Here is a 112,943-nt window from a genome sequence, read left to right as displayed (position 1 = left end):
AGAGTTCATTTGCATCCAGTACTCTGTTACTTTATTCAGCTTTGTTATTGCTGTGCTATGATGATTCTTCATAATGTTGTCATTCCAAATGAACAGACTTGAACTTGAATCAGTCTTCTTTGCAACTTTCGTTTCCTTTATTATTCTTTCCTGCATAAGAATGCTGGGTATAGTGAATATGATTACTGCTGATGTACATATACGGAATGGGTTAGTATTCATTGAATGTATAACTCACAAAGTTTGTGGTGCTCTCATGAATGCCTTTGCTAAAGGATACAAGTGCTGGTTGCAATTGTGGTGGAAGTCACACTGCTGCAGACAATGAAGTGGAAGAACGAGCACAGATCAAACAAGATTTTGAATCGGTTGCATCAAGGATCAAGCTTCCCAGTGATCACTCTTTCCCGAATGGTAGCAGAGCGAAACAGAGATCGACTGAGGTAGAAGTTTCTGTATCCCATCTGCTATGATCCTCTTGATAACTACACTGAAATCTCAGCTTTCTTAGCAGGCCGAGAAGGAAGAAAGGAGATTGCCCAGGGTGTTAGCTAATAGAGAGTCAGCTCGGCAGACCATCCTTCGGCGGCAGGTGAGATTTCGTGATGTGTTTTCTCTTGTATAATTCTTGTGATTTATGCTTTGTGTGACCTGTTTTTAGGCCCTCAGGAAGGAGCTGAAGAGAAGAGTTGCTGATTTGTCATTGCAGAATGAGAACATGAAGATGGTAAGCAGAGTATGAGATTTGACCTCCCCAACTGTTTTGTTGATGCAGTGATCAACTTTGAGTGATTCCGATTGATACTATGGAGTTGATTGTAGGAGAAGGACTTGGCTGCGAAAGAGTACCTTTCACTTAAGGGCGCAAACGAACACCTAAAAGAGCAGGTTTGACATCTGCAACTAAATCTATCTCAACTGCACCAAGCTGAATTAGTGGGATGGAAATGAGAACTTTCTCCTGCTTGTTTAGATTGCTGAGACAGAGAGGTTTCAGATGGCTGCATCCGCAGTGATGGAGTCACCATCGTCCTCAACAATCAAGCACCACCCTTTCGTATACGGGAAATCGCCTATGGTACCATTCATGTATCCTTCTCGGCCTTCCCTCACTTTTGGGCAAGTGAATCCAAATGGTGGATCAATGCCGCCTCATTTCATGCGGCCTTGCGCTTGGTCTTATCCATTTCATCACCAAGTCTCAAGATCAGCACCATGTTTTCATGCATTCGGAAACGACGATGTCGGAGACATTGCCAGTAAGCGTCATGTACTGATGCAGTCTTGTAGGAGACCGTACCACAGAGAAAGAGTTCCTCTCCATGGCAGCGATGTGAAGGAGAACACTTCGTTAGCGACTACCGGAGAACCGGTCCTTAGAGGCTCTTCACATGGAGGCAAAGGTCTGCCGGAGAAACTCCATGGTGCTTTCACTTGCCTCCCTCGTAACTTATCGAGCATGGTGTCGGTGATGGCGGCAACGGAGGCAAGGAAGACGAGGAAGCAGCTGATGAAGTCGAAGCAATCTCAAGGAAGACGGCAGAAACGCACAGGTAAACCTTAAACCCGGAGATAGTGTTCATGGATCTCGATCAGCTGTGGAGGAGTTTTGAGGTTACCATCTGACAAGGCATTACATTGAGGGAGGGATGATAAGAACAAGGCTCATCACCTTCCTTCAATATTCCAGCATTTGAGCTTCTGCAAGGTTACCACATCAAATTATAGCTGGCCGTCTTGTACTAGTGCAGATCGATACACAAGGGGAGAAGTTGATGTTATGTATCAGTCAGTCATCTTTATGTGATTGCATCTGCATAAAATATCAGAGTTCCACAATGTTGAAGATGCAAATCAACAGTTTATTGGCATTGGACTGTTGTGGTGCTTTGCACTGCATGATGGAAGATTTTAGGTGGACTCTTTAGACATGATGGTTCATCATTTTTCTCAAAACCTTCTCCAAACTCTATAAGCTTAGTTTGCACAGTTTGTAATAGAATGAAAAATATTTTGATAACCAATCCTACTCATATAATCACCTTAGAGACATTGACATGGAAAGAAACGATTGAATCTAGACAACGACATACGAGTGATTAGAGCATGTCGACCCTCGTGGATAATAGTTTATGATAGATTATTTGAACAGATTCGATCGATCCTTATGGATTATTATTGACAGAAGCTTTTTCAAACTTGTCTATTTCTTTGTCGCTCATGTCTTAAGTTCAGAATATTAAAGGATGATAGACTTTAAGTAATTGAAAGGGAAAACTGACAGGCCATAACAGTGTGGTAATTCTCTGAACCGAAGCTTATATCAAGGAAGAACAATGGAGAAGAATATGTTCACATTAATATTTCTTCATATACTATTGTTGTGTTGTTCTTGACGGATGTCTTATTAAATGATAAAATTCTTGTAGACAACATCAATAACAAGTGACAGTTTGGTCGAGTGGTCTAAGGCGCCAGATTTAGGCTCTGGTCCGAAAGGGCGTGGGTTCAAATCCCACAGCTGTCAGCGTAATTAATATTTAATATATTTTATGTTTTTTCCTAAACAAAACTCGATATTGAGTTATAATATATTTTTCCATAGCTGTCAATTTTCTTTTATAATTTTTGTTTATTTTGCTGAGACAAAGCTAAATACTTAGAGAGAGAATATATATTAATTCCTTGATCTTAAAAAAAAATATCTAAAGTATTTAAGATTGATATGGAACGAAGATATGGCTATACTTCAGTAAACATATGATTGATACCTCAATATCAGGTGATCAACATCCTAACACTATATGCTCGACACTTATCGGATATTTCAGTACCATGTGGTAGATATGTGATCCGATATCCCAATAACACGCAATCAACACGCGTCTAACATTTTAACGTCACGTGGATGACATATTGATATCATATAACCAAATTAATGAGACTATTATCGTATTATGGATTCACATGTGACATAGTCACGATCGAGCCTAATATAGACACGTAATTACTTCTCATAATTGATACTAGTCATGAGTTTAAATAGCTTTATGAGCCGGTTGTAAAAAAAAGGCTCTCACATGCATTTCCATATCATAATTAAATACTATTCTTATAATTTAAGCATAAGAAGGGCATTTGTCATGAACGCTCATGATATAATTTTATATAGTTTAACGATCTCAAAGTCAGATCAAAAAATTATTAGTCAAGATTAAACTAAGATAAACGTAGAAAGCCTCAATTAACTCTGAATCAACATTCATCTTAGATTAAAAAATTGATTTGAATATTATAGTTCTAAATCCTACATCTCTAGTAAAAGTTTAAATTATTTTATACAAAATTTTAAAATGAAGCTTAATATTTGGAGGGAAAAAAAATATTTTAATTCATTGACCTTAAAAAGAGTATTAAAAGTAGTTAGAGTGAATTCCTAAAAAATTATAGCATAGTACCCTTAATCATATAAAAAGATTATTTTACTCCTACTTCGTTACTCTATGCCTCTGCACTGCATCGCCCCTAATTGTCTTGCCCTCACGTGTGAAAGGAGAGGGGGTGTTATAGCGACAATCGTCACACGAGCAAGAGCACAAGGAACAATGATGGCCCTCGCATGAGCAGGGCAGGTGGTACAAGGTGGCGACGACCCTCGCGTGAGTAGGGCAGGTGGTGCAAAAAGTGGTACCAGGTGGCGACATAGTAGACGTGGAGGCAGATCCAGACCGAGGTAAAAATAAATCATTAATAAAAAATATTCTATGATAATTTTTAAAACTGGGACACTGGAAATTTATCAAATATACAAGGCTTTTTTTCAAAAAATCATCCAAGTAGTTAAATATTTTGTAATTCTATATATTTTTAGCTCAAACCAACTTATATTAACTATATATATTTTAGACCAAAATATTGTCTGGAGTGTTATACACGGAATATGTAAACATCTTCATGTGCATTTTTTCTTAATGAAATTAACAGACGAATATAAATTACGCGTCGTTTAAATGAAATCATGAGATCAATTAAACTGCTAAAGCCCATCCAAAATTAAGTCCAACGGCCCATCGATGGGGGTATTATAGTAATTCGGGGCACCACGAGCCGCTGGGAGCGCTATAAAATGCGGTGGCGAGTTAGGGTTTTCGTCTCTCGTTCTCCGTACTTCTCGCCGTCGCCCTCACCCTCGCCTACCGTGCTTCAACCATGGTAAGCGATCCGAGTTGTGGCCTTGCTCCAGTTCTTCCAGAGATCGCAACTTGTTTTATCTTGCTCTTTTCTCTTTGAATGAAGTGCAGGTTCTAGTTCTTGTTTCTCCAGCTTTGTTTTTGACCTGTTTTGATGGTTGCATCGTGTCATTGGATCTTGTATATGTTACAATGTTTCATCTTTAGACTATGGATTATTGTTTTTGATGGATAATTGTGCATTTGTGCTGACATTTAGACGTGTTTATGCATATAAGAACTTGTATGCTCTGTTCTGCTCTGATCTAATTTTAGATTCAGCTGGTTAATTGAGTTTATGGATCTGCAGTCCGGAAGAAAGAAGACTAGGGAGCCCAAAGAAGACAATGTGACGCTTGGGCCAGCCGTACGGGAAGGGGAGCAAGTGTTTGGTGTTGCTCACATCTTTGCGTCGTTCAATGATACTTTCATTGTAAGATACAATTGGTTTCTTTTTCTATAGAATGCATATGATTTCTTGTGCGTCAATAACTTGTTATTTTTTGTTTGACCTGCAGCATGTTACAGATTTGTCTGGGAGGGAAACACTCGTTCGTATTACAGGTTTCTTCTAAATTCCTGTAATTCTGTGCATGGGATTAGATCATATGAAGCTTTCTCCCGCATCATTATATTAGCAATTTGGCTTGATTTTTTTGGTAGCATGACTATCTCGTGCTGTGTAATCTAAATGGATTGTTGTTTTAGGTTTAGCTGTGGCATGTGGTACACCTAAAAACCATCGTGATAAAATTAAGAGTTGTTTTGGATACATTATGTAAGATGGGCAGTCGTAAATATGAAGTGATAATTGAATAGTCATGGATACTTGTTTTGCGATTAAATTTTGTTGGAAAACTAATATCAGACTTCTTTCATATGCTTGGCATGCACCAGTCCATTTGAATACTTGAATTTTATCTCTGCATTTGTTCATGCAATTTGATGTATGTGCTTGATATCCTACGCGTGGCCCTTAAGATCGCCTTCCTTTTACTTTATGGAAGCGTTTCGAGTCATAGCCACGCCATATCAATGTTGTGGTTGCAAGGAGTTTTTCCTTGGGACCTGTTCTTACTCCATTCAAATTTCGGGCCCACTTTTAATTGGCATTTGATATTTCTCAATCACTCTGTAGTTGAGCAGCATTACTTTTGCTGCTCATCTATTGTGATTCAGTGAAGATCTCTTGCTAATGATCTTATGAAGTGCCTGTATCTTGGGAGAGGAATACATTCTGATTGAAATTGAATCTTTCTGATGTAGCATAACCAAGAAATGTGTCTCTTGTCAAAGTTCATTTATGATTCTTTTAATAATTCAGCAGTTCACTGAAGGAACTCCTATTTAGATGATTTTATGGGTAATTTAGCAGTTCACGGGAGGACCTCCTATTTAGAAAAGGATCTTCAATTGTTTTCTTTTGGGAGGCTTATACAGTAACAATGTGTAGAGTGCAACGGATACTTTGAACAATTCGTGACCATGATAACATTAAACATTGTGCATAAAATATTTTCTGAATCTGTAACCGTGTGTAGAATGTAATGGGTACAGTGAACAATGCTTGACCATGATATAGCAAATATGGCTTAATTAATACTGTCTCTGGTGATCGCCAATCTTGGATATCCTATTGTAGAACATTTTCTTCTACTGACATGCATGGACACATCTGATAGGTCTCTAATATTCTTCCTGCTTCCCCCTTTCTCTCTTCTTATTTCTGATTGTGTAATATTTTATTTTTATTGGATAAAAGGTTCTATAAGACTGATGTTTTGGTGCTTGCAGGTGGTATGAAGGTCAAAGCTGACAGGGATGAATCATCTCCATATGCAGCCATGCTTGCAGCACAAGATGTTGCACAGAGATGCAAGGTCTTCCATTTAGCCACTTTAATTTCTGATTTTTTGATATCTCAATAGCTGTGTGTTGATATATCTTTTGTTATCCGTAACTTCCATAGGAATTGGGGATTACTGCTTTGCACATTAAGTTGCGGGCTACTGGTGGGAATAAGACAAAAACGCCTGGTCCTGGTGCTCAGTCTGCTCTCAGGGCACTTGCTCGCTCTGGAATGAAAATTGGGCGTATTGGTAAGTCTTATTTTACTGTTTAAAACTGTCTCTGTTTCCTGTTGTGTGCCACAATTGTTATATCAACTGGTTTGGCATTTCTTGTTATGTAAGATGTTTGCTGTTTCTAAAGACATATTTATAGCCTCAGTATTAGTTGTGCCAATATTGATTTGGCAGTTTGTTGTTTACAATCTATGTGATGCTTGCAGTTGTGTAGGAAAATTCTATGTAACTGTGCAAATGAGTAAATGAATTTAATGCTTGAGATGCCATTGTCATCATTTTTGGGGGGTTCCTCTGATTTGGGCTTTTGTAAATTATGTAGTGGCTATGAGTGTCGAGTAGTTTTGATTTTTGTGATCCGTGACTGTTGAAGGGTCTTCATAATCCTTTTCATACATGGGCAAAACTGTTGCTGTCGACCTTGCCTCAGTAATTTGTATAACTATGTATTATGACTTTAGATTTCATCCGGAAACTTGGGACTGATTATGATTCTATTCAAGACATGTTATTGTTTGAATTGATTTTTTGGACTGTTACGTGTCACTAGATGAGTAGATGGAACTGCAGTGAACAATTTACAATTAACATATTGGATTAGCATAAAGTCATAGACTCTTATCAGCTAATATTTTTGCTTTCACATGTACTTGTGTTTGTTCTGAAACCTTAATTGGTTCTTGATGTATGCCTTCTAATATTATGCAAGAAATTCTTTTGCACCTTAAAAAATTAAATTTGCAACTTATCAGAAGTAATTTTAGTGGGTTTCACTTTTCATTGTGTATTCCTGAATTGGGAGATACTTTTCTATATGTTGGTAGTTAAGTGTGAATTATTATTGGTACAAAAACATGATTTTAAAAAGGGTATGTACGACAAATATTGCTGATGTGGTATACACTCAGAAATCTTATTATTGTGGTATCATTTTTTTCAAACTACTTGTTGGTGTTACGTAAATATAGTCTATGTTAGCCATGTATGTGGTACAAATGCATATATTGCCAGATCTCTTTCACTATTTGCATCCTCTGTGTGGCACTGCCATAATGGGAAATCTATTAGCTCATGTGTTTCACATATCATGAAAATGCAAGCACCTCCAATGTATGTTTTTTCTTATTTCTCTTTCTACTATTTCTAATCTTTAGTGGTTTGGTAGATGTGATATTCATTACTTGAACATGTTCCATTTCTTTTATATTATCACTAAAATCATTTATTAAATTTGAGAGCCATTGCATAAATATTTAATTTGGATGTAGAATATAATTTCAACGGACAAGTCACGCTGATTTGGATGTTCAAATTTGTCAGATTGATTTACCTGAAGTTATTTAATTGTCAGAAAATGCTTCTGCATACTTGGTGGGTAAACCCTTATTGGTATGCCATAAACATCACTACACACTGTTACTATGTTGTATATGTTGGAAATCTTCCTTCAAGGTCTTCCATATAAACTACACCATGCTGATTCTGCTGGTGCCTAATTAACTAAAGTGAAAGTGTTGGTCCGGCATACCAAAGTATGCCGGAGTAACATGGATTAACTCTTGATAAAGAAATGCTTTGTGTATGAAATCAGCGAAGTTCCATCTTTGCACACTGCATATATACACCTCTCCGGGGTAGCATATCATTTGTCAGAGGGCCATAACAAGCTCTTTTCTTGATGATTGTTGCTACTTGCAAGTCTTTACTATTCTAAAGTGAGTTTGTTCTCTCGGTTGCAGAGGATGTAACTCCGATTCCAACAGACAGCACCCGCAGAAAGGGTGGAAGAAGAGGAAGGAGACTGTAGTTCATCAACTTCATCTGCATCAAGTTCATTCCCAGTGGTTTTGGGACGTAGTTTGGTCGTTATAAACAGTTATGTAGCTTTGAATGGTGAATTGCTTTATCTGTCATTTTGCTGAAAAATAACTTATGAATGTGCTTTGCTACTTTTGAGGTGAACATTCAGCTTTTATATGATGAAAGCTACAGGAATTGCTTTGATGCTGTGATTTCCATCAATTTTATGGTATTTCATTTCACAGTTAACTTTAGTTGGTATTAAGCAAATCCTCATCTTCGAATCATTGATCATATGATCCATTATCCTGTATTTCCAACCTCCAATCACGTTAGTTGAGTTTACCTTTTACATTTTTGTCTCTTCCCATCTTTGATTTGGTTTTATATGAAATCTAAGATTCGACAATAATTGATTTCAATATGCAGCGAGTGATACTTGCTCAATGTAGTTGGAAGTAGTTGCATTATGGTCTCCTACCTGTGCTCATATTCCTCTCCTTTGATGCCTACACCAAATTGTGTTCCTATCGCTGCTGGAGACGTCTTATCGAGTCATTGCGTTCATCTGCCTGCGTTTGTCATCTTCTCCATTTAGTCTTTTTAGTTCACGTAGCGTGGCATCTTCTCCAGAGAGAGAGAGAGAGATTTGGGTAGGGTACTTTGTAACACATGTCTCGATCACCAGAGAAAAGGGTATGCAAAAATCAATAAAAATTTACAGAATAATTTTTTAATATTGCCAGGTTATACTTGATTAAGATACCAAGAATTGTGTCATGCTTAATTCTACAATGGAGTATAACACAATTCATTTACGAACTTAACACTGTAAAGTTTGTGCAGCTCAACTCGGACTTCCAACTATTAAAGAAAAATATGATATCAATAATTTCTTCATTATTCATTTCAAATTTTCCTTATTTTAGAGGTTTTAGTGGTCCAATTTGGAATATGTTTGTCCGACTCACATCACACTTTGACAATCGAAGAAAAATATAATATAAATAATTACACCATTGAAATTTTTCTATTTTTTAGTTTAATTTAATGAAAAATGAATTACGTTTTAGTATTGTTAGTGTTTGTCTTGCAGAATGGTTTCGGTATTTCAAATATTTTATATAGATGATAAGCTAAAACCACAAGAATGCAATCTACCGGCAGGCCACAACTTGTTTGAGCCTTGAAATCTCATCTCATCTCATCCTGGAATAGTTTTGAGATAACTCACGATTTTGTCTTCTTTCTTAATTGATTGACGTTGATTCCAAGTAAAAAGAAACTCCCAACAAATGTAAGATTGAGACAAGTATCATTATATTACATGAAGCAAGCAGCAAAACAGGGGAAGCCACGCGTCTGTCCGCGTATTTACAATCCCCCCCCACACTAAATACCGCCGAAATAGGGGACAACAACAACAAACCAAAAGCACACAACAAAAACAGAAAACAAAAACAGCAGTACGTATCAACCATTGCGTGCGGGGCGTAGAGAGAAACAGAAACAGAAACAGAAACAGAAACAGAAACAGCATCAGAATCCTGCGAGGGAGAGGCCGGTATTACCGCTACCGCTCCGCGTCTTCCCGCGACCCCAACGACCGCCGCCCGCCCAGCTCCGTCGCCTCCCCATCCAACGGCCCCAGGTCGACCGACACGTCCCCGTCCCCGCCCCACGACGCCGGCCGCCGCCCCGACGTGAACCGCATCATCGATCCTAGCCCCGGCACCTCCAACCGCGGCTCCGCCGCCGTCCTCCTATCCACCGCCGCCTTGGCCGGCGAATCCACCGGCACGGTCTCCGACGCGGCGCTCCTACGCCGCTGCTTTGTCCCACCGCAGAAGAACATCGCCCAACAGCCGGAAGGTGCCGCCGCCTCCTCCTCTTGCTCCGGCGATCCGCGGCACTGCCTCCGGTACCGGTCCCGTTCCCTCTCTGACAGGACCTTTCCGATGCAGGACACCTTGGGCGAACCCGGCTCTTCGTCGGGCAGCGCGGACTTGCGGCCCTCTCCGCCGCGGTCGGGGCGAGGAGGTTTCTTGGGGAAGATGGGGGCGTTGGCGGGGCGGCGGCCGCTGCGGCCGAGGTACCCGGAGTGGTGCTGGATCTTCCCGGGGATGCCGATGATGGGGGGCTTCGCCTGGAGGCCGCCGGAGAAACGCTGCGAGTTGGATCGGGGCCTGGAGGCGGGGTTGGCGTGCTGCTGCTGCGCCTGCGCCTTCGGGTTCGTGTTCCCCTTGGTCGAGTCGTCGCGTTCGTAGACGGCGGCGCCGCCCACCTCTGCCCAGAACAGCTCGCGTCCGCTGCCGATCCGCACCAAGATAGACTCCGGCGGGAGGTCCGGGTCATCGGCCCCGATCTGGGTCTCGCAAGCCACCTTGGTTTCCCCGCCGCCACACACGAGGGCTTCAAGATCTTTTACTTGCGGCATGGCCGATCAAGACGATTCCAATACAACCACAGCAACAGGAGAAGAAGACGACGAAACGTTGGCGGCGAGAGGTGGAGCGAAGACGGTGTCTTAAAGACGCCAAGGGTATTTTCGTAAATGTCTCCCCATAACCCCCCCTCCTTTTGACTCAATAATTCACGCAAATCCGATTTGATCTTCACGTACGGATATATATATATATATATATAATATATATATATATATACCCTCATTTACGTAATACCTGCGGATGGCTTTTTTATTTTTTAGATAAAACATAATAAGTATATATAATATATTACTCGACTAATCCCCATCCATTCTAGAAACGGGTGCAGGCAGGCATGAGACGTAGCGTGGTCCGGTTTCTTCTTCTACGTGAGTCACCACGGGAGTGCAAAACCTACTGCTCTGTTCTCGGCGGAGCACACAGGTTTTCCGACGATCTGTGACTCTAATCCGTCGCTTTTGTGCGTCATCTTCGTCCTGATTCCCGACTCGTCCAGTTTTGACCATTGCATCTCTGATTCATCAGCACGAGGTCCAATGTTGACCAGAGTACGTAGAGGTTGTCACGATTTATGCACTGCATGAATGTTCGAGAGCTTAGCGGATTATTCCAATCACTTGTAGAGGAGTGAGTCAACCTACTTTCGACCTCATGCGCGGTGTTGAAGTAACTAATGGAGAAGATGTGAATAGAATGCATGAGCGAAGTCGAATTGACGATCAAAGTTGACTTTGTTGTACGATCACCACCATTTCACAAGTAAAATATCTGTACGAAAAAGAATATTCAATAAATACTAAAAAATAAACTAATTTTATTTTATATTTTAAAAGATAACTAATAAAGAAAAATTTTAAACCCAAAAATTTATATTAAAAATCATCAAATTTTTTGTATCAACTAAAATAATAGACACCTTCGTTACTTCACTAGATAGATCATCAAACAGGACCCAAAGGCTTCCTTTCTAAGTCAACAAGTCAGCGCCCCCCATTACTGAGCCGCCTCTCTTTTCCCACCCCTTTAAGCTTTTTCTTCACTCCTCCCTTTTTTTATACCTCTTTGTCAATGTGAAACCATCTTTTTCTTGGATTACACTTTCTTCAAATGGGCCCCAAATCATATATATATATATATATATATATATATATATATATATATATATATATATATATATATATATATCTCTCTCTCTCTCTCTCTCTCTCTCTTTTCTGATAGATAATTCTCATATTAATTATTCACATGCATGTTTTTATCAAAATAAAATTATATTATTGCTTTAGTGTCCTATGAAATGTGATATTGTCCAAAATTGAAGCTAAATACAAAGGAATAAGCTCATTCAAAAGAAAAAAAAAAAGAATCATGGTGTCACATCCAACTTAACAATACAATTAGCTGTTTACTTCATACCTCTATAATACACTATAGTATTTGAGAGATGTTATATTTAATTGGTAAGGAACTTTTGTTTTTGTTAGGGAAAGATGTTATTGATGTCAAATTAGCTTAATGTGATTTAGACTTATATACATAGGATTATCTAAGATACATTTAAGGTGAAAATATCGAACTTTCGAGAAGATCATTGAAGATAAAAACATTGTGCTCTCGAAGAGCTTGAGAGAGATTTTTCGAATTGGTTCATTCGATGCTCAAGTTAGTAATCCGAAATAATTAAGTATAGTTATCAATAAAAAAAACAACCTTTTAACTATATTAAAAAGTAAACTTTTATACATAGTAATATAGGAACGATATATTATGTATAATATTATTTGAAGACATCTTTTAACTATGACTATCTTGATTTGATTTCTTTTTCATATATATTATATAGATGAAGATAGCCTATAAATTATTTGTCTTCAGAGATGAGGAGAACGATGATTGATCGATAATATTCTTTATATAAAGTATATTCTATAATGTAATAATTATTTGTTTAGTTCATCTACTTATCTAGTTGTGTTTGTTTTTCTTTTACTATGCTGGTTGTTGATGAAAAATCCACAAAAAGATTTATTTTTGTTGTTTTATACCAATTTAATACTTAATTTCATTTTTTGTATTGTAGTGTTGATGTCATTCCATTTCTAAAGAAAGCCACAGCATTAATAGCCAACAAGCCTTTGTCAACCCTTCTCCTTGATTTCAGGGAAATGACAAACACAAGTTAGGAAGAGAAGATGCATATAATGTAGCAATTAGGTGATGAAATGACAATAAAATTTAAGATATTAATGTGTTTGGTTAAAATATCAATTAGCTAATTAGATCATTACAAGTATAAAACATATTATTTGTGGTCCTATATGCAATTGGATGGGTTGGTGGACTTTTTCTTGTTACTTGTTAGTAGGTGTAACAACTCATTGATTTGGATCACATCCTCTACTCGTGATTATTATTATTATTATTATTATTATTATTATTATTATTATTATTATTATTATTACATCAATTAAGAGATAAAAAAATTCTTTTGATAGGATTATTCATTTTGTGATAGTTTATCGAAAAAATGAGTTTTTTACTTGAATATTTGAATCTGATTTGAATAAAGTATATATATATATATATATATATATATATATATATATATATTCCTCGAGTAAAATATTAATTTTTTATATAAGCTGTAATATCTCAATTTAATTGCACATCAAATCTAAAACTTAAAATGATATATAAGATGATACACGATGTATTACTATTAATTTAGATTTAAATATTTTAAATCAATGATTTAGATTTAACAAAGTTAATAAGTTAGTCGTATAATCTAATCAAATCGTCAGAGTTGATCTAATACATTTAAATGAGAAAAATTGTGATGCTATGATTTACTCATACTATTAAAACCTGAGAGATAACCTAATACGAAGCGAGAAAGACTATAACACTATGAATTATTCTTTCATGGCTAAGACTTTAATTAACTCATAAGAGATTGTTCTTTTATGCTTAAGCATTTTGAATCAATTGTCATTAGCATATTAATCGACACCTGTAATCATTTGATTTTATCCATAATATTTATTTTTTTTAGAAAATTATGTTTAGTTTCGATTGAATCTTATGTATTATTATTGGTAATTATTGTTATTAATATTATTTAGTGTGGCTTATAGTTTAAAACGGGTGACTGTTGGGCCTTAAAAGAGAGCGCCCAAATGAGATCTCTCCAAAGCCCATTTCTTGGGATTCGAAAGAGACCGTTGGAAGACATTATTGCAGCGGAAGCAATAACTTTCCCACCCCCTTCGAATTTACCCGATTCGCCGCATCGCTAGTCTATTCGAGTTAAATGCTGGGGTCCATATGAGTTCCGCAATGCTTTCCGAGTAAACATTTCGGGTATCGGACAAGCAGGGTGGATAACTTCTCTACCTCCACAAGCTTCACCCGATCTCAGGCTTCGCTGGCACACTGGAGATAAGCAGTGGGTCCAGTTGGTTTCCTCAAAGCTCCTTCGGGGTACAGGCAGCGGGTATGGAATGGAAGAGTGTCTTAGAGCAACGAGAGACGGCGAGCGCCACTCCCGAACCGTTCACATTTCAAACCCACAACACTCCAACCGTACGCTTTTCTTCTCGCTTCAAGAGAAGGCGAAGCGGAAGAGGAGGCAGAGCAGGCGAATCAAATGGGCTGCATCTCCTCCAAACTCCTTGCCGCCGCTGACCTCGGCGAGGAGCTCCTATTCTCCGGCGACGCCAACCCCACGGCCGGCGACTGCCCCAACCACTTCGTCTCCCTCACCTCCACCACCTACGGCGCCCTCAGCCTCGACCGCGGCGACGATGGAGCCAGCATCCCGGATGCGCCTGCAGGGACGGAAGTCGAACCAGAAGCAGCCACGAAGGTGGAGCAGGGGCGGCCGTCTCCCTCTCCCCATCTCGATGAAAAGAGGACCGTGGCGGAGGAGGAGCGCCCCTCGGAGGTCATCGACGCGCGGGAGCTAATGGGGGACCTCGCCGACGAGACCCCCAGCCGGTCCCCGTCGCAGAGGAAGAGGCCGCTGAAACCATCCCCGCCCGCTCACCGGTCGCCAGCGGTGAGGTCTGTGTTTTCGCCTGTCATGCCAAGGAGGTGGTTCGCCGGCAAGGAGAACACCCCGCTGCGGTCGGAGCCCAAAAGGTCCGATCTTGACGCCCACCGTATCTCGAAAGCCTTCCGTTCCTTAGACAACACACCGTGGGCCGGCCTTGCCTCGGCTATCTCGAAGAAATGCACTCCCAACAGCACAGGGAGCAAGAAATCGGAGAGGGATTCCGGTAATTCGAGGTCTAGGCGGAGTCTGGTTCCCTTGTTCGATCCGGAACTTGTCGCTTTCTTCGAGAAAGAACACCACCAGGAAGGTGAGCAGACCAAGAAGGTGGTGCACGGTAAGGTCTGCGATTCCGTTCTTTTGCTTCAGTCCTACGAGGAGAAGTGCCCCAGAGGAGGGGAGAACATCGTGGTCCTGTACACCACCACGCTCAGGGGAATCAGGAAGACCTTCGAGGACTGCAACACGGTCAGGTCCTTGTTCGAGTCCTACAGCGTCCGTATCGTGGAGAGGGACATCTCCATGGACTCAGGGTACAGGGAGGAGCTGCGGGTGCTGATGGGGAAGAAGGAGGTGAAGGTCCCAGTTGTTTTCATCAAGGGCAGATGCGTCGGTGGCACAGAGGAGGTCCTGAGACTGGAAGAAGAAACGAAGTTGGGGCTGATATTGGAGGGTCTCCCAAGAGCGACGAAGTGGTGTGAGGGCTGCGGCGGGTTGCGGTTCGTGATGTGCATGGGCTGCAATGGCAGCTGCAAGGTGTTGGATTCCGAGAAGAAGAAAGTGAAGTGCGGTGAGTGCAATGAGAATGGCTTGATTCATTGCCCCATGTGCTGCTGATAAGAATATGGAGAGAGATTGGACATTTCTTCTTTTTGACGCTTACACGAGGTTTGTAGTCATCCATCTTATACATCGTTTCCAGAATTAAATTGTTTGTGCTTCAAACCAACTGGTTGAACACGGTGATGTCATCTACAAGTCAAATAGGCAGTAGCACTGGGTTGATTGCCGTATCTACCCCAGAATGTAGCAGAAACTTCTATTGGATGTGTTTAATCAACCATTTATGTTTGCGGTAAAGATCGACATTATATTTATCTTTAATTTGCTTAAAGATTCATCTCAAATTTTATTTGGACCTAACCTAACGTCAAATTTTCTTTTTTTATCTAACTTGTTTTAAGATTTCTAAGTTCCAGGTTACACATGAAAAAGGTTTTTGATTGAGAGTTTTGTGGAGAGGGAATGTCACAATCTTTGTCATACTCTCCAACACCTTCTTTTTATGTCATTGAATCTGTATGTTCTTCTGATATAATATAAACAGCATGTCTATGCACATGATTTGAGTCTACATTAAATCAGATGGACCTGCTGTTGAAAAGAATGCCTGTGATAGTCTTTGGATGTTATTGGATGTTATGAGCAAACAAGAAAACTTGTGATAGTCTTTGTTTGAGCTACTTATGAATTATTTAGCACTATTTTTGGTCCCCTGTCTGATATGGGTTCTATCATAATCTTACAATGCATCTGTACTGTTTCTTCTTTCTGGTGCAGAAGCAATGCAAAGAGAACAAAGGGGAGTCATTAATTCTGTTACCTTAAATTTTGATCTTATGTTATCACTAACTGGGCTTGTTTTTACTGGTCACGATTGCGTTTTTACTATTGGCGCTGCAGAGTTGGCTAACATGGAATTTTAGGAAGAATATTGCAGAGTTGTTCATTCTTGGGGAGCTTTTTCTCTGATTCAAAAATTTTCTTGTATGCTCAGTGAAAAGCAACATGTTTCTAGAACATATTCTACTGCTATACCCGGTGATGACTTTAGGTCACCAGAATATTGGTGAATCCATGATGACGATTGAAGTCTCTTTTCTTGCTGTAACATGTATATCTCTTCTTTAAATTACAGCTTTTACTGAACCTGATACTTCTTGAAATGGTAGAATTGAGATTTGAAATTTTGTTTTTTTAATATGCTGCAAACTTTCGGATGGCAACTAATTGTGTGACATGGCTCATGTTGACTTTCAGTGCCACTGAATCTGGTTACTGATTATGATTCATGTTGACTGATTCTTTGTTACAATTCATATCACGGTTGGCTTTCACATACTTCCTGGAACCTGGGTGATGATTGCTGTTTATTTATTGATTATCAATTTATGGAAATTATACTTTTCTTACCAAAGAAGTCTTTGGTTGGGAATTTATGAACTGTTTTGTTGTTGTTTACGAGTTTAGTTAATCCTAATATTCTGACTTGGGTTGGTGGTTTTTTCTTCTTGTAAATGACTAGAAATATCTTCATACAAGTTTCTCTTTATGTTCAAAGTATGGTGCATTTAATCTGGTGAATGTATTTCATCTTTTCCCAGTGCTAACATCATCCGGTCATTCTTCTATGACTTAGCTGAGGGTGAGACATATAAACTAGCTAGTATTCTAGAAATTGCTGATCGTTTAATTTGTATGGTCAAATCTACAAATTAAGCATCTCCTGGTAAATCTCTCCAGGATAATCTAAGGATTAAGCATTTCATAGGATCATTGGCTTCTATATTAATGACAATATACTAGTTACCCTTCAAAATCTCAAGTGCAATTGCATGAGTGAGAATCAAAGGGCATTATAATTTCTTATCAGACGCCTATATCATTTAGGGATTGGACATTCTCTAAATAACACAAAAGATACACTGATATCATGTTCTTTATAGAGGTCAATTGTGCTATAAATCCTAAGAAAAGAATATCCATGTGCTTATCTGTTGAAAGTTACCTGTTGGTTACTGCAGTGGATGAACTTTTCTTGTTATATATTTGATGTTTTCCCAGTTGAGCATCAGCTTTCTTTCTGAATTTGCCAGAGCTTTTTGTCTCATTTGATAGCTAATGCCTTGCTGCAGTTGTGTGTGTTAGCTAAATAGCCTGTGTTTTTATGACAAAGAAATCATTGACTAGAAAATGAGATTCTGTTGGGAGAAAATTTATGGTGGGTTCATTTTTAGTAATTTTAGCTCAAGTGTTTTAAGGAACATGGTGAAAATTTATTTTGTTGAATTCATCCACCAGCCAATGAGCCTACCAAATCCGAGCACAACAAATACTATCATGATATGCTCAAATGGTTGTGGTTGTCAAAACTTATGAATACATTCTTTACTTTCAAGTTTTTGAGATTACATATCATTAACATTTACATTTATCGTGGTATCTATCCACTTATAAGCTGTATCCTTTTACCTCTTGTATATACTTCCTCATATTTGAGATCTTTATATGCATCAAACGATGTTTCTCAACCTTATGTAGTTAGTTACCTTTAACGTTTTGGTTCTTACACTTCAAAAATTATATTAGGATTCATATAGTTTCAAAAGTAAAATATCTAAGTCTATTTATACTAATGATGTCGGTTTTATCAATGAAAACATGAAAACAAATTATAAAAATGATAATTTTAATGTTTGGTGGCGGATGACATCAGTGGTGGCGAATGGTGACACCGAAGCAGTTTTCTGGCTATCTCCAATGATGATAAGGTCCGCTCTCATTACAATGCCACATGCTTCCACGAGGAGTGTGTCGATGCAGATGGTGGTGGTCGCTCCCCATCCCATCGCTCTTCTACCATCCCATTCTCCTAGGAGTATTGTCTTAGAATTCCCAAATCCCTCTCCCATCCTATCGTAACTGAGGACGCCTCTACCCACCCCCTCCTCCCCATCCCTCCCCTAGTTCACTCCCATTTGGAACTCTCCACTACATGCAATAAGCGCTCTGTCGCCTCCCCTGATCCGTTCGGATCGCACTCGTCCTTTGCTCCAATGGCCTCTTGCATGATGGCAATGATGTGAATGATCTTTGGTTAGTGCCCAACGTTGTACCATAAAGGGGTCGACCTAGTTGCTCCAATGGCCTCTTGCACGATGGACGTCACCCTTTGTAGCACGTCGTCTATTGCTAACCCAATTGCTCCAATAGCCTCTCGCACTATGGAACGTCGCCCTTTGTGGTGCAGTGTCCATCGTTGACCTAGTTGCTCCAATGGTCTCCCACATGATGGACGCTGCCTTATGTGGTGCAGTGTCGAGCACTAACCAAAACTCGTCCACATTGTCGTCATCGTGCAGGAGGCCATTGGAGCAGAGGGCGAGCACGATCACGAACAGGTTAGGGGAGGCAACAGAGTACTTCTTGCACGTGGTGGAGAGTTCCGAGTGGGAGTGGACTCGGGGAGGGAGGAGGGGGTGGGCAGAAGAATCCTCAGTTACGATGGAGTGGAAGAGGGATTTGGAGATTCCGGGATGCTACTCCCAAAAGAATGGGATGGTGGAGAGAGCAAGGGGATGGGAAGCGACCATCACCATCTGCGTCGACACGCTCCTTGAGGAGGCGAGTGGCGTTATAATGAGAGCGGACTTTATCATCATCGGAGACGAGCAGACAACTGTTTCGACGTCGACGCTAATGGTGTCGCTGTCTATCACCACTCGTCCATTATTGAACGTTAAAAGTATATTATAATATTTATTTTATATTTTTATTAATAAAACTAATATAATTAGTATAAATAAATTTAAATATTTTACTTTCGTAACTATATAGTTGTTAATATAATTAAGACACTCACAATAACGGGGACATAAGCTCTTGAAAACTTAAAAAGTGTTTCTTAGTTTTTGATTAAATCTTTTCTAGCGGCCTTCAACTCTCTTTATCGATAGGATCATGTTGCTGCCGGTGCAATGATGTTTCAAGGCCTTCCAATGTTCTTTCAGAGTTGGTGCAAATGTCTATAACATTGAATGCGTTCCTTATAACAAAGCTTACCTTATAACCATCAATATAACGTTCGGGCGTGGAAAGAAGCACCACTACCCTCGACACGGTTGCCGCCGTTCCGGTGTCGCCTGCATCGCCCACAGATAACACCGTCATATGGACGGGTCTCCTTCATCAAGATTCGATCTTTTCTTCCTCTGCAGATTTCTGTTTCAGCTCGCTGCTGTCTATTCGAAATTTATTTGGCTTTTAACGATTTCTTGGATCGGTAATATGCATTTCGTTTTTTTTTTTCTGTGCCGTCAAAATTTTGCCATTCAAGAATTTGTTGTTTTCTTCAATGGGTTTTTTGTGATGGTGGGTTAGTTTTCTAGTCACTTTTGACTATCGATTCAAGGAGAATATGGCGAAGCTCTTTGTTTTTAGGAGCCAAATCGCATGGTTTCTTGTTTGCGTCATAATCCTGTTCTTTTCATGCTAAAGATTTCGACTTTGATATGTCCCTTGGTATGATTTCCCATTTCTTCGTACTTCTTTTCTCTTTGTTTGATGATTCGTTCGTCTTCTCAGGCGAACCCTCGTTGGGAAAATACAAGCCTCTTCTTGTTTTTTCCTTTTTAGCTTAATAGGGCAGTGTGTGGGCGAACTTAGACTCGAGATTGAGACTGACATCAATCGAAGGTTGTTCCTTTTGCTTTCCTCCTCAGGCTTTGTCTTCATTTCGTGAAGATATAACGGTGCAAGTTATATTACGATCTTGAGCTATATTCATGTTAATTCTGTAATTTTCTTCTTTGCATATGCATGTTATTCACATAATGTTCTTCTAAGTCTTTATCAATTGTGCCTACTAGCTTTTTTTTGTGCATTTTTCCCACGGCCTTTTCTATTTTTGCTTAAGCCATGTGTGACCCTTGCAGGGTCATCCTCCCTATGACCACTTTGTTAGCTCCCTATGACACATAAAAGAACAAACAAAAGTGATCGGCTTCATACGAATAAAAATGCTAACTTGTCAGTTGGGGCTGAGATTTGTTAGTGACACAGGAAGTGCAACATTCTATCTAGAAGAAATAAGTCAGAAAATCATTCACTAATGGTTTATATATCGATTTAAATCTTGCAACATGGATGTGAAATTTCTGATTTCCATGTCATTTATGCATGCCTTGTGTGAGATGTCTGCTTCGCCTTGATCAAATAGTTAAAAAAGAAATTAAGTTAGGAAGATATGCCTCTTGTGTCTAGGAATAGTGATTCAGAGGAATCATTATGGTCTTTCCTCACTGTTGTAAGAAGAATAGCAAATTTGCTAAAATTCATTGAGGGCGGTTAATGTGAAACATAGGAACAAATGCAGTATGATAGAAAGTAAGATGGAGCAGATACTGGACCAGGGATGATTTAGTTGCACATTTTAGGTCTGTGTAACTGTCATGGTCTCTTAACATCGATCCTAGATTGTCTATCTTGTAGCTATAGGCACACAGTATGTTAGATGTATCTTTTATATGTAAAATTGAACTTTTTTTGTGGTAACAAATTGAGTCTAGCTGATTTTAAAATAAAATTAAGATATCTGAAAAACAGTATAAGTGACTTTGAGTTGGTACTGTGTCACTGGGTTGTGTCAACAAAATTTTTTGTTACTACTTAATCTGGAAGATTTATTTTGTCTAATAAATAGGTTATATTTTAATGATTGATAGATATATTTCGACAAATGCTCCATGACAAGGGAGAAAAATATGATGTATCAAGGACCATGAGGGGGAAAAAAAAAAGCTTGGCTACAACTAAAGTGTAAAATATAAATTATTTATGATAAATTTAGTAGAAAATGGCCTGTTTTAGGTCTTTGTCCATTGAAGATGCTCGATCAGTTGTCTTTAAGCTATTCTTTTAGACATTATATATGGATCAGCTACAACTGCAAGCCTGTTATTGCATAAACTGAATGACTGTTTGTTGTGCTGCATTTAATTTTCACTTCTGTTAAACATCGTGCTTGAATTAGCCAGTAAATCGAGTGGGTTCATGTGTCAAACTGCCTGTTTGACCTCACTTATTATGTTTCTATGAAGCAGAAATTCTTCATGTTAATTTTTGAATTTAAGATACAGTGCAGCATGAGACAAATTAATATACACACCGAAAGACAGGATTATCTATAAGTCATTCTTTTTTATTTGTCCTTGGTGTTTTGCTTCATACGGTGTAAATGTTGGTGCACCCTTGTGTTATGGCTCTGACACGCACAAGCTTTTGTTTTTTTTCTTCTGTTTTTGCAGGTAATAGTTTATTTGCAATCTGGTGTATTTTGAGAGTTTGGTGGAATACTTATCCACAGCTGCGGTCCTTGTGGAATGGAGAACCATCCAGCTGGGAAGTTGAGACTGCTTAGAACGAAGAGTGGGAAAGTTTCAGCTGCAAGAGATTCCCATATATCTTACTTACTAGTTACAAATAATTGTCACAGTTCTCATTTATATAACATTCAAATTCCTGTGCCACCGTCTGAGGTCTCTGGACTCGACAGAGATTTGGCATCATTACTGTTCAATGGAAGAAAAAGAGAACATACCTGAACTCCATGCTTCTGCACGGTTGACTTTAGCACCTCAGATTAGGTGCACAAACATATACGAAATATGACATAGTCAACAAATCCATGTTGCAAAATACCAGAAATCAAAATATTGGTTTCTTTGCAGGGCATGCAATGATTTGAGTTAATTATATATCTTCCTGTTGTAATCTAATTCATGTTTTCCCTTTGTGCTTGTAAGTATATCTGACGATAAAAGGGTGGTTCTGACTCTGACTGTTGTTTGTACCATTCTCTATGAGAGAATGTGTGTTGTGTTCCTGAGAGGGTTCTTGGAGTCAGGCTACTTATTGTTCTTAAAGCAATGGCCTTGTGCTTCTATAGTGTGAAACTGCTACATGTAATATTAAAAGTATGGAATGCATACATCATGTTAATTTCGGAGCAAGCATTCATCGTCAGCAGCATACAGCCTTATCTTGGAAAATATCAACCAAGACTAGCGGCATATGCGATACCATGATCAGACTTACTTCGTGTCTACTCGATCATCTTCTATTCACCATCCTTGCTGCTGTTTCTGAGACAATCTGGACTTCGTCAGGAAATGCCCTATTTGTTTGCTTCTCTGAGAGCTGCCACATGATATCATTCATATCTGAAGATAATGCCTTTGCAGTTGTTTGAGTGCTCGAGGAGAATTCTTTATGTACATTGTACATATTTGTCCTCTTCGATGCTTGACATGTCATCGGGAAGTGAATCTTTCATGTCTGGCCAGAGTTGAGGGCTCCTACACTGAATCTGACAGCAGTTGTGTTAGTAAACTATTCAGTTCATGATGCGAGGGTGGACGCGGAAACATTCAAGCCATCAACATGATAAATTAATGGGTCCACACTTTCTTGAATGGTAAGAAAAGAAAGGACGTGACATGCAGCAATTCCACAAAGCAGAAACGATCGCCCGGTGATGGGAGCTCACCTGCTTTGGCTTTCTCATTCGATCTTGGTTGGTTGACTTTTGACTCGGTCTAGGTAGCAGTTGGCCTGATGGATCCACAAGAAATAGATAATGGATATATTATTAGCTCTTACTTGGTCATGGACTTCTTCTTCGTCAACAGAACTTGTCATGATAAACTTAACATGCGTGCATTGCGGCAGGAGGTTGGAGACAGTGATCACAATGGAGTTGCGGGAGCAAACGATGGGTCTCAACTGATCTGCCGAAGCGAGGAGACGGACTTGTTCTGCAGATTGTTTTCGCAAGAAGTCTTCTGGCGTTGAAGCTCTGCCGTATTAGCAATGGCATCCCCATGCATCTGGAGACACTGCAGTTGGAGCAGGAGGCTAGCGCATCACAGATGTTTAGTTTTTCTCCTTGGCTTTCTCACTCAAATGTTGGTGGTGACTTCAGACACCGACAGTCAAGATGGTATGCTATTTCTGGACTTCTTTGGTAGTGATTGGTCCATATCTTTCAGTCTGAAAGCCACTGGTATTGCTCCTCTGTTTGATTCGTAGCAAGATCTAATTCATTTATCTGCACTCATCAAAGCATTGCTTGGAGTTTAACTTCATTTGAATTGCAAATTGAATGGTGATCAAGATTACTAATAATTAAGGAGTTTCATAGTCACTTTCTCTAGTTACAGCATATTTTTGGAAGCCTCTAAGGTTCTTTGCCAGTGGATCCTTTTTTAGCAGAGTTCGCCAGTCATTTCTAATGATGTTATTTTCTTATGACATCTTTAGTCAAAGAAAGCCTCAAGTCCTCCACATTATGGTAGACAGGGATCTGAAGTTATGCATGTTCGTAGTCCTAAGAAACACTTGCACATGCTTCTTGGTGGTGCAGCTATGACAGATCAAAATGGGCTTGCAGCTATAACAGAGCTAAATAAGAAATATTCAGTTTAGGCAATTTTTGGTTCTTGTTTAAGGTTTATCTCTAATGTATCTTCATTTTCCTTGTAGCTGCTGCTCTGAATGCCCTTGCCACGCTGTGGAAGAACATCCCATCCAATTGGAGAAGTTCCGATCCTTGTGGTGACAATTGGGTTGGTATAAGTTGCAACAACGAATCACGTGTAACCTCCATGTGAGTCCTCAAACAAATAGTTTATTTAAGTTTATTGGCTTAATTGTAAAGTTAACTGCATCACTTGGAACAATCTGACTGTCATGTGTATACATATGTTCTCAGATCTCTATCCAGCTTGGGACTGAAAGGAACACTTACTGGAGACATCCAGTATTTGACCGAGCTGCAAGCTTTGTGAGTTCTCTATTATCATGTCCTCTTTTGAGTGTTGTGCTCTCATATTATCTTATTTTGCTCCTTGATGACATGATGTCGATTAACTCGATGATATTATGTGTTTTCTTTCTTTCTGTGGTAATTAAGCTGTTGAAACATGATACTTGAATAATGTAGCCAGAGCCAACAGTCTCATTTTTAGTTTCTTTAGCTGATTTTTGTTGGTCCGTCTATTCATAATTCTCCTGAAATCCTTGATATTTTAATGATCTACCTGAATTTACCACTTGTAGGGATTTGTCTTACAACAAGGGTTTGACTGGTGGCCTTCCATCATCAATTGGGAGTTTGAGTAAACTTGTAAACCTGTAAACAATCTGAACCAGCCATATATTTATGTTCATATCTGCAGTCTTATATCTTGATTATGTTGCCATTCTTCTTTCCAGGATACTTGTTGGCTGCAGTTTCTCTGGTGAAATACCACCCGAGATAGGCTCTCTTTCACTCTTGACCTTTTTGTAAGATAAAGATACTCACCTTTGCATTTTTGTCTTGAACCATTCATTGGTGATGAAACCATCTGTGCTTGCATATCAACAGAAAATTATTGAAGTACTATGACAAGTATAGTAGCTGACAAAATTAAGGAGAAAGGGAGATCCTAGCGTACCTGAGACGTAGAAATTGATAATGCAAAAAGTGATTTCATCTTTCTTACACGATGCTGTTTTCTGAGGATTTATTGTTGCTCTCATCGTCTTATGGAATTACTATCATGTAGATAGAATCAGTCAACTCAAGAGATCTAAATCTGGCATAACTACTCAAACAAAGGACAAAAATAAACTCAAAATGGATTTTTTTTAATTTAAAAGGTATAAATTCGTTTTACTCGTTGCCTGAACATTGCCATTGAGAAAAGAGATATTTTAATTTTAATTTTTCATGCTTATTTTTTTTATGTTGCTCAATATTTCTTCTTGCAGATCCTTGAATTCTAATAGCTTCACCGGAGGCATACCTTCTAGTATTGGCAATCTGTCAAATCTTTATTGGCTCGATTTAGCTGACAACAAGCTTAGTGGGACAATCCCAGTCAGTCCGGGTCTGGATTCATTAACTTATACCAAACACTTGTATGTATGCTGTAATTTAATTTTATTAACTTCCTATTCTTAAATCAACTATGATGAATAACATAAAAGTGCATTTCAGCCATTTTGGAATGAATCAACTTTCTGGAACCATCCCAAGAAATATTTTCAGCTCCGATATGCAACTAATACATGTGTAAGCTTCTGTAACCTATTCCAAGTATCAATGATTGAGGAACCATTTCATTGATTTCCTATCTAAACTATTGACTTGTTCATTCCTCAGGTTGTTTGATAATAATAATCTCACAGGATCCATCCCTCCCACTTTGGGACTTGTTAAAACTCTAGAGGTCTTGTAAGTCCCTAAACTTGAAATGAAGCATTTGTAGTAAGAACCAAAGTTGACTGTTGCATATTTGACAGACGTTTGGACAAGAATTCATTGACTGGGCCTGTTCCATCTAATCTCAACAATCTTACTAAAGTTGCAGAATTGTAAGTCATTTTTCTTTGGGATAAATAAGTATGTTTCTCCATCTACATGTTCTGATAAGACACTTGAACAATCCTGACATTGTGTAGGCATCTAGCAAACAACCAATTGACGGGCCCTTTGCCAAATCTAACAGGAATGAGTGCACTCAGCTTTGTGTAAGTATGCAATTTTATGCATGGAACCTTTCAATATATTATCAGGAACACCAACTGCTCAATGGTCATGCATGATCTAACTGACAACGCCTGTTTGTCTTGGATGTTCCCTTGCAAGAAGCTTTTAGTTTGAGTTTATTTGTCAGTTGCTTTGTGCATGTCATCAAGAATGTTATTTGATAGAATGTTCAATTGGATATGAACTGACCTGACAAATACCCTTGCAGGGATATGAGCAACAACTCCTTTGATGAATCTGATGTTCCATCATGGTTCTCTACCCTACCCTCTTTAACATCATTGTAATTCTCTCTCCTTTTATATACTATTATCTATTTTGATTTACAGCAAAGTTACACTGGTAATAACTTATGGATGAATTCCATAATAAGAATTTTAGGACACCAACATTTTGTATATGTCGTTTAACCCTGATCCATAAAACATGGTTGACTTTGTAACCATCGTATAATTGTTTTCTCCAAATTGGGCCATATGACAATCACAACATACTTGATGCTCCTGTTTTCTTAAACTCTCCTGCTTCAACTCTATCAGTGATATTTTTATCAATCTCTCCTTCCTGTTGTATAATACATTCAAGATATTTAAAACTTTTACATCTGAAAACTCCTCATGAATCTACTTAAATTAATATCGATTCTCTTCTTTGTTCAAGAGTTATATATTTGATCATAGTCCCAAAAATTGTGCAGCCCTATGCACAAGGTTTCTCTTAATGTCGGTTCTAAGAAGGGTTAATATATTCAATTTTAGTCTTATTTAACTTAGAACTTTTAATCTCTAAAGTTACAACCACTAATTGATGAACCTAATAACATATTGGTAAAATGGGAAGATAGTTATCATGATTTTTTTGCTTTCATTTCAGTAAGTGTTTATCTTTCTTCTCCTCTAAGTGCTTAACCAGGAGATTGGTTGCTGGGATCAAGATTTTTCTAGGAGGACATAGCTATATAAATAGGGATTGTGATTTGATTACTGGAGTATCATTTGCAAAAGAAATCAATTTGGAGATGACAGTATTCTTTTTCTTTAGTATTTTAAAATTGATATCTATACCAGACTACATAGGAAATCTTGATGGAGGCTGTTCAACTATGATTTCTCTTTTAGAGAATTTTATTTGGAGAACTTATTTCATTAGAGGGGAAAAGTTCACTTGGGTGGTATACTGGTATCGAGATATTTCTTAATCCCAAACATTTGACATGACCTATGTTAAAGTAATTCTTGATCTGATCGGGGAGCTCATTTTCTAGTTGTAATAGCATGACCATTTAGGTTCTTATGGTAAATGGATCCATTTATCTATCTTAGAGGAGATACCATTTTTTATACCAGTTTTAATAGTTTGTTGGATCGTCAAGATACTTAGTGGTACATCAACCTATACAGCCTGGTGTCATTCTAAAAACAAAGAAAAAATTGATATACCAAACAGTAATGAGTTATATGGTCCATGCTTGGCCAAACCTATGAATATTTATCAATAAGAACAAATCTAATCAGTATTTAAACCAAGCTTTATGCTATGAATGATTAAGAGCAAATAACATGGTTTTGATGATTCTCGCAACAGCCACTCATAAATCATCTATCGCTTCCTTTTGAATAGCCTTTTCTCATAATTTCATTTTAGGTTGCCTTTTTCAAATTAGCATTGTAGGTAGACCATAGATTTTGCAGTGTGATTGATGCAATTGGCAAGTCAACAATTCCCAAAGATCTCAAACTTGGTTGAGTATGGTATCCTTTGTATTTGAATAGATAATCGGAAAGATGGAAATTTGGATTTTTTTTTTGTCAAAAGTTGTTGACAAGAGTAATTTCTTAAGGATTATTATTTTTCTATGAAAATCCTGTTGTCCCTTTGCCTTGCAAAGAAAAGTTCTCTATTTCACATATTCTTAGCAAGATAACTTTCCTATCTTTTTATCTATATCCTATCACTTTTTTCCTTCCTTTATTATTCCTTTTTGTTAAAGGGAATTTTGTGTCTCCCTTATTGTTAATTAACCGATATAACTAAAGTTTATAAATATGAGACAGTGACTCCTATGTGTATGGAGTTTTAAAGTCCTGACTGTTAGTTTTGAGTTTTAGTTGTCTAGTTTTATGCAATATGGTGTTTTCATGGCACTCTCAGAAGTGAGCATTGACTTTAATGATGCCTATTTTCTTTTTTAATGCATCCTATAATAGCCTGAAGGAACTTCCACAATCTCCAAGTTATTCTGCTCTTCCTAGCATTCCATGTTTTTTCTTCTTGTGACTCTTGTTGTCATTCCTTGCCTATCCAATGGCCGTCGACCCATACACAAACGTCAGCATAGTATGCACACTGCACCTCACTTTAGATCATATTGTATCTTCTTTTGCTCACAAAAGGTATGAAATAAAGGAAACTTATAATATGTTCAACGGCCATTACTCACTACCACCAATAATAGTTACCCTACTACAATTTTGCTCGATTTGGCTACCGATTACCAGTTATATCACCACTAATTTTTGGCACCACCTTTCAGACAATATTGTTTTCACAAAATGATCATCATCTTCATCTGACTCTATATCATTCTCCACTGCCCTTCAGTAGTTATGACTATTTGTCAATTATCACCTACTAGGAGACTTTCCATTTTGAGTGCTTAACTAGCTAGCTCCATACAAGGTCCAACAGTTTCAAGCGCCACTCTGTGTATGCTCATTGATTGACATTTCGAATGCAGGAGTTGGATCATGTAAAAATGTCTTTATTTTTCATGTGCACTTCAAATTTGAATCAAATCAGGTTAAAAATGTCCATTCTAAAATTTTCTGGAACATTCATATAGAGCTAGGTACATTACGTTTTCCTGTTGATCTATAGAAACATAATTGTTTTTAATATAATGTCTGTCTTTTATTGCAGATATCTGGAATACTCAAGAATAGGAGGGCAGATTCCACCAGCAATATTCAACTATTCACCATTACAGACTGTGTGAGTGAAACATGAACAATGTAATGTATAATTGTATATGATGATTTTTCTCTCTCCCCTCTCTGTCCATGTGGGTGCATGTGCAGGACCATGGAAATTCAAAAAGTCTAGCAGCTGAATTCTTCAAATTTTATTCTGCACATGAATACAAATACCAACTGTATTTATATTCTCTTCAAGTTACAGTTAGATCTTTATGTTAGCTGATTTATTGATCTAATCGATGCAGGAGGCTGAAAGGTAACCGTTTCAATGGCTCTTTTGACATTTCAGCAATTGAAAACAGTCAGCTAGAACTGATTGATTTGCAGGACAATAACATATCTTCCATAGTACTTGGAGGAGGATACAATAAGAAACTTATGTAAGACACTTCCTACATAACACCACTTCAAGAGCTAAAATTGTATTTTTCTTCCTTCTACAATTAACATCATGTGAACCTATATATAATGTAGGATGACCTCTTTAATGTGTTGTTGTAGGGAAATAGTTGTTTGTGACTTTGTGTATACCACCGTTTTTCTCTATGCTACATACTTTGAATTGTTCTACTCATTTACTTGCAGACTTGTGGGGAATCCAGCCTGTGACCAACACGATGATCTATCCTACTGCAAAATTCCACAACTATCTGCTCCTCCATATTCAACTCCACAGAACTGTGTGCCAGTTGCTTGTGCTTCAGATCAGAACCTCAGTCCTAATTGTAGTTGTGCATATCCATATACAGGCACTCTTTATTTCAGATCTCCTTCGTATTCAGACCTTCAGAATACCACTTATTACCATATCTTGGAACGGGAACTAAAAGCTTCATTTCTAAAAGAGGTTCCTGTAGATTCTGTGTCTCTTAATAACTCTTTTGTGAATTCCTTTAACAATCTGGAAATGAATTTGCAAGTCTTTCCAAGTGGTAAAACACGTTTTAGTGAAGTAGATGTTTCTACACTTGGCTCTATGCTAAGCAATCAAATTTTCAAGCCTCCAAGTAAGATTTTTGGGCCATTCTACTTCATAGGACAAGCATACCCTGCTGCACCTGGTAATTTTGGGTACTCAACCAGTTTTAGATTACTAATGAAAACAGTTGATGGCATTTTAAATTATCTGTTTTTGTATAAATGATGCATGCATGCAGAAATTGCAACAAGTAAGAAATCAAATCACCTGCCTGTGATTATTGGAGCAGCAGCTGGAGCAGCAGCACTTGCTCTAGTATTTATTGGTTGTGCAGCATTTGTCATTACACACAGAAGAAAAGTAAAAAGAACTGCACAGAGAAGACAGGCTTCTGGTGAGAGTTTATATAAAGTAACATTATACATTTTCAACTAATTTAGCAGTATGCTTTCTTACTTTTAGGATCCTGGGACTTCACAAAAGGCAGCAGCAGTAGCAGCATTCCACAGATAAAAGGTGCAAGACATTTTTCATTCAATGATGTAAAGAAGTGCACTAATAACTTTTCAGAAGCCAATGAGATTGGAGATGGTGGATATGGAAAGGTAATTCCTACTCATCAGATGGTCACTCTTCGGATTATACATTTATGTTATTTACATCTTAAATTAGTAGGTTGTTTCATTAATTCTTGTGTTGGGGGTGGAGGGGGGGACATTCGCTTAGATTGGATCTGATATCCCCAACAACAACAAGAAGCTGTAATGTCCCAACTATTATGGTTGTGATGTTCTGATATCTGATTGTATTTTAATCAAATCTTGTTTTAGAACCAAGGAGGAAATGATTCATATACATCTAGGTAACTTTGATAGAATAGAAGCAACCTGATTCTAGGGAATAAAAGAAAAAGATTACTTCAAAAAAGGTACAATGAATAGCTACAATGAGATGGTGACTTCTGAAATGCATTTTTTAAAACCATTAATATCAAGCCCCTTTGTGAAAAAGTTTTGCAGAAAAGAATATATAAGCACAATGATTTTTCAGGTAAAAAAAAAAAAATCAGTGCATGAGGCTCCCACTAATATGAGGCTTGGGAAGGGTTAATGTCCCATAAATGAGTCCCCTTCCACCATATTTCCCTTGTTTGCCAACAATAAAAGATAAACAATTATGAATAAGATATTCTCCTCGATATGCAAACCAAGCTATTATTCTCAATAACTACATGTTATTTGTGTCATGATTTTCCTAGCTATTTGTTCTTATTTTCTTTTATAAGAGCTGAATTGTCCGAAACAGTTCTATTAGAAGATGCAATCATCTTATAAAGTTAACATGCTCAGAAAGTTGCAAGAGTATGAATATGAAATATTATATTTGCATATGAAGGCTTAGGGGATGAATAATTTGTTGATATTATTACTATATTTGCCATAGACAATTAGTTAAAATAATATTATTTTTGATCAAACTAAAAAATAAAAAATAAAAAGACAATAGTGGATCTAATCTTACAGGTTTACAAAGGAGTACTCAGTAATGGTCAACTTGTTGCTGTCAAAAGGGCACAGGAGGGTTCCACACAGGGTGTGCTTGAATTTAACACTGAAGTAGAACTACTTTCAAGAGTTCACCATAAGAACCTTGTTAGTTTGGCTGGTTTCTGCTTTGATCAAGATGAACAGATACTGGTCTACGATTATGTTCCAAATGGTACACTGAAAGAAAGCTTATCAGGTACTTGACTAACTCTTGTGCATGTTCTGATGATTCCTATTCAACAGCAAGACTAAGGACACAGAGAAATGAACTATTGTCATCTTCTGGATCAATGTATCTCTTTTTCCGGTTCTGTAGAGCTCTTAAGGAAGCACACAAATTTTACCAAATGAGGCATTCCTTTTTAGCTGCTCCTATATGCATTTCCTCTATTTGCACAAGTAATGTGTTAGTGAAGCCACTGTATTTATTGTAACAGTATTTGAAGAAGATTGTGATAGCATTGCAGATACTAGGAACTGATTGTTGATGAGGTATTAGACTGTGGCTCATTGGTTTGCTCAATAACCTATTTGTCTTAAGAATCTGAACCGAATCATTTCGTAATAAAGCTGAAATTGTTTGTCTAACCAGTCATGACTAAGAATTCCTAGTTGCCTTATGTAGGACAATTATTTATGAGCCTTGAAAACGTCTCATGTTGAATAGTCACTTTTTCCTAATTTATTTATTTGGCAGAAAATATGACTATTTTTTTCTAATGTTGGCCAAACTGCAAATAGTCTTGAATTGTTTCTGGTTAGAGCCTTAATTCATATTTATAACCTTGCCTCCGAGTTTTCATTTCACTGTAATGAGGAAGATTGCTGTAAAATTTACTATTGTTCTCCAAAGTTTTCCTCATTATCATCAAATTAACTAAACATTGGCAAAAATAATTACTGAAGGACATGCATTTTATGCATATAGGATCCTCCTTTACATCAATAATGCATATCTACAAAATGGAATCTCTTCAGTCAACTTTAGTTCCTTTCTCCATCCCTTATCATTGGGTGTATCTCGATTGCCTCATTTTTACATGGTAGCATATCACATGCAGGGAAATCTGGAGTCCGTTTAGATTGGAAAAGGAGGCTCAGAGTTGCCCTTGGTGCAGCTAGAGGTCTTGCTTACCTGCATGAGCTTGCTAGTCCTCCCATAGTACATAGAGATATCAAATCCAGCAACATCCTTCTGGATGAAAATTTGAATGCAAAAGTTTCTGATTTTGGACTTTCTAAGCCACTTGGAGACGAGAAAAAGGGTCATGTCAGCACACAAGTGAAAGGAACCATGGTTGGTGTTCAACTATTATCCATTTTTTTAGCTTTCTAAAGAGAATTTCTATAGGCATCACGATGATATTGTTGGTTCTAACTTTCGAAATGGTTTTTGTTGTGAACATAGGGCTACTTAGATCCTGAATATTACATGACTCAACAGTTGACTGAGAAGAGTGATGTGTATAGCTTTGGGGTCTTATTACTGGAGTTGGTAACTGCAAAGAAACCTATAGAGCATGGCCGCTATGTTGTAAGAGAAGTAAGGTGTACGATGGACAAGTCAAAAGATTTGTATGGCCTTCATGAGCTCATCGATCCTGCACTTGGTTTGGGCAACAGACTTGGTGGGTTTGAGAAATTTGTCGAGTTGGCAATGAAATGTGTGGAAGAATCAGGAATTGACCGACCCACCATGGGTGAGGTGGTGAAAGAGATTGAGAACATTATGAAGTTGGCTGGCATGAACCCAAATGCTGATTCTGCATCCAATTCCATGAGTTATGCAGGTGCAAGCAGAAGCTCTGTTCGGCATCCATATAGCAATGAGCCCTTCGACTACAGTGGCACTGCACCTTCTTCCAGACCAGAACCCAAGTGAGTAACTCTGACTTTATGCCCTTTGGTTCTTTATAGATACTCCTAGGATATTTGATTTGTTTAATGAAAAGAATAACCTTCGGCTTCTTTGTTGATTTACATGTTTCTTTGCTGAATATGAATCTGGTTATAGTTCAAATATAGTTCATGGTTAGAGATAATAACTTTGGATTGTACAGAGGCACATTAAGCTTCCTCAATCTAATGGTTCAGATGTAACTATGAGCATATTTCAAATATATTTTTTGAGCCTTCAAGGAATAGGGGTCATGTATAAGGGTGCTATAGATGTAACTATGAGCATATTTGTAATTGTCCTAATGCAAATTGCTTTTTGGCTTTTGGCAGGTGAGGGAGATGATCAAGTTCATGGTGTGATATGTGAATGTCTAGTTCTGGGGGTTGATGTGCATGTCACCAGTGTAGATTATGCTTGAATGTGTTTTGCCCAGTGGACTTTGTTGTGTAAAATTAATGCTCTTTAAGCTTGTTTGATTTTGTTTTCTTTGTATGATTTCCATGATTAAGAATGTTGTATTAGACCTGTTGATCCATTTAAAAGCTTAGTTCCTGGATCATATGCTTAAATGCCTTTTGGGCAGAGATGGCTCTGTTATATCTCAGTTAAACCTGTTCAGGAAATGAGAGCTTAAATTTTATTATATATCGGAGTTAATGAGCTTAATACATTAAATTGGGTTGAAATATATTTGGTCACATAATCATTAGGACGGTACTCGAGTATCATGACGATCGAGTAATCATTCGATATTAGATATTATCGGATCCATATGTCTCTCAAGTTTAAAGTTATTCTATCATTTGAGGTCAACTATATAATTTTTTTTTTTTTTATCGTAGATCAATTACTAATAATAATTATATCAGCTCTTCTAACTAAAACATTTATTTTACTCATATTATTTAAAATATTTTTTTTATTTTTTTAAACAACACTTAATTATTCACAAATATTTTTTTTTTATAATTCAAAATCGTATTATATAAAATGCATCAGTGTCCTCACATATTATATTACACATATTATATTACAAAAGAATGAAGCAAACACACGCAATGAAAACGAAGCATTCCAAGACAAATGGAAATGGAGATCGGTAGACGCATCGACATCACTGCAGCGGTTTCATGATCAGCTGGAACGCGGACTTGGTCGCATCATCTTCCTCCTCCCATTCCAGCTGATCCCACCATGATCTCTGACACTTGATCTCTCTCAGCTTCTCCGCCACCAGCGTCAGCTTCTTCAGCTTCGGGCACTCCGCCACCTCCATGCTCTCCAGTGAGGGAAACACCAGCATCTTCCTCTCCTCGCTCACTCTCTTCAGCTCCGGAAGCCCGCGGAGTGCAATCTCCGTGAGGTTGGGAAAAGGGACGATGGCGACACCCCCCGAAGCTCTGCCATCCTCGGTTTCTTCGTCCTCCTTGTGGTAGATCAGCTGTTCCATCCCGTTGCAGCCATATATGTAGAGGCCACGAAGATTCTGGCCGTGACTCCCTCGCCACACGATCTTAGCTTTCAGCAGATGCTCAAGAACCAGATTCTCCAGTCCGCCGCCGCCGCCGCCGATCACCACATCCTCCAACTCCTTCGAATGCGATGCCCGAAGCCATTTCAGTCGCTTCATGTTCTTCCCCATAACCGACGGCAGCTCGATGCTGCTCAAGTCTCTGCAGCCTTTGATCAGCAGCGCCACGGTGGCCGGCGCCAGCCTCCGCGACTGCGCCAGCCTCTCCAGTGCCGCAGCTGTTCCCACCGTGATGTCCAGTATTCGCAGTCGATTCAGCGCTTCCAGCTCCCCCATGTCCACGCCATCGCCACTCGAGCCGGCCTTCCACGACCTGTAGCTCACGATCATCCGCAGGACTCGCAGTTGACCGAGGTCACGGATGAGCCCGTCGGGAATGCTGGCGAGATCGACCGTCCAGTTCAATCCCAAGTACTTCAGCTTGGTCAGAGCTCCCAGTTCCTTGGGCAGCGACTTGAGCTTGGTTCCACAGAGCTCGAGGAATTGCAGCCCAACCAGATTGCCGATCCCCGGCGGAAGCTCCTTGATGGAAGTGGAGTGAAGGTCCAAGACCGCGAGTGATGGCATGAACCCGAAGAAGCCGTCAGGTATCTTCTCGATACCCAAATTGTTCTTGAGCTTCAAGGAGACGAGATCAGGACACTGGGGGGCTTCAGGTAGCACGGCTATCTCGTTGTCCCCCAGCGCTAGTCTCGTCGCACCTGCCCACGTCTCCGCGTCCGGTGCATCCGTCAACCCTTCCCTTTCTCGCACAAACCATCTGTTCTCCTTCTTCCCGCACTCGCAAGCTATCCACAAGACCGTGGCACGGATCACCGGGTGCATCCTGGTGTAGCCATTTGCGTCGACTCTGTCGATCAACGAAGCCGCGCTCAGAACTCCGAGGAGGTAGCACGCTCTGTTGTTGGCCTCTTCGACGTCTTCGAAGTCGCCCAGAATTCCCTCGCCGATCCAGCATTCTTGGAGCAAGTTCTGGTGAAGGCGACAGCCTTCCCGGTACAAGGCGAAGTGCAAGGCGCAGGATCTCGATGTGTCATCGGGCAGCAGATCGTAGCTGAGCTTGAGGGGACGAAGCACATGCTCTGCGATGCCTGGAAGCTGGGCCGGGTCGCTGTTCATGATCGCCACCGCATGCTTCCACTCCTCGAGAGATCGTTTGCTCGCCAGAGCTCGCGCGACGGCGATGAGTACGAGCGGCAAGCCACCGCATTTCCTCACCAAAATCTCCGCTTGCCGCCGGATTCCCGGGTGGGAATCGATCATCTCCTCGCCTGCCGTCTCCGTGAACAGCTTCCAGGCCGCATCCCATGGTAAGGCTTCTACCTTGATCTTCTTCTTCGCGCCCATCTGGTCACAGAGATCTTCGTTTCGCGTCGCCAGTACGATCTTGCACTTCGATCTCCGCTTGGGAATGGGAACTCCCACCGTTCGAAGGTCCAGAGAACGGCAAACGCCATCCAGTATCAGTACGAACCTCATCTTGTTGAGGACCCTGAACAGGGTTGCTGCTTTCTCCTCCTGCGATCCCCTGTTCTTCCGTGACAAGCCCAAACGATCCCCAATCATCCTCTGAATGCGATCGACGCCCAGACCTCTACATGCATCGATGAAGATGACCACGTCGAGATGGGTCGCATCAGCGAGGAACTCGTTGTGGAATCTGCTCAACAGTGCCGTCTTACCGACGCCGCCCATGCCGTAGATTCCCACGATGCCTACGGCATCATCTTCTAAGACTCGACGCAGCTGCTCGAGAACCAAATCCATGCCCACAGTCGGTGAACTCGGCACCTCCTCGAATCGATCGGGAAACACTTCGTCAGCGACCTGGTCGAAGGATCCTTTGCTCTTCAAGTAGCGTACCTCGGCAATCATCTCATCGGCTCTGCTGCTGAGCCGATAGCTCGACCAAACATTTGGTGCAAGATTTCCTGGAAGCATCAACCTTCGCTCGAATTCTGTGCTGATCTTAGAGAACTTGCTCTCGAGGGATTCCACCCGGTCCAACCACCACATGACTTGGCTCCTCGGCTGCTTCCCCCCTCTCCTAGCTTTGACGACATCTCTCTCGACATCCTCTCTCTTGCTTTTGAGCTCGTAGATCTCCACCGCTAGAGAGTCGAGGAACTCTCTGCAGAGGATGATGTATCTGCATGCTCGAATGAAGCAACGGAGGAAGGAGCGGAAGATGGAGATCATGGTTGTACGTGGAGAGAAGGGATACGGAGGGATGAACCAAGGGAAGAAACGTGGTGCAGTGAGCTCGGATGGACATAGTTGTCACAGCATGGTGCTAGATAGAAGCTAGCAACCTACAAATCTCAGTGAATTCATAAAGAGGAAGAACGATCGATCGAGAAGACAGACGATGCATCGAGCGAAGAAGATGACTCCAACATGAACACAATCCGCGAGTATGGTTTGGTGAAGGGAGATCGCAAGACGAACAAGAGATTTAGACTTACATGTAGGAGAGACCTGACACGGAAGAATGGAAGAATTCCATGATGTGAGATGTGGCAGGAAATAGTTTTAGTGGTGTGCATGAACACCACAACCTGCACAACCCATTGCATGACTGCATTGCCTGTATCAATCGATCGGGGCCACTCCTTGACAGTGTCAAATCTATATCAAAAGGATCACTTTGACAAGCTGGTTTCGATCAAAAGTAAGCCAATGCAAAGAGCTGGCAGAGTGGGTTTGCTTTTGAGCTTATATTGCTTAAAGGATCACTTTGACTTGTGTTTACTTTTCATCAAGACAGACAGGGATGGATTAATTACTAAACTTAAGAAGGTTGACGAGGAAGATTGTAGGTTTCTTCTCCACTCAATTGAAACTTAACTAACAGATAGAATGCTGTTTTGGTTGGTGAAGGATGAAGCACTCTTGAAGATCACATTATAATTGTGAGGATCTACAAAAGCTAAAGCATGGAGCATTGCTGAAACAGGTCTTTGCGCAGACAATTTGGTATGTTTGGACCTGCCAACTCTAATCTCTGCTTTCTGTTCCTGGAACTTTTAGTTGTGCATAATCTTCAAAATGAATCTCTTGTATCATAGTGAAAGATGTTGATTCTTAACACACAAAAAATAAAGGATGGCTAAGACTTCTAAATCTCTTGAATCACTCTCTTCCAAAGAAAACTAGGTCAGCCATAGCCATGGAATCATGCTAGAGAGGAACCTCATGAAGATAGAACAAAAACCTACTGCAACCTAGAAGACTTGAAACTGATGTTATGGTAATAGAACTTTCCTTTTCCATGCTGTGGACTGTGGAGTATGGACATCATCAAGACAATGCTGCATCTTTTAGGAGCTGTGAGTGAAGTCCTCGATATGGTGAGGACCAGAAGCTGAGAAGAAGATTACAGAACATTAATAGCTAGTAAAAGTATTGAAAGGAGCAAGATGCATGCCAACTGCTAGTTCTCAAGTCGGGAAAGTGTAAATGGTGCTACCACCAAGAAATTTCTGCATCAATGCAGCCTTCTTGACCTTGGGTTCCATATCTACATTAGACTAATAATCTGTCACAGATTAATAGTCTAATCACTGCAAGGTTGTAGCATAATCTATGATCTGCCACAGATCTGTTAAGCGGGCTATGGTTTTCCTGATCTATAACTATAAAGCTGGAGCGAAATGGAGAACTTGCCCTTCACCACTTCCCCTTTGCAAAAGAAAAGAACAAATGCAATTGCAGTTGGTTAAGCATGTCGATAATCATCCAGGCTGTGGTATGTGACGACTCTCTCAGCTAAACAAAGAGGTAGGATTTGTTGTGTGGATCTCAGAAATGGTCGACCACTTAAATCTTCTTGACTTGGTTTTTATATGACAAGTGGCTTTCCACCTTTTCTGAGATGCAAGTCAACAAGAAATGACACGGTCAATGCCGAACTATTTATTTCAGAAAGAGTACAGAAGAATATACACGCAACGAAAGGACAACTCTTTTTTCGGTTCAAACATCAGAAAAAGCCTTTTAATCCACAAAACTACAGGAAGCAAATATAATGTGCATATATATTCACATCCATTTCGATCAACAGAAGGTCATTGCAGAATTTCTACACGTTCACAGGCCAAGTCACTGTAACGCTCTGCGGGGAGTAGGAAATTTTTGGAGACCACTCGAACGGGACTGCCGATGCTACTACTTGTCATGCAAATCATCACTCAAGTTGAATTACTATTGAAGTTATCCACCGGTGCAAGAGTTTGTACTAATTAAAGTAGTAGCTGCAAATAAAGCGAAAAGCTTGGATCGTTTCAGCAGCTGCCAACAAAGCGAGAAGGAAAGAAAAGCTGGATTCCTAGCGCCCATGGCCGGACGAGATAAAACATCATTAAAAACAATTGAAATGAGTTACACACAAGACTGTGTTGCTGCTACGGATCATTACATCCCCCGACTTCCGAAGACGTCCGGCCGCCAACCCATCACATTCTGCGCAGCTCCTCCTACGTTGGGCAAGCTGTACACCCGGCCATCGGCGTTGACCTGCGCGTTGTAGTGAGAAGTCTGCCATGCATTGGCTGCAGGCAGTGTTATATCAGCTGGTCCACCCGAGAGCGGCAGCAGCGGGGACTGCTGCCACCCGGGCGGCATGTTTAAGGAGGTCGGCATCACTAAAATCTGAGGAGGCAGAGGTGGCTGCAGGCCCACAGGCTGGTGAAGCGGAGCATGAGGATTGGGTAACGGTGACAGTGGTAGGATTTGATGGTTTACATGGAGAGACTGAAAAGTTGGATGCTGGTAAGTATGAAACTGTGTCGGTGGTGGCGGTGGTTGTGAAGACGTAAGTGTTTCTGGCTGCAGCCGATGATCATATTGAGGCTTCCATTCAGGGATATCATCGTCGTCTTCATGGGCGTCATTCCAAGGGCGTACATCAAAGGGAGGTTTCTTGACACTTTCGGTGTGCCCATATTTATGTATCAGTTCTCTAATTTGATCTACCGGCCGAGCCGGTGCCAACACATGGGGGCGGGTCACGGAGGCAGCAGGTTTAGATGTCTGCGAGCTGCCATGAACAAAATCAAACTCGGGAAGGTCATCGTATTCTCCGGGGCCGAAGCCGGGTGGTACGTCATCGTCCGCATAGTCTTCAGGCGGCAGCGGCTGGGATTGCTGTTTTCTTGAGCTGTGCTGCTTCTTAGAACTGCCATGCTTGTGATGGGAGTAGAGCCGAGGTGATATCGTGGAATGGGGCCTTCTCCATACGACCAAGCTGATGAGATCCGTGGTGGCAATGGTCGGAAGTGCTTCGGCGTGCTCCTTTGGGAGGAGCTTCTCGAGCATGTCCGTCGTCCTTGAATGCGGCGGGCAGAAGTACAGCTCCACTCCTGGGGCGGCCTCTGCAAATCCTACCCTCTCATCCGCGATGTACGAGTCAATTATCTGCAACGAATGGGGTTAGGAAAAGCGTCAGAAGATCGAGCATCTAAAAGCCTGATTCAGATGTTTCCAAATGTACTACCTCAAGCAGGTTCAATCGTCCGCTCTCAGGAGATCCCTCTTTCCAACGAAACTGTGCAATCTGCGCATCACATGATGACATTAATAAAAGACAACTACGAGCTTCAGCAGCACTCTAACCAATCAAACAATCTCGTGTATGTTAGCGTTGTGAATTGAATTCACAACAAAGACATGACTGGAAATGAAAATGTTGCGAAGAGATGCCACTGTCATGTCCAACTTAGATAGTCAAACAAATGACAGTGGGAAATTGCTAGTACAGAAAAATTCACGGACAGAATTACATTGTGGTTTTAGACCAATATGTTTCTTTCAAATCTAAATAGTAAATAAATATATATATATATATATCTGATCATGCAAATGTCTGGTCAAAACAAATATCCCTATCGTATGTTCCTCTAATTCCTAAGCAAGTTACATTAGCAAAACATAAGCTCAAATGTAAGCAAGAATTAATAGTTGCGCCATAAGCAGCTATTTCTCACCACACTTTTGTCTAATATTTATGTTGAACTTCCTTAACTGCTCGTCTATATTTATTTGAAGTTTCCAGAAAACTGTACAGAAAGAAAATTCAAAAAGTGTATTTAAATAATGTCTTATCAATAACACAAACTAGTGGGATTCTTCAAATTAGATGAGAAAACAACGAAAGAAAAATAAATTAAATTAAAATGCAACACCATAAAAAGTAGAGGTATCAAATAGTTAAAAAAAAAACCAGAATATAAAAATATTTGATTAATGAAAATTTTTATAATATAATAGCGTAGCTGCCAGTGTGGTGCAAAATTATGAATTCAACTTGATACTTGGTTCCATTAGCTGAGATGGTAAAGCGGCACAAGCTGATCTGAAGTCCTCCAGCAGATGCAACATAGCTCAATTGATAGAGAAGGAACAATTTAGAGAAGTAAAGGAACTGAAATACTTTATGTATATATATATTCCTTCCTGACTTTCATTCATTCATCAAGTTGTTAAGTCATAAATGCATCAAATCCAAATTCTTCAAGAAAACAACAGTTGAGCTGAAAAGATACCATGATTGCACGGCTTCGAGACAAAGGAAGCTCTTTAAGGAACTTTTCAAAAGCATCTAGTCTCACTCTCCCCTTTATCTCAAGAAAGCTAGGCCATTCCTGTGTTGATGTTTTCTCACCACTGAAAAAGCAGATTAGGAACAAAGCATTAACAACCTCAAAGGACATGCAGACCAATATCAATATCAAGACATCTCAAAGAGATGGATTATCTTTATCAATGTAAAAGAGAAGACCTTAGAAGCACATTTGACCAAGTGATATTTTTCTTCAAAATACATGGCAAACAAGAACAAATATGAAACAAGGCAGCAATGATCTAAAGATCAGTCAATTGTTAAGATACAAGAATGCCAAAAATTGCTAAACTTTCGAAACAGGTCAAACGAATGACCTTCTAGTAATCAAGCGCATCTATGGCAGTCCCACTGGGTTCAGTTTTGCATTGTCCAGGATTTGACTCGACTACTATTTTGCATTGAGCAACTTCAGATTTTCAAAGTTTTATTAAGTTGCTTGAAGTAATTTGGAGCCTTGAAAGACACCATCACAATGATACATTGACATGGATCATTCTTTTCTTCTCTATATGGCTGCCCCTTCGTCTTTCTCCTTATTGAGTTCCTAATGGAGTTGTGTACATCATGACATACAATACATTGTTTGGTCCATAACATTTCTCAGAGTTTCAAAAGGTTATTTAATTGTCATTATTATTTCAGTATGTTTGGTATGCAGAATAACAGTCTGGGAAAATATCAACACATTGCAATATTTAATTCCTTATTATGCCTACATTAAGATTTATATTATCTTACCTAGATTACAAGTACTCCATGTTGATTTAGTAGCTTAATTTTAAGTAATGGACTTGGAATTATTATAGCATATCATAGATTTTTATTATGACTCGTTGTTCAATAAAACATAAGGTAATTTATATTCAAACAAAGAAATGGAAGGTTAGTTGAACGCTTATATTAAATCTTATCCAATGTACCAGTTACATTAGCTAATAGAAGAACAATCAAATTTTCATAATTGCCAATGTTGTTAACTGTTTTCCTGAGTGTTACTAGTATAGAGAAAAACAATCTCTAAATGTATTATGTAGAAAGTTTATAAAGATTTGTTTAGTTCAATCTATATTTTCCCTAGCAATGAATTTACAGAAAATAACCATGGTCTAATGAGTTTTTAGTTCAATCACAGGAGTTGCATCCCATCAAACTGTGACATAGGTCATCTATATTACTAAATTCCTTAACAACATTTCAATTGCCATTTATATGATATCAAAATAATTTCAATCTCGGTCTACAGTAAAACACTATTCTAAATATTTGACATACCAAAAACTTACTTGAATCTAAATAACTAAGTCAACCTACCTTTGCGGTTCTAGATCAAAGATAAACATGTATAACCAAACCACAACCATAATATTTGTGGAGCTTGTCATAAGTAGAGTTTTGATTTCAGTTGACATCTTTTCTATTAACAGTCAGATACACTAGGAATTGTCATGAAAGTTTAAGCTTAAAGGAACTTCTAGAGGCAATGTGGCTGGCAAACACAATTAGTAAAATCAGAAATATGTCACAGATGGGAATATAGACATAAAATAGAAGGACATGGAAGCTACTGAAAAGGAACAAATAGTATTTAATAATGACAAAGTCAAACTGATGATAGACCTTCTAAAGAAGCCAATCACTGTAGCAAATGCAGAAACATTCAACTGAATTGAACCTTCCCATATTTTATCACTCATTGATGCAACTTCAGGAAGACAGGTATCTAACTGAATATCAACAGAACCAGATTTCACGTTATCATCAATTTTCAAACACTCCACATCCACCTTTTCAGGGTTGGTTGTAGTAGGATCTTTAGATGTGGCATCTGCAGAGTCCAACTTTAGTTGCTTGCCTTCTTGTGACAAAAGCTGCTTGGAAGGAGAGCCACCTCGTGAAGAATCTGACTTTGATCCCAAGCTTCCGGATGCAGCATTTTGTTTATGTTCCACGCTGTCTGATTCAGAAGCTTCCTCAGGCTCCAAGGAAACTTCCTGTAAAGAATCCACTGACAGGTTTCCAAATGGAGGTTCGGAATCAAGGTCTTGCATGAACTCATCTAGAGAAACTACTGGAGGTAGCAACTCTGGATCTTTCAATTCATCCACCATGAGTTCTTGCATAAGATCAGCCTTCTCGCTAAGGATTTCAATATCGCCAGGGAGATTTTGATCAGCAGAATCAATTTTCCTGGCTGATGGCCTTCTTTTGAATGCCTTAGGTTCATCAGACTTATGATTGGATTTTGATTGTGTTTTAACTTCTTTGCTTGGTTTCGAAGGAACTAGAGACGAGTGTGTTTTAACTTCTTTGTTAGGTTTCAAAGGAACTTGTGAGAGGACACTCGTCCCAAGTTCAACCTCCACCGGGAAGCTCTCTGCTTGTTCAACTTCAACTTGAAACTCACCTTTATGAGTTTTCCTCACCAAGCGCCTTAAATCAACATCCGAATCTGGCAGTACAACCATCTGCACAAGCTCTTCTGCTTTAGCCAATCGCCATTGTGAAAGTTCCTCTGAAGCAAGTTCCTCGATGGACATGGTGCAAAGACGTTCTGGTGCAATTGCACCAGATAATACACGTTCCCTTAACTCTGGGTTATTACGATCTTTTAAGTTGAACAACAAGGACCTACCCTTCTCTTTGTATTTCTTATTAACTCCTCCAAACAATCTAAACAGTTCTGCTTCTATCCTAAATGCCAGCTGTCCTGCATTTCTTACTGTTGTCTCCTTATCAGCTGTTTCCTGTTCATTTGTCATTTTGAGTCTTTTTCTATCATGATCATGATTTGCTGAATTGTCTACAGTCCCAACACCATGATTAGACACCCAGCAGAGTCCATGACCCTGCAAAAGTTCATCTTTAACTAAAGAGTTATCATTTGACACTTCCTTCTGTAACAATATATCCTTAGGCTGAAGACCATCGACATCAGACCTTGCTAACAAAATGTCAGTGCTTGCATTTTCTTTAGAAGGTAAATCACCAGCTTGATTTTGAACAGTTTCCAGAGCAGATTTATCTGAAGAAGCACTTTTAGCTTCTGAATTCAACTCAACCATTGGAGTTATTACTTTTGGTATCGTGCTCGAAGCATCACTAGAAGTACACTTTTCTGCAATTTCTTGTTTATGCTGCCGGTCAGACTCCATAGCCAGTGATGCAGCCAATGACTCCCGTAGCTTTGACCTTACAGACTCAAATGACTCGGATTGGACCTTTCGAGGTGGCTCCAACTGTGCTGGGCGCTTATTTGTTGATGACAATTGTGAACCCATATTCATGGGCAGAACACTCTGAACCTTGGATGGTGCACGAATCAGGGTAGGCCTCTTGTATATAGATGAGGATGGCAGTGCAGCAAGATTAGCAGACATAGCTGGTTGGGTGTTAAGTGATGATTGTGTACCCAGAACCTGTCTATTTGACAACGATATCTGACCCAAGCCAACAGAGGTAGGCATCGGAGTAAGGTTTCTATATGATGGTTGGATCTGTATGGATTGGTTAACCATAGAATAAAACTGCTGAGACCCTAGTATCACGGGCACAGGAACTTGCATCCTAGTTTGAGCCAAGTTTCTCTCTGCTGATAACCTCTCTTGTGATCCCCAATTAAGAGCAGACGGACTAGGAAAGATGGGAGGTAAATTAACCTGTCCAGACTGATTGCTGGAGGAAAACTGTTGTGATGCCTGATTATAGGACATAGAGGCTTGCCCCTCCTCTGATGACTCCATCTGATTAAGCTGCTTATACTTTTATTAGGTACTGCCCACAGACAAGATTGGCAAATGCTGTAAATATATCAAGTGCCTTCAAGTTACCTGCAGAACTCAACAAAAACAGTGTGTGAATTAAAAACTTTGAGATGCTGAAACTAATATCAGGCATCAAGATAGAAACACGATCTATGAATGTTATTCTTTCAAACGCCAAAGAGAACTAAGAAACATGATCTTGATGGCTTTTGAATGAGTTTAGGGAACAATAAATGCCTTCAAAAATATCACAGTTCAAAAATAAACAAAGATGTGTGTTATGAACTAGTGAGGTTTAAAGGGCATAAATTCAAAGTAGCATGATATGTTTATGAGAACAAGAAACAAATATATCAAATGGTACCTATCAGTTCATGCCGTCCATAAAATGGCACAACTACTTATCCTGATTTATCTTCTCCCTTGGCATTTACAACCAAAAAGAAGGAAACGAAGTCAGATGGAAAACAATAATTTTTGTCACTATTTGCTTTTGCAATCCCCAGCAACAAGGCATCACAACTGCTACATAGCGATAGATGACTATAAAACAAAATTGGAGCACAGCTCAAGAGATGTGCCAACAACAGTCATTCCATCCGTATGGAATACTATGTACCTAGCAGTAAAACCTTTTCAGAAGCATTTCTTTTAAAGAACAGGTGCCTTGTATACATTCCTATTGCTTTTGTCCTAATACTTCCTCGGCAGAACTCTCATCCAAATACAAAGAAGCTCATGTAACTCCAATATAATAGTCCCTTGATTTTCCAGATGAACATAATCCAACCATTACAACTATAAAAACTGATATCTTTTCCTGTAATGAAATATTAAATAGGCTACATTCACCAATGAACTTCATTCCTTTACAACACCATTACAAAACTAAGCAACCACATCAAAGGTGATTATGCTAATTTTTATTGATCACAATTTGAGAAAAGGACAGCTAAGTTTTAGATGACAAAATCAAACAAACCTTCATAAATGTAACATGAAATTGCAAACAAATGGTACATGACATATATCACCAGTTCCTCTTTGATTCCCTTGGTATTTCCATCTGTGAATACTAATATCCATCCAAATCAGACATAAAAAAAATGATATATTATTTGGTCATCTGAAAACGATAAATGATAAATTATTCCATCTGCTGAATATACCTTTTTCCTCGGACCACTTATTTTTTAAGTACATGATGATTTTTAGAATCATATACAGATGATGTTAAGCAGAAGAATATGATCTGAATCTGGAGATCACCTTTCATTGTCAAGAATAAACTTCATCTCAAGCAAAAGAAAAAAAACCACCGAGTTCGTGTAATATTACAAAATGTTTGGCCACTCTAATAATATGATGTCAAACTCGATAATTTTGTCATTTGTCAATCAAAGTACATTTATAAACAGCAAATACTTTAATATGATCAAAACTTCAAAAATGAAGGATGAGAATTACTAAGAAGGGACAAAGCATATCTCTACCCACACAATAGCAACTCTAAAATTATATGTTCTAGTAATCAATACTGCACAATGCATTCAACAGACCATCAACTTGATTAAGAAAATAACAAACAAGAGCTGCAACTAGAAAGAACCATCAACGAAACATACTGACTTCTCTAAAATCAAAATGATAACACACAAGATCCATACATATGGAAATAAAAAGACCAGAAATGAGATAGAACCATGCAACTTAAAGAGCCTTTAAGAACAGCTATCGAAACAATCCAAATAGTAATTCAAATCATAATAGCATTTTTTTTTACGAGATTTGTTAAAAGAAAAGGTTTTAGGAAGCATGCAGCACATGTTCGTATCCAGCCAATAGCATAATTACATTCCAAACAATCGCACACACAGCATATCCAAAAAAATGAAGCCACTGAGTTGATTATGTAAGAATACTAGAAATCACAGAATAAATAATAGTAATTATATTCATTAAAAGGTAAGATAGTTCCTACCAAGAATAGAACGAGCAAAAATCTTTTGAATTGGTCCAAGGCAAGGTGGATTGATCAGATTATTTTTACAAAGAAAGGTCAAGAAATACCTAAAGAAACTTCTTCTGAAACAATAAAAGGGAAACTGACGGTTCTTAGTTTGACTCATGATTTTGTCTCAACAAATGAAAAAATAAAGCAGATAACTAGCTCTTGTTATGCAAGATTAGAACATGAATCTCATGTATCAAATAGCACTGATCTTCTCCAGAAATGCAAAGCATCAAAATTCCACCAGCTATCTGAAAGCTTTAATTCTCCCTCCAGATAAAAAAAAGAACAATCCTTCTATGAGCTTAGGAACAGCTCGTTAATATAATAAAAAAAGATCAACCATCATAAGATGGAGAAAACCATCAAGATTAACTTTTACATATACGGACTGATTAACTTTTACAACGACGTGGAAAAGAAATAAAAACAACATAAACAAAAAAACTATACAATAAGCCTATATGTAAACCTGAGACACGGCAATAGGCAGATCGTCTACATCCATACTGTATAAAATTGGTAACAAGATTCCTTTCTCCCAATTAGTATCTATTGAAAAACCAAGCAACTCAAGACCAAGAGAGAACAATAAAAGGAGCAAACAAGAAACATGTACATCACACAATAAGTTGGATCTTTTTCCCCTTTCTTCTCCAAAAACGCCACTCAGGGCTTTCACCATATCCGATCACCAACTTTCCACCAAAAGTGCAGCCCACCAATAAGAAAACAACTAGTCTTACAGCCACAAAACCCTAAATCTACTCAAGATAGCGGAAATGAACAAGAAGCAAAATTTACAGGAGCGCACAAAGAGTGATAAGATGAATCCACAGAAAAGATATCGGTATCAGCGGACATAGAAATGATAGAATACCTCAAGGGCATCAGCGGCAGCGACTGATCTTCGACGATCGAATCCAAAGCCCATCAATGGCTGCGTCAGCAACAGTGAAGGGGAGGAGGAAACCCTAGCAAGAACACGTTTGGGGGCGCCTCTGGCGTCGCCGCGTCGGGGCACTTGTGAGCGAAGATAAGAGAAAACTCGAGATTGGAGATCCCTCCATTAGCGCTCCGCTTATATAACTATGGAGAACGAAACTGCCATCATTTTCTCTCACCCGATTAGTTACACTCCTTTGTTATTGGATAACAAAAGGGTCCCACAAGTGAGTCCTAGAAAAATCTAATTGACTCTCCTCTATAACGGAGATCTGGGTAAACCGAATTGCGTAGGCACAAGTGATGATCCAGAAATAGATGGGCTTTAAGTAGACCCGAGCCCAGCCTTACCCAGATGAGGAACATGGGCCCACTGTTAGGGCCAGACCGGGTCCACCACATGAACAACCAATAGAAATGTGCCATGTCATCATTGATCGGTAAAACAGTATTATTTCTATATCGTGAATTACTCGATGATGCCATTTTGATTTGCCAAAACAACGTGAAATCCATTATATTCTATTCCATATATACAGAGAAATATCTTTAAATATTTTTTATTTAAAAATTTAAATAAAATATGCATATTGATATGGTGAATATTTTCATACCAATCATACCATGGTATGCAAAACCCCAGTCCATCGAATTTCGTCAAATCATCTATCATTTTAGCACCAAATCTCTGAGGGAAAAATTCACTCATCAAGTTTTATATGACAAGTATTCATTACCCTATATATATATATATATATATATATATATATATATATATATATATATATATATATATATATATATATATATATATATATATATATATATATATATATATATATATATATATAAGCTTAGTTAGTAAAGATCTTAACGGTTTTCATTATTTATTTTTTATAATATATATATATAATGAAAAATGATTGATAGGGACAAATGCTGCATAGCTTCAAACTTTGCTCTGTTGGCCTTTCATTTCATAATCTCAGTGAACAGACTGTATCGACATCTTTAGAGATTTATGTGGCATTAAATTCATCAATGAAATAGAAGTTGCAACTCTTCATCAAACCAAGCGAATTCATCTCCACCAATCCCCTTTACGACCAGTTGGAAAGATCGATTGGTCCTAAGTGGATGTTGAAGAACATGCCACATGCAAGATTGCATCTGCAAATCACGGTAACCACAATCTCAGGTCATCTTGCTGTGTGTGCCACAGCCATGCAATTTCTCTCCCCATTAATGCTGCAGGTTCTTCATGCGAGAAATGAAGCACCGAACCAGCTTCCATTTCTTGAGGTAACGGCTGCACTGCTCATCATGATTCTTACTCCCAACATCAAACAGTCAATGCAGCTCTATAAATGCCGCCTGTTCATCATATCCTTCCGAGCCTTTGACACCATATCCTTTGATCTGTCCCTTGCAATGGCACCAGCACTGAGCTTTCTTCACAGGATGATGCTGTGTGTCTTCTTCCTTGCAACAGCAATGGCAAGCTACAACATATCAGACTACGGGGCCAAGCCCGATGGCCGGACTGACTCAGCTAAGCCTTTCCTAAATGCATGGGCCGCCGCCTGCAATTCCACCGAGACTGCAGCCATCTACGTGCCCGCCGGCCACTTCTTGATCAGCCAAGCCACGTTCAAGGGTCCCTCCAAGAACAACGCGACCAGGATCTTCGTCGACGGAACTCTCGTCGCGCTCTCTGCCTCACCGCTGCCACAAACTGGTTGCCGTTTGAGTACGTTCAGGGACTGTCCATCTTCGGAGGCACCATCGACGGCCAAGGTCAGGCCTTTTGGGCTTGCAGGAAGGCTGGCCGGAGATGTCCACAGCGCGCCATGGTAATCCCATCTGCGGCCTCCTTCACAAGACTAATTGTCCTTGATTGCAGTGGGAAGATCTAATGGAGTTTTGCAGTCGTTGACAATAGCCGAATCCAAGAAGGTAGTGATCAGCGGCCTGACCTCTCTTAACAGTGAGCTCTTCCACATCGCCGTCTTTGGCAGCAGCAGCATCCAGATACAGGGCGCGACAATCACCGTCCCAACACCAACGGCATCCACGTCCAGAAATCGAGCGACGTGGCCGTGATCGACACCAGCATAGAGACCGGCGACGACTGGATCCCCATGGGCGAAGGATCCACCACGACTGGATCAGGTGCTCGTCTCCTTTCCTCCTCCTCTCTCTCTCTCTCTCCTGTGTCGAGAATGGTAAGAATGACCTGATCAAGGACAGAGACGCTAACGAGTAGTCGTGGTGGTGGTGGAGCGTAGCATCGGGAGCCTGGGCAGCACGCCGTCGGAGGCCGGAATGCAGAACATCACGGTGACGTCGGTCGCGTTCTCGGGGACAGAGAACGGGCTTCTGATCAACTAATCAAATATATTCAAATAATTGTTGATGCATCATCTCAATATTGTCACATCTGACCCACTAAAATAAATCCGACACTTCAGATTCCACAATGAGACACCGAAACATCTTTCTTATATCATAAATCAATACAACTGCTGTAATACACAGCTAAAAGTATGCTTCACTGCGGAGTCGTTCTCACATCAATGCCAAATTACTACCGTACCAGATTACAACAACATGATTACAAGACATAGTTTTGGTCTCTCGAGAACTGCATGCCAAGCTCCCCTCACCGGAACTCCGGTGCTCGCAGGACATATCAGCCGGAGACGACGACCTTAAAGTACAATGCACGTATGCTGGTTGCATGCAACTCCTGGCATGGTGCCATGGCTCAGAGGCAACTGGGTGGGTTCATGACCCCCGAGGCTGTTCCCTTCACGTTCCTGCAGTAGGACTGCGCCTGCTTGTTCCGGTAAGTGAGCTTGATGTCCTTCAACGAGACCTCACTACATGGGTTGCTCGGGCTGCAGTCCAGCTTCATCGCCACCTGCGTTGCCGAAGAGCCCCGAACGTCGTGGAAGTTCACCTGGCTGATCTTGATTCCGGAGCTCTGCAACCATAACGAAACAATATTAGATGCGTGTGTGCGTGTGATGAAGATGGCTCTGTTTTAGGTCGATCACCTGGCCGGGACAGTTGATGTTGCTGGGGCAGTAGTTCTGGTCGACGACGATAGGATTCTGGACGTTACTCATGACGGCGTGCTCGAAGGTGATCCCCTTCACGTACCCGTTGCTCGGCCTCCCCCAAGTCTTGATCCGTAGCCCGTTTTGCGTTCCCGTGAACGCGACGGACCTCACCGTTATGTTCTGCACTCCGGCCTCCTGCGCCGCGTTGCCCAGGCTCCCGATGCTGCGTCCGCGCCATGAGACCAAAGCTTAATCGAACGGCCAAAGCAGCAGAAATAGATCACGTACAAGCAGTAGCGTGTAAATGCGAAGTTGCTGACCTGATGCCATGCCCAGGGCCGCATTTTATGTTCTCGATCCAGACGTGGGCCGATCCAGGTCCCAGGGAGATGCAGTCGTCGCCGGTCCTCATCGTGGATCCTCTGATCGTGACGGAGCTGGACATCTGGACGTGGATGCCATCGGTGTTGGGGCTGTCCCCGGGGGCAGTGATCGTTGCACCCCGCACTGTGACGCCAGTGCTGGAGAAGATGGACATCTGAAAGACCTCGCTGTTGAGCAGACGTATGCCGCTCAACAGGATGTTTTTCGACTGACCGATGGTCAATGACTGCGTCGGCATGCAGCAATTCGGCTCAAATTACAACATTCCAACGAAAAGAAACCAAAATTGCTTCGTGGTCCGGAAGAGTTGGCCTACCGTAGCACCGTAGGGGCAGCTCCGGCGAGCCTTCTTGCAGGCCCATAACGCCTGCCCTCGCCCATCCAGCGTTCCGCCATAGACGGACAAACCTTCGACGTACTTCAACGTAATCCACTGCGTGATGTCGCTGTAACCAGGAGGAGCCACGAGGGTCCCCTGGATGACCATCTTCATGCCGGCGTTCTTGCAGGGGCCCTTAAAGAGAGCCTGGCTCACCAGGAACCTGCCGGCCGGAACGACCATCGTCGCCGGCTTTCTCGCCCCGCAGGTGGCCTCCCAAGCAGCCAGAAACGCCTTGGCCGAGTCGGTTTGCCCGTCCGGCTTCGCGCCGAAGTCCACCACGTTGTAGGCCGCCATCGCCATGGCGGAGCAGGCAAGCAAGAAGAGCACTGCAAGAACTGAACCACCCAAAGGTTGTGCCATCGGAGAGAGAGATATCTGTGATGTGCAGGATCGAATGGGGAGGACAAAGATGCCGAGGGTGCATTTATAGTGATTCCAAAACTCCTCATACCATTTATTGCTCTCGAGATACAAAGATCGATGTGGATCATGTTAGGTCACATTGCGGGCACCACAAATCATGGGATCAATCAATGTTACGGAAGGTCAAAGGGTTGGCGAAGAGCAGCACGGTCACAGATCAGGGATGGTGGCGGTTTTGTCGGTTTATTATTGCGTGGCGAAGTCAGAAATGTAGGTGCATGTCCGTACAAGCTTGCCATGCACGCAGCTAATTTTGACTGTCACAAACATTAATCATATGTACGGTTGAAGGAAGCCAAAACATGGAAGCAAAGCGATAAATTAAGCATTGATCTTATACTATGTTATTATAACGCTAATGAATCTATCTTAAATATTAGTTCGATAATGATATATCAAACCCATTTATTAAGGTTTATGAGTTCAAAATATCATTTGATATATTTTGAATGTACTTATTAGCACTAGTAAATACTTTTGCCACTAAGAATCTTACAACAAAACATTTCAGGAAAAAAATCTACAAATGTGATGAGAATTTTGGGTCAAATATCTAGGAAGGATCGATCAAGGTTAACATTGGTCTTTTACCTACCAAAATCTTCGCATAAGTCAAATGGGAAGTATCTTTAATTATGGTTGATGGATCGTCCGAATTAATATTATTGCTACCTATTTGAAGGGCGAGGTTATGTTGGCATCCATCACGTATGATGGTCAATGATTTCCATTTATGGAAGCCTTAAAAGGAGAACACCATAGATTTTTTGTTTGAACCTAATTCTTGTTGAGATATTATGCTTTACTACTTGTGAAGTTGTTCTCCATGCCATTAGTGTACCCTCGGGTCATAGAGCTCTCTTATCTCATAGTATTAGTTCATAATTTACAAATTTATTATAATTTATTTCAATAGTTTTTCTTAAAAATTAGGATGAATTCCTACAAAAGGTTAAGTTTAAGTTTTTTTTTTTTTTTTTTGACTCCATCCATAATAACTAGCCCCTATGATAATAATGCACTCATCAAATTAATTAAGATATTATAATTTCTTTGACTCAAGGATTTATCATCCTCGTGGAGAGGAGATCGACTCAAACACAATTTAAGTTTGATTATCCTATCGACTTTATTTAACCTAAATTACAATTTGAAATGCTTAAACTGAAATTAATAATAATACACTTATCGAATCCTTATAAGTCAATCTCAATCTTGTTCATTTATGATGTGCAACTAATCGAGGTATTACATGTATAAATGTTTTAAGTATATTAAAAAATATTATAAATAATATAATTTTATTTATTTTTATTTTAAAATTAATAAAATAAAAAACATTTTTATATGAGCTTCTTTTTATTCGATCTTGAGTTAAAGTGCATCATAAATTTTTTGAACAAAATTACTATATTTAAAAAATACTGTACCTGAGATAGAAATTGTTATAAATAAAAACTGTTAAATATAGATTCTTGAAACTGCTGTTACAAACAAAAAGTAACAAAAGAAAAAAAAAAGGAGCTCAAAAGTGAAAACATGAGTCTTGCAATATAGTTTTCACAACTAAAGTTCCAGTTGAGTAGCCTTTTAATCATGGCTTGCAATTGTAGATATCTGAGTTCCTTTTTCATGCAAGTTTGATCACTTTTCCTTCACTACCCGTAAAAGTTGACCGAATGATTTAAGGCTACATTAATGCATAATGACCAGATTCAGCTAAACAACTTTGCCCTATCAAACAGACTTGGATTAATACGTCTGGCCATTGCTTAGATCCGAAGCTTCATGAATGTTTTTGTTAGGCAAAACTGGAGTGATCATGTGATGTGACCTTCATCGTTCCACGCTTGACTTAGCACCAAAACCCATGCGCATGGGAATTGGAATTGGCATGTCAGAGAAGCCTTGTGCCATCGGCTTTGCTTGCCTTGTTGTCTCAGCAATCATGCACATCATTCCAGATCTTCCAGCACAGCTACCTCGATGACTTCCTCGACTCGGACTGAGGTTTATCCCGTAAGCCCATGTTCCTATCATCTATATTTCCACCTCCTGGTTTGGCTGCAAAGGTTCTCTCTTTTAATGTCTTCTCTGCAGCACGAATAAAGGTCTGCTGCGCGTGAGATTGTAGGTGTCTCTCACTCTTGTGGATGACTTGCGAAGCATTAGGTGACGGAAGAATCACTTTCCTGCAACCTCAACAGTTGACTCGGGAGCTTGTCAGCTCTACAATCCTAACGAGTACGGTGTGCCGTACTTCATGTTGCTTCCTCATAACTCGAGCTATTTGTTAGTAGCATGCCACATGGGAGGGAATGGATCTCTTCTTCTGCAGATTAGATTGCTTGAGGAGTCTTCTTCTTCTGCAGAAACCAAGAAGAAGAAGCTACGGATTGCTTGGATCTTTTCATTTGGTTGCTACACAAGAAACCTAAACCTTCACGTTCAAGAATGATGTAACCTTTCTAAATTCTTCCATAAATTGGTTTTTTATTTATAAGAAAACAAATGCTCCGCCAGCAGTTTGACAGAGGAAGATATAGGAACTTAGATTATTATGCTTGATGGAAGAAGAGATAGAGATTAGAGGAACGAAAGGTGACTTCGATTGGAATCGTATGACTTCGTTCGATTTAGAATCATCAAACCATCGATCGTGTTTATTAATTTCGGTTCATGATTGATTCGATTCTATTTCGAACCAAATTGGGTTAGAGGATAATTTTCTTATAGTTATCTAAATATTCGATAAACTATTTTAATATAATTATTAAATAATTTTTTTGATATTTTTATTTTTTTTGTGCTTGTCACAAAGTTTATTTTACAATTAAAAAGTATTTTCTATGAGTAATAGGAAAGTGTCCAAATAACCAAATCCAAATAATTACTTTTGCCATGAACAATTTGTGACAAAAACAAACCAATGGACATATAAGATAAACAAAAAAAAAATCAAATCTAGACATGTATGCAAGTGTGGTAAATTTTGATAAGAACATAGAAAAAGCTAAACATAATTGTGATTTTGGTCTCAGGTTAATATTTGGAGCTTCTAATGGTCCAATCAGAAGCAGAGAACTTTGAAGCCCAAATCTGTGTCCAGCCCAACCTAAGCTTTAGTTGTCAGGCGGACTGAGTCACCGATGAAAATTTTCTGGGGACACGTAGCCTGTTGAAATGAACCGGCACACACATTGCACCCGTGAGCTACGTGGCCCTCGAGGAAAATTTCCATGGGTGACTCAGTCCTCCTTTGAACGAGTTTGGCCGGGTGTGAATCGCTTCCTCCTTGTACAGTTTATACTGGCATCAGAAAAGGTCGCATAAAAGAAAGAGAAAATTAAAAATTTATTAATAAGATTCAAATCTGATTTAGGAATAATGACATGATATGAATATTAGAAAAAGTAACAAAAAGAAAAGGAGAAAAAAATATATGAAAGGAGTCTAAAAAACAATGACTTAATCAATATCACGATAGTATATGGTCCATATATTGACAATAAATCTTAAACATTTAATAATAGCATATGAATAAATGATCTAATATTATTATGTTCGACATACCACCACCATAGATAAGTTCGAGAGAAGCATACCATTATTTTTATAATTAATATTTATCGTGAAGGTAACAATATTCGAAGGCTAATAAAAAAAGACTTTTTAGGTACGTTGAGAAATGTTTTTTTCAATAAAAAAACTCAATTAAATTTGTTAAGTCATCTAATAACTTAAGTTCAAATGAGTCTTATTAATAACATCTTGATGCAGTCTTATAAATTTGGAAAACATGTGAGGATAAATTATTCACTAATTTCTCAGGATAAAAGGATCTTAGTTGACTCTAAATTAGTATCCAACTTTGATAATCAAGATTTGACTTTATAAAATTTTTTATTTTTTTATTAGGGAATCCTGTACACCATCGCCTAGATGAATATTTAAAGTAAATCTAATTTTCTTTTAATGGTTAGTTAAATGAAAGATAAAAGAATGAATCAATTTTCACCATTTTTTTCTCCATATCTTCTTTCTACTAGTCCGTGTGTTAAAGAAAGTCCAACCAAAATAGATGAATGATTGAAATGAATAACCAATTCAGAAGGGACAAATGATCTCTAATTCTTGAACAAGAAACACTTTGCCATAAGTGCTGGCCAATATTAGAGGTAGTCTCTATCTATCTACATGATGCTTCTCAACTCGATGGTGACTCTATAACTCTCTTTGCAGTTCCAGTGTCACAAACTCCACTAATGCAGACCTCTTCAGATGCAAATCTTGGTCAGTGCCGACACCATGTTCCTACCAAGACGAAGGGACGTATGCTCCACTCCAGTAATACAAGTCCAAAGGGAGTGGGAATGCGCACAGCCCTCATCCTTTACCAGGTCTCAAGTCTCCCCTTAGCTTCATCATGCTGATTTGAATTCTTCTTCTGAAGGATGTGATTGCCATCTATGCATCTCTCTCTGAAAGGTCTGGTCAAACAATGGATGTTTATGTCGCACCTACCATTTAAGTGGAAAGAAGAAAAGATACAAGAAGGTGAGGCCTTGTAGGTTATCATGAATGGCATCACATATGTTTTTTCTGAATAAGATCAATCGAAGAAGGTGGATAGTAGTTGTTGGTGAAGGAGACCACCACAATGCATTAAATTTGCTTTCATTAAAATGAATGTTTTGCTTCATTGCATGGTGTTGATACTGATAGCAAGTACTTCTTCTTAAATGGCAATACATGTCTGCATCTCTATATCTAACCCTAGTAGCTATTTATTAATTGGATCTAATAACTATAGTTACCCACTTCCTATCTCAATCTAAATCATCAAATTATTATTTTGGTATTTATTATTTTATCAAACAAATAATTGAGAATTTTCTTATGAAGGAGGTTATAATTTGCAGCCAACGAATATAGCATTTGTTCAAATATGATAAAAGTGTAAGGTAATATGCACACCGCTTGGTGTAATACTATCTGAAACGGATTTGATATCGATAGTACTTATTTAATTGATCTTTTATTCTGATGGATCATATCGCTTAGACATGTATCATTTAATAATCTAGGATTTATATTGCTTGACGTAATTTTTTTAATTATTTTTTTTAATTTTTATAATATTTAAAGCATATATTCAGTACACTAATATAGATCGATACGATGATGATCTATATCGTAATTGATACATTACTAATATATACAATCACAAATCTTGATGCACAACTTAAACGTAAAGTCATATAAAACTATCATCTTTCCTAAGCCTATATTATCTTATCCATCCCTTATATTCTTCTCTATAATAACAAAGTGATTCTCTCTTTCTCTAATTTTCGATTCGAGTGATTTAGGATCATTAACTAAAGGTTGCACCGAGGAGAATATTCAATTTTCTTTCCTTCTCTTTCGTTCTTCTTTCCTAGTCCACATCAAGATGGAAGTCAAAACTATCGACACCATGGAAGACCTCGAGGTCGGCTGCCCTTCGAGCATGATGAGGACAGTGGAAGGTGTTCTGTCCTTGTCGAGTTAGGGATAGCTTCTTGTCGATTTTTGGATCCACCTTAGATTAAGATGACGGTGACATGGTAGGCCGTGACAAGGTGAAGACAGCTCGTCGTCACCATCACTGCCCATTGTCCTTTTAACACGAGATGAATGCTTAATGGCTCTCTTTGAAGATTCAAATGCTTGCTCTAATGATTGCATGACAAGCTTTCCATAGGAAGAATAGATACCAAAACTTAAGAGTTATAAAAATTGATCGATAATTGAGACACAATCATCGACCAATTCGGTTTACAAATTAGATCGTTTGAATTTGAAGGATATTAAAATATCATCAATTTTTATTTATCATTTCATGATCATCAATGTCTTTTCATTACAAGGATGGAAGAAAAGAATCTACACAAATCTTTACGATGTATATGTTTTGTCTCAATCATTCTCTTTCACTATATTATAAATATTATTTTATTAAATTAAAAATTTTAATTTAGCATATAATATTTTTAAATAAAATATATGATTTAACCATTGACTAAATCAATGATCCGATTAATATCATATTAAATAAAATAAGAAGAATTAAAATAATGCAAACATATACCATAAATGACATTGTCTTGATGTTGCCATATCCCATGAAAATCACTCGACTTGATTTTATTGGTCATCATATTTTTCTTTCAATAATTGATATTTTATAAGACGTTTATTTTATTTTGATATTTTTCTTTTGCTAAGTCATATCTATAATATAATATACGATATATTAAAATAATCGATATTAAATTTGACGACTTCATGTTCATCTCCCAATTCCTCGCCGTACTCGATCTTAAACCCGCGTCGTTTACCATTTACTAACCGTAGGACGCAACGCCTATTTGGCGGGTCCCACGTGATGGGTGCACAGGACACGCGTCACCGAAGCATTACTGCATTGCCTGGTATTTACGCTTTTCCTCGCCACTCATCTTCTCCCCCGCGCCGTTCCCTTCCCTCCCCCACAAAATCTTGAAGTGAAGGGATCCTATCCAAGCAGTACAAACGTCTCGAGATCCTCCACCATTGGTTCCCGTCAAAGAGATGGGATCCTTGTCCTCACAAACGAGCAAAAGGAATTGCAAATGTTTTAGTGAGAGGTTCTGTTGGAAAGGATCCGCACAACCTTCCGAACCCGTCACCCTTGCCGACTATTCCCCTGGCTTTGAAGCAGAATAAAGTCGACGCCCGCAGGATAAGGGTTCGAATTCTTCTCCAGAAGTATCCATTCTTCTCTTCGTCCGTCCCAAAGATTCAAAGTCTCTTCCCTTTCCCGTTTATCGGCAAAATCGTCGTTCACCAGCTCCAATTCGAGTTCCCTGTCTCCGGTATCGACCCTAATCTCGTTAGGATCGGAAATTGTCTCCGAGTTTTATCGTTTCCGGCTTCAAGATTTGATCTTGCTCGTACGTCGGTGGACCAATATTGTGTTTTGATTCGGTTTCGAAGACTGAGTCTTGCGGGGATGGACGTGGTGGCGAAGCTGAAGCGGGGGGTCTCGCGGCAGCTCTCGCTGGGGTCGCTGTCGAAGAGCAGGTTCAGCCTCCGGCGGCAGGCCTCGCTCGACCCGAGGCTCGGTAGCGCCAGCCGGTTCACCTTCGGGCGGCAGTCGTCGCTCGATCCCAACCGGCGGAGCCCCGTGAGGGGGGAGCTCGGTTTGCCGGAGAATCTGGACGCCACCATGCGGCTTATGTTCATGGCGTGCCAGGGGGACGCCCGGGGGGTCGAGGACCTCCTCAAGGATGGGTTAGACGTGAACAACATCGATCTCGACGGGAGGACGGCGTTGCACATCGCCGCGTGTGAAGGGCATGTGGATGTCGTCAGGCTGTTGCTCAGCTGGCGGGCCAACATTGATGCTAGAGATCGGTGGGGAAGCACGGTATGGCGCTCACACACTTTCCTCTCTGTCTCTCTCAAGATTTACTTCCTTTGGAACGTGAGCTGTGTGATACTAGAATATTCCGGAAATGGAATGTTCTATGGGTTCAGAATCCATCAACCTTACACTTCCATCTCTAACAACGTGATGTCTACTGGTCTGCGATTAGCAATATATAATCGACAGTTGTCTTAACTAAATGCAGGCTTCTGCGGATGCTAAGTACTATGGGAACGATGAGGTCTACGGTCTCTTGAAGGCCAGAGGAGCCCAAACCCCGGTAGGATACATTGCAAATATAAGGGAAAATCAGAAAATTTTGCGTCTCTTTGAGGAAAAAAAAAGTATTTTTGTTGCAAAATTCTGTATATCTCTGAATTTTGTTGTGTATTCACAGAAAACTAGAAAAACTCCAATGACAGTTTATAATCCCCAAGAAGTTCCTGAGTATGAGCTGAACCCAGCAGAACTTCACTTCCGGCGAGGTGATGAACTCCAAAAGGCATGTTCTCTGCACTTTATTGAGATTTGTTTCAGATATTATTGCTCTCAAGTTGTATTAAAATACATGCCCCTCTTTCTGAAAGAGGAAGAGGTCTGTATTTTAGAAAGGTTGTCCCCTAAGCATTTGGCTCATAAAAGTAAAATCCTATGGTGGGTTCCTTGTGTCTGCAAAATGCTTAAATTGCCTTCTGTTGTCAACAGCAAACTAGATGAGTTGTTTGCGAGCAGCCTGAGTTTGATGGAACTGTGAACTATCTAAAATGCAGACAAGTTACGGATAAGCCAAGCTTGAGCCAGGACTATCTAGTGTTTGACTCATTTGTTTATTCAGGGAGATGCTTGGTGACTAATACATAAAGCCATAAACATCTCATAACAGTGTGACTATTGTTATCCCAATCAGGGCAGCATTATATTCATGAAAATTTAGAGTTTTAAAAGTAAAATGTCATTTTTTACAATCATCAAGGATCACGTGTTGACACATGCAGAGGTGATGTTGGCCGTTGTAGCACATAGCCACACCAATTTCAATCTGTTGACTGGCACAGGGAGTGTCCTGACGAGCTCAGCGCCATTCTTTTAGTGCTGTTGGGATACCAGCACTCTCCTGAAAATGTCATTCGAGGCATGTATGGTTATTCCTTTGCCATGTCACATATGTGGTGCTATGTAGTTGTACTCGAAGTATTCTGATTATATGACCTGCTTCAACTAGTATGATTCTGTTAGATTAATATGTTATTCATTTTAAGTTCTGGTTTCTTTGTCTGTTAAATTAGTATTGCTGGATGAAGTGTTCCTTTTATTTGTTTCTGATAAGTTGGGAGTTTGTTGTTGTTGTTGTTGTGATTCTTGTTGTGTGTAGTTCACTCGTGCTGCATTTGAAATATTTAGTTTCTTAATTATGTTGATCATCGTTTGACATTGGCTGAAACAACAGGGCACATGTCAAGTAGCTAAGTGGAATGGAACAAAGGTTTCTGTGAAGATGCTTGATCAGGATGCCTATTCAGATCCAGTTGCCATGTACTTGTTCATTCTTCCATAAGCCAAATGTTTGGTGCATTAGATGTATTTTGTTACAAATTTCTCTTGATGGCATGTTTACTAGGGTTAGGAGTACATCTTTGTGTCATAACATAATTTGATTTGGCATCCAACTTCAGTAGAAATATTTTATTGTTGAATCAGTTGCTTTCTCTTAGTTGAAGTTACAGCATGTGAGCTGCTAAAAATTTTTTTTTTTTTTGTTCTGGCATGATACAAAGTTCATAACACTGGTATGTTGATAAATTTCTGTATTATGGTGTTTCAATATCGTATTGATATTAAACAAGCAGTTCTTTCTCCTTACATCCAATCAGAAGATCAGTCTCAGGGCCTGATCATGTTAGTTTCAGGGTGTGGCTCCTTTCTTTAAATCTGAATGTGTTTCAGAGGCACATTGCAGTGACGTAGTTATCCTGCTTATGCTGTACTAGGTTCTGACCAATAGCCATCAACCATGTCGTGGAGTGTTTATGTGGTCCGTTATGGTTATTATATACTGACTCATTCTATTCCAGTCAATCATTCTTGAAGGATGAAGGGTTAAGTACTCGTGACTGTGAGACTCCTTTTAGAATAACCTATTTTGCATAATGATCATGCATTTTTTAGTTTTTAGAATAGCCTTAAATGCATGATCATTGTTGATCTCTTTGCCATCAGAGCTGCCTTGCCAAAGCAAACTGAGGCAAGGGTGAGCTTCTGAAGTTCTCTAAACAAAAAGAAAAACAGAATCGAGAACTACAAGGATCTATGTAGGATATAAAGCTATCTTCATATATCAAACGAGTTTGAGAATCAAGTGAACATAGTTCCACAATCACATCTCTGTCTTCAACACTATAAATAGTATTTCAGCATCTAGTTTAATAAAGTTGTTTATGAAAGTTTTTTTTATCATGTGATAGAGTTCACTTGCTGCTGCCATATCATTGATGCTCTGCTCTTACATGAAATAATTGAAATTACTGGCAAGTTATTCCACCATTTAGTTTCTGTATGCTGTTATACAGATTCTTCAACTTTAATTGATTTGTTATGGTTTTTTATTTATTCAATGTTTCTTCTATGTCTGCAGAAATTCTTTCAAGAATGAGCTCACTTTGATGCAGAAGACTCGACATCCTAATGTGGTCCAGTTTATTGGAGCCGTTACACAGAATTTACCCATGATGATCGTTTCTGAGCATCTTCCAAAAGTAAGATTTATTGGTAAAGCATGCTACAAATTTTGGCAAAAAATCAATCATTTGAATTGATCATAGCACTGTGACATTCTATACGTGTTAGTTATTATTCATTCTCTATCTGATTCTTAGTAAACTAATTTAAGCTTTCTATTTGCATTCCAACTGCTTAAGATGCTTATAAGTTATAACACACCTAGTTTTTGTAAGAATGGCTCAGCATTATGGTACATTCATGACTATGACCTCTTAGATGTTCTGCTTCTTTTGAAACTCAGGGTGACCTGGGGAGCTATCTTAAAAATAAAGGACGCCTACGGATGAATAAAGCTCTTCGATTTGCCCTGGACATCGCCAGGCATGTGTTTAAGCTGCTACTGTTCCTGCCGGCTTAACTAGTTGAAACCCTTTTTTCTAACCCAGAGAAGAATTATGTCTGTTGTTTCATCTTTTTGCAGTAATCATAAGATTGAAATGAAATTGATATTATTTAGATACTAAACATGTGCAGTTGATGGACTATTTTGGCTTCATTGGTTACTGAGAAAAATAAGAAAAAGTTCCTCTCTGTTTTCACTGCCTATTTGCTTAGCACTTGAGCTATTTCCTCGTAGCTGTTGGTAATGTGTGCTTCCATTGTTTTCCCCCTCAATTCTCAACGAAGAAGCTTCACTTTTTGGTGAAAATTTTAAGCTATGCTTTTCTGCTTGCTTGCATGGCAAAGTTTATTGCTTTATCCTTGTTCCATACCTGATGCTGGTTTTGGCTAACTGTCCAGTTTCTCATATTTATTGGTGGTACCCATTAACATTCCCTTTCATGCCTCCTGTTCACTGCTTGTATTCTTCAAATGTAAACTAATGCTTGTGGACATGTAGATTTTGAATAGCATTCATATTATAGGCAGTAACAAATTCTCATGCTGCAAACCAATATGAAAAATGAATTTCTTTTTGACAAAGTATTGATTTCTTTTTGATTCAGGGGCATAAATTATCTTCATGAGTGCAAACCAGACCCAATAATCCATTGTCACTTAAGACCAAAGTAAGATTATCCACTATCTGAACTTCAATCAGGTAGCAGTGTCATTCATAGCTACTCGTTGTCTACTATATGATTATGATTTACGGTAAGGTGCCAGAAATGTTTTGCTAGATGATGGTGGTCAGTTGAAGGTGGCAGGCTTTGGCTCGATTAAGATGTTGAAAATATCTCCTGACAGATACAAGCTAGTGAATCCCATGGCTGATACTAACAGTAAGTTGCATTATTCTGTGTAGCAAGGATGAACCTACGGCTACAATAAACCTACTCTTAGTTCCTGGAGTACAATAGGGGTGCACACAGTTATGATTTATCTAACAAAACATTCATACCGATTGAAAATTTCTGCAAAATTAGTTTGGTTTGGTCTGATTCTTTTACGTTGTGAAATTATTATATTTTGAAGATATTATGTACCTATATATATTACATCCATAAGGATAAAATTTGTTCAATTTGTATTTTTCATATACATTATGGCTGAATAATATTGTTACTCCTTTTTTTTTCATATGATGTATGATTTTATACTATTAATTTCAGTTTAAATTGGATGCTCTATTTTTTCTAAAATTCCAAACTGCACCGTGCCAGATGCTGTTGGGATTTTACTTTAACGAATTAGCACATATTAACACCAATGGACCGCTCGTTTTTTTGCTACCATTCGAGTGACACATGACTCTCATCTTAAAACATATGATCAAGGTTTATCAGGGAGTTTGAATCATGAGGATCTTGCCAAAGTTCGAATCATTTTGGAAAATCATTATGAGCTTCTATTGTCGGAAAGAGTCAATGCAAGTAACTTGCCTGAGCTAATTAGACATGAATCTTTATAGATGCAACAAGTATTTAGAGTTATATGGTACAGAAACATATTCCACAGATTCTCAACTGTAATAGGTCAAACAAATGTTTTTTTGAACATATTTGACAGGATCAGGTACTACAATTGCATTTTAATTCCATCTGTGTCGTGCTTTTTTAGTTTATTTTTTCTTTGATAAGCCTATATCAACCAGTTATAAGTGTTTCTTTGTCATTTGTTACAGGTTCATATATTGCACCAGAGTTGTACAAGAATGAAATATTTGATAAAAGTGTTGATTCATTCTCTTTCGGTCTTATCCTTTATGAGGTTTGTCAGATTCATTTCTCTTCTGTTTATCTGGTTTCCAGTATTTTATTTTCTTCCACAGTACATCAACATTGTTGATGTTGTTATGAGTTAAAATTGAGTTTATGACTAATTTGTACGGCTTAAGTTCATGTAGAGTTTATCTTAAATTAAGCTCAGTTGTGGAACTTGCATGGACTTTGCTGGGGCTGTTTTAAATTGCCTATCTAGCACTTTAATTAAAATTTCTTTTCTGGAACATTCTCAGATGATTATAAATGTTGATAGTATAAAGTTGGTGAATCTATTTCACTCGGTTGCCTATATGATGTCATGGATGCATTAAGGTCATTGTAAAAGTTATCCCTTTTTAGTTGTGTGTGTATTCAACTGTTTGATTGGTAAGGTCTTCAGGCCAAAATCATTCTTGGTTTTAATTTTGTATGTTTAAGACAATGCCCTGTTTAGGCGTTGCTTAGTTCTTTTTGGCTTAAAGGAAGATTAAGTAGGATGTTGGATCCTTGCAAGTGATTCAATCTTCCCTACTCTAATTCTTGCCACAAATCCATCTCCGATAGTCTCTGTTTGACTAATTAATTTGGTGCATTCCTGCTTCATTTTCACTGTAGGCTACTGACAATAGAAAAGTAAGAACATCTCAGCTGTGAATTTAAGCACCTGTTACTAATTTTGATAACCTAGTGGACCAGTATTGTACCAGCATACTGCACAGTATACTAACCTATACTGCTCAGTGTTACTAAATAGATACTCTACTGTATGTTCTATTACCAATACTTGTTTGAACTGTTAAATACCAGTTGATACATACCAGTCGAATCGATAATTTAAACCATACTCTCATTGTCCCTCTCAATTTCTAACTGTTTATACTTTGTGAAGTTTAGCGATGCTTTGATGTAGTTGAGTTGTACCAGATATGATGGCTGAGGAATGGGTTCAGATCAAAGATTTTATCGTGATGGTTGTTGTTGCCATGAGGCTGTTGAAACACTATGTGGCTGCATACGCCTTTCCTGTGCAAGCACAAAGCACAGTTGAAGGTGCCTCCATAACCATTGGAAAAAAACACGGTCGTTTTGAAACCAATGTATAAAAGAACATAACATAACAAAACAAAAGTGTTCTATTCTTTGTATTATTCTCATCTCCCATGGTGGCCAAGCTGAGCCACAAGCATTGAGCTATAGCTTAGACAAGTGTCAATCATTGCCTGATGTTTGGGCTGTTTTGAGAGCTCGAGGTTGAACCCTAATTCATAGGAATTTAACTCTAAGCTTTTAGATCTTATATCTGGACTGAACTTATCTTGTTTGACCCTGTACATTTCGAAGAGCTGCTGGAAGTTCTGTCTCTGCATGTGCATGCACCCATCCCGTTTTGGTACAATGTGTATTCACTACTAGTATGCATGCAGGTGTGCGGACCGCTCTATCCGTAGGCGCATGCAGTATCCAAAATAGAAAGTTTAAAAAAGAAAACAAGGAAAATTTGATGATGATTTACGACTAGAATAATTTGTTTTTGGCTTGTTCCTTGCTCATAAGTTGAATATCAAGCTTCTATGATTGTTGTGGTAGAAATTACAGAAGAAATGTCGGAGAGACTGATCCTGTTATAGCTTGCCATTTTCCCATGCTCTGGTGTACATCCTGGCTATATTAATCTTGTTTTCATGTTAGATATTATATATTATGCAGATTAGTTTAACTTCGATTTTCATTGACCAAATATCCCTGTCTTCTGCAAGTTAAGATGATCGAAGGAATTCCAGCTTTCCACACCCACACCAAGGCTCCTGAAGATGTTGCTAAAATGATTTGTTTGGAAGGAAGCAGACCAATATTAAAGACTAGATCTAAGAATTATCCTGCTGATTTAAATGAGTAAGCTTTTCTTCCTAAATTGTAGACTTCTGCTAGTACCGGTTCAGGGTTACACAAGTTTTTGATAGCTAAGTTATTATTGGTAAATATTGTGCAAAATGATGCTTGCTTGAGTAGAATTAAATCAAGAATTGATATAAACAGAATTACAGATAGTTTTTTTTTTCAAATGTATAAAATTTTTGAAGGCCAGCAATGCAGATTCTTTAGCCTATTCCCTTCCCAAAGTACATTTAGAGACTATGCAGAGCGCCTTATATGATAGTGTTACTAATCATAAGATCGTATTGCTACTCTGTTTCATATCTACACTTTGAAGTAAGCCATCTGTTAATGTGTTGTGTAATCTAAGGTTATTTGCAAGGTGTAATTAGCAAGATTCTGAACGAATTTTGCTGTTATTTTTTGTTTGATTCATAGTGCCTTTTGATCATGGATTCTATAGGAAGTATTTTAATATGCTGAAAGAGATAGTGGGATCTGTCAAATTTAGTAAATTTAGCAATGGCTTCTATACTAGGTGTGCTTGAGTTGTACAAGTATAGTTGTTTTTTTTTTGGGTAAGAAAGAAACACAAGATTGATGCTAATTTTTTTCAGCTGCAACTTGTCGTAATTACTTAAATTGAGTTTTTTTAATTACTTAAGTAGAGTTAATTGTGATAATCATTCACATGAGTGCATTTTGTCTTTCCTAAAATGTAGACAAACAAATTTCATGAAGTTTTGTGTCACAATGAGTGATTGTGTCAGACATGTTTTTCAAAGAGCATTGATCCCTTCAAAATTTTAATCAGCAGTTAGTACTCTTAAATCTCGTTTGAGTTACTGTGCTTGATTTTTGCTGTCAAAACTCTTTGTTTTGCCATGGTTTTGGCACTCGTAGTTCCATTGTAAATTATCCATGCTAGTTCTGCAGTAATTATAAATTCTTTTATTTGTTCGAAAGAAAGATAATGAACATCTATAGCTGATCAATTATTTGATTCATCTTGGGAAGTTTAGAGAAGTCTTCTAAATATTGGTTATGTAGGATTAGTCAGATTTTTTTTCTCTTAGATCAAAACACTACTCGAAGAAAATGCTGTTCTTTGCATCAGATTTAGCTCATAAAAATCAATGTTGTAATCCAAACTCGTCCTATGAATTTTGGAAAAATATAGCCTATGTAGTATGGAATTTCTGTTTTCTTAAAGAGTCACCAAATTTTATAATCTTCCATCTTAATAGGAGCTCATAATTTTCTATTTGACAAAGATGAACTCGCAACTTTTGTTGGGTTGTTCAAGGAAATCATACGCTACATTTCATTTTCTCGTAAATTTTATTTCATCAGCATCTTTGGGCTACTTTATTGTACTGCACTATTGAAGCACATTCTTTATAAGATGAAGTACAATTTAGTGATATATATTGTACAGGTTAATCGAAGAATGCTGGGATCCTCAGCCCATGGTGCGACCAACATTCTCAGAGATAATTCTACGACTGGACAAGATGTATGCAAATTGTCCAAAGAATCGATGGAAAGACAACTTTAGGCTTCCTTGGTATGTCAATTATTGCGATGTCATTCTCAAATTAACATTTAAGAATCAGACTATTTTTCATTGTTTTTATCGATATTTTGAAAACTTGTTATACAATGTCATATCACTCTGGTATTATTTGCATTCGACCTCACATACCTTAAGACATACTAAGGATTCCCAAAATGCTTGAGCAAATCATGATGCTGCAAATGTTGCTTATGTGAAATCTGTGGGATCCTTGTGGTTTTTGCACTTTCATATTTGTTTATTGCAGTTCACATGGCCTTTCAGATTTCTTACCAAGATGAAATAGCTGCATTTGGATAATTTTCCACAGTGCAGGGCCATAATTCTTGACATTTTGCAGGAGATAATCCCGTGATAAGTTGGCTCTCACTACGATGATGTCGCAGCACAAGTATGTAATTCTTGTCGACGGACACTGCTTCCTAATAAAGATCAGTTCCTCCTGGTAAAGGACAGCAATGCTTTGTCATTCATTGCAAGCCAGATTAGATTGCAAGTTGTAATATGTATACCGAATAATAATCATCTGATACAAATCAAGGCGGTTGTTTGAGATACCTTTGGAAGAGTCGATCTTGATGTTCGGAAGGTTAATAAAAAGTGTTGGATTTACTCGATATGTGGATGACTTTTCCTTGTCTTCTTGTGTCTGTTTGCAATATTGTGGAGTGAATGCCTACAAAACTTGATCAAGAGTCGTGAAGCTCAAGAATGTATCGAATGTCTTCTCAAACTTGACTCGACGAGTTCATGTTCTAGAAAGAGTGATATAGATTATCTGTGCCAAACTTGCTAAACAGGGCAGAGTAATCCTTCTTGTCCTTCTCGCCCACTCCTCTCTCGGTGCCTATCTCTAGTGTGGTTATGGATTCACGATCCATTCTCTCGGAAACATGATCGAGAGGTAAAGTCAAGCATTTAAGTTGTATCCCATTGTTTTAGAACAGTTTAATGAAATAGGAAATGAGGATCAATACCTCGACGATATAAGATGAGGAATCAAAAGGGAAGGAGGTCGAAAAGGCTGACATCTATGTGAAATTATTTGCCCAAATTTAACTTCTTCCCAAATTTGGAATGCTTCGAAGACAGCTCAGCTATCGCATATATTATTTTATATGCGAAACCCGATGTTGTCGTGTGTTAGATTCTTCGAAACACGATGGCCAAAAGAAGTCTACAATAAGCTGTATTTTGAGTAAGCAATTATATAATAGAGGAAAGCATAAAAGTTTTCATGAAGAAATGCATGATAACCTGCTGCTTAATTGGTAAGGCATACTACCACGCCTATAACGAGGTAATTCTTGTGCATAGGCTGATGCAAGTACCAAATCTCCAACAATAATTATTGAAGATATTATTTGTACAACAATATTCTTGATGGTTTAACCACATACTCACTTAAGAACACATAATGATACTTCAAAACAATGTAAATAAATAAAATATAAACAACTCAATGTCGGGATATAAAGCAAACAACAAAACGATATTTAGGTGTATTATATTTATTCTTGTCTTGATTTAGTAGACGAATCCTTGCACCATAGTCCATCTTTCCCTCCGAAAAGAAACAAGTAAAACATATGATGTTAGCCATGCTTGACCTAAAAAATAAACAAATTAAGATCTCAAAATGCATAATAAAACCAAACAAATGTCATAATAGAAGAAAAGTCTAGGGATTTAAATATCGTTCTAATATCGATTTATTGGATTTAATATGATTCTGGTGTCCCAGGTGGTATGGTATACTGAAATATCGAATCTTATTGAGAAAACAATAATAAAATATAGTCTAATACCTACCTACATAGTCTGGTATGACAAATTCCTTGGAGAAGACAGGATCCTGAAGCATATCTAATTTCAGATTTATAGTTTACTAAAATAACTGGTAGGAAGGTGGATGATGAAGAGATCCTCTACCATTTAGTTCCTAGGAAATCTCTGCCACCTCAATAGGCAGATGTTTTGTATTTGTGCACTTTGAATCTTAACAACCAACTTAACATCCTGATTTGGTTTCATCTGCAAGTCAATCTTACTTTCTATCTTAGCTGACTGGCACACAAAAACAAAACAAAGAAAGAACCCAATCCAAAATAATTTGTTGTCTGGTAGAAAAGCAAGCATATTAGAGAACCACAAAAGACCCCAAGGCATCGAAAACATCTTCAAATTTAGACATCATCGGAAGTCAGTCATAATAGTGGTTACAACATGGCATACCAATCATACACACACACTTTCTATGTTGCATCGAACTAATTACAACAACATTCAGGTGGAAAATTGCTTGGTCCAGTTTCATTAAATATAATTCATCTTAGACTGACTGACTACCAGCAAATCTTGCAATTATCTCTGACTACAGGAAAAGAAATGAAACTACGACTTACCACAGCATCAGTGGAGAATTCCAAAATAATGTTTCCTTTCCAAGTCCCAAACATCTGCAATTTGATGCTGCTACCGAAATCAGATGGTGTTTTCTGAACAGTGAAATGAAATATTGCTAATTCTATCTCAATCTGCTCTAATCGTAGTATAAAATATTCCGAGGTAGGAGAACGTACTCTGCTCCGCTGGTTAACGTCGCAGCTTTGGACAACCTTTAACTTCGACAAATCGTTTAAGCTTCTCTGGCATGAATGACAGAGCTCTGCAGCCATACATACATAAATATTTCAGACTTTCAAATCCTTGCAGCCACTCCGGCAAACAGTCCAAATTGTCACATCCGATAATTCTCAACTTGTGAAGTCTATCACACCGTTCCATGTCCTGTGGCAAACGCCTCATCTCTTGGCATCCAACTATCTCCAAGTGCTCTATACTTTGGAGGTTATGCCAACCCTTGAATTCAGATGTCCGCAGCATCTTATTGTTCAACCAAATACTCAATCTTGTGACCTCCAGATCCACCTCTAAAGCTTTGAATTTTGGACATTGGATTAATGTCAATTCACCAAGTCTCGGGAACAAGCGTTCTCGTCGCTCCACCTTTAACCATTTTTCTAGTGCAGGCATATCGGACAATATGAGTTTTTCCAAATTAGGAAATGTCCCATTTTCATTTTCACCGTAGAATGCTTCATCCATAGCATTGATTAAATCCATACCACTTATCTCGATAATCTTGAGATCGTGTAGTCCTCCAAGTGAAGGTAGCCTTTTACATTTCTTGAGATTGATTAGTTTGATCCATTTCAACTTGTGAAGACAGTCAAATCCATTTTTTATCCATTCGGGAAATTCCTCACTAGCATATAAAATAATCTCTAATTTTTTCAAGTTTGGATTAGGTCGGAAGTTTTCAAGCACCTGCAATGAAACCAATTCCGAGGTTCTCATGTCATCCGTATTGTCCCATTTCCAATTTAACCTCAAATATCTGAGTCGTGGAAGTACATCATGTAATTTTAAAGCATCTTCTGAATTTGACACTTGTTCGAGATTTTGTAGCACTAGTTCTTTTAGATTCATCAATGATTGTAACTCCGAGAAGACATTTCCAATATCACTAATTTTGATATATCCATACAACTTCATGAGGTTACTCATTTGACTTATTTCACGTGACATTTGATTCAATGGACATCTATATACGTTGAGATCTATAAGTTTTTTCAAGTTACTCAAACCCTCAGGTAATTCAACAAGCCATTGACAACTTTCCAGATCTAACTCTCGTAGATTTATAAGGCCGGTGACCGAAATAGGTAACCTCTGAAGCTTTGTACAATAAGCTAATTTTAAAATATGTAAATTCTCAAGATTATGTATTCGTTTCGGTAGCTTCCGAAGCTTTTCACAATGAGCTAGATTTAAGACTCGTAAATTTTTGAGCTTGCACAAGGACTCGGGAAGTGCTTGGATCTCGGATTGGGAAAGGTTGAGATATCTCAAAATAAGCAACTTGCCCACTGTATCAGGTAGCTGTTGGACTCTGATAGCTCGTAAATATAAAATTCGTACATGTATAAGATTGTTAAACATACCTTTTGGGATATCTAAGATTTGATATTTATGTTGGTGATCCATCTGCTCAGGTTGTAATACCAAACTTCTCAACATATTTACCCCGTCGAAGAAGGCATTTGGAAAAACTATCGTATTGGAATCGACCAAGATACGTAAATGGAGACATTGTCGTGGGATTGTTGAATTTGAATCAACCGCACTCAACGTATAGCAATATTTTGTGATAGTTATCGAAGAATAGGTCTCATTAGAGACTCTGAGCTGCGCATTTTCCCCTGTCATCCCTTCGTCGACCGAATACGGCAGAAGGCCTTCAGCAGCTAACACGTGCAATAAGTCTTTATAATCGACCATGTCACCACCATGTCTAATCAACCAGCCGTACAACATAAATCGTGTCCATTTTCGTGACAGGCAATGAGACACGATTAAAGCCATAACCTGGTTGTTCACCCTTTCCTTAACCTGATTGAAGACATAATCGTGTCCATGTTCATCGATTCGTTGTTGCCATCGATTCATTTCAGCATATCTGAATGCGGTGCCAAAAACCTTGGCGAACATGGGAGACCCAAAAACCTTGGCGAACACGGGAGACCCATCATCTGATGAAGAATAGTCACTATTACATAATTGAATTATCGCGTTTGCTTGCTCGTGTTGATCGGGCCGGATGAGTGCTTGTCTCATGCACAATTTTACCCAATCATCCTTCGATAGGCTCCCCAACTCGTACTTTCGGACAGAAGAGGACCCCCATTTATACTGAGTAAAAACCAAGTCGGTGGACCCCAATATTATACTCTCAATTAAACGCGTGGACCCCAATACACTCTCAATTAAACGCGAGTTGAAGAAAGGAACGACCACCACGGTACTCCCCGGGGCGCCGACGAGCAATAGAAAGCTCTCCAATTGGGACCACTTATCTCTGTCCTCCTCCCCGATGTTGAGATCATCCAGAACGAGCAAGTATTTGCTTCCATGGATTCCGTCGAAGAATAGCCAGATGTCCTCGCATGGCTCCCCGGTTATTGAACTCGTGAATTCTCTCATGATCATCGTAGGATCCAAATAAGCAACTTTTGAGACATCCACCCAGATTCGATGCTGGAATTGCTCCCGCACCCAGGGGTGGTGGTAAATCAACCGAGCAAGGGTCGTCCTTCCATCTTCGCCATCTATGAGCAGCCATTCGACACCATCGCCAGACTGTTGTTGCTGCTGCAAAATGTCGATGATTTTTTCTACATCCTCGTTCCGTCCCACCACCTCTTCTCTTAGGACGGTGGAGTACTCTTCTTCTTGTCGTGGATCCACAGACTCCAGTATCTCCTTCCAGAGGCCCAACACAGACCCCCTCCTCACCAGATAGTTCAGCCTGCCTACCATCTCCTTGAGCTCCAATAGAATGGCTTGGCGAGAGGCCTCTCGGATGCTGCAGATGGAGTGTGACGAGCGATTCGATGCTGCAGCCGCTCCTCCTCTTGGGTGCCAGTCAAGGATCCTACCGAGCAGATCGTCGACGTCCACAATGGCTGCACCGACGTCGGTCACCCACTCCTCCAACTCCGGTTCCTTCAACGCTCGATGCTCGGCGTCCTTGATCGTGCCATTGATAGCCCACAGGCGGTCTCGAATCATCTCCATGTGGTTTGGCATGCCTAGCAGTCGCCCCTGCGCCATCGTCGCAGGCATCGGCAGTATGTGCGATAGTACGCGCTCCAGATCTGACGCCAACGCCATGGCTTTGATGTCAGGGTGGCAGCTATGGAACTCTAGATTATCAATTGAGCCGTGGACTGGTATTACTCAACCCACTTGGAATCAATCTACAAAGTATTCGTGCCTCATTAGTTGTTCCTTTTCGTACATCACTTTGTTTTCATCCCAAGCAACCATTAATGCTTGATGAAAGCTAATCCAAGCAAGTAACGAATAGAATGACGCACTTGGAATCTACCTTCACGATCTGTGCAAGTAACGAATCAATCATCGAAGCAAGCTCCAAGTAATGCTCGATTCTTCTCTGCCGTTGGTTACCTTTGCGTGGCTCTCCTGCAGGCGAGCGAGCCAGCTGTAAAGGATCAAAAGAACATGTGATTCTCTACCCCTCGGTCATTCTTTCTCTTATTTCTTTTCTTCTTTCGTCTGTGTCAAGACACCGGGCAAACGGGTTTCTTTTTCCTCACCGTTTGCCTTTCTCCGATGCTCCGAGGGAGGCATGAATGTGCTAACCTTCCTCTTCTTTACTTAGAATCTTACAGCTTTTAATTAAAGCATTGCATCACCAGTGTTTTGATTTAACAGGCATCTTCTTTTCTTGGGGGCAAAATAAAGAATCCTTAGCATGACTGGAACTTTAATTAAGGTAGCGGCTGTGAAGGCAACTGCAACATTGCAGAGGTGAAGCATCAACAGTTGTGCAAATATATTGCTTCAAGACACCGGGCAGAGGTGAAGCATCAAAGTGAATTGATCAAATACATTGCAGAGGTGAAGCATCAACAGTCGTGCAAATATCATCGCTACAGACCAAATATCATTTGGTCTTCTGCATCAAAGTGTGCTACGAATTTTGGCATAAATCAATCAATCATTTGAATTGATCATAGCTGCTACTGTTCCTGCCAGCTTAACTACTCGAAACCCTTTTTTTTCTTAACTCAGAGAAGAATAATATATTTGGTTTTATCTTTTTACAGTATTCATAAGATTGAAATGAAATTGATATTATTTAGATACTAAACGTGTGCAGTCGATGGTCTTTTTGTCTTCGTTATTTACTGAGAAAAAAAAAGAGAAAAAGTTCCTCTCTGTTTTGACTGCCTATTTCCTCGTATAGCTGTTGGTAATGTGTGCTTACATTTGTTTTTTGCCCCCTCAATTCTCATTGAAGAAGCTTTACTTTTGTGTGAAAATTTTAAGCTATGCTTTTCTGCTTGCTTGCTTGCTCGCATGGCGAAGTTTATTGTTTTATCCTTGTCACATACCTGATGCTGGTTTTCTCATATTTTTTGGTGCCACCCATTACCATTCCCTTTCTTGCCTCCTCTTCTCTGCTTGTATTCTGCAAATGTAAAATAATGATTGTGGACATGTAGATTTTGAACAGCATTCATACTAATGGCATTAACAAATTCTCATGTTGCAAACCACACTAATATGAAAAATGGATTTCTTTTCGACAGAGTATTGGTTTCTTTTTTATTCAGGAGCATAATTTATCTTCATGAGTGCAAACCAGACCCAATAATCCATTGTCACTTAAAACCAAAATCAGATTATCCATTATCTAAACTTCAATCAAGTAATTGAGATCATTCGTTCATAGTTACTTGTTGTCTATTATATGATTATGATTTACGGTTAAGGAGTCAGAAAAGTTTTGCTAGATGATTGCGATCGGTCGAAGGTGGCAGGCTTTGGCTCGATTAAGATGTTGAAAATATCTCATGACAGATACAAGCTAGTGTGAATCCCATGACTGATACTAACAGTAAGTTGCATTATTCTGTACAGCAAAAATGAACCTACGGCGATTATAAACCTACTACTCTTGCTTCCTTCCAGGAGTACAATAAAGGTGCACACAGGTGCCATATGCTGTTAGGATTTTACTTTATCGAATTAGCATAGATTAACACCGATGGACTACTCGATTTTATTTGCTACTATTCAAGTGATACATGAGTCTTGTTCTAAAACATACGATCAAGGTTTATCAGGAAGTTTGAATCATGAGGATCTTGCCCAAGTTCGAATCATTTTGAAAAATCATAAAGAGCTTCTAACTTATTAACTTGCCAGAGTTAATTAGGCATGAATATTTATAGCTTCTAATTGAAACATTCATACTTTGTTTATGTACAGTTGACTTCGGTATGTTTAAGACAATGCACTGTTCAGAGGTTGCTTAGTTCTTTTTGGCTTAAAGGAAGATTAAGTAGGAATGGATCGTTAGCAAGTGATTCAATCTTCCCTTCTGTGATTATTAACTATTCTGGTCATTTATCATGGAACACCACTAGTTACATATCTATTTAAACAAGGTACCTTTGTTTGACTTTGAATCCTATTAGTCATCGAGGCTGTGAGACAAGATCATTTTGTTATGGCAAGATCAGATGGAGCATCCTGGGTTTCTGTGTCCCTGGTTTCTAATGTTCTGCCTCATGTTATATTCATGTCATTTCTTTTCTTTCATTGTCCAAACACGAAAGTCTTTTTCTGTTAGATTCTGGAGACATTTCTAATGAAGAGGTTGATTAGACACAATGGTGAACCAAAATGTTTGACCCAATCAATCATGATGCTGGAAATGTTGCTTATGTGAAATCTGTGGGATCCTTGTGGTTTCTGCACTTCCAAGTTCTTACTAAGATTAAATAGTTGTGTTCAAGTTGGCTCTCACTATGATGATGTTGCAGCACAAGTATGTAATGCTTGTCGACGGACACTGCTTCCCAACAAAGATCAGTTCCTCCAGGTAAAGAACAGCAACTCTTTGTCATTCATTACAAGCCAGATTAGATTGCAAGTTGTAATATGTGTACCGAATAATAATCATCTGATACGAATCAAAGCAGTTGTTTGAGATACCTTTGGAAGAGATCGTGGCTTGAATTTTCTAGCTTCCATCTTGATGTTTGGAAGGTTAATAAAAAGATATCTCTGTTGCCTCCAATATGAGGATCTAAACAAGTGGCAAAAGTTGTCGAAAGATTTCAATAAGATTACCACTGAGTTCCTTCGAAATATATTTTATGCATTTCATGCATGTTAATTTTCCTGGTGTTGGCTAAAATCAACTTTACAAAAATCTGCTTTATATTATGGTCAATCAAGGGACAAAAGCATGAAATAAAAGGGACTCACACAAGATTCAATGAAGAGAGATGGCTGGCAAGAGTCAGAATCCTGGCCCTTTGTCTTCAGGTAATCCATGGAACAGCGAGAATGCCTGTTCCTGAGGCAGCTGCAGCCTTCTCTGGGCAGCTCACATGATGTTTCAGACCTCAACCCTTCTCTTTGACATTATTCCACGGTGAACTTTCCCCCTGCAAAGCCTCAGAATACCTCATCGGCAACTGTATACTGGCATCATTCTTGCCAAGGTTCTGTTTTGACCAATACAGTGGCTATGTGACTCTCTGAACTTGGCCAGGCAAAAATGAACTGACTTTGGTACCGAACAATCATGCACTCAAATGAAGGTCTATCTGTGAATAAAGTTTAAATCAGATGACACGTGGAAGCAATATTTTTCATTGCAATGCAGAGAAATGTATGAGGAGATATATTTTCAGATAAATACAACAACAATAAAATCTTAAGTACTAATTTTTTTTGGGTCAGACACTTTGCCACCATTGAGCTCTACATGTCATTAGATCTCAGCCTTGCACCAAAAGGTAACTTATTTTGCTTCCAACTACCTCACAAGATAACATAAGTTCCACACTTCATTCACCTCCACAACAAGCTTTTACTACTAGCATTTACATAATATAAACAAGTCACAAAGATCTACAAAGATGATAATCTTAGCCACTCAAAAGCCTAAACTCTAATCCTTAGATCTACAAAGATGATAATCTTCAGAACATCGAGGCTCTGATGCAAGAACACTGGGGAACAACAGACGTGATGTTTGGTTCATGGTTACTGCCTTACTGGCAAATGCCGTGTCATGATGATGATGTCATGCTCGTTGATTTTTTCGACCTCTCTGCAAACCTGATCGAGAACTGCAAGGAAATCTCTTACCACCACGAAGATTCTAAATGGATGATCCTCCTCTTTGGCCGAGTCCCCATGGAAGAATTCAGTGGTCTCCTTCACCATGGATAGCACAAAACTCTCTCGAGCTTGGATGTCCAAGATTGCACCTTCAGCCTTTCTCAAGAACCTGATGATGGCATCATGGAAATTGTGACCATCCTCTTTTGAGAACGAATCATTTAATTGCAGTACCTCATGGATCTTCCCAATTTCTCCGCCAAGTCTCATAACACAGCTGCTAACCATATTGCAGTCCATTGCAGCTGCCTTCTTGACATTGCTAAGCTCAATTCCCAGCCGGGACACGACATGGATTCCGAGTCTGCAGCACTCAAGATCTGATGCTGCATTCGATGGGGTTTTAATGCTTGAAGGGTTGAGAGCGAAAAGGTGGGATCCTTCAGCTCGACTGATTGCCTGGACAACAAAATGGAACAGGGTGGTCTTGCCATCTGTGCCTCTGACATCAACTAGCTTGAGAAGTGCATCGAGCTTGAAGGCATCTGCCTCACCATGCCTGGTACCAACATTCATTCGGTTCCAAGTCTTCAAGACTGCCTCCAGGAGCTTGTGGAACATCCTGCTGCTCCTCAGCTCTTCGCAGGCTGCCTGAGACATTGACAAGTACTGAGCTTTGCAAAGCATGTCCAAATATAGGAGCCACTATAAATCAGAGACAAGAAACATAATTTTAATCATGTCTATATATGAAACTACTAGTCACTTATAATTGAACAGCATATTAAGTGATAAAATTAGTATTTAATTAAGAAAGAGTATCAAGTAATAATATTCCTATTCAATCAGTTTCACCTTATTTGACCTCTAATTTCGATCATTCACCTTGATCATGATTTGTCATATATATATCTATGTGCATATATATGTACATACATATATATGTACATACATATATATGTACATATATATGTACATACATATATATGTACATATATATGTACATACATATATATGTACATATATATGTACATATATATATATATATATGCATACATATGTATATATACGTACATATATATACACATACGTATGTACATATATACACACATATATATCTACATATATACACACACACACACACACATATATGGCACCAAATGAGGTCAAATGATCGAATACATAATCATTTCAAACCAATTATTTGACAAACTATAATCAATTGTATCCATTCATTGGATTTTTCTAACTTCAATCCATTAAAATAATTGATTCGATTAAGATCAATTGTTTCAAAAAAGAATTGTCTAAAGTCTCAAAGCATATATCATTATTCATGCAGCCACAATGACTTTCACTTCATGCAGCTTCACATAATTGGTGAAATTTGAGAATGATAATTCCAAAGAGACTTACCTGAAGAGTCCCAAATAAATTCCTTAGGTAATTGACCTCTGAATCGAAAATAGCAATATAAAGCATGGCATCAACTCTCTTAAATGCAAACGGTATAAGGAGAACTGCCTTCAAAAAGCTTTCAGCTGGACCAAGAATGTAAGATGAATCATCCTTGTGTTCTTTCAGATTACGTTCTTCCTCTTTGCTTGGAACCATCTTCTTGAGTGCCTCCAAAACTTCATTTCCTAAGCTATCAGCATTACCTTGTTTTTCCAACACATACCATAATGTGTTAGTGAACCAATAGTACCACAATTCTGAGGATGAATTTAGAAAAGTCGCATAGAGGTTGATAAGAGGAACATGTACCCAATTGTTGTTCTGAATCCCAAGATATGCAAACAGTCAAAGGATAAAGGAAAGCGATACCTTCTAAGAGAGCCTCACAGACTTCCTCCTCACTCACATGCAGGGCCTTCAACATAATTGCAATGTTCTGCGACTTCTTAGGATCGAGGATGCAGTTCTCTTGGTTCGATGAAGGATATAGGAGTCCTCCGGTCATCTCCTTAGGTGCCATGCTTGTGTTACCACCAAACAATGTCTCGATCATCTCCTCATTTAGCCTGCAACTCCATGAGCTCAGACAAAGAAACAACAGAGGCATAAAGAAAATGCTTTCAAGACTTTAAGCTGAAAGACCCACTGGAATGAGCCTGAGTTGTGCTGATCCCACACCATCTTGCGGTCGGAGCTTGCTCGAACTTTATCCCAGTGCAAAGGCTTCAACTTTGGGCGAGGGTTATTCTCATGCTTCTCAGCTGCATTGGAATACTTTGATGTTATCGAAGAATTCCACACAACAGAGTTTCGGGGAGGTAGCAGAACCGGCGGCTGGAAAGCCGGTATCTTCACATTTTGATCCTTCTGGAATCCAGTTGGTGGTGGCGGCGGCGGATTTAGCTCAACAGCAATCGAGCCTTTAGCAAAGTCCCCTATCTTATTTGGTGACCGCAAGTTCTCTCCGGAAGATTGCAAGGTTCCGACCTTTCTATCGTAGTCCGCCCCCGGTGGTGAAGAGGGTGGGGATTGGGAACGTGGTCTAGCTTCCGGAGGTGACGATGTCGAAAGCCGCAGCAGTGACGGAGGTAAGGAGGAAGTGGTGGGAGATGACCGCGAAGGGGAAGAAGCCACATTGGACGACACGTACGAAGGCGTGCTCAGAGTAGAGCTCCGCGACCCGCACCTCTCCTCCACACCCAAAGCCGCCTCCTTTGAGCTCGACGCCAGGCCGGCAGCGCTCCCCTTGGAGCCAGGGGAGTTCTTCGGCGAGTAGAACCCCGAGGACGACGAGCGACCGGCGTTGGCACTCCGGAACTGGCGCGGCAGCGGCGGGAGGGGGTGAAGCTCCGGGGACCCGAGCTTCCGGTACGGCGAGCCGCCACCGTCGGCCAGCTGCGCGGCGGAGTTCTCGTTCTCTCGCACGCGGGAGCTCACAAGGGTGCCCAGGTACAGGAACTCCGAGCTGGACGGCCCCGGGGTGGCGGCTGCGGCGGCGGACGATGGGGAGGCGGAGAGCTTCCGCCCGTCAGGAGCGGCGGCATCGGAAGGGAAGAAACCGAGGCTGCCGAACCTGGCATCCTTGTCGGCGCCCGCTCGGCGGCAGCGGCGACGGAGACGGAGGAAGAGCACGAACGAGAGGCCCAGGAGGGCGAGAGCGAGGAGTGGTGAAGCGACCGCAGGGACGAACCTGGGAGAAGAGTGGCCGGAGGAGTAGGAGCCGAGGGAGGATATGTTAGCGGGAAAGGTTGGGAGGGTGGTGATGGTGGCGGGGAACGGGTGAGGAGGCGGCGGCGGGAACGGGGGTAACGGGAAGAAGGGGCGGAGGCGGTGGTGGGAAGAAGAAGAAGAGGAGGAGGAAGTGGGGTACTTGGGGAAGGAAGAGGAAGGGGGTTGGGTTGGAGCGAAGGAAGAGAACGTTAAGGGGAAGAAGGGTTGATGCAGAGTCCTCCTGTTGTAGATCGTTGCAGAAGCAGTAGTACTACCGATGGAGCGACGGAAGTGGAAAGGAGTGTAGCTGAGAAGAAAAAGGAAGAAGGCAAACACCGCCATTGTTTTGGTGAGAGAGACGGAGAGTGTACCAGAGGATGTCTAATGGTGAGAGAGACGGAGAGTGTTCCAGAGGATGTCTAATTTCAGGGAGTGGTGAAGGTTTGTACTGTTGCGGAGGCCTTAACATGGGAGTTTGCAGTAGCCATGCAACGTTCGTACAGCGGCAACAGGTACGCAGCTGGTCACCCAACAAAGATTAACAAGGAGAGTATAAGGAAACCGAAGAGGGTTTGAGGAGGATGCAACCCATATAACAGGGGAAGAGGGCGGCGAGAATGAGAGAGAATGGAGAGGTTTTAAGGAGTGATGGATTACGTGGATGTTTGCCGTGGGGAGGGAATCGTTTAAACTCACCGAGGAGATGAGGTTTAAAAGATGGGGGAACGCAGATGATGTGATGGGACATTTCTTGGAAGGGGGTATAACATTGTCAGGATTCAGAAGAGAGGGAGAAAGAGATGTTACAATGTGGTTTTGTTGGGCATTGGGAGCAGAGTCTCCTGGAGAACAGTGAGCAAAGCTTGCTTCGGAGTCTGGAAAAGATTGCCGTGTGCTTCCCGGATGATGTGCACCACCTCTTTGTCTCAGTTGAACGAAGCCTGAACAGCTCCTCAACACACTACAAAAGGAAGGACAACAACAGAGAAAGCATTAATTGGGAAGACAAGTCAATCTCGTGCAGTAATACAAAAAATAACATGTGGTGCAGTCCTACTTACTCAGTTGATGTCATACTTCGAGTGAATATTAATAATGAGTAAAAAGAACCAATTCCATTTTCCACACATATGCCGCCCACAGCAACTTCGGACATCAAAATTATGATAATATAACACAAGAAATTGGAGATTCATGACATGAAAAATGAACTTAATCCAGCAGTGCTCGAGCATAGAATGAAGATGAACTCAAGGAGTCCATAGAGAAGGATGAATAATAGCAGAAGCAAATTTAATCATGCTAATCCACCTGAACAGCAAGTTTGTCATTCACCTAACAGCAAAATTTGGATGTCCTTGTTTTATGCAAAGAAACCTTGTGCTGAAAACAACTGGAAGTTTCAAGATACTGTTTTTCATAAATCCATAATAATTTGATGCAAACAAAATTTAATCTAAACTACCCCTGCTCCTTTACTCATCATCTTCATCTTCATCAGAGCCGTCAGCAGTAGCAGAGTTAAGGGCATTCAACCGATCAATGAGCTTAGCTTTTCTCTCCTCGTATGTCAGCTTCTTCAAGTTATACCTACAAAGCAAATAAACACAAGTTAGAACAGAACATCAACTTACACTACATGTGTTCCTCACAGAAACTTGAACAGTCACATGGGACACAGTGCACATGTAGATTGAGCTACTTCAAACAATTGAATAAATTAGAATGAGATATATCATCTTCACCTCTTATGCTCCTTGGGAGGCTCCTTGGTGGATTTCACTGTTGATGGGTCCGCACGAATGGCAGCATGCACTTTTTTGTATAGGTCTTCCATGTCATCAGGTCCAACATTTCGTTTAATGTAATCACTAAAATGTGTCTGGTACTTCTCTGGCTCATCTTCCATCAGTGTCTGAAAAGTTTTTAAGACAAGAAAGGGTTATTGACCATTTCAACTGCAATTCGGTGGTAAAAACATATTTCCATTGGTTGAATTGTATAACATAAAAGGCTTGTACAGGTTGGTTATTTACCACTCTAATAATACTAACATATATCAAAATAGAATGCAGAATATACAGACTCCTACATAGGCTCCGGGCTAATAGGTACAGCACATGATTGCATCCCATAACCAACATTAAGGTTATGACTCCAGAAACAAAACAGCCACATGCATATTTCAGGTCCATTATATCATAGATAGCATATGACATAACAGACGATGCTAAAAATAAAATCACAACCATTTGACCATGCTTAAGTTGAAGAAAGCTAGGAAAAATACCAGATGGGTTTCTTATTGTTTTTTTCCTCACAGAAAAGAAACTGAAATATGAAATATGTAATGATATTCTATTTGCAAGGATTGTGATTCAAAATTCATCATTTTAATTTAAATCAAAATAAGTTGGAAAAAATTTAACAAGGGGATACTCATCAGAAGCCTGACCCTCATGTAAGAAGCAACATGGCCGCCAAAAATGTAATTCCTATGAAAATCTGCATCAAGCTGCTTCTCATCCTTCTTAAAACCTGCAAACCTCTTATCACTATGTGGAACATCAAGGCCACCATCCAATGCTCCCTGCAGATGACAAGACAAAGGTTCCCAATTGTTAAAACCAGATAAAACTAGCTTCCTCCAACACAAAAAAAACAGAACAATGTTTTAAGATAAAGATTTCTATAATCAATAACTAAGGATGACAAATGAGTTTATACATGCACTAACAGGCCTTCATCATGATAGACGTGAAACGCAAATATAATTGTTAATTAAAAATTAATAAAATGACCTTAGGTGCACAGCAAAACAAAAAGAACATTATAAGCATATATGTACAGAAAAGACGTGTATTAATAAGTGCAAAGTAGTTCCAAAAAGGCATTTGATGAGCCAAAGTCAACGGCATGTTGTCTTTAAAAACATAACATGTATATTCAATGTCTAAACAGAAAGTGAAAAGGCAACAATTAAACAAGTGCTGAACAAGTTTTTGTTGACTTGATAGATTCCTTACTAGTTAAATTTAGTCAATGCAGATAATTCCTTAATAGATTCTGTAAGAATAACAAGAAAACACAGAAACTTAACATGTATATGCAATCTTCATTGAGATTAATATAAAATCAAAGATCCATTTTTGAATCTTGAGCAGATGAAAGCATCTGATTTACCAATCCATGCCAGTCAATAAATACCAATATTATAGTCTGATCAAATATTATATCAGAACATATGGCAAAGTGCTAGTACAATTCATTCATTATTATTTTCTACTATCTAATTGGTAGATACAGAGTGGTACATGTCAGTAAACCACCAGGTATTCCAGTACCATATGGTCCAATATGTTACCAAGACCAATATTGTGGCAACAGTCGATACTTCAATTACTAGCGAATACAACTCTGAATCCAAGCATGTATCATATAAAATATAAAAACAAGTTGTGTGTTCATTGAAAAGGTGATGCATTGACCATCATTTCTCAGCACGAGGTTCTAGCTTTTTCATGTCTAACAGTTCGTATTCTGCGATAATTGGGTTGGAAACATTATGTGTTTCATTCATCCATTAACTCAACTCTGAATCTAAGCATGTATCATATAAAATATAAAAACAAGTTGTGTGTTAATTGAAAAGGTGATGCATTGACATCATTTCTCAGCACAGAATTCTGGCCTTTTCATGTCTAACAGTTCATATTCTACAATAATTCGGTTGGAAACATTATTAGTTTCATTCATCCATTAATACAACTCAAGCCAATTCTTTCACTATCATCAAAATATTTATTGTGTTTCCACAGAATTATCTAAGACACAGAGGTGCTGACTGCCACAAGCATGAGTGTGAATGCTAAATGATGAGCATACCTTGAGAACACCAAAAACACGATTGCCAGTTGTTGTCCTCACAAGGCCAACATCAAGAAGAGCACGGAAAGGCCTCCTACTCTCTGCAGGTTCAACAGAGAAATCTTCCCCAGTAGCCTTTGTTGAAAATATAACAAAAACATTAATATTAAGGGTGGATGAGCAAGACCCAAAACAGAGTGTAACAAGTCTGGAACCACATAGACAAAACGTTATACCTCAACATTACCCTGATATTCCTCATCCATTTCAAGCGTCTTCAAAACACGACGGGCCAAAAGAAGTCCAGTGCAATAAGCTGTATTTTGAGTAAATAATAGTAGAAAGAAGATCAGCACAAACAATTATATAATAGGGGAAAGCATAAAAGTTTACATGAAGAAATGCATGATAACCTGCTGCATAATTGGTAAGGCCTACTTCAAGCCCATAACGAGGTAATTCATGGGCAAAGGCTGAAGCAAGGACCAAATCTCCAGCAATACTTGAAGATATTATTTGTGCAACAATATCCTTGTTGGTCTAACCACATACTCAGTTAAGAACACATAATGATACTTAGAAGAAATGTAAATTAAAAAAATGAACAACTTGATGTCAGGATACAAAGCGAACAACAAAACGATATTTAGGTGTATTATATTTGTTCTTGTCTTGATTTATCAGCCGAATCCTTGCCCGATAGTCCGTCTTTCCCTCTGGAAAAAAAGTAAAACAGATGATGTTGGCTATGCTTGACTTGAAAATTAAATAGGAATAAGATTTCAGAATAACTATACCTCTCCTTCTCTTGTACTTGACTTGAAAACGCTTAAAGTAAGCCTTAGACTTGTGAGCTTTAACAAAAACCTAGAACAAAAATAATACTTGGTCATAAAATAGATCTAGAAAATGCATAACAAAACCAAACAAATGGCATAATGGAATGAAAGGTCTAGGAATTTAAATGTTGATCTAATACCAGTTCTGTAACTGATTGGACTAATGTGATTCTGGTATACTAGGTGGTATACTAAATTGTAATATCCAGTATCACTGAGAAAATAATAATAAAATACAACCCGGTACCTACCTACATGGTCTGGTACAACAAATTCCTTGGCGAAGATTGGATCCTGAAGCATATCTAATTTCAGATTTGGACTTCACTAAAATAGCTGGTAGGAAGGTGGATGATGAAGAGATCCACTACAATTTATGTTGTAGGAAATCTCTACCACCTCAATAGGTGGATGCTTTGTATTTGTGCACTTTCAATCTTAATAACCAACTTAACATCCTGATTTGGTTTCATTTGCAAGTTAATCTTACTTTCCGCGACTACGGCACTTGCACAGTTCAACTGGTTCTCTATGATCACAGTTGTAGCTGACTGGCACACAAAGAAAGAACCCAATCCTACAGGATGCCCAAAATAATTTGTTGTCTGCTAGAAAAGCATATTAAAGAATCACAAAAGACCCCAAGGCATCCAGGACCTAGAGAAAAACATCTTCAAATTTAGACATTATTGGAAGTCAGTCATAATAGTGGTTACATGGCATAAAAATCATACACATTCTATGTTGCATCGAATTAATTACAACATTCAGGTGGAAATCAAGTACAGAAACAGACAACTAATAATGCGGGAATAGGTCAAGCGATACAATCAAAGGCTTCAGTGAGAATTGAATCAATCAATACATCTGCATGATGCAATGTCTAGAAAATTCCTTGGTCCAGTTTCATTAAATAAAATTCATCTTAGACCACCAGCAAATCTGCAATATCTCTATCGGATAAAAAAAAAATGAAACTACGACTTACCACAGCATCAATTAGGTACCGTTAAATGTATATAAGATTCAGGAAAGTCCATCTGATAAAGCATTGAAGAAGAAGAAATGGACAATTCCCAAATAAAGTTTCCTTTCCAATTCTCAAACGTGCGGAAAACCAACATTAAACGAAACAAATAAAATCTACGAGACACTGCAGACCCTAAGCACATAAAAAAATTCATGAATAGCTGAAAACATCAGATCCTAAAAATCCGGTATCCATTATCCTTCAACCTAGTCGAAAATAACCCCAAAAGATGCCCACTTTCGAGCACGAAAAATTAGTACGCGAACACCAACACCATATAGCCAATACATATGAAGAAACCCTAGACCACCAAGCGCCAGACGTGGTTAGCCTATGACCCCAAAGCTCAAAAATGTCGAGATCCTTAGATCAATAAACTGGCAACGACTTAGAGGCATAATCACTGAGATTTGCAGTAGGAAGGAGGAAGAGTTGAACGGTCTTACCATTGCGCCTCCTTGTCTGCTCCGATCTCAAAGAGCGTCGCGGCAATGGAGACGAGGAGCAAAGAGACTCCAAGAGAAAGGCTCGTCTCGGTTTATAAAAACCCTAAAGACGCGATCCAACGGCCGATGACGATTAAAAGGAACGGACGGTTCAGATCGTCCAAGTCATGGGCGAGGGCATACATATCGCGACGGCCCCTGAAACGGTCTTCATCTATGCAGTATAGGCCGGCCCATTAAGGCCCATTTAGACTAACAATTATGAAGAAATACAATATAATCTTACCTATGCAACGATCTTAAATTTATTTTTTTGAAGGAATAATAGCACATGCAAAATCCCTCATCACAAGATCTCTATCAAAAGATGGATATTTAATTCATTGTCATTCTACTTATTATTAAGAAAATAGGTTCATGCAACATGTGAAGTTATTATAAACAAGCAATTATTCTAAGCCATGATATTAGAGATGGACAATCTATAATGATAAAGCTGGTGTGCATGGTTGTCATGTATGTTCCATCAACAAACACCATCGAAAGTGATTTGGCATATTCCAACCAATGCTAAATTATCTTATCTCTTTTTTATTTTTTTGACTTTTCTACTTGCTTTTGTTTAAATACAATGGCTGTACAATTCCCACTTTCCTGTCCTCATTCATCCCAATAAAAAAATAATCCTCTAAATTTTAATCTACCCCTCCAAAATTTGGATTTACACACACACACACATATTTTAAATATTTATTTTCATAACTGTAATTGAATTTTAAAAATACTAAAATTTTAACCATCTGAAATGTTCTTTATTATTATTTTTATTATTACCAACATATATATATGTATATATAATATTGTCATAACTCATTAATGAAATATAATTCATATCTATGATTTTTTTGGTTCTGTGTATTAATACTCTACAATTTATCATTTATATTAATATCCCTTTGATGCATGTCTCTTATTCCATATGTTTTGATCAATTCAACTCAATTTTATCCGTGGAATGATTATTTTACACCTTTTAATTTGGTAAATCACGTTTAATATAACAATAAATAGAGTAAAATGGATAAATTATGTTTTTGATATTAATGCATGCAGTAATATTATATATTGAGAATAAAATCTACCCCTACAATAATTATTGAATTTGGGAAACATCTTAATTAATTATTCAGAATTTAAGGACTTTTAGATAAATTGAAATATTCCGAGTACTAATTTAAAAAAAATAAAATAAATAAGAAAAAGTCTCTATTTATCTCCGCCATTGACGCGAAGTCATCGTCTTTGTCTCTTTACGCTTCACTCCTCCTTCTCTCCCCCTCCCCCACCCCCGCCCCCCCTCCTCCTCCTCCTCCTCTTCCCTAAACTCAATGGCGTCTCTCGCGAGCACCATGGCGTCCTCCTTCGCCGCCCAATCACGATCCTCGCCAGAGCCCCTGCTCCACTCCATCCGTTCCCGGTCCTCCCTCCTCCCCTCCCGATCCCTCTGGTGCACCGCGTCGATCGGAAAGAGAGCCGTCGCCTATGCCTGTTCCGGATCTCCTCGCCGCGACGTTTCCTGCAAAACCGTCTCGTCGAAGCCGCAGACGGAGATTGAAGGCCTCAACATAGCCGAAGATGTTACTCAGGTACCGAGAACCATACTTTCCTTGTAGATTCTGATGTGGGAAGGGTAAGTTGCAGTGGCTTGTGGTTGGAAATCGTTGGATGAAAAAGGAAAGATGAAATCTTTAGTTTGTAATTTATGTGTTTCTGTTTGTTAAAGCTCCGTCGACTGAACTTTGATTTTTTTTTTTGTGTTCTAAAAAGTAAATCTTGACTGACGAGAGAGTTGATGATAAAAAGTATTCCCTTAATTTCTTATACCTGACCGATTATTTGCATTCATGACTTCAATTGCATATTTTGATTATTTATGGAAGAAATTTATGGGTTTCTCTTTTAAACTAAGAAGCTTTCTTAGTAATATAAGAACGGTGAAAGAACTGTATTGTTTAATTTCGACAGGTGGATGGAAATATATAAGACAATTGAAGTAGAACCTTAAAACACATGTAAAACAAAAGCATTTTGAGTTTTGCTGGTTGATAGTTGAAAAGATTTTGGAGTTGCATTGAGGAGATCAATGCCTGGCATGGTTATGTCGAATAACTTATTCAACATGCATGATTCTGGATGCTATGGTGATCATAGAATTCAAATCAGCCAAAAAAAAAAGAGAAAGTACCATATAGGCATCGTTTTTAGAAATTACCTGTGTGATGCTTTGAATTAGGTATCTGTGTTTTGTGTTTATATTTCTTGACTAAAGCAATATATGAGGCTACCTAATAGTCTGTGCATCAGCTCTACTGGATTTTTAGATGCATTGGCACCTTTTCCATGCGGTGTTGATGAAGTAATTAAGTCAACAGTACCAGTCTTAGAAGCTTCACTGAAGCTTTTTATCTGAGTTCATGACTCCAGGTTGCTGGTGTAGTATATGGCAATTCTTTCTGACACCTTCCATGTTAAAGTGTGATTAGTCTTTATATGTCAGCAAACAAAGGAATTTGTTGCATAATTAATTTGTTAAAAAATAATTGCTATTTTGTCCAAAGTACTTGCAGTAGCCGAACTTGTCCACTAATTGGTTATACTTGTATGCTAGATAAATAACCGAGTCTAACAATTTACTTTTGTGAGGAATGTTATATAAAAGTGGTGCTCAATTTGCCGCTAACAAAAGCAAGATAGGGATTTTTTAGAAACTGATGCCTCAAGAAGCCAAAAAAAAAGGAAATTTCTAGTCCTAATCATGAACTCTTGGTCCTGACAAAAGGTAGCTCTTGAATGATAGTTTGTTGTTGACTAAATAAACCACATAATAGAGTTTTAAAATCCTAAAGTGTCTGTAATAGATGGTTCAAAATTACCAGAATTCATGGAAAAAGAGCTAGATCATACCTCATGATCTCTACCATGAATTAGAAGAAAACTCTGTAAAGCCAATTAAAGTATTGGTATCATGGGAGAGCTTGATATATTTGCGGACGAACATCTCATGCTGGTGAAATAGGCCAAAAAATGACTTTTCCATAAGGCAAAATAGTTGGCACCTACTTGTCATGGCATGTCACAAAATCCATTGTCCTATCTAAAAATTCAATCCTTTATTCAAAGTTTTGGGGACACATCTTAAAAAATGGAGATATTAATATAACAAGTTGATTGAAAAAGAGACATTATATGAAGACATACTCTGAAATAATGAAGAAGGAATCTTTTATTATATGCTAGTGAACAACCCAAGAAGTAACATAAATTAGATATTGAAGTAAGAAGACACCATCAACTGAAGAAAATGTGACCCCACAAGAAATGGAGTAATATCCATGATCTTGAAGTGATGCTTATTATGCTTTTCATTGCCATATTTCTCAGTGTATGTTATTATGATTTAATACTCCACTAGACATTGACTATTGCTAAATTGTGTTTTTGGCTGCTTTCTCACAGTTGATAGGGAAGACACCGATGGTTTATCTGAATAATATTGTAAAGGGATGTGTTGCAAACATTGCCGCCAAACTTGAGATTATGGAGCCTTGCTGCAGTGTTAAAGATAGGTATGCTCTTTATTTATTTAGAATTTTCTAAAAAGACACTGACTAGATACTTTTGATGTTATCTGTTCAAACTCATCTTCAGGATAGGGTACAGTATGATAGCTGATGCCGAACAAAAGGGTGTTATAACTCCTGGAAAGGTAAGTGGATGACTGTTTTTTGCCCTTTGCTTGCTTATAGGTTTCTATTGCCACCTTGAGTTAATACTGATTATGGGAGTCAAATAAGAGTCAGAGCCCGCACTTTACCATGAAAATGAGGAGGTTCAGATTACCAGAATGCTCTTAGGGATTGTTATAGGCATATAAGGTTATATGTAAGAATAAGTAGAGAAGGCCTCATGACACCTTTGGTAGCCCATTGTAAGATTTGAAGATGAATAAGGATTTGTAAAGTCATTTCATTAAAGGTTGGACAAGTCTGGATGGTTGTTCTTTTGTAAGTTGTAAAGCATATTTCTATATTAGATAGAACAATATAATAAATTACTTTAGTCAATTTGTTATGGAATTTTCTTAACAAGCTAAATATTATATATCAAGGAAATAAATATAGAATTTCATTGCTGAAAATTGGATATTATTCTGATATCATGAAAAATTCATGCTAGAGTTAATTATAGTTGCTGTAAATTTAAATGAATCTTTCAAATGCGTTAATTATCTCAGCTCTCTATGTATTTTAAAATGTTAATTTTCCTTTTTTTTTTCCCTTAGTGGAACTTTTAGTGTAGGATCTATTGCAATATGTAAATCGATATTTCTATTGTCATGCTCATTGTACTTTATTTTTATTAATTTTTATCCTGCTTTCTGCATTTAAAGAGTATTCTGGTGGAACCAACAAGTGGGAACACAGGGATTGGTCTGGCGTTTATTGCTGCTGCAAAAGGATACAAGCTGATTTTGACCATGCCTGCATCTATGAGCATCGAGAGGCGAGTTCTGCTAAAAGCTTTTGGAGCAGAACTTGTCCTTACAGACTCTGCCAAGGGCATGAAGGGAGCAGTTCAAAAGGCGGAAGAGATCTTAAAGAAGACGCCTAATGCTTACATGCTTCAACAATTTGACAATCCTGCAAATCCAAAGGTGACATTTTACCATGAATATATTTGGCTAGTCTTCCTGTCATTCTTTAAATACTATTCTATATTTGTTTTTGTATATTCTTGGTGTAGATACACTATGAGACTACTGGTCCAGAAATCTGGGAAGATACTAGCGGCAAAGTGGATATTTTTGTTGCTGGAATTGGGACCGGCGGAACCATATCTGGTGTAGGCCACTTTTTGAAAGAAAAAAATCCTAACATTAAGGTGTTTTTCCTTTTCTGTTTTATCCTTTCATTGCTAATCTTTCTCTTTTTTAACCTTTCTAAATCCTAATTCATGGTCTTGCTTTTCTTTCCACAACTCCTTAAGGTCATTGGCATTGAGCCTAGTGAAAGCAACATTCTTTCAGGAGGAAAGCCTGGTATAACTAAGATTCAGCAATATTTATGTGTTTTGCTTCAACCTTATGTTTTACCCATTTAACATGAAGCCTTATCATATAGGTCCACACAAAATCCAAGGCATTGGTGCAGGTTTTGTACCAAGGAATTTGGACCTTGAAGTAGTTGATGAAATTCTAGAGGTACAAGCTTGTTGAATAATTTGCACTAGAAGGTTTAACTATATTACTGAGCAGTGTTTTTATTGGTCTCTTAATATTCTTTGCATATCTTTCCTTAATATTTGAGAACTTCAGCTAGATGCTTTAATATTTTTTTATTATAAGAAACCTCGGTGAGCCAGCTGGATCATCTATAATTTTTTCATCTAATCCAGCCTTTGTAGTGTCTATACCTATTTCCATATTACTCCTTTCATTTCCTTTTTTTTAATAGTGTCGCACAGATACTTCTTAAGGCCTCACCTAACTTCGTCATCTCCATGAGTGTAGTGCTATTCAAGGATTGCTCCTATTTCCAATTTCATATTATTACCTTCCAATCCCTTCATTGATAAGTGACAACTATGACAACAAGCGTGATTCCATTTGTTGATGCATTAGAAACCAGTTACATGTTATTTTTGTAGTTATAGTGATTATACTAATTATCTTATAGTCTGTAATTTGAGCTAAATCTGGCACTAATATTGCCAATTTGAGTTATCTGCTGATGCTCAACTGTGTTATCTGGATTTTCTATCAATGGGAACTTCCGAAGATACTAAGAGGTCTACTTGTCCAAATCCTTTGGAATCTTGACAAATAGATGGATGATTGTTGTCTGAAGTTGATGGGCTTAGTTTTAGGCAGCTAGTCAAAGTCAGTTGCCATGTTATTTCATGGCTTGTTATAACTAGACCTAACCATGGGAAATGGTGTGCACTCAAACTTGATTTCAGACAAAATTGAAATCAAAATCACTTCTGAGATCCAGGGGATCGCAATTGAGATAAAGTGGGTAAATCAGCGGTCTGGGATTGGCCAAAAAGTAATCTTAACTTTAAAATAAAAGAGCCATAAGAAATTTAAAACGTTTAGTTTCTTTATAATGATTTAGCATAACCAATGGAAGTTTTAGATGCGAGAACTGGAGGGTCCAATCAGAATTTTAATGGGAGAAAATGGTGACGACCTATTCAAGTTGTATGTTTATTTAAATAATCCAATTTCCATGTCTCAACTGACAACTATTTTGAGCCTCTTGCCAATGGACAGTGAGATGTGGAAATTAGACTTATTCCATTTAAAATTACTATTGGACTGAGCCCTCTTTATGACTTGATATGTTTACCTGTATCAACAGAAGCTTTGATGGTTGATAGTATTCTTTTTGTTTGCTGTGCTTGTTTTACCACAGATATCAAGTGATGAAGCAGTTGAAATTGCAAAACAGTTGGCTCTCCAAGAAGGATTGCTGGTATGTATACTTTCTTGATAAGGTTTGATTCCAGGCTTTTGATCCACTACATTGTTTAGCATACATTCATATTCATGTTAATAAACATTTTCCTTTATCAAAGCATGCATGCAGTAGTTATTAGAAAGCTTCATAATCTTATGATCAACTTAACTGATGCTTCTCCTATAATCTTACTAGAACAGATCTTGGAATTTGCAAATTCACTTAAATTACTTTTAAAATTGAAAAATAAAATGCTTGATTACTATCTGCCATGATCCTGATCAATCATTAAGGTTTGAACATCACTGAATTTGATTTTTGGAGCGAAAGCTCCATCGCGGAGCTAAACCTTTCAACATCACTGTACTATAACAATTCAATTGGGCCTTGATGGATTATCTATATTCATGCATACCAATGTTAATGAAGAGGTGTCTATTTTGTTATATAGACAAGATGACCATGATGCATTAATCATTGTATTTATTTTACAAATTTACATCATTTTATGAATTTGCATTCTTGCTAATTCTCATGACAGACCCCTAGCTTCTTAGGTGTAGGACATGAAATGAGGTAGACTTTTAAAGAGAATTTAGACAGAAAAGATAATTTGACTTCTTACAATTTCAAATTCATCAAAGAGCTTTGCTCAAATTTCACGGCTGATGAAACAAAGAAGGGTTTATGCATCAATATCTCATCTAACTTCTTGTGAGACAGAATGCTGATGCTCCCATATATTTAAGACTATGAAATCTGATTAAAAAACGTGTAGAAATTTTAATATCTGGTGAAGAATTGATAAAGAAAGCATCAAATTCATGAGAAGATGAAAATTCACAAAAAAATTAGAATAACAACCACAAATAAAGAAACACACTTACCATGGTTAGTGTTACGGTTCACTTCTGTAGCTAGTTCTGACTAGCTTACACTAACCATGCCTCGCATGTTGATGATGATGAAACACACCTTCTGAAAAATAAAGAAACACATAGCTTCTTGACTTAAATGCTCAGTATGATCATCTTCAATAAGCTTAGCCTTGACATAGGCTTGCAAGTCTTATACAGAAGAAGGGTGGTCTAGTGAACAAGGCTCTTGCCAGTACAAGCACTGGTAGGGTCAGTGTTTACAGTTTTATTTCTATAATTCATAATTGGAACTCTGGTCACCTTGATTACAAAAAAACAGCCCTAATATGACACTAGGTCCACTATTTAAAAATATTTTTGGCTCTGTAATGATAGGAATTTCAAATGTTAGAAATAGCACACTCGTGACTTCCTAAATAAAAAGAAATAAAAAGATCTAGAAAGATACTTTCAGATCTTTCAAAATATAATTATTTGTGGCTATAAAGTCTTCCAAGATAATATATACGTGAAGTAATACTAGAAAACAAGAATACAACCAAAAGTAGGAGTTTAATATAAGGAAAAATAATTCAAAAATATAAAAAATATAAAGAAAAACACAGCTTCTCTAACTATATTCATTTGACACCTTGAATTTTTGATGGCATCTGTACCCGCATCATGTTGTCCTTTTAATGTTGAAAGGTATGTCCATCGATTGTTATAACGGAGTGCATTGTTACATGAGTGTATGAGAGGAAAATTAAAGAAGAGGCTGTCCTTTGTTAATTTGTTAAAGTGCCCAATGTATGTTACTTATGTGCTGCTAGACTATTAGATCTAGCTCTCTTTCCCATTTGAGATGCTTTCTCTGACACCAAGTTTCTCTAAGAACCCACAAAACCATGTTTTCATATTAGGTGTGGTTCTCTAGACACTAGTCATTAAGTCACTGAAGGTGTCTGTGTCTGATCTATTTGAGTAATGCTTGCTAGTAATTGATGTTCTTGTTCAGGTTGGTATTTCTTCTGGAGCAGCAGCAGCTGCTGCCATGAAGGTTGCAAGGAGACCAGAAAATGCTGGGAAACTTATAGCGGTATGTCAATATTCCCCCCTGTATTTATGACGAAACATACATAACTTCATGACTCTAAAGAGAATGACAACATACATAAAATCCTTAAATGAAAGGAAAAATTCCTAGTCTAAGAGAAAGTACCAGTCATGCTTGTTCCAACATCGTTTTCAAGTGTTGCTTGACCAAAACTTAAGTATATGATTAATGCACTATAATGAGAACAGACACAAAGCTACAATGTAATTGTAGTAATGTGGTGATATTATCCACTACCTTATTTTAATTTAATGCTACATATGCTTTTCTGCAATGTGATTTGATTTGTTGTGGATTTGATGCACAGTTCTGTATTTTTCCAGTATTTGTTATAACCTGATTTTTGTTCGTGAATAAATGACTGAGCCTCTGTCCTAAATTCTTAGGCATGCCTGCACTATGACTTGTTATTTCATTGAGACAATTCTTCTCTTTTGTACCTGCCATCATTACTTTGAAGTGTTTTTATGCACAATCAAGCTAAATCAACTCTTCATTATTTGACATGTAAATATTACTATTCCCATATACTTCTTGTTGAAGCACTCTAAATCGACTTGGTATGACATTAAATGTGTACTATTCCCATTTGCTTTTTTCACATTTCTTTTCACATCATAATTCTATGACTACCTTTTCTGCTGGTTCAGGTTGTTTTCCCAAGCTTTGGTGAGAGGTACCTCTCTTCTGTCCTCTTCCAGTCAATACGGGATGAGTGCGAGAAGATGCAACCCGAGCCTTGACATTAACTTCAACAATTCTTGTCTGGGGTATTTTGCGGATTTTATTCAAATTTTGAGATGGGTGCATTACACATTGTGCTCTGTTAAAAAATTTGCGACAAAAATAAAAAGAACTAGTCGAGAAGGTTTGGCTTACATTTTATCAATCATATGAAAGAGGTTTCATGAATTCTTTTCCTTTCAGTCTTGTAATAATATCTTGATATTCAGGTTTACAAACTGAGCAAATTTATGTTTAAGCTTGAGATGATGTCAACCTGACTTTCCCTTATCTTGCATTGCATTGCTTAGAGAAGATTTAAGTGTGTTGCTTTCTCCTTGCATGGCATGGCTAAATTACAGTTGGCTTTTAGCAAGAACACTTTGTTTTGATTTTTGTTTGTGTGTTTATATAGTTTCTGCTACATGTGTGATCTCTTAGGTTGGGAAACAGTGTCATGTTTATGGAATATAGAATGTTCTTGCAAGCAGTTGATCTGTTTCCGGCACATGCTTTTTGGTAGACTTTGATGTGGGAAACTCTTGAAGCATGAAATGGTTGGTAGGCACTTCGATACGAGTTATTGAATGAATTATGAGAAAAAGTTCAACTTAATGAGATTGAGACTGATGAAATTAATACTTTCTACTGAGATGAAGATTGATGAAAAAATAAAAAACATTTTATATAGAAAAAACTCGAAGCTCGCTTTGAACTGTTCTGGCTTGAATTTTAATGCTTTGCTGTTTTCTTGGGCTCCTTAGCAATTATGTTTATAGATATAAATCAACAAAATATATTAATTTAATCTAAAAAATAGAATAAATTTGTTAATGAAAGTTTTGACATTTCTATATGGCGGACAAACATCTTAAACTAAACATAATATAATACAAATTTTTAGGTAAACTGAATAATATAATAGTTTGATTTTGAGATTTGATCTTACATATCAACTTCATTATACACCTTCAAAATTGGGTAAAATGTAATACCAATCCAACATATCAACTTAAAAGTCTTAATCTCACATCCAATGTGAGTGTTGGAAGACTTTTAAGCAACTCCATTGCTTAAGCTTGAAGATACTCCATAAGAAAGGAGCAGTAAGATTAAAGCAACCTGCAGCGCTTAATATGGACAATACTCTACAAGAAAGGAGCTGCAATAATCATAATCTGAAAACAACCTAATATTTACACAAAATACAATGTCAAGGCAGGCTTCTGACAGCAAGATAAATAATTTAATTTCAGGAATTCTTTGGGAAACCAACAAAGGTATTAAAATGTTTGCAATGCAGGATCACCTGCAATTAGTTTCTGAATGAAGGGTGACTGATAAGATACAGTTTATGGTTAAAAAGATAATACATAAAACAATTGCATGAAATGCTGCTTGACTCAATAAAATGGAATAACCACGAGTCATCATTTTTTTGCCTGCCTCCTGCACATGTTTTCTAAAAATTTATCAACAGGAGTCCATAAAATTCTGATCTTGTCGTGAGTTAAATTGCTTGAAATCCTGAAGCCAATTAGAAGACTCAGTTGATGGAGAGAGAAGCCTTGACGTGATCAACAACATGTGGGAGGGCGCCTAGGCTGTCATCAATAGCCTTGTTTACGCAGGACTCTAGGTCAGTCATGGCATCTGTTTTGATTTTCTGGAGTTTTGCTGCCTCAAACTTGTCTTGGCACACCATTAAAGACCGATTCAGTCGTTCCTGAAAGGTGAAAAGTAATTGAGTTTTATAGGAAAAATAATGTTTTCAAACAGGGCAACTCAGTCGTGTTACAATATAGCCATCAAGTTTAGACAGTCATAAAACACAGCAAATGCAGCTGGAATAAGTAAGAGAAAGTTATGTTACAAAGGAAACATCCTTGGTCTTAAAAAGGCCAGTCAGATGGCTTACAATGTATTTAGGTGGAAAACAAACAAAAGGCGTAAAAGAAGATAGAATTCTGTTTTGCGATCACAGCATGTGGATGGTAAGCTCAGTTACAAAGGTCGAAGATAAACTACTATCAAGACTATTTGATTAAGAAACTCAAAGTTTAATTTAGTTCTGAATTCCTATATGATTATGACATATTTGAAATATACCATGCAAACTGTTGAGATGTTCCTCTTTTGTAATACAATCCAAGGAAAATACTGTTCCAGTGTGGCACTTTGGGCAGTAGATCCTGGTCCAAACAAGGTCTGTCTTGTGGTTCACCAAGTATCAGACAATATGGATCAGGACATTCAAAAGCCTTAGAAATCGGTCAAAAATCAGTAAGATTGATTAGAAGAGGCCATGTTTGATAGGATTTAGGATGTGGGCCAGTCAAAATGTGGTACAAGTTTGCAACATATGGCTCCATACATGCCTTCCTGGCATGACTTCTATAAAGTTTCTCCCTTTGAAACTCTAAAGGGCAAGGAGATGGAGTAAAAGAAAAAGAAAAAGTCAAGCAAGAAGGTAAATCGGTCACCCCTACCCCTTCTTTCTTTTTCCTCCTTCCATTTCTATTTGCTTTTCTCTTTTTTTTCGCAATCATGCCTGTGCCTAACTGGTCCAAGAGGGGAACAATACGGGTCTGGTGACTGAAATCATGTTCTTCAACACAACCTAAAGATGTTCAAATTTATGCCTCCATAAGCAATACATCATCTAAATTAATTAAGTTAATGCAACAACACAACAATAGAAATTATAAAACTAAGAATCATCAAATTAGAATTGATTCAGCATCAATACGTCTTTACATATATTTTGACAAAAAACACAATAAGGTATACCTGGACACTACAAAAATCAATTATCGTTCATTACTTCAAAATCTTCCACTACAGTAGGAAGATTCCTTTTCTTCCTACCTTACAAAGGATAAGAAAGTGATTATGTTATCCTAACACTAATAATCTTGCCCAAACTTGCTAAAAATCCTAATTACAATGTTTTATTGTGTAATATAATTTTAGTCTTTCAGCTTCTAACCAGGTTACAAAGAACCAAATGCAAAAGAAAAGAAAGTCCACTAAATTTAGCATGCATGATACTAGAAGGTAACTATCATACCGGAATTTGCAAATACCACTATATATATATATATATATATATATATTGAAGGTCATTGAACTTATGACTTTCTCATCAATAGCCTCTATGTCACTGAAACTTCAACTTGTGGCATCCAGCTAGCAATTTGTTCAAGTTTCACCAGCAGTTCAACATCTTTTTAACTTAACACTAGGCTGAAAATTGATTTTTTGAAATATTAAATTTTGTACATAGTTTTGGAAATTTATAGAATCCGGATACCACAGGATGAAAATCAGCAACATACAATGTAGTAAATTCTTATGTATACCCTACATATGACATTGTAATAAACTCTGAGATTACACTGTAATAAACTTCGGATACCACAGGATGCATATTAGCAACATACATTAGAACTCTTAACAAACTTGCATTTGCATAAATTCTTATGTATATCTACGTATGGCATTGTAATAAACTCTGAGATATCTCTTGCCAATTATCTCTAATTACCCAACAACAAGGTTCTCGTTTTCCCAGCTTAATTTAATGGGAGATATCTTCTCCTACTAATCCAAACGATCAAGATCACGAACAAAATTAATATCTTGGAGAACGGAAAACGAGAATGTGAAAACAGGAAAACCTGAAATTTCGCCATTTCAGTCTCAACCATATTGTTGGCATTAAGAACCGGGACGCTGCAATGCTCCACGCAGTTGCTTATCTCCTCCTGCTTCCGCCGCCTGTCGAAGCACTCATAAGCGCACTTGAAGTACGCTTGCTGCAATGCCACATACATCATGCTCGCAATAAATCATCTACCAAAAGACCTACGACCTCAACACGGGGGAGAGCTGCTTCTGCGAAGGACCGATCCAAAGAAAGATGAGTAAAGAAGGGGAGGGAAGCTTACTTGGAGGGTGAAATTGACGTGATCTTGGATGGGGGAGAGCTGCTTCTGCGCGGCGGCGTTCACATCCTCGAGCTTTCTTCTCAATCTATCGGATACTAAGCGCTCTTCCATCGCTGCCAAGTGATCCATCTCCCTCTCTCTGTGTCTATGGATAAAGGAGAAACGAGGAGGAGAAGCCGCTCCGCTTCAATCTCAATAGCCGCCTTGCGATTGAAAGGAGAGAGGGGTTTAGGGGTTATAGGTTTGTTTCTTGGGGAAGAGGATTCCAGTTAACGTGTTCTTCCGGAACACTTTAAGTTGCACTGGATAACTCATCTTATTTATGTTCCCAAAAATATCACTTAAACTAATTATATTTTAATTCATAACATTTTATTTTTATTTATTTATTTATTAATTTAATATATTCTAACTTAATTCGAAATGATAGTATTGCCATCCTTAGTATGTTTTGACTCTATAAATATTAAAAAATAATTATATCAATTAATTAATTATATAAGTGATTTAAGTTATTTCTAGTGTGAACATTAGGATTAATTATATATTATTCTTATAATTAGATACCTTTAATATTCAAATCCTTACACTTTCAAAAGTAATACGAAAATAAAATAGTAAGATTTTTATACAGAGTTAAAAAAATAATTTTATATTATTAAAAAATCAAGAAAAAGGTTTTTTCAGAATAACATATTTAAATATTCTACTTTGATAAATATAGAGATCTCAATATAATTCTGGATCAAGATATTAAATATAGTTAATTACAAATATAATCTATAATTAGTCTCGAACGTTATATTTATTATTTACTATTTTTAATAAAAACATAGTGCTCTCATCAATTCAGAAAGACATTCACCAGCCATAACATGATGATCTGATGAACAAACGAAGGATCCATGTTCTTGAACATGCTTGTACAGATTCATTTAATGGCAGAAAACAAGAACAAAAAGAAGATTGAGAATTAATCTTCTCCAGCCATCACCATCCTCCTGAGAGGACTCGGCCCGATCTTCTTCCTCCTCCTCATGGCATTCCTCTTCCTCACAAACTCCATCTGATTCCTCCTCCTCAGCTGCATCATGGCTTCCTCCTCCGCCACAAACCTCCTCATCATGATGTCATCTGTCAGTGACTTCCCCCTGAACACTCTCCTCCCTTCCACAAAACTCCTCGTGCTCATCATCTGCCGAGCCGGTGCCGTTGCAAAAGATTTCGACGTCGGGCAGCTGTAGCTTCTTCGCGGCGGGACGTCGGCCCGAAACACCTCATTGTAGGAAGAGATTGGAGCACAGAGACAGACTCGAGTGAAGGAAGATGCTGCCTTCAAGGAGGTGCATTTCCTTAGCTTTGGCTTGGTGGAGTTCGGTGAGACTCCATCGTTTGATTCCACCGCCGGAGCTTTTGCTATGGCCTTCCACAGAATAATGACCTCCATCACTCTTCGGTACCACGGCTTTCTGCGACATGAACATCTCATATATCATCGGTATCATGCAAAACAAGAACATGCAGTGCAAAGGGAAGCACGGTGAGGAATTCTCTTGCCTGAGCCGTGGACTCTTCGTCTCCTGCATTAGGAGGGAAGTGAGGAACGGTGGAGAGATGGACGACGAGGGCGGTGGAGCTCATTTGTGGGTTGGAGTTGCAAGAAGTGACTCGGTGTGGTCCTTTTTCTCTTTTCTAGGGTGATGGACACTTTTGCTTTGGCATGATTCCATGGATTACAACTGAGAATATGAAATCAAGGGAAAGAGTTGCAGTCCACCATGTTCTTCCGCCAGAAACCAAGAGGACCACCCTCCTCCAGCAAAAGAACCGATGAAAACCTCATAGTGGTGCATATCAAATCTGATGTGGGTCTCATTCTCAGGCCCCAAAGGTAGGTACTGTTAGTGCAACCACAAACACGAAAGATAAACTAACAGCAATGCTTCTTTCTGTTTAGTGATGGATCTGAATTCACCAATGCGAGTCCAACAAGCTAATCTACTTCCCTATTAGCAGAATCTATTAGCTTGGAACTTTACATCATGATTTGTAAGTTGACCTGTCTTGAGGTGCAGAAACAAAAGCAGACATTCCTCGAAAGGACTACAATACACTATTCATGCGTAAAGGAGAAAGGCAGAAAAGAAGAAAGAGCAGCAATGTTTAGTATGCTGCTTTGCTTAGTTTTCTTCTCTTGTTTGATGAAGAACATGTTCACTTTCAGGAAGAAGCATGCAGGAGTGGAGCATCGATGCATGCTTGGCGATGGATGGCATCATGCTTCATGTTTCTGGTGAAGACCAAAGGCTAGAAAAGTGAAGCAAGAGGGAAAAGGGTGATGATTATGAAGGACTTGGTTTCTTCATGACAATGATGCATGTAATATTCAAAGCAACATGTCAAGGCAAGAATCATATTGGCACATCTGAGATGGCAAAAATAAATAATTAAGTCATGCCTTAATTGCAATTATTAGACTTAATCAGTCTATTTTTTGAGTTTCAAATATTAGAATTATTGTTTTCTTATTGTTTCATAAAAATATTTGGTACTCATTAATAAAATAAAATTATTCAAAATTTTATTTTTGAAAACTAAAAGTAAAATTATGATATTAGTAAAAACTGATGGCTATTGGGTTGGGTTGGCTCCGCTTGGACCGAACCCAATGCCGGTTGGACCCGACGTGGGCTCGGGCCGGGAGTTGGGCGGGTTCAACTTGGATCAACTCGTTTCAAGTTGGTTCGATTGGATTTCGGTCCGGTTCAGATTGAATCCAGATCGGTTCAACTTCGATCAAACTGGTTTAGGAAAGGTGGAGTGCGCTTGATCTCCCTCCCTTCGTCGGTCCAATGAATTTAAGGGGTAAATTATAAGTTTTGACCATAGTTTTATACATTAAGCAAAATTTGAGTTTGATCGGTAATCGAGATCGAATTTATGGGAAGTGTTCCAAATTAAGTGGAAGAAACAATAGGGCTATTAGAATTATTATCATGAAATGATTTATAAGTTCTTATCAGATAAAAAGAACTAATTATTATGCCAATTTCTGAGCATTCATCGCATGGACTCTTTTCAGGAAGAGCAGTCGATAAAGATGGATGATGGAATACATGCATCAGATGGCCGGAGGCACAGCACCACCAACCCCGGTGGAAACGGTGCAGTCACCCAACCCCGATTCAGACGCCGCAGTTGTATGGAAAACGTCGACCAGTATTTCCAGCCCTTTTGACCGCAATTTTCCTGCACTCTTCGCTCCACGAAACTCCTCTCTCTCTCTCTCTCCCCGAAGAATAAGGTCAACTGATATGACCCGAAAGTCAAAAGGACCCAACTTCTACGACCGAGCTATTAAAGATTGCACTTGCCGTCATCAAGACAAACTTTCAAGCATCTACTTTTCTTGAAGGAAAAGCTATAAGTATGCACTTATTCTTGGATCTTTGCTGCTCTCGAACGAAGCAAAATATGGTAAAGGAGAAGGATTTGCGTATGCAAGCCGAAAGAATAGAAGTCTCCTTTTGCTTTCTTTCTTTCTTTGTTCGTGCGTCAAAATTCACACGTTGCAACGGGGAAAGGAATCGTTGAAACACGATCGGACGCAACAAAAAGCAGCTGTTACACGAACTCCAATCTCCGTCGACTTGAATTCTTTTTCTTGGATTTGTTCCTTAGCTAAGAAGATTTGGTGCTGCTTTTGGTTCGGTACATTACCCCATTCCACAAGAAAGGGACGAGTGCTGCTCGGTATATGTACCTGCGCTGCCGTCTCCCACGAGGGAAGACTGGTTCGAGGGGGGGCGTCTCCTACCATAGTCTCGGCTGAGAGGAAGGAAGCGACTTCCTTTTCTTGGGACTTCATTGTTTGAAGCTTCTGTGAGGAGAGTCTTGTGGCGTCCCATGGTGGCCTTCAAGGAAGACAGGAACAGATCATTCCATGGCTGAAGTTTGAGAGTGCCAGATATTGACAGTAGGTTAGATTTCTCTTCCTTTTTCCTGCATCATTTTTGCTTCTCGGGGAATTGGAGGGACCATGTTTGCTTAACTAGGAGCATCCAAAATCCAGACCATGTAATGCCTTTCGAACTTGGCTTTGGTGAAGCTCTGTGTTTTCTTGTTGAGATTTAGATTGAATTAGTCGTAATGCGGTATGATGCTGTTTGCTGTCTCTTCGTTCTTTGGTTCCTCCAAATTTTTCCTTGGAGATGGTTGCTGAGATAGGATTTGCAATGAACACAATGCTAACGAATGACCAACTTAGTTGAAATCTCCTTCCGAATGTCGAGATTTGTATGATTTATGGACGGCTTACTTCGATACATGAGGAGATACATCAAGAGATCTGTTTATGCTGGCTTGAATTGCATCTGAAGCATACCTCTGCAAATAAAATTTTAATGTCATCTCACTGATCTTAAATATGAAATGTCAGGAATCATATTGTGTTCATTTTCCTACCAACTTTCTTTACTGTTTATGCTGAATCCTATCCTCATAAAATAAGACACCAATTTCGTTGAGATCATTGCTGATTTGTTTGGATGATGAATGATATAATTTGTTTATGTATATAATTTTCAGAGGTTGCTGAGATGGGCTTGAGAATGTTTTACCACTCTGCAATCTGCCTATGTTCATTAGCTGCTGTCCTGGGCTGTTGCCTAGGAGAAGTCCCAGTTCAAATCACCATCGGGAAGGAGGATCTCACTAAAATTGGAACAGGTGAGGCAGAGAATTCTCAACTCAGACCTTCTCATAAATTATTGTGTTATAAGTTTTCATTTTGTAGATTAATGTAGACAGATTAACTCTGTATTAGGTTAAGTAGTGCAATCCAGGCGATAAGAACAGTCCATCAGCATGAATCACAATTACCTGTGCAGCAAATAATTTACTGAAGTAAATCTGAAGGATCATGGCCGGGATCAAATTGGACACTGCAAGTACTAATGGCTACCACATAATGATGTGGCACTTTCAGCATTATGGTTCACTGTTTCACCAACGCTATCTTCATTTTTTGAAATGGACTAAATCTAGACCAAATCAGCTAGAAACAGAGATTATGTTTTCTTCTTTGATTCATGCATAATTTAGCATGATCGAAATTGTGTCCTCCTTCACCATTTGGTCATGCTATTTGTTCTTATATCACCATGCCGACAGATGCTGGATTATGTTTTCTTCTTTGATTCATGCATAATTTAGCCTGATCGAAATTGTGTCCTCCTTCATCATTTGGTCATGCTATTTGTTCTTATATCACCATGCCGACAGATGCTGGATTATGTTTTCTTCTTTGATTCATGCATAATTTAGCCTGATCGAAATTGTGTCCTCCTTCACCATTTGGTCATGCTAGTTGTTCTTATATCACCGTGCCGACAGATGCTGGATTATGTTTTCTTCTTTGATTCATGCATAATTTGGCCTGATCGAAATTGTGTCCTCCTTCACCATTTGGTCATGCTAGTTGTTCTTATATCACCGTGCCGACTGATGCTGGACTAGAAACAGAGATTATGTTTTCTTCTTTGATTCATGCATAATTAGCCTGATCGATATTGTGTCCACCTTCACCATTTGGTCTTGCTACTTGTTCTTATATCACCATGCCAACAGATGCTGGACTTGATGTGTATGGATGTATCTGCAAAGGTTGCCGGTTCTCAACAGCTTGGCCTGTGCAGGTGGGGATGCACTAGTAGGGACCGCTATGATGCTTGATTTTAAAGAACTTCTAGGATGGAAGTTGAACTGTGCTTGTTCATGATAAGCTGAAATGTAGAGTCGAACACTTCTAAACTTGTAAAATTACTAACAAGCATGGACATATATCTCATCAATCAGATGGAATGTTATATGTCGGAAAAGTTTTTAGCATGATAAAAGAATGCTTGCATCTTTACATCTACTAATTTGCATTGAATTGCTCTTATTTCTTTTCCATCTGCCTCTTCTACTAGATGAAAGAATTTTGATTGGCGACGTGAACATCTCTGAACCTGTAAGCGCTTTGTCAGCAAGGACACAGAGAGTTGATCCTTTGAATAGCTTGAAGAAGTACAAAGGTGGCTACAACATCACAAACACACATTACTGGAGTGTAATCTCTCTCTGCCCCCTCCCACATATTCACAATACATAGATCCACAAAATCATCAATTCACATGAAAATACATGCACATCAAGTACTATGTAATCGATCATATATGGCCTATAACTTGGAACTACTCCTGATCACTACACAAGATTTCCAACTCCTAACTCTGGCCTATGATTCAGCAAAAAGGGATTTTTATCAACATCCAATTGCAATATTGATGCCAAATAAAAATAGAAAACCGATACATCATCCAAAAACATTATCATTTTTTAACTTTTTGAAAAATAGCTGATTTCAGCAATTTATTTAACATGCTTTTGTAGAAATCTACTGAAAAATCATTTTTTGACTTTTTCAACTGTAGCTGATTTCAGCATTTTATTTAACTTATATAGAAAAATTTTTTGATCTCGAAAGTTTTCCTAAACTTATGCATGCTCAGTTTACATCATTAAGCTGAAAATTGTCTTCTTTGAGCTGTCTCAACTGTGAAAGTTAATATCACATTAACACTCAATGAGAACAGATAGATGGGGTTTATGACCTTTGTGTATTTTCTTTCAGTCTACAATATATACAGGAAGATATGGATATATCATCGGTGCAATATGGATTATTGGCGGCCTTGTTTATGCCAGCATTCTTCTTATCACAAGGACTCGTTTTGTCAACAAGGAACCCAAACACAAGAAGCGATTCCCTTTTTCTGATAAATACTGTGTTTGGCCAATTTTAATTGGGATCATTTTAGCATTCCTAGCCATGTAAGCCTGATTTTTAACAGAAGGCTTCAGTTAGGTGTCTTCTGATGTTATTCTTATCTTGATCTGTGAAGTAATCATATTATTCTTAAGAAGGTTACTTGGAGTAATTGTTGCTAGAAATGTACATGCAGGGTACCATCTGGAATAGTGCTTGGTGGTAGTGCTAAATTCTGTTCAAGAGCCAAAGCAATCAAGAACATCATTATGGAAACATCAGAAGAGGCAGCCCAAACGATATACAATGTGACAGGAGCTGTGGAGGCCATGGGAAGGATCACAGAATTCTATGGTGGTTTTAAAGGGTCCAGCTATCTGAATTCCACATCACAAAAGCTTATCAAAAAAGCTTCTAACATACAGAGAAAGGCTGAGACAAGCATGCTCTCGCTCAACAAGGGTATCAAAATATTGTAAGTACCAATCATCAAAGGTTAAAGAGATCGACATAGTACAAGTAGCTTGGCAACCATCATTTCATAATTTCTCATGATGATACAATATTTTGCAGGGAAGCGGTGACCATTACCAGCGTCGTGCTAAATATTGTTGCTGTTCTTGCAGTTCTGGGTAAGCAAGCTAATCTGTACTCCTGTTGCAGTGAGAACCCTCCATTAATCAATTTGTGTTTCTTGAATTTAACTTTCAGTTTTTTCTTTTTTCGGTGTTGCAGCATTAAGGCATCCAAGGCTATACAAAATATTTTATCTGTAAGTCAGCTTGAAACTTGAAAAAGTTTTGTTATCTGGTATGCAAAAAAGATTCTGATCTCACTAGAAATTATGACAAAAAAAAAGAAGCAAAAGGCTCATATTTTACCAGATTCTCGATTCCATTTTAGTCGGTTAAATCATTATCATATGGATCGGTTTACTTGGCAACTTATTATGAACCAATTAAAAAAGAGCATACTTGTAGCAAGCAGTGTACTTGTTGATTTATGATTATGGATCTAATTTTTTTTTTTCCAGAAATCTAAGAAAAATTTGGCTAATGACAGGTTTATCATCCTTTGCTGGTTATTCACATTCCTTTTCTGGATATACTTTGGGCTATATTTCTTTCTTTATGAGTAAGCCATGTTCTTCCTCCATGATTAAATGTTTCCATTATTTCCATGCTATATCTTCAACTTAAGGGAGCAAAATTTCCAGGTTCTCTGGTGATTCCTGTGTGGCTCTTGCTGAATATACGCTAAATCCTCGAAACAGCAACTTAAGCTCAATCATGCCATGCAGTGAGCAATTTTCTGCCAATGCGATGCTACACGATATCCGAGCAGGAATCCATAATACAATTGACCAGGTACCAAAGTTTTAAGATCCTCGGCAGATCATAGGTTCTGATATCGTAAAGTCTAGGACATTGCATTTCATGGATTATTCACATAATTACATTTTGATAAACTGTAGCTTCTGTCACAGGTGTGCTTTATTACCTCAAAAATAGAAAAAGGAAATTATCATTAAACGAGTGAGTAAATTAATATCCATTTCATTGTTTGAATTAAGCTGCTGAAAGCACTAACCAAAGTTTCAGATGCATAATTCAGTTGCCATCCCTAATAATTTCGATTGCAAATCTTGGTATTTTCTTTGTTGTATAGCTATGGAAATTTTGATATACATAATTCTTTGTAATAATCCATGCAAGTTCTTCTTGGCACGCCCTTGGGACCACGCCAATCAGGTTCTCACCATCAAATTAGTGTACCCCAGTCCATAAGAAATTCAAGAAGCTCAACAAGGGTTTATGAGCAATCATAAAAAGGTTTATCTTAAACTTAAGAAGGATATTTAAGCTGCAATAGTTACATCGACCTTGATTCTTCCTCCTATATCATACCATGATGTGTTTCCTTGAAGGAAGCATCATCAATGGATCCACCTAATAAGTCCAAATTTTAAACTGGAAAATACCAAGATGTGGAACAAACCCTCATTATTTCCCAAGTATTTTTGCAAGCCTTTTTTAACATAACAAGAACAGGCTATTAAGTATGACACAGGTGTAGTATCTACATGACTACATTTTAAGACAAGCACTTACATTCACAGCATAGAGTAGTTAGCTGCTCTAATGTTGAGCTTCAAATAGTCCACTGATCCCGAGAAGAAGAAGAAGAAGAACCGCTGTTATTTCCCTGAGGAAAGAAAAATTAAGCAGAAGCCATCAAAGAAATATACTTCTGAAGAGAATAAATCGATCAAAAACAGTACATCGTTTGCAGAGTTACAAGTCTCAACACATGGAAGTTTGATATCCACCACACAAAATTTATAAAAATTTCATCTTCCTTTTCTTTATTTTTGTGGAACAATGTATTTGCTAAATCTGCAAGTGTCGTACCTGCACAATTGCAGGTGAACAAAAGAATATCGGCTGCAAAGTCACTGCCTCTTCCAGATCTGGAGTTTGTCTGCAATCCTTTTTCAGAATCACCTGACTACTCTTATGAGCCAAAAAATTGTTCTTCCAATACAATTAAAATCGGAGATATTCCTCAGGTAAAATTTTCTCCTTTTGCATCAAATAATACTAGTTCTCATACAGAGATCTAAAATTGAACTGTTCTCCACAATGTTAAGCACTGCCTACTGTGATCATTATTGTTACTCACCATGCTAACTTGTGTTCGACTGTTCCAAGATTTTGAAGAAATATACCTGCATGGCCAATGATCGCGGAGTTTGCAGAGGAGGAGAATTTATATCAGCCAGTGACTTCATGAAAGTGCAAGTTTACACAAGTTCCATGCAGAACATACTTGATGGCTATCCTGGTATAGAACGACTAGCGAATTGCCAATTGGTGAAAGATGCCTCTAAGATCCTCCTGAAAGAATGCAAGCAATTGAAGAATTACGCCTACTTGACGTGGGCAGGGTCGGTGGTTCTATCCATTTTCATGGTCTTTTTTGTTCCGATGTTGATTGTAGAAGCTCATCAACAACACAAGCGCCATACTTCTCACTGGTCTGTAGTAAAACCTCAACCAGGGTTGGAAGGCAGTCAAATGGACATGATGGAAATGGCTTCCATAGAAGTTTGATTGGAACCGCAGCAAGTCTCTGAAACTTATAGTACAGACAGAAAGAATTTAGGAGATAAAGGATGAGGGACCAACATGGTTCATAGCGATGAGAGCTTCTTACACTTTCAGAATAAAGAAGGATGGGGCTGAGACAGAGATCCAAAGGGGATTGTCCACCCAAAATAAAGTTTTCTTTTCTTTCCTGTTCTTTTAATGGTTCGGAAAATCCATCCCTGATACACTGTAAAATGTTCTCCTTCTTCTAGACATTTGTCCTCTCCATGAGAGCTTCTTTCACTTTCAGAATAAAGGAGGATGGGGCTGAGACAGAGACCCAAAGGGGATTGTCCACCCAAAATAAATTTTCTTTTCTTTCCTGTTCTTTTAATGGCTCGGAATGGCCATTTACATATAAAAGGAAGTGAAGAGATGACCTTTTTCCCCTCGATGTTCTGCGCGTTTGCGATCACTGACTGCAAAAGAGCCCATTGCTTATTTGCAGATATTCTTCTGTTCATTGCAGAACTCCTCCAACATGGAGACTCTGAAAGATTCAACACCAGTTTTTAGCTGGAAGAATCATTTGTACCGCTAATTTGCATCTCATGCGGACACATAACAAGTTTCCGACGTAGGATAAAGATGTACTGAAGAATTGCCAAGGAAAAATCGATCGATCGACGAAAGTGTTAGTTCAACCTCCTTCGTATATTTCTTTCTCGTCTAATAAAATTTAGGATTAATTATAGATTATTCAATATAATTAGTTATTTTTATATTTTTAAAAATTATATTAGAATCTCTATAGTTATGAAAGTAAAATATTAATTATTAGAACAATGAGATTAAATATTTTACTTTCGTAAACATAAGAATCTCGATATAACTTTTGAAATTATAGAGATGTAATCTATAATTAACGCTAAAATTTAGTTATTTTGTTTTGCTTTTTTATTTTTTTGGTTCATCATATTATTTTCATGCATGTCTCTCTTTTTTATTCTCCTCTGTATAGCTATTTAATGGGCTGTTCAATATTAAGGTTTAGCTGACGTGGATGCTGCACGCCTCGGACAAAAGGATGGGATAACGTGTCGTGGGCCGATAGGAACAGTTCGGGGCCCACCAGTATTCCTAAGCGTAATAAGATTCCACGTTAAGCCCACGCCGAACGTGTCGAACTCTTCCCCCTTCCCCCTCCAAACAGGTTCACATGTCGATGAACTTTTCATGTGTATTGGGAAGCCAATGATAGGTTCGATCACTCAATAAAGTGGGCCTGCAAGGAAATCACGCAACGCTTTTGCAGAGATCGCATAGCTTTTCAGTACTACGACGACCCACCAAGTGCTGTAGGTATCTCGTGTGTTAAGCTTTCATTAAACTCACGCTGCAGTTGCCACTATCACCTCGCGGACCAACTAAAGCATCCATGGCATCAACCGTGTCAAGCTTTTTGCTTGCAAGAAGAGGCACTCGACTTATGCGGCATGACCCGGAAAGTTGAGCCTCGCCCTCCTCACCTTTTTTTTCTTGGGACATGTTGCGAGCTCCTGCCACGGCAAGGAAAGAGGCTTCCATGGTGCAACAAGCTGCAGAGAATGGTGTGGGCTACAATCCAATAGGCCAAGGAGATGCAATCTCAAAAGGGCGGCGAACGCCTTTCTTCCCTCCCAAGATGGGCTTTTTGGAGCACAAAGTTAGGAGTGAGGAGGAAGCGAGAGTCTTGGTCTTGTCCTCTTCTGCGACCTCATGCATCGATGGTGGCTTTGCTTCTTAGTTACTCCTTCCTTTCTTAATCTCTCGTTCAGGAAGAAGCAACAGGCTTGGTTTCGATGGCTAAACAAACATCGTTGACACGCTATATGACCTGTGGCTTTTCTGCTAGTCCTTTAATCTCCCGTTTAGCGAGAAACAATAGTCTCGGCGTCGTCCCCTTCTGCAAGTTCATCGAGGGTGAAAAACTTGCTGGGATGCCATGGACTAGCGTTTTAATCCTTCATTTTAATCTCTTGTTTGTTTGTTTGCATGCGTTTGTCTCGTGTTCATCTGCTTGAAAGCGTAGTTTGGATGGAAATCAATACCTCAGGAAGATAACAAGAGAATAAAGGAAGCCTTTTTTTGGTTGGTTCCGCGTGTTTCTATTGTGAGAGGTTTTAGGACCTACGGAGCGTGTACTGCTTTCACTTTAAAAAGGCGAAGAACTCAACTCGCTAAGTTACATTCATGCTTTGAGCTCTTCTCTGGAATACATCTTTCTTCTTTACCTCTCTAGTGCGCATAAAAGGCGATAAGAACTTTAACCGAGAAAAAAAGATTCGGGGGATGCTTTACCATATATATCAAAGTTATGGCTGTTCGATTCAGAGTGGATATGCCGCAGCTTCCCGCAAAAGGCCACGAACAAGATGCTGGTAAGATGATGAGAATGAGCTGTGTGCTCCACAATTATCGTTAGGATGAGGTAATATGTGTTGTTGTAATTTTCTTCAGCGAGCGCACTTCTCG

The 112,943-nt window shown here is 38.7% G+C and overlaps 15 protein-coding genes and 1 non-coding gene across 17 annotated transcripts; 7 read left to right on the top strand and 9 right to left on the bottom strand.

The window, feature by feature from the left end:
* Positions 1-2,447: 2,447 nt before the first annotated feature.
* TRNAL-UAG (transfer RNA leucine (anticodon UAG)) lies at positions 2,448-2,527 on the top strand. Its single transcript has one exon. It is a non-coding gene; the product is annotated as a tRNA-Leu (tRNA).
* Positions 2,528-4,123: 1,596 nt separating this feature from the next.
* LOC135648888 (small ribosomal subunit protein uS11y-like) lies at positions 4,124-8,317 on the top strand. The gene is made up of 6 exons (XM_065166894.1): positions 4,124-4,212; positions 4,540-4,662; positions 4,748-4,793; positions 6,024-6,109; positions 6,199-6,328; positions 8,053-8,317. The coding sequence occupies exons 1-6, from the start codon at positions 4,210-4,212 to the stop codon at positions 8,118-8,120; spliced, it is 456 nt and encodes a 151-aa protein (XP_065022966.1). The 5' UTR covers positions 4,124-4,209; the 3' UTR covers positions 8,121-8,317.
* Positions 8,318-9,388: 1,071 nt separating this feature from the next.
* LOC103996773 (uncharacterized) lies at positions 9,389-10,658 on the bottom strand. Its single transcript, XM_009417760.3, has one exon. It carries the CDS (start codon positions 10,548-10,550, stop codon positions 9,687-9,689), a length of 864 nt encoding a protein of 287 aa, XP_009416035.2. The 5' UTR covers positions 10,551-10,658; the 3' UTR covers positions 9,389-9,686.
* Positions 10,659-14,174: 3,516 nt separating this feature from the next.
* Positions 14,175-15,845, top strand: LOC135648764 (uncharacterized protein At3g28850-like). Its single transcript, XM_065166697.1, has one exon. The coding sequence runs from the start codon at positions 14,210-14,212 to the stop codon at positions 15,449-15,451; it is 1,242 nt and encodes a 413-aa protein (XP_065022769.1). The 5' UTR covers positions 14,175-14,209; the 3' UTR covers positions 15,452-15,845.
* Positions 15,846-23,125: 7,280 nt separating this feature from the next.
* LOC135649651 (leucine-rich repeat receptor protein kinase HPCA1-like) lies at positions 23,126-33,869 on the top strand. Its single transcript, XM_065168253.1, has 20 exons — positions 23,126-23,393; positions 23,936-24,059; positions 24,165-24,236; positions 24,512-24,586; positions 24,668-24,739; positions 25,208-25,357; positions 25,437-25,511; positions 25,602-25,673; positions 25,742-25,813; positions 25,901-25,969; positions 26,197-26,271; positions 28,908-28,979; positions 29,209-29,343; positions 29,549-30,024; positions 30,121-30,276; positions 30,345-30,487; positions 31,406-31,625; positions 32,491-32,726; positions 32,838-33,307; positions 33,659-33,869. Exons 1-20 carry the CDS (start codon positions 23,264-23,266, stop codon positions 33,660-33,662), a joined length of 2,898 nt encoding a protein of 965 aa, XP_065024325.1. The 5' UTR covers positions 23,126-23,263; the 3' UTR covers positions 33,663-33,869.
* Positions 33,870-34,328: 459 nt separating this feature from the next.
* On the bottom strand, positions 34,329-37,188 carry LOC103997227 (disease resistance protein RPS2-like). The gene has a single exon (XM_009418398.3). The coding sequence runs from the start codon at positions 37,057-37,059 to the stop codon at positions 34,444-34,446; it is 2,616 nt and encodes an 871-aa protein (XP_009416673.2). The 5' UTR covers positions 37,060-37,188; the 3' UTR covers positions 34,329-34,443.
* A 1,843-nt stretch (positions 37,189-39,031) lies between these two features.
* Positions 39,032-48,291, bottom strand: LOC103996770 (uncharacterized). Its single transcript, XM_018817977.2, has 5 exons — positions 48,135-48,291; positions 43,100-45,309; positions 41,403-41,523; positions 40,355-40,414; positions 39,032-40,275 (listed from the first exon to the last, which is right to left on the bottom strand). The coding sequence occupies exons 2-5, from the start codon at positions 45,220-45,222 to the stop codon at positions 39,274-39,276; spliced, it is 3,306 nt and encodes a 1,101-aa protein (XP_018673522.2). The 5' UTR covers positions 45,223-45,309; positions 48,135-48,291; the 3' UTR covers positions 39,032-39,273.
* Positions 48,292-50,679: 2,388 nt separating this feature from the next.
* Positions 50,680-52,433, bottom strand: LOC135648655 (polygalacturonase-like). Its single transcript, XM_065166531.1, has 4 exons — positions 51,965-52,433; positions 51,585-51,874; positions 51,259-51,487; positions 50,680-51,185 (listed from the first exon to the last, which is right to left on the bottom strand). Exons 1-4 carry the CDS (start codon positions 52,388-52,390, stop codon positions 50,967-50,969), a joined length of 1,164 nt encoding a protein of 387 aa, XP_065022603.1. The 5' UTR covers positions 52,391-52,433; the 3' UTR covers positions 50,680-50,966.
* Positions 52,434-59,221: 6,788 nt separating this feature from the next.
* On the top strand, positions 59,222-68,898 carry LOC135649933 (integrin-linked protein kinase 1-like). 2 transcript variants are annotated; one of them, XM_065168914.1, is made up of 12 exons: positions 59,223-59,906; positions 60,112-60,186; positions 60,304-60,408; positions 61,354-61,439; positions 62,539-62,659; positions 62,926-63,005; positions 63,632-63,694; positions 63,792-63,907; positions 64,750-64,835; positions 66,591-66,721; positions 68,142-68,270; positions 68,620-68,898. In XM_065168914.1, the coding sequence occupies exons 1-12, from the start codon at positions 59,490-59,492 to the stop codon at positions 68,624-68,626; spliced, it is 1,416 nt and encodes a 471-aa protein (XP_065024986.1). In that variant the 5' UTR covers positions 59,223-59,489; the 3' UTR covers positions 68,627-68,898. The 2 variants fall into 2 exon arrangements, with proteins under 2 accessions (XP_065024987.1, XP_065024986.1); XM_065168915.1 differs by lacking the exons at positions 68,142-68,270; positions 68,620-68,898 and having other exon boundaries at positions 59,222-59,906; positions 66,586-66,698.
* Positions 68,899-70,874: 1,976 nt separating this feature from the next.
* LOC135649976 (disease resistance protein RGA2-like) lies at positions 70,875-73,955 on the bottom strand. Its single transcript, XM_065168989.1, has one exon. It carries the CDS (start codon positions 73,953-73,955, stop codon positions 70,875-70,877), a length of 3,081 nt encoding a protein of 1,026 aa, XP_065025061.1.
* Positions 73,956-77,671: 3,716 nt separating this feature from the next.
* On the bottom strand, positions 77,672-82,378 carry LOC103996766 (formin-like protein 1). Its single transcript, XM_065166785.1, has 5 exons — positions 82,241-82,378; positions 80,116-82,140; positions 79,839-80,035; positions 79,428-79,672; positions 77,672-78,662 (listed from the first exon to the last, which is right to left on the bottom strand). The coding sequence occupies exons 2-5, from the start codon at positions 81,519-81,521 to the stop codon at positions 77,934-77,936; spliced, it is 2,577 nt and encodes an 858-aa protein (XP_065022857.1). The 5' UTR covers positions 81,522-82,140; positions 82,241-82,378; the 3' UTR covers positions 77,672-77,933.
* A 73-nt stretch (positions 82,379-82,451) lies between these two features.
* LOC103996765 (large ribosomal subunit protein uL18) lies at positions 82,452-87,452 on the bottom strand. Its single transcript, XM_009417751.3, has 9 exons — positions 87,362-87,452; positions 85,844-85,913; positions 85,671-85,762; positions 85,460-85,586; positions 85,283-85,362; positions 85,065-85,181; positions 83,635-83,769; positions 82,925-83,094; positions 82,452-82,769 (listed from the first exon to the last, which is right to left on the bottom strand). Exons 1-9 carry the CDS (start codon positions 87,362-87,364, stop codon positions 82,655-82,657), a joined length of 909 nt encoding a protein of 302 aa, XP_009416026.1. The 5' UTR covers positions 87,365-87,452; the 3' UTR covers positions 82,452-82,654.
* A 1,241-nt stretch (positions 87,453-88,693) lies between these two features.
* Positions 88,694-96,870, top strand: LOC135648817 (cysteine synthase-like). The gene is made up of 10 exons (XM_065166786.1): positions 88,694-89,007; positions 90,878-90,987; positions 91,070-91,127; positions 91,812-92,075; positions 92,165-92,302; positions 92,408-92,459; positions 92,542-92,621; positions 93,838-93,897; positions 95,758-95,838; positions 96,507-96,870. The coding sequence occupies exons 1-10, from the start codon at positions 88,750-88,752 to the stop codon at positions 96,597-96,599; spliced, it is 1,194 nt and encodes a 397-aa protein (XP_065022858.1). The 5' UTR covers positions 88,694-88,749; the 3' UTR covers positions 96,600-96,870.
* A 990-nt stretch (positions 96,871-97,860) lies between these two features.
* On the bottom strand, positions 97,861-100,786 carry LOC135649476 (uncharacterized). The gene is made up of 3 exons (XM_065167862.1): positions 100,530-100,786; positions 100,260-100,397; positions 97,861-98,305 (listed from the first exon to the last, which is right to left on the bottom strand). The coding sequence occupies exons 1-3, from the start codon at positions 100,656-100,658 to the stop codon at positions 98,126-98,128; spliced, it is 447 nt and encodes a 148-aa protein (XP_065023934.1). The 5' UTR covers positions 100,659-100,786; the 3' UTR covers positions 97,861-98,125.
* A 569-nt stretch (positions 100,787-101,355) lies between these two features.
* LOC103996762 (uncharacterized) lies at positions 101,356-102,308 on the bottom strand. Its single transcript, XM_009417748.3, has 2 exons — positions 102,087-102,308; positions 101,356-101,998 (listed from the first exon to the last, which is right to left on the bottom strand). The coding sequence occupies exons 1-2, from the start codon at positions 102,113-102,115 to the stop codon at positions 101,503-101,505; spliced, it is 525 nt and encodes a 174-aa protein (XP_009416023.1). The 5' UTR covers positions 102,116-102,308; the 3' UTR covers positions 101,356-101,502.
* Positions 102,309-104,369: 2,061 nt separating this feature from the next.
* On the top strand, positions 104,370-110,732 carry LOC135648493 (uncharacterized). The gene is made up of 11 exons (XM_065166240.1): positions 104,370-104,509; positions 105,117-105,257; positions 106,502-106,641; positions 107,206-107,405; positions 107,537-107,815; positions 107,914-107,972; positions 108,076-108,112; positions 108,403-108,474; positions 108,557-108,707; positions 109,766-109,909; positions 110,052-110,732. The coding sequence occupies exons 2-11, from the start codon at positions 105,128-105,130 to the stop codon at positions 110,451-110,453; spliced, it is 1,614 nt and encodes a 537-aa protein (XP_065022312.1). The 5' UTR covers positions 104,370-104,509; positions 105,117-105,127; the 3' UTR covers positions 110,454-110,732.
* Positions 110,733-112,943: the final 2,211 nt, after the last annotated feature.

The sequence above is a fragment of the Musa acuminata genome, chromosome BXJ3-9, assembly GCF_036884655.1.
Source record: "Musa acuminata AAA Group cultivar baxijiao chromosome BXJ3-9, Cavendish_Baxijiao_AAA, whole genome shotgun sequence".
NCBI lineage: Eukaryota > Viridiplantae > Streptophyta > Magnoliopsida > Zingiberales > Musaceae > Musa > Musa acuminata.
Note: the sequence above shows the minus strand (reverse complement) of the source record. Positions and strands in the feature narration are given on the sequence as shown.

Coding starts and splice junctions, on each gene's coding strand:
- LOC135648817 (XM_065166786.1), top strand. CDS start 88,750: ATGGCGTCTCTCGCGAGCACCATGGCGTCCTCCTTCGCCGCCCAATCA. Junction 89,008..90,877: donor TAGCCGAAGATGTTACTCAG/GTACCGAGAACC, acceptor GCTTTCTCACAG/TTGATAGGGAAGACACCGAT. Junction 92,076..92,164: donor ACAATCCTGCAAATCCAAAG/GTGACATTTTAC, acceptor TTCTTGGTGTAG/ATACACTATGAGACTACTGG.
- LOC103997227 (XM_009418398.3), bottom strand. CDS start 37,059: ATGATCTCCATCTTCCGCTCCTTCCTCCGTTGCTTCATTCGAGCATGC.
- LOC103996770 (XM_018817977.2), bottom strand. CDS start 45,222: ATGGAGTCATCAGAGGAGGGGCAAGCCTCTATGTCCTATAATCAGGCA. Junction 41,524..43,099: donor GTGATTGGCTTCTTTAGAAG/GTCTATCATCAG, acceptor CTGCTTTTTCAG/TGGTGAGAAAACATCAACAC. Junction 40,276..40,354: donor GACGATTGAACCTGCTTGAG/GTAGTACATTTG, acceptor CATTCGTTGCAG/ATAATTGACTCGTACATCGC.
- LOC135649976 (XM_065168989.1), bottom strand. CDS start 73,955: ATGGCGCAGGGGCGACTGCTAGGCATGCCAAACCACATGGAGATGATT.
- LOC135648888 (XM_065166894.1), top strand. Junction 6,110..6,198: donor ATGTTGCACAGAGATGCAAG/GTCTTCCATTTA, acceptor TAACTTCCATAG/GAATTGGGGATTACTGCTTT. Junction 6,329..8,052: donor AATGAAAATTGGGCGTATTG/GTAAGTCTTATT, acceptor TCTCGGTTGCAG/AGGATGTAACTCCGATTCCA.
- LOC135648764 (XM_065166697.1), top strand. CDS start 14,210: ATGGGCTGCATCTCCTCCAAACTCCTTGCCGCCGCTGACCTCGGCGAG.
- LOC103996762 (XM_009417748.3), bottom strand. CDS start 102,115: ATGCAGGAGACGAAGAGTCCACGGCTCAG. Junction 101,999..102,086: donor ACGAAGAGTCCACGGCTCAG/GCAAGAGAATTC, acceptor TTCATGTCGCAG/AAAGCCGTGGTACCGAAGAG.
- LOC103996766 (XM_065166785.1), bottom strand. CDS start 81,521: ATGGCGGTGTTTGCCTTCTTCCTTTTTCTTCTCAGCTACACTCCTTTC. Junction 79,673..79,838: donor CTGTGAGGCTCTCTTAGAAG/GTATCGCTTTCC, acceptor TGGAAAAACAAG/GTAATGCTGATAGCTTAGGA. Junction 78,663..79,427: donor ATTTATTTGGGACTCTTCAG/GTAAGTCTCTTT, acceptor TCAATGTCTCAG/GCAGCCTGCGAAGAGCTGAG.
- LOC135649933 (XM_065168914.1), top strand. CDS start 59,490: ATGGACGTGGTGGCGAAGCTGAAGCGGGGGGTCTCGCGGCAGCTCTCG. Junction 59,907..60,111: donor GAGATCGGTGGGGAAGCACG/GTATGGCGCTCA, acceptor AACTAAATGCAG/GCTTCTGCGGATGCTAAGTA. Junction 64,836..66,590: donor TCGGTCTTATCCTTTATGAG/GTTTGTCAGATT, acceptor CTGCAAGTTAAG/ATGATCGAAGGAATTCCAGC.
- LOC135648655 (XM_065166531.1), bottom strand. CDS start 52,390: ATGGCACAACCTTTGGGTGGTTCAGTTCTTGCAGTGCTCTTCTTGCTT. Junction 51,488..51,584: donor GGCCCTGGGCATGGCATCAG/GTCAGCAACTTC, acceptor GCGCGGACGCAG/CATCGGGAGCCTGGGCAACG. Junction 51,186..51,258: donor ACATCAACTGTCCCGGCCAG/GTGATCGACCTA, acceptor TTATGGTTGCAG/AGCTCCGGAATCAAGATCAG.
- LOC135649651 (XM_065168253.1), top strand. CDS start 23,264: ATGGCATCCCCATGCATCTGGAGACACTGCAGTTGGAGCAGGAGGCTA. Junction 24,740..25,207: donor CTTTCACTCTTGACCTTTTT/GTAAGATAAAGA, acceptor TTCTTCTTGCAG/ATCCTTGAATTCTAATAGCT. Junction 30,488..31,405: donor GAGATGGTGGATATGGAAAG/GTAATTCCTACT, acceptor CTAATCTTACAG/GTTTACAAAGGAGTACTCAG.
- LOC135649476 (XM_065167862.1), bottom strand. CDS start 100,658: ATGGATCACTTGGCAGCGATGGAAGAGCGCTTAGTATCCGATAGATTG. Junction 100,398..100,529: donor ACGTCAATTTCACCCTCCAA/GTAAGCTTCCCT, acceptor GTGGCATTGCAG/CAAGCGTACTTCAAGTGCGC. Junction 98,306..100,259: donor CTGAAATGGCGAAATTTCAG/GTTTTCCTGTTT, acceptor TTCACCTTTCAG/GAACGACTGAATCGGTCTTT.
- LOC103996773 (XM_009417760.3), bottom strand. CDS start 10,550: ATGCCGCAAGTAAAAGATCTTGAAGCCCTCGTGTGTGGCGGCGGGGAA.
- LOC103996765 (XM_009417751.3), bottom strand. Junction 85,763..85,843: donor CAAGTACAAGAGAAGGAGAG/GTATAGTTATTC, acceptor CTTTTTTTCCAG/AGGGAAAGACGGACTATCGG. Junction 82,770..82,924: donor CCTCCCAAGGAGCATAAGAG/GTGAAGATGATA, acceptor TTTGCTTTGTAG/GTATAACTTGAAGAAGCTGA.
- LOC135648493 (XM_065166240.1), top strand. CDS start 105,128: ATGGGCTTGAGAATGTTTTACCACTCTGCAATCTGCCTATGTTCATTA. Junction 107,973..108,075: donor TGCTGTTCTTGCAGTTCTGG/GTAAGCAAGCTA, acceptor TCGGTGTTGCAG/CATTAAGGCATCCAAGGCTA. Junction 109,910..110,051: donor AAATCGGAGATATTCCTCAG/GTAAAATTTTCT, acceptor GACTGTTCCAAG/ATTTTGAAGAAATATACCTG.